At 47.6% G+C, this 144,179-nt stretch overlaps 1 protein-coding gene across 1 annotated transcript; it reads left to right on the top strand.

Moving 5' to 3' along the window:
* Window positions 1-31,868: 31,868 nt before the first annotated feature.
* Window positions 31,869-105,518, top strand: LOC119390571 (protein obstructor-E). Its single transcript, XM_037658165.2, has 5 exons — window positions 31,869-31,997; window positions 62,083-62,298; window positions 73,835-74,020; window positions 80,473-80,674; window positions 105,461-105,518. The coding sequence occupies exons 1-5, from the start codon at window positions 31,952-31,954 to the stop codon at window positions 105,486-105,488; spliced, it is 678 nt and encodes a 225-aa protein (XP_037514093.1). The 5' UTR covers window positions 31,869-31,951; the 3' UTR covers window positions 105,489-105,518.
* Window positions 105,519-144,179: the final 38,661 nt, after the last annotated feature.

Raw genomic sequence — 144,179 nt, 5'->3', positions numbered from 1 at the left:
ACAGGACAACGCTGTGCCCCCCGAAAGACCGACGTTTGGCGTGCCCCTGACAACCGCCCGCTCTGCTACCACTGCGGGGAGGCCGGCCACACGTACCGCCGCTGCCAGTACCGACAGATGGGGCTACGCGGATTCGCCGTCAACGCGCCGCGCCCGCAGCCAGGCGAACGGCCTCGCGACATCGACGACTACCTCACCGGAACACAGTGGCAAGGACGACGACCTTCCCGCTCGCCGTCGCCCGGCCGCTACATGTCACCGCACCGCCGGCAGTACACTGGCCCAAACCGGGGCCAGTGTACTGCCGTCCGGAAAACAGTGTCCGGAAAACTAAGGGCAGCAACCGATGGAGGTGCGGTTGCTGAACGACGAAATGGTGAAGATCCTCCGCCGTCGACGACGACGCCGCGACGAAGTTCCGAGCCCCCGCCGCACGCCGAGCGACGTCCTGAAGACGAAGCTTTGCGACCTGAAGGAGACCTGACGACGCAACGCGGAAACAGCGGTGCAAACCGACGTAGCCGTGACCCGACGCCACGACGTAACCGCAACGCAAGACGGCGGACTAGCGACCTCGACGTTCTGGTCGACGGCCACAACGTCACCGCTCTCGTCGACACTGGAGCCGACTATTCCGTCATCAGTGGGCCGTTCGCAGCAAAGTTGAAGAAAGTTAGGACTGCTTGGGAAGGCCCCGAGATCCGGACCGCTGGAGGCCATCTGATAACGCCGATTGGTGTCTGCACGGCGATAGTCACCATCAAAAACCGGGTTTATCCTGCGAGCTTTGTAATCCTACAGAACTGCTCCAGGGATGTGATACTTGGAATGGACTTCCTAAGTGACCATGACGCCGTCATCGACCTGAGGTCTGAGTCGATAACACTAACCTCAGACAAAGCGCTCCCGCCCCATGCGACGCCAGGGAAGCATGCATTGAATGTGATAGAAGAGCAGGTGACCGTTCCGCCACGCTCCAGCGTCATTATCTCCGTCGGCACCGAAAAACCTGCGAACCTTGAAGGCGTCATCGAGGGCGATCAGCACCTACTCCTGAACCGTCAAATATGCGTCGCACGAGGTATAGCCGAGCTGCGTGACGGTAAAGCAAAGGCAGTGCTGACGAACTTCAGCCACGAATATCGGCACCTCAACATTGGTACGACGGTTGCCTACATCGACGAATGTGTAGCCGCCAGCAGTGCTTTCGCCCTCTTCGATGCTGCCGAACCTGCTTCGACGAATAGAGGCCCCGAACCGGATTTTGACGTCAACCCGAGCATTCCGAAGGTCAAGCAAGACCAGCTCAAAAACCTGCTCCTGCAATACAAGAACTGTTTCTCGTCATCGCGGGTCCGACAAACGTCCCTTGCTAAGCACCGCATTATAACAGAAGAAAATTCTAGACCACTTCGTTAGAGCCCCTACAGAGTTTCGACGCGAGAACGTGAGGCCATAAAGAAACAAGTCGACGAAATGCTACGCGACGACATCATCCAGCCTTCAAAGAGTCCGTGGGCGTCACCCGTGGTGTTAGCGAAGAAGAAGGACGGGACACTGCGCTTCTGCGTTGATTATCGGCGCCTGAATAAAATCACGAAGAAGGACGTTTACCCCCTCCCACGGGATAGACGACACCCTGGATCGACTTCACAACGCGACGTACTTTTCGTCGATGGACCTCAAGACCGGTTATTGGCAGATCGAAGTAGACGAAGGAGACCGAGAAAAGACCGCTTTTATAACATCCGATGGCCTCTTTGAGTTCAAGGTCATGCCTTTCGGTCTTTGCTCGGAACCTGCGACGTTCCAGCGCGTCATGGACACCGTACTGGCCGGATTAAAGTGGCAGACGTGCCTTGTGTACTTGGACGACGTCGTCGTGTTCTCCTCGACCTTCGACGAGCATCTCCGGCGGCTTGAGGCAGTACTTCAAGCAATCAAGACCTCTGGACTGACCCTGAAGCCAGAAAAGTGCCGATTCGCGTACGACGAGCTCCTGTTTCTGGGCCATGTGATCAGCAAGTCTGGAGTGCGCCCAGACCCGCGGAAAACAGCTGCCATCGCCGACTTCGCCTCACCCACCGACAAGAAGGCCGTGCGCCGATTTCTCGGCTTATGCGCATATTACAGACGATTCGTCAAAAACTTTTCACGGATCGCCGAACCACTGACGCTTCTCACGAAGACTAACGTCGAATTCAGGTGGCAAACAGCGCAAGTCGAAGCATTTCATGAACTCAAACGACGCCTGCAGACACCTCCGATACTTGCGCATTTCGACGAATACGCCGATACGGAGATTCACACCGATGCAAGCAGCGTAGGACTCGGCGCCGTCCTTGTGCAGCGGACGGGTGGACTGGAAAGGGTTATCAGTTATGCTAGCCGGTCGCTGTCTAAGGCAGAGGCGAACAATTCCACAACAGAAAAGGAGTGCCTCGCCATCATCTGGGCTACGTCAAAGTTTCGCCCCTACCTCTACGCAGGCCCTTCAAAGTTGTGAGCGACCATCACGCCTTGTGTTGGCTAGCTAACTTGAAGGACCCTTCAGGTCGCCTCGCACGGTGGATCCTAAGACTTCAAGGGTTTGACATTACCGTCGTGTACAAGTCCGGAAGGAAACACTCCGACGCCGACTGTCTGTCTCGTGCCCCTGTCGACCCACCACCGCCCGACGACCCGGATGAGGACAGCTTCTTGGGAGCCATAAGTGCCGACGACCTCGCCGAACGACTGCGAGCCGACCCGGAACTGAAGGGCCTTGTGGATTATCTCGAGGGCAGGACCACCGTCGTTCCGAAGGTATTCACGCGGGGACGGACGTCGTTTTTCTTGCGCAACGGTGTTCTCCTAAAGAAGAACTTCTCACCGCTTCGAGCCGATTGCCTTCTCGTGGTACCCTCGACATTGCGGCCAGAGGTCCTCCAGGCTCTACACGACGACCCGACGTCTGGACACCTGGGTGTTTCTCGCACGCTAGCAAGAATACAGGAGAAGTACTACTGGCCGCGCCTTTCCGCCGACGTCACCCGTTACGTAAAGACCTGCCGGGACTGCCAGCGACGCAAGACACCGCCCACAAGGCCAGCCGGACTTCTACAGCCTATCGAGCCACCTCGACGGCCGTTCCAGCAAATCGAGATGGACGTCGGGAACGGGCCCAGTAAGTCCAATACCGGAAACAAGTGGATCGTCGTGGCGACTGACTACCTCAGCCACTACGCCGAGACAAAGGCCTTGCCCAAAGGCAGTGCCGCCGAGGTAGCCAAGTTCTTCGTGGAGCACATCGTCTTGCGTCATGGCGCCCCAGAGGCCCTCATAACAGACAGAGGTACCGCCTTTACTGCGGACCTAACTCAGGCGATCTTCAAGTACAGCGAGACGAGCCACCGCCGCACCACCGCTTACCACCCGCAGACCAATGGCCTCACCGAGCGTCTAAATAAGACCATCGCCGACATGCTGGCCATGTACGTCGACGACGAACACAGGACATGGGACGCCATCCTTCCGTACGTGACCTTCGCGTACAACACGGCCGTACAAGAAACGACACAGATGACGCCATACAAGTTGGTCTACGGACGGAGCCCGGCAACGACGCTCGACGCCATGTTACCAAACGTGACCGACGAGGAAAACATCGACGTCACCACCTACCTACAGCGCGCCGAAGAAGCACGACAGCTCGCCCGCCTACGGATTAAGAACCAGCAGACGACTGACAGCCGCCGCTACAACCTTCGACGACGCCACATGGAATACCAACCCGGTGACCGTGTATGGGTATGGACGCCAATACGCCGACGGGGACTTAGTGAGAAGCTTCTGCGACGATACTTCGGACCGTACAGGGTACTTCGACGCCTCGGCGCACTCGACTACGAGGTTGTCCCTGACGGCATTACGAACTCTCAGCGGCGCCGTGCGCGACCTGAAGTCGTCCATGTCGTGCGCCTCAAGCCATATTACGCGCGTTAGTGAATCTGAGGACTGTACTTTTGCTTATTGTTTATTGTTCTTTCTTGCTTTATTCTTGTTATTTATTGTTGCATGTATTGGCCACCCCCCCCCCCCCTCCCCGTGTTATGTTTTAAGCATCGGGACGATGCTCTTTCAGAGGGGGGCATTGCCACGTGCGTTTCTTTATCACTTTTGCTATATTCGGTTTTCGGCCACAAAGACTGCCAGCAACGCTCAGCGCGAACCGCGCCTCATTGTTCGAGAACCTTCACGATCATTGTAGATCGTTTTGTTAAGATTGCGCGCAAGACGCGCACACTCGAGCTTATTCTAGAAATTGCACGATAGCCAGCGATAACGCTGGAATATTCGACGGCACATGTTTAAATGCCGACGCGCTTCACCGCTTGTTAGTTGATCGACGGTCGACGCTCTGTTTGCCGCTATCAGCGTATTGCTGTACTATGAATTTCAGTTTCCCGGCCACAAGTTCGGCCAAATAAAGTTTCATCTCGGACGTGCTGACTGCTGTCTTCGTCTACGTGACTACCACGTGACAATATTGGTGGAGAGTACTTTACTTTAAAGAGGAGTTGGGCGAAAATAAATGAAATATAAATTAAAAAAAAACTATGCCCTGCCTGCACCACCTAAGTATCGCAGGCCAAAATTGATAAATTAGATAAAAGAACAAAATGTACTAAACTTTCTATTAAAAGAAAAAATAGAAAATAAAAAAGTAACATTTTGATCCCACCACCTAGCGAAACCACCTCCAAGGGCATAATTCTCTGTGCCCTCAAAACAACTTCGGTGCCCCTTCGATGCCCCTGGAGCTTCGATCCCGTACTTTGCCATCTACCATGCCCCAGGACGCCGCCGAGCAAACGCCTCCTCCCGCACCGACCGCATGCTCCAGTGTCCCTCGTGTCTGCGACCCTCCTGTCTTCACTGGCGCGGACGGCACAGACGTCGAGGATTGGCTCGCGATTCATGAGCGGGGGAGCATCCCCAATAAATGGGACGAGGCAGGAAATCTGAGCAACTTGGTGTTCTACCTTAAGCGGGTGTCGCAAGCCTCTGGTACCACTAAAACCACGCATCAGATTTTCCGACGTGGAACGATTTCAAGACCGCCATTGTCGACGTGTTTGGCCGCCCTGCCGTTCGTAAGCTGCAGGTAGAACAGCGGTTCCGCGAACAGCTCAGTAGAGTGGGGAATCTTTCACGAGTTATATCGAAGACATCATCGACTTGTGCAAGAAAGGCGATGCAACCATGTCAGAGTCTGATAAGATCAGGAATGTTCTGAAAGGCATTGACGAGGACGCCTTCACCATGCTGCTCGTCAAAAACCCTCGCTCTGTGTCAGAGGTAATCACGCTGTGACAAAGCTACAAGGAGCTGCACCGGTAGCGGTTGATGACTCATCGCCCTCCATGCCGCGACGCAGATCTCGCTGACTTGTCGGCCATTTCTGACCACCTCGCCATGCTCGCCGAAATGAAGTCATTCATACGCGAGGAGATTGCCCGCCAGGTCTCTCTGTTGTCCTTTGCTCCACCGCAACATGTTCAACACCCGTCAAATACACTTCTGCCTCCCCTCCGCCAAGCGATTCAGCAGGAAATTGCGGAGGTCATGCCTGAATACCACCAGTCCCCTCCAATGCTTGCGCCACTAAGTTACGCGCAAGTTGTGCCCAGGCCGCCCCAAGCGATCCCTGTGGCTGGCCCGTTTCGTTACGCCGAAGCCGTCGCCAGACGTCAGGCCTTCGACGCGGGTGTGCCGCCTACATACGCCGACGTCATCCATAGGCCCCGACTGCATCCCGCCATGTAGTCCTACAAGCAGCCGCCTCGTCCATCGCGTCCTGCGACATCGATGGGGCACGCGAACCGATGGCGTACTTCCTGCTTTGCGTGCTGTTGCGCCGGTCACGTCGCATGCTATTGCAATCGCGTGCAGCCGCCTCTAGTCACATAAACCGTCACCAGCCAATCAAACCGCTCGTATTATGACACACCGCCGCCTATGTCACCGACATCCCACTCCGCACCATCTGCTCGCCGTTGATCGTCTCCACGGCGCCGCTCACTGTCGCCCATGTGGCCCCGTCCGGTCGCACGCGACCAAGAAAACTAGTCCTCGCAGTTCACGAGGCAAGGGCTGCGACACCATCGAACTGCCAAAGCCCTCAGCGAAGCCCATAAAAAGTAATAGACGTGTTTGTGGAAGGTGTTCGCGCATCTGCCCTTCTTGACACTGGAGCCACAGTATCCGTTATGGACTCAAAACTCACCACTTCCTACGCAAGGTGACGACGTCAATTTCCGGGATCTCCCTCCGTAGAGCAAGCGCCCAAAGTATTCATCCTACAGCAGTATGCATAGCCCGTGTCATCATTCAAGACGCTCTGTACGCCGTCGAATTCATCATACTTTCTGCATGCTCTCACGACGTCATCCTGGGATGAGGCTTGCTCTCCCGCTACGACACCGTAATTTATTGCGGACCAGCCGCAATAGAACTTTCACAAATCTCAGAATGATGCCGGCAGACAGCGCATCGGCTTCGAGCAAGGTACTCGTCAAAGACGATACCAAAATGCCTCCAAACTCGTCAACAGCTGTGTCAATCTACTGCGCAGGTCTCTTTGATACCGTTGCACTCTTCGCCATCTGACCGCGTTTGCACTAGGAAGACCTTGCTGGCGCCTCTTGCGACCGTGCAAGTTACCGAGGGCAGCACCTATATTTTTGTTACCAACTCATCCCCGCACATTGTTACGTTGGTGCGAGGGGAATGTCTCGGTAGAGTGAAACCCCTCGAAGACGCCAAGTTATGCACGCACCGGATAGCAGGCACTGCGCCAGCTCCAGTACACCCAGTGCTGTTTACACAACAGATACATCACCCGCTGATGTATTTGGTTCCTCCATTGCTGACGACCTCACGCCGATCCATCGTTTCCAGCTTCTATGCCTGATGAAAGGATTTCGTTCTTCATTCGATGTCGCACGTCCGGTGTCATGCATCGCATCGACACTGGCGCCCAACCACCACTGCGGCAACGTCCATATCGCATATCTCAGGCAAAGCGTCGTTTAATTAACGAGCCAGTCGACAACATGTTTCGCCGCGATGTTATTCGGCCCTCAAACAGCCTGTGGGTGTCTGCTGTCGTTCTCGTTGCGAAGATGGACGGTTCTGTGTGGTGCTGTGTGGACTACCGACGGCTCAACAAGGTCACCCGTAAGGACGTTTATCTCCTACCTTGAATAGACGGCGCCATTGACAGCCTGCAAGGAGCGGAATTCTTTTCATCACTCGATTTGCGCTCAGGGTGCTGGCAAGTACCCATGGCTGATGACTAGAAGGCGGATTTTTAGGCAATAAATAGGCAGACAAACCAACGTTTTAGGCCTCCAATATCGTAAATATGGACCCATTAAATTTTCACATAAATGCAAATAATTTCAAACGAAGACGTGCGCGACCTCTATCTACGACAGGAAAGCAAAAATGTTATTGCCTAAGGTGGCACGAAGGCGCCATGGGTTGAACATAGCCGTGCATTTGTGATTTGGCCCGCACGGTTCGCAGAACATGGTCTCTCCCGTGTTCTGCATGGTGAGTCAAGTGTCCACTGTCGAATCAACACACTCCTGGGTATCTTTTCGGCATGACTGAGAAGAGCAGAGCAGGAGCAGATAGCCAGATCACTGAAAGACCAGGAGAGAGGGATTCCTCCTATAGGCTGGGTCGAATCGCGTAGAACCATTTGTCTCCTGGTTGCGTTCGTTGCCAGGCGGGGGCGGGGGAGGGGGTCGGGGGGTTCAACCCTTTCTCCCGAAACTTTTGAGCTTTGTATGCGTATATATAGTTACGGGGAGACGACAAAAGAAGACTGTATTTAAAATACTGCCACAATCACAGTGATCAGGGTAACAACCAAGATGGCGAAACATGAACGAACCCGTCCTCCTCCTCCTCGTCCTCTGGGTAAACGACACATAACATTACCCTCCGGCGGTGAAAGCGCCGACTCGGTGCACCCAGGCAATGACGGTCGCGAGAATGGTCACTATAAACACGCGTCGGTGGGTTCCGGTATGTGATAGGGCTTCAGACAGTCAACGCGTGCAATGTCGGTGCGGGACTGAGTCGACGAGGACGAAGACAATGGCTCGATTTCATACGTCATGTCGGTCACTTGGCGGCATACACGGTATGGTCCGGATTACGGGATGAGTAGCTTTTCAGAAACCCCAACATGGCGTGCTGGAGGCCAAAGGAGGACAAGAGATCCAGTTAGAAAGTGGGCGTTTCTGTGACGGCGATCGTAGCGAGATTGTCGGCCCGCTTGCGATTCGGTTAACCGAACGCGCGCAACTTGACGTGCATGGTCGGCGCGGGCAATGGCTTCTTGAGCGTACTCAGTAGGTGGGTACATGGAAGGAGGCATCATCGGGTCCATAGGCAACGCTGGATTTCGGCCGAATAAGCGAAAGAAAGGCGAATAACCAACCGTCTCGTGCCGGGACGTGTTATACGCGAACCTGACAAAAGGCAATGTTGTATCCCAATCTTGGTGGTCGGCCGACACGTACATTGCTAACATGTCGGCAATGGTCCGGTTCATCCGCTCCGTCAAGCCATTCGTCTGTGGATGGTAGGCCGTGGTTAGCTTATGTTTGGTCGAGCAAGACGTCAGGATGTCAGTGATGACCATGGAAAGAAACTGTCTACAACGGTCGGTCAAGAGCTGACGCGGTGCCCCCTGTTGAAGGATGACGTTATGGAGCAAGAAGTCTGCTACGTCGGTCGCGCAGCTGGTTGGAAGTCCGCGAGTAATTGCAAACCATGTAGCACAGTCAGTGGCAACGGCGATCCATCGATTTCCCCAGGCAGACGTAGGAAATAGACCACGCAAGTCGAGGCCGACAGGATGAAACGGCTCATATACGGGATGTCGAGTGATTGAAGACGGCCAGCAGTCGCGAGTGTTGACTTCTTCCGGCGCTGACAAAGGTCCGACCTATACATTCCTGGCCAGTAGAAACAACGGCGTGCACGATCGTAGGTGCGAGAAAATCCGAGGTGCCCCGCTGTCGGCACATCATGAAGTTGGGCCAAAACAGTCGAACGAAGGTGTGCCGGAATCACAACCAAGAGGTCAGGACCGTCAGGTATGAAACTGCGACGAAGCAAGGTGCCATCGCGTAGTACGAATAGACGAAGGGAGGAATCAGGAGTCGGGGAGTTGAGGCGGTCAATAATCTTGCAGATAGTCGGGTCAGGGCGTTGCTCAGCAAAGATGTTGAAGAGGTCACTTATTGTGAGCACAGACGGAATGGTATCTTTCGCGCAAAGTTCTGGTGGGTCTACGGGATACCGGGACAGGCAGTCGGCGTCCTAGACGACAGTGTACGTGTACTCTTGAAGTCGTAAGGCCCAACGACCAAGGCGATCAGTGGGATCCTTCAGAGAAGAAAGCCAGCAGAGGGCGGGGTGATCACTGACAACGGTGACGGGTCTGCCGTACAGATAAGGACGAAATTTGCCGACGGCCCAAACAAGAGCGAGGTACTCTCTCTGTGTTATTGAATAATTCCGTTCAGCTGCGGAAAGAAGGCGGCTGGCGTATGCAATAACGCAATCCTGACCACATTGATTTTGTCCGAGAACAGCGCCGATGCCATGACCACTGGCATCGGTACGTACTTCGGTGGGTGCAGAGTCGTCAAAATGAGCCAACACAGGGGGCGATGTGAGTAAGTCGACGAGATGAGAAAAAGCCGACGCTTGGGCAGGACCCCAAGAGAAGGAGACCTTCTTTTTTAAGAAGGCATGTGAGGGGCTGCGCAATTGCTGCAGAATCTTTAACAAAGCGGCGAAAATACGAGCATAGGCCAAAAAACGAGCGAACGTCCTTGCAAGAACGTGGAGTGGGGAAGTTCGCAACGGCGCGTATTTTTGCAGGGTCAGGCCGTATATTCGCAGCGTCAACAAGATGGCCAAGCACGGTGATCTCGCGGCGGCCAAACCGGCATTTTGAAGAGTTGAGCTGAAGACCTGCGGCGCGAAAGACTTGCAAAATTGTCGACAAGCGTTTTAGGTGGCTTGAGAACATAGGTGAGAAAACGACGACATCGTCGAGGTAGCAGAGGCATGTGGACCATTTGAAACCCCGAACTAGGGAGTCTATCATGCGCTCAAATGTTGCGGGCGCGTTACACAACCCAAAGGGCATGACTTTAAACTGGTAGAGCCCATCCAGTGTAATAAAGGCCGTCTTCTCCCGATCATTTTCATCGACAGCAATTTGGAAATAGCCGGAGCAAAGGTCTATAAAAGAAAAGTACCGTGCGTCATGAAGAGAATCAAGGGCGTCGTCTATTCGCGGCAAAGGGTAGACGTCTTTCTTGGTGATCTTGTTAAGGTGCCGATAGTCGACGCAGAAACGCCAGGTGTTGTCTTTCTTCTTTAGAAGAACCACAGGGGACGCCCAAGGACTCGAAGATGGCTCGATGATATTGTCACGTGCGAAAAGGAGGTCCCCGGGCAAGAAATACCACGCTGGCAGAAAGACTGACGCAGGTCTAATAATATGACCGCGCCAAAACCAACAAAGACTGAGCGAGAGCGCGCGCTGTCCCAAACGACTTCTTCGTTTGCTTTTGCTCGATGCGGGCTCGTGCTCGCCGCAGTTCATCATCCAGGTGGCATTATTCCCCCACTGAAAAAAAACCATCGCCCCGATGCTCGTGCAAGCGGACATGCATAAGCAGAAAAGACCAAACGGGCACAGTGTGGGCACTTCGTAAAAAAAAATGAGAAGGCCGAGGCACAGTCGCACTAACGCGTGAAGTACGGCTTGAGTCGTAGAACGTGAACAATCTCTGGGTAGTGCTTTCGACGTTGGGGTGACATGGTTCCATCTGGGACAACCTCATAATTCACATCACTCATGCGACGCACCACTTTGTACGGTCCAAAGTAGCGACTCAGGAGCTTTTCGGACAACCCTTGGCGGCGAACCGGAGTCCATACCCAAACTTGATCTCCTGGGTGGTATTCGACGTGTCGATGGCGAAGATTATAGCGGCGGACATCTGCAGTTTGCTGTTGCGTGATGTGGAGTCGTGCCAACCGGCGAGCTTCTTCGGCGTATTGAGTAAGCTGCTCAGCTTCAGGTGTAAGCGAAGCGTCGTAGTCGTGTGGCAGCATAGCGTCCAGCATGGTTTGTACCTCACGCCCGTAGACGAGACGGAACGGCGTGAATCGTGTTGTTTCCTGGATGGCAGTGTTGTACGCAAATGTTACGTACGGCAGGACCTGATCCCACGTCTTGTGCTGAACGTCCACATACATGGATAACATGTCGGCGATGGTTTTGTTCAGTCGTTCCGTCAAGCCGTTAGTCTGCGGATGATACGCCGTCGTCTTGCGGTGGTTCGTGTAGCTGAGTTTGAAAACGTCATCAATAACCTGGGCCGTGAAAGCTGTTCCTCTATCAGTGATCACGCACGACGGGGCGCCATGCCGAAGAACGATCTGGTCGATGAAAAACTGGGCAACATCCGAAGCCGTAGCTCGTTGTAGGGCCCTTGTCTCGGCGTATCTCGTTAGGTAATCTGTCGCCACGACGATCCACTTGTTACCGGCAGATGACAGCGGAAATGGCCCCAGTAAATCCATTCCTATTCGATCGAACGGCGCCCTAGGTGGTGTGATGGGTTGCAGCAGGCCTGCAGGCTTCAGTGACGGAGATTTGCGGCGTTGGCACTCACGGCAGCTTTTTACGTAGCGCTTCACGTATGCAGCAAGTTTGGGCCAGTAGTACGCCTGTTTAACTCTGGCGAGGGTTCGTGAAGAACCTAAGTGGCCGGATGTGGGCTCGTCATGGCAGGCAAGAAGAATGTCGTCTCGCATGTCAGAAGGGACGACTAACAGTTAGGCTTTCCCGTTGCCGTTCAGGTTTTTCTTGTACAAGACACCACTGCGCAGACAGAATGACACGAGATTGCGAGAAAGGTGTCGTGGTACGGGAGCGTTGCGTCCTTCTAGATTGTCGATGATTGCGCGAATCTCGGCGTCCTCGTGTTGTCGTGCGATCAAGTCAGTTGCAGTGAGAACTCCGAGGAAGCCGCTGTCGTCCTCAGTGTCGGGATCACAAACTTCAGTAGGTGCACGGGACAACGAATCAGCATATTCGTGCTTGCGGCCTGATTTATAGACGATGGTAGGGTCAAACTCTTGCAAGCGAAGGCTCCATCGTGCCAACCGCCCAGACGGGTCTCGTAAATTGGCTAACCAGCACAATGAATGATGGTCGGTCACCACCTTGAAGTGACGACCGTACAGGTAAGGCCTGAATTTCATGGTTGCCCATACTACTGCGAGGCACTCCTTCTCTGAGGTAGAATAGTTCGTCTCGGCGCGAGAGAGGGTACGGCTGGCGTAAGCTATTACTCGCTCAGTGCCTTCTTGGTGTTGGACAAGAACGGCGCGAAGACCTATATTGCTCGCGTCGGTATGAACTTCTGTGGCAGCATCCTCGTCGAAGTGAGCAAGGACTGGTGGTGCCTGCAAACGTTCCCGTAGATTGATGAAAGCCGTGTCCTGTTCTTCATTCCAGGTGAATGGTACATCTTCACGTGTGAGGCGAGTCAGAGGTTCGGCAATCTTAGAAAAATTTGCGATGAAGCGGCGATAGTAGGCGCAGAGGCCGAGGAAGCGACGTACTGCTTTTTTGTCACGGGGAACAGGAAAAGAGGCAACGGCGGTGGTCTTGTCGGGGTCAGGTCGAACGCCGTCTGCGCTCACAACATGGCCCAGAAATTTGAGTTCTTTGTAACCGAAGTGGCATTTTTCTGGCTTCAGCGTGAGGTTTGCAGAGCGGAGCGCTTCCAGAACAGCCTGCAGACGCATCAGGTGTTGTTCAAAGGTGACCGAAAAGACGACGACATCATCAAGATAAACAAGGCAAGTGTGCCACTTTAGACCGGTGAGAACAGTGTCCATCATTCTTTGGAATGTCGCTGGCGCGGAACACAGGCCGAAGGGGAGCACCGTGAATTCATACAGGCCATCCGGTGTAACAAAAGCAGTTTTTTCGCGGTCACGTTCGTCAACCTCAATCTGCCAGTATCCGCTTTTCAGGTCTATGGAAGAAAAATACTTGGCCCGTCGCAGTCTGTCCAATGAATCATCGATGCGCGGCAAAGGATACACGTCTTTTTTAGTCACGCAATTTAGCTTCCTGTAGTCAACGCAAAAACGCAATGTTCCGTCTTTTTTCTTTACTAGAACGACTGGCGATGACCACGGACTATTGGATGGCTGTATAACATCATCTTGGAACATCTCTTTGACTTGCTCATTTATCGCGTCACGCTCTTTGGCCGAAACTCGGTAGGGCTGTTGTTTAATGGGCGAGGCATCGGTGTGCGTAATAATCCTGTGCTTCGTAATGGGCGTTTGACGCACCTTCGAGGACGAAGCGAAGCACCCTTGAAATTTAAGCAGCAATTCATGCAGTGCCGTTCGTTCTTGCTCCGAGAGGCTCGAATTTATGTCCACCCTTCCGAGCGCCGAAGAGGCATCTGTCGATGTCGATTGGAGCCCACTCTGCATTGATGTAGCCGTAAAACATTCAGCGACGTCTTCTATGGGGTAGGCGAAAGCGATGGCAGTGCGAGGAAAAAGGTGCCGCTGCTCATTACTAAAATTCGTCACAAGCAGTGTCGCACGGCTGTCGCGAAGCGTGACGAGGCTGCGGGCAGCGCAGATACCTATGCTAAACAAAAGTGCCAAGTTGCCTTCGGCGACTGCCTCACCGTTACGTAGTTCGTCACACGCGACATCAACCAGGACGCTTGAACGCGGGGGCAACGTGATGCTGTCGGCAGAAACGCGAAACGTGCTGATATGACGGTCATCGGGTTTCTCGGCTGCTCTTTCTGTCGAGAATGTGACGGTGCGCTCTCGAAGGTCAATAATTGCACCGTATTCCCGTAGAAAGTCGACGCCTAAGATGAGGTCTCGGGAGCATTCAGGAAGTATAAGGCAACTGCAGAGGAAAGTACGCCCATGAATGCCGACTCTGGTCGTGCACATCCCGAGAGGGGTGACTACGTGTCCGCCGGCTGTACGGATTTGTCGTCCGTACCACGGCGTCGCAACTTTCTTCAGATGCGTCGCAAGTTTTCTGCTCATGATGGAATAGTCAGCCCCGGTGTCTACTAAAGCACTAGCGTCGTGGCGGCCGTCGAGCACGACAGGTATGTCTAAGGAGAGTCGGCTTTCGAGTTCAGGTGCTGTCGCCGTCGAAGTGCTGCTGGTCCGTACTTGCGTCGATGGGAGGCCTTGCTCACGTCGATTGTCAGCGGCCTCGCCCCCGAAGGTCGCTGCCTTTAGTTTTCCCGTCTAGGGCTTGGCGAACGCGCTGGCGCCGCCACTGGGTAGTTCCGGAAATCTGGAGAAGATCGTCTTGGAGACGGTGATCGCGACTGCCGCCGCAACGGCAGTGGCATGCGCTGCTGGGACAGGTATTCCTCGATCGCTCTCGGTCTTTCACCAAATCTTGGCCTTGGCGAGTCGACGGCGAAACCCCGAAGTCCAAGGCGGCGATATGGGCATTCGCGGTATACATGTCCGGCTTCACCACAGTGATAGCACAGCGGCCGCCTGTCCGGTGTGCGCCATACGTCCGATTTCCTAGGGAGCGGCTGCCGATTCTCGAAATGCTGGATCGGTTGCACTGACGGAAGTGTATCGTGCGGCGTAGGGTGTACAAAGCGCGGTGGGGTAGGAATGTACCGGCTCACAGCCTCGGCGTACGATGGACGTCGGGTCTCCGTCCGGGTCGAGGTAACCTCGGGCGAGGTAACATCGCTGGAAAGCGGGACTTGCAGAGCCTGATGTACTTCGCTCCTTATGAGGCTGGAGATGGATCCTGCAGCAGGAGGTTGAGGCGGGCAGTGAATCCTTTGTAGCTCGTCGCGTACCACTGATCTGATGAGGTCGCAGAGAGCTTCGATATTGATGTTACTGCCGGCAGCTCCAATCTGGCCCATCGGTGAAGCGACATTGATCTGGCGGTCGTACACAGCTGACCGCTGCTGCAGCATCTTTTCCATGGTCGTGGCTTCGGTTAAAAACTCCGCCACAGTCTTCGGGGGACTTCGGACGAGTCCAGCGAAGAGCTGCTCCTTAACTCCTCGCATTAAGTGACGCAGCTTCTTATCTTCTGCCATAGCCGGGTCAGCACGACGGAAGAGGCTCGTCATGTCCTCGACGTACATCATCACGCTTTCGTTCGGCATTTGAATGCGCGACTGAATGGCCCGCTCCGCTCGTTCACGGCGATCGGGATTAGCGTAACTTGCCAGCAGCTGACGGCAAAACACACTCCACGTCGAGAAGGGTTCACGGTTCTCGTACCAGGTACGAGCGCCATCCTCGAGGCTGAAGTACACGTTCCTCAGCTTGTTGGCGTCGGTCCACCCGTTGAAATCAGCGACGCGTTCAAAGTGAGCCAACCAGTCCTCGACGTCCTCTAAGACGGAGCCATGGAACACCCTCGGTACTCGTGGCTTCTGCAGCGTGTAGTTAGCAGTTGAAGTGCCTTCCATACCGCTTTCGGGTGGTGCAGTTGACGTCATCTCGGGTAGAGGTTCACGTTCGGGGGGCAATCCTCGGATTCTTCGGCTGGCCCGGTGGACAGGTGTTGTCACTGCAGGTACAGGGCTACCAGGAGGCGTTAGGACCATTGGCTGGGATTACCCCGCACCTCCACCAGTTGTCACGTGCGAAAAGGAGGTCCCCGGGCAAGAAATACCACGCTGGCAGAAAGACTGACGCAGGTCTAATAATATGGCCGCGCCAAAACCAACAAAGACTGAGCGAGAGCGCGCGCTGTCCCAAACGACTTCTTCGTTTGCTTTTGCTCGATGCGGGCTCGTGCTCGCCGCAGTTCATCATCCAGGTGGCAATATCCTTAGCGAGCATCTTGTCGACTTCCGTTTGAATGACGGCGCACTCGGCAGCAGAGACACGGTAAGGACGTCGATGAATGGGTCTTGCGTCCTCGGTATCAATACAGTGGATGACCAGAGATCTTTGGCCAAGCTGCGGCAAGCGAAATCGAAAACTTCGCGGTATGACGCCAACAAAAGGCCTAGTTCCTTGCTTTGAGAAGGGGAAAGGTCCGGGGCAATCGTGTCGTCGAGCCGGTCATCAAGTGTTGCTCTAGCAGCAGGGCTTCCTGAAGCCGGTTGTGGAGTATCAATGGCCAGGGCTACACGGTCGTGTGCGTCTGAAGGTACCATAGTGCCCAGCGTGATACCTTCGGGAAGCAACTGCATGCCTGTACTCAACGTCCAAAGTTGAGTACAGGCATGCATGCGCGGTTCGCAGAAAGTCACAAGGGAGTGAAAAAGAGCTACACGTCGCGTCAGAAGAACGTCCAAGGAAGGGGTAATCAGGTAGCCGCCATCACGTATAGGAGGGTCTGGTGTAAATGAGACGTAAGTAGCCGCACCTGCGCGCAAGCGAACTAACTAGACAGCACATAAACGTGGTGGCGACGCGATGGTGAGGTCAGGCATAGCAGGAAGCTCTAACTGTAAAAGGCCAGAAGAACAGTCGATAAGGGCAGAATGCGTGCTCAGAAAGTTGTGGCCGAGAATGAGGTCATGGGGGTACTCGTCCAGAACAGCAAAGAGAACTGAGGTCTTGTGGTCATCAAAGCTCACACGCGCAGTACACAATCCAAGAACGCAAGGTGTACCGCCATTGGCTACACGAACAGGTGATGAAGCGGGCGTAAGGACTAGAGGTGTGCGCCGCCGCCGCCTGTTTTTCGTTCCGCCGCTCGCGCCACCGCCGAAGTCCCAGGAGAGGTCACGCCGCTGCCGCCGCCGCGCGATAATTGCGGCGCGCCGCCGTTAGTCTTTTCTTTTAATTCGAATGGGCAATCTGGGAATACAACACTTCGCCGGAGGAGCTCTTCTCGATTTGTCCATGTAATGAACTGCCCATTTCAGCGGCCGCTGAATAGCGGAAGCTCGGCGAGAAGCGCGCCGCCTGTTTCCGGTTCTTGTTCTGCAGCGCCATCATGACCTCACGGAGCTTTCAAACACTCTCGACACAAATGATAGGGACGGAATGCGCTTCATTGCAACGAACGCAGCCCTCAGAGGTCCGATTTTCGGTGCACATGTCTTTTGATCGTGTTAGCCGTGGATTTAGGTTTAATGCAGCCGCTCGTCTAACGCAGCTGTAAGGTCGGTAAGGATTCCCTGCATCGTTTTCAAACATCTTGGACACATTCATATGCAAATTCAGACTTGAAAAGGTCCTGTTTCTGTGCATTTCGTCCACTCTCTTCTCACGCTAGGAATGTGCTGGCGGGTTCGGTGCGGCGACGTGGTCAAGAGCGCGGTGACATCACGGCTCACCGCTTTTTCGAATCTCTGAATGCGCTCTGCCGAAATGGACTGTGGACATCTCCTTTGGATGAACGCATCGAGAATAGCTCTCCAGAAGTTGTAGTATCTTTTTCTTCTCCAGAAATATCACGAGTATTGCCTGACCTCAAGCTACCGCGTCCTCCAGCATTAAAGGGCGATGACCCAACTCGCTAGATAGCATATTCTTGGACCTATGGTACACTGTGTGCAAATAAATAAAATAGATGAGTAATATATATATATATATATATATATATATATATATCGGTGCGTTAGTACGCTTTTTCCTTTCATTCTTACTCGAGTAAAACGATAAATAAATACAGAAGTAAAGAGAATGGCAAACAGAATATAGCTGAGCGAGTTGGTAGGTATTCATGTTAAGAATACATGACGTGAAAACACGGACATAAGAGAAAAGGCGAGAGTGAGCAGCTATCTCTCACGTAGACAACTCGTCGCACTTGATTGATAGATATGACCTCTTACCTGGGAATGCGCAGATAAATATTTTTGTGTATACCTACGGTTCCGCCGCTGTGTGTGTTTTCAGTTGTTAGCGGTGTTTGTGGTGTCTTGACTACTCTCATATGTCCGTGTTTGAACGCCCAGCTTTTATAAAGAGCCACTAACAGCCTCGCAAAATACAACAAAAATCAAAAACAACGAGCGCGTTATTCTCTTTTGGCGGTTCTTGTCTTTTGGTGCAGTTCGTGGTGCCAGAACAGTGATTCACGTGACATCATCAGGGTACATACTCTCGACTGGTCCATATACGAGAAATAACAGTTGTGAATTGTCTCTTATACTGCTTTGCTATGCAGGTGTCCAACGCTCTTGCTTCTTTCGCACGACTATCGTGCGCGATCAACTGATTTCGCTCCATTTTGTGCGTTTGCGACCGCGCATGCAGAGATAACAGACTGTAGCCGACAAGCGCGAAATCATGATAGGTTCAACGCTTAGTGCTGACTACGTACGCGTGCTTTATGAAGAAATAAGTGGTAAGGAGATGTCCCCTGTGAGAAGGGTATTGAAGGCGAGAACGAAACCAATGGAAAAGGCGCCGGATTATATGATTCTTTCAACGGATGCACTCTTTACAGAAGAGACGATGCAGCTTTCGAGGAAAAAGGCGAGCCCGCTTCGACAGTTTTTTGTAGATTTTTATTGCGCTATCAATTGTATGGACACCCAGGACAAGTTTTCACCTTCGCCGCCATGTTCCGTGTAAACTCTAAATCGATAACATCACTCCGCGCATTGTATGTTGTACCCGCGAGTAAAGGCTCGCGAGCGTTGGAAAGGAACATGGCTAAAGCAGAGATGAAATAAGCTGGCCATCTCCGTCACTCGGAATAACATCAACCCGCGTGCGAGGCCTGCCGTCGACTGCTCCTTAAGCAGAAGGAAACGCCCCGCCCGTCATTTGCAGGACGAAGGAGTAGGAAGGGATGCCTGGAGAGAGGGACTGCGTAACTCAAGCAGCAGCTGTGAACTTTGACTATAAGGGCGCGGTCGAGAGCGCTGGCACGCGCGCTATTTCGGCAGACATTCCCCAGCGAACGGCTTGTATACCTTCTACGCGCTGTGAGCGCTGTGATCTCACTGCTTCGCGCTCGGACAACTGATACGACAAACCGACCGAAACCCACTTCTCTCCCGGGAGCGGCCGTATTGTAATACACCAGCGTTTTGTAGAGTTAAGTGAGATCGGAGCAAAAAGAGTTAGCTCCTAGCCCTCGTTCATGTAACATTACGGCGTGTACTTATCGCATTCACTGCTTTGCCCTCCCCCCTACCCCCCCCTCGCCGCGCCGCAGCCGGTCTGATGAACCCCGCGCGTTCACGCGCCGCCGCCGGAGGTAGAGACAACGGCACGCCGCCGCCGGTGATTTTGGGTCCGGCGCACATGTCTAGTAAGGACCTTGCGGAGACGGCGAGAAAGGTGAGCGCTCATTACTGATAATTGGGCGCCAGTGTCGATGAGCGCCGAAACAGGCACGCCATCTACTTCTACATCCAAAAGGTTTTGTCGGGTAGACAGAGTAAACAGAGGATTTCGGTGTCGGTAGGCCAATGCAGCATCACCTCCGGGAGCTTCACTGGTCACTTTTCCGAGGAGGGACGGAGAGGGTGCGGCGAAGGTGAGCGACGGGGTAAAGCTTACCGAGAACGTCGCTGGTTCTGCAGGGACGGCGAGTGGTCGTAACTTGGGGCCGATGTTTGGGCGTTAAGGTTCGTAGGGTCTTCGCGGGCGTAAAAAGGTGAGGATCGAGTGTTCTCTGCACGGTACGGTGCACGAGGAGACGATGGATGACGATAGCGACAATAGCGAGAAATGTGGTCTACCCCGTTGCATTTGAAGCATATCGGTCTGTCATCTCGTGTCCGCCACTGGCTCGGATCACAGAATCTGGAATAGGTCGGTTGTTGGCGGTAGGATAGAACAGTGTTGACCGCGGGACGACTTAGGGCACATATGGGCTCGATACCGGCGTTCGCCAGCTCTTCGTGCACGATGGCCTGGATTAACGACAATGCCGGGCGGGTCTCCTCGTAAGAACGGGCCTGCGGTGCAGATGGGAATGCTGCCTCGATCTCTCGCCGCACAAGGCGCAGGAAGGTTTCATTACTGGGCGGCGGCTGGAGCTGGACGTCTTTGCACGACGACGTGGCGGCGGTGTTAGGGAGCCCAACGAATTGCTGTGTGACTCGACGACTCTTCGCTTCTTCAAAGCGTCGGCACTCCCTGATGATGTCGTCGATGGTGGAGCAGTCCTTGTAAACTAGTAAGTGAAATGCGTCATCGGCGATGTCTTCAAGAATGTGGCTGACTTTGTCAGTTTCGGGAATTTGGTCGTCAACTTGCCGGCACAAGGCTAAGACATCTTGATTGTACACCATGTACGGCTCAGTTGAGGTTTGTGCATGGCACGAAAGTTCTTTCTGGGCGGCTCGTTGTCGTGCAATAGGCTTTCCGAAAAGGTCATTTTTTGTTTGCATACATCCTAACTGGTCAGCTCCTCCTGGGGCGTGACGGACCGCACTCTGGCCGTTGCCCTGAGGTAATAACTGACGTTTGCCAGCATCAAAGTGGGATCCCACCGGTTGGTCTTGCTGGCGCGCTCGTAGTCGGCCAGCCACTTTTCGACGTGCACGTTGTCAGTTCCGCAGAAGGTATCAGGGTCTCGGAGACGGGTCACAACGACGTGGCTGGGTTCAGTTGGCGTACCGGGGGCTGGATCAACGGGGCTGCCTGTCGACATGATGGATTGCCCAAGGTGATGCCCGCTGCCAAATTACAAGGTACGAGGTACAAAATCAGCGAGGTACAAAATAGGCATTTGCCTAAAATACGGTCTCTACTGATGAAGCTCCATCGAAGACAGCCTTTGTCACGCCAGACGGCTTGTACGAATTCAACGTCTTGCCGTTTGGACTGTGTAATGCGCCCGCGAACTTTGAGCGCATGATGGATACCGTTCTGTGCAACTTGAAATGGCCCGCGTGCTTGTGCTAGCTCGACTACGTCGTCGTTCTCGCTCCGGACTTCTCCACGCATCTTCAAAGCCTGCGGCATGTTTTGACGCGTTTGAGTAACGCCGACCTACAACTGAATAAAAAATGCCGATTTGCAGCACAGAAACTGACAAGTCTCGGCTACGTCGTGTCAAAGGACGGAATCCTCCGCGATCAAGCCAAACTTCGGGCCGTGGCCGAGTTTCCCGAACCGACGCCCGTCAATGAACTGCACAGTCGTAGGACTGTGTTCCTACTTTCTACGCTTCATTCGAAGCTTCACCACCATCATATCGCCGCTGACGAAGCTCCTGGTAGTAACGGGGCCGTCACTTCGTGGTGGTCAGAGGGCGATGACGCGTTTGCAGAGCTCTGGTGTTCGTTGACGTCTCAACCCATACTACGCCACTACGACCCTACGGCACCTACAGAGGTACACACGGACGTCAGCGGTGTTGGTTTCGGCGCTGTTATTGCGCAGCGCAAATCAGGATTCCCTGAATACGTCGTGGCATATGCAAGTCGTACGCTTACTAAAGTGGACAGCAATTACACCGTCACCGAAAAAGAATGCCTGGCGATCACCTGGGCCCTTACGATGTTCCGACCTTACTTGTATGGTCGCCCATTTGATGTCGTTACCGACCATCATGCACTATGCTGGTTGTCTTCATTGAAAGATCCCTCAGGCTGTCTCGCCGGCTGAGCACTTCGCCTGCAAGACTACGATATTCGCGGGCTGTTCCGCAACCGACGCCAGCATGCTGACGCCGACACCCTCTCGCGCTCCCCCTTGCCTGATGACAATGCGCACTGCTCCGTATTTTACCTTCCCGTTTCTTGCATCGACATTCACACTATAGCTACCGAACAGCGCAAGGATAAATGGATCACCTCGCTGATAGACTTGGTCACCGATCCGTCAGCAACATCAACCACTCGCGCGTTGCATCGTCAAACCCACCATTTCGCCATTCGCGACGACCTACTCACCGACCCAATTACAACGCCGATGGCCGGCAGTGGTTACTAGTAATACCCCGCATTCAGCGTTCTGAAATATGGGAGCCGCTCCACTGTGATTCGCACACTCTGGAGTATCCAAAACTTACCACCACATTCGACAACGATACTTCAGTCGAGGGATGTACCGCTACGTGCAGAAGTTCGTCCGCTCCTGCCTGCATTGTCAGCGCCGAGAAACTTCAACGCATCTGTCGCCAGCAGGTCTGCAACCTTTACCTTGCCATAACCGGCCGTCTCGGCGGGTTGGCATCGACCTTTATGGGCCACTTCCTCTGCTGTTGGCTGGTAACCGCTGGGCTATCGTCGCTGTTGACCACTTCAGGCGATATGCCAAAACCGGCACCTTCCTAGCGGCTACAGCGCGCCATGTTGCCTCCTTCTTGCTCGACCGATTCACACAGCGTCAGGGTCCACCCCAGAAGCTGCTCAGCGATAGAGGCCGTGTCTTTTTTTCGGAAGTCGTCGAAGCCATTATCAAAGAGCGCCACGCTGTTCACCGCAAAACTACTGCTTACCGCCCGCAGACGAATGGTCTTAGCGAACGCTGTAAGCGTACGCTCGGCGACATGCTCTAAATGTACGTCGCCGCCGATCACACAAATTGGGATGCCATTCTGCCCTTCGTCACCTACGCCTGCAATACCGCCCCTCAGAGCACTACTGGTTTTTCACCGTTTTTATTGTACGACCGACACCTGTCGCCCACAGTCGACACGATCCTTTCATGCAAGCCGGAGACATCTGAGTGCACACCTATTTATGCCACAGCCAAACTTGCTGAAGAGTGCCGCGAGCTTGCCAAGACCTTCGCTACGCAAGAACAAGAGCGACAGAAGAGCATTCGCGGTGACATAACCCCTTCTGCGCCCATGTTCCTCCCTGGAGCGCTCGTATAGCTCTCGTTCCCTACCACTGCAACTGGCCTCTCTTCAAAACTACTGCCCAAATACGAAGGCCCTTACCACGTCGTTCAACGCGTATCCCCGGTCAACTACCTGATCGAACCCATTGAACCACCATCGGTCATGCGACGCCGAGGGCGCGACATTGTCATTGTGGAGCGCCTCAAGACCTACCATGACCCGCTCATAGCGACAAGCTGTTAGGTCGCCGGGTGGCTCCCTTTTCGTACCCGGGGTAATTGTAGCGACGCTTAGGAACTCCGTAGTCTTCCCTTCCAGCGCTTTCTAGTGGGCCGGTCTATCCGGCTGTCTTCTACGAGTAAGCCGCTCGCGCTGGAAGTCCGTGCTCCGCCTTGACTGTCGCCATTGAGCATCTTCGCCGAGTGTCGTCCAATAAACAGCTTTGCAGCTGCTATAAACGGGTTCTCGTTTTCGAAAACGACTGTCTCCCTGTTCAGCTTGACCTCGGCTACGTCGTCTCGTCAGCCTGCGGCTCACTACGACAAGCCACCTTGCGACTTAGCAAGTTCTCTACAATGAACAGGGAACATGCGCTGGCTACTATCACCGAGAGAGCTGATGGCTCGGTAGCAGCTGCAATGTTTGTGGGCCAGGCTAACGCACGAGCTTAGAAAAGTATGGGTGTAGGCCATTTGGCGATTCATGATTAGGGATAATAGCCGCAAAACACACGGGACACAAAAGAGACAACACGAAGCGGTTGTTGCGTCTTTCTGGGTTCCATGTGTTTTTGTAGTTACTTTTCTTAAACTAATGCAGGAGCCTGACGCAACACTGTTCCCATACGTGCCGTCTCAGTACACCCTGTGATATGAAGAAATAGAACACGCTTCGGTGCTTCACAAAATGTTTTCGTTTATTTTCATAGTGATCATGTCTTTTTTATTTCACGCTCATGCTCTGGAGTAGGGTTTGGGCTGAAGCTAGCTGTTAATGTGGCATATTGTTAATGTGACCACTTGGCAATTAATTTGAGTTGGTAATGTGCGTTGTTAATGGAACCGCTTGGCAGTGGCAATGGAACTGTGAACGTCGTAATAACGGGCCTGCTTTCTGTATAGGCTGACGTACGTTTTTCACCGGTGATACCCGACCCTTGCAGGAAAAGTGGCGTAGACCCTGGCTGCAAAGCAGAGTTGCTGCGTGTTTCATTGTGCGCCTGCGTGCTACCGTGCCCTGTACGGTACAGCTACGTCCACTTCACGAGATTCACCCTACAAAGGAGCGCTCACATCTCGGGCTGCACCACTTGGCAGTGGCAACGGAACGTCGTAATAATAAATCTGCTTTCTGTACAGGTCAGTGACGAAGTATATTAAGCTGCTTGTAGCTTCTTTTTTGCTTTGAATTGTTCTGTCGTCGCTGCCAAGCTGTTGTTTTTGTATTTTCTGTGATGCTTTCTCGCTTCCCGCACAATATTAGTAAACTGAAATATTGATTTCTTATGGCTAAATTGAAATACGGAGTGAGGACTGAATGTCTGAAAATCAAGGGAGCGATGCGTCAGGAACTTAAAATGTTCCGTGAGTCTGTGGAAAGGTATTTCAGGAATGAAATTCGAGATTTGAAAACAGAGCAAAAGAACATGACTAAAGGCATTGACTATGCTCACGACACTATTTAAGACCTGAAGAAAAAAATGGAACAAGCTGTCGCTGAAAATGTTCGCCTGGGAAGTGATAATGCTTCTCTTAGTCTACAAAACACGTTCTTGAAAACATCATGGAGTTGAAGCATCGATTGGCCAGCTGTGAGCAGTACTCTAGGAATTTTAACATAGAGATACAAGGCGTGCTGAGAAGAGAGAATGAATCTGTCAGTGACTTGCTTTTTAAACTTGCCACAGTCATCGGGGAGCCACTTGGCAAGGATGACATAGAGGCGTGTCACTGTGTGCCGAGTAGAGCAGATAACGAGAGGAACATCGTTGTTCATTTCAAGTCTCGCGTCAAACGCGATAGTGTGCTTACAAATGCAGATTTAGGCATTGGCGACTCAGCTTCCTCTTCACCGCCTGTGTATGTCAATGAGCATCTTTTCCCGACCTCGACTGGTGACCCGAAGGTGGCGGGATAAAATCCCGACTGTGGCAGCCGTATTTTCGATGGAGGCGGAAATGCTTGAGGCCCGTGTACTTAGATTTAGGTGTAAGTTTTAATTTGCCCGACAATATAAAAAACTGCTCGCGGCTGCTGCGAAAAAGAAGTACGAAATGAAATGGAAATCGCTGTGGTCTTTCAATGGAAAGATATACGCCAACAGGCTGACCAAACACCTGCTGTACAACGGCACAACTACCAAGCCAGCGTGCTATTTACAGGATTTTCGGAGGGCAGAGTGGTTCTGCGCCTGCGTAATGTCACTTGATGTGTTTCTCTGAAATTTTGAATAGCTTTTTTTTCCTGTTTGCTCACTATGAATTATCTAGACCTTGCTTTTCCTCGAGATATTTGCTCACATAACCGAACTTAGCAACTTAGTTCTACATATTAACACAAAGTTAATTGACCATATAAAAGATGACGTCGCACTCTTTTTAGAACAAGTCCAATTGCCATTTGACGTCATAATGTCTGAAACTTGGGTACAAATGATGAATCAACTTTTACTCTGGATGGCTACCATACATTATACCTTAATCGGACACATAATCGAGGAGGGGGGTTGCTTTGTTCGTTAGGACAAAAAAGAATTGCCACGTCGACCCTGAGTTCAGTAGGCTAACACATGACTTTTAAATACTTACAGCTGAACTTAAAGATGAGCTTATCTCTGCAATTTACCCAACACTTAATGGAAGCATACCAAGTTTCATGCAGTCTTGCGATAATTTTTTGGAATATGCTTGTTGTAAAAACCACAGGGTCGCTTATGCACACACCTAAGACGACTGGAAGGTAAAAGCCATCTTTTTATTCTCAATCGATGTTCCTGCGCCACCACCCATTTGACAATGATAAAAAGTTAAAATATGTGTTATAACACTTTTTTAAGAACGCGCTCTGCTGAAACTTTGAAAGAATCTAAAAAGCTTCGATACATATTAAATGCTGAGCTTCTACGTGCCAAAAAAGCCCATTATCACAGTATTTTTAAGCATACCAATCGGCAACAGACTAACGAAACGTGGAAGCTAATTAATAACATACTAGGTCACGGTAATGAAAATGATTTGCCTAAATCTATAGCCTTTGGGGGTAAAGATTTAAGCGGCGCAGCTCTCGCAATTCATTTTAATGACTACTTCATAAACACAGTTGTGTTGAGTAACGCTAGGAGAGATACTTACAAATATTCCTTGTTCCCTAGAACAGTGTGGGAGTGAAACTCCACGAATGAACCTTCCTAAATCAGCTTGTTACCCATGTCTTATGTTGTGTTTGAAAATGTGTATATTCTTTGTATCACCGTATTCATGTTTTGGCATTATGTTGCCTTTCTTGTACGCATATTAGGGTCCTTTCTGCGTTATGTTTGAGGTTTTATATATTGTTTGAACTAACTCTATTGATATTTTTGTAATGTACTTCCTGTTTGGATGTAAAATGAGTGCCCTTCCTGCAAAGACCGAATTGTGGTCTGCAGTATTTTATAAATAAAAAAATAACTTGGATTTTGTCGCCAGATGCAGTAATGTGAAGCAAAGCATCTCTCTTGACCCAAGAAGTGAAAGGGAAGAATTCGACGTCTTCAAGCATCTAAACAATACCAAATCACTTGATGCTAATGAGTTGCAGATCTCAGCAATAAAACACGTTTTATATTTACTTAGTCGTATACTGACCTATATCTCTAACTTGGCACTCGAACATGGTGTTTTTCCAGAAGTATCAAAGAAGGTATCCGTCATTTTTAAGGGCGGTGAGCGCGACATTAACTGCAGGCCTATATCTGTCTTCCCCGTTTTCTCTAAACGCTTAGGAGAAATGATTTTTTTTTCGCATAGCGAAATTCTTTAATAAACGTAATGTGTTACCAGATTCAAAGCGTGGCTTTAGAAGCGGTAGTCCACTGAAACTGCATTGCTGACATTCAAAGAAGCTATACTTCATAACTTCTAAGAAAATAAATTCACACTCGGCATCTTTTTAGACTTCAGTAAAGCATTTGACTCGCATCATCATAATATTTTTTAGAGAAATTGGAATCAAATAGCATTGGCGGTGTTGGGAAATGCTTAATTCAATCATATCTCGTGCCAAAATGTTTACATCTATGAGAGTAGTTCGTCATTTTTGCCCGTCACTCGAGCTGTACCGCAAGGGAGTATACTGAGTCCACTGGTGCTGAATGTTTATATCAATGTTATTTTTAAACTAGACACGACAGTTAAATACGTCATATCTGCGGATGACTGAACAATAGTCCTTCATCGTGTTAACTTACATTGTCTTATAAGTAAAGCAAATGATATACTGTCGAGGATTTCATCGCCGTCCAGTATGAACTGACTTAAGATCAATGCAAAGAAAACCAAAACCATTATTTTTCACGCAAAAAATAAAGTAGTCACTACCCATGAGCCTTTACGTTTTCGATCAGTGCCGATAGACATCGTTGATACCCATAAAATACTTGAAGTTTATTTTTCGTCCAACATACACTGAGATACACATGAAATTTTGTTTGTAAGAAGCTATCTTCGGTAACAGGAGTGTTGTCTCGTTGTCGTAACCTTTTGCCTCTCAAGGTCAAACTTCTGATATAATGCGCGCTCTTTGATTCATATTTAATGTATTGCACCCTGGGCCACGACAAATAAAGTTCTTACTCCGCAAAAAAAGTTAGTCCGCCAAATTGTAAATATTGACCGTTTCGGAACAACGCGCGAAGGTTCCCATGAATTCAATATAATAAGAGCGGACAGCTTTTATACATTTCACTTATTGCGCACACTTTTTCAAATAAGGAGCTCTCAAAGTTCTTTCAGTCATTGCCATGCCCAGAGCGTCGTGTCATTACAGTTGCCACAAAAAATACAGACATTTGGTTTGTACCGCGTTTTCGCACTACATACAAATACCAAGCCTTGGCGTACAACGTTCCCACGACACTAAACACGCACGAAAGTACGATCACCTGCAATAAGAAACAATTACACTCGCAGTAGTGCCAAGCCTCAAGGAAGCGCGGAGCTGGGCGAACATGCTTGTTTGTCTTCATTTTTCTCTTTCTTTCTCTTTGCCTCTGTTTCTTGTATCTTTTTTTTGTATCTGTTTCCTTCTATTTCCTCTCTCTCTCTCTCTGTTTACCCCCTGCTTTCATCCCTCCTCTGCACATCGCCGAGCAGAGTTTAACGCTCGCACCTGCTGTACTCGGTAGCTGAGCTTGCTCAATTCCTACGGCGCATACCGCCCGACGTTTTTGGCTCGCGTTGGAGACATTACGCCCGATTTAGACAGCTCCGCTGTTGAAAGAACACACAGGCACTCTGTGTGTCCTTTTTCGTTGTCTGTGCCTGAGTGCGCTTACCGTTTTCAGTATTGCAGTTCGGGCAGGCTGTCACAGGCGTCAGAGGTGTGTTCGTGGTTGTCAGGTCAGATGGGCTCTACACATCAGCGAGGGTGTGTAGAGCCCAAACACCTACGTGGATTGGGAATGTACTGTCTGGCTTTCGTGTTTGTGTACCCTGTTCGCAGGGGGTTTGATATTTTGTTGGGATTTACTTGTCTTCCCATTTACTATTTATTGGTTGTACCTGGAGAGATTACGGTCTTTACATACTTCTAAGCTCTTCTTCAATCAAGTTTAGGAGGTCGTCGTCGGATATCACTGCTCGGCTTGTGTTCATTGAGCCGTGCGGAGTCACCGTGATTGCAACACCACCGAATGCCATTAGGTTTGGGAGATTTCCATATTGTACATGGTGGCGTACTTCAAGCAAGATGTCATCGCTCACCATTTTGGTGACTTTGCAGCTGAGTGCTTTAGTGTCAGGAAGAGATTTTGTTAGTGTGAACGAAGAAATAGTTCTGAATGTCTTCTCGGGATCTGCGCAGCGCACTGCATGTAAACTTTGGAAATTTTCTTCCGGTTTCGCGAAGAAGCTGTAGGATTCTTTGGTGCGTCATTGTCGTGGGAGGTTGACCAGGAAGTTTGCGGAAAGAAACGGAGGCCACACATCGATAATTAAATTCGGCAGCCGTGCCAGCCACCCACTGCCGTGCCCATCAACTGGCGCTGCGAGACGTGATGGAAACACACTCACCAGTTTTATTACCCGATTGTATTACCCGCTATTACCCGATTATCTACAACCCAGGTTTGTTATCTCACACAAGGTTAAACTTTGCTGCTAGGAAAATTGGAAGTAAATGGAAGAGAGAAGGTGACAGGGAAGATTAAAAGTGAAGGATAAAATAAAAGATGTGGGTAGAGGAAGAGGCGATTTCCCCTGGGTGGGTCATCCCAGGGGAGCTGTCCGCGTGAACCCGGGGTGCGGTGCTTTTGCAAATGGACCTCAAGGGCACCCGGCATCGGCTAAACACCCAGGGTCTCCTTTCCCCAGACATGGCTAAGCCGAGTACCGTTAGCTGGAGCCCATGGTTTACCAACCACCTGCAGGAGCATACTCCCCTGTACGAGTCGCAGATAGGTGAGTAAAGAAGACGAAATATTTAATATGCCAAAAAGAGGATTCGGCACCGTTAACAGTATTGATTTGTAGCGGTTTTCTAAAACGTCTACTTTTCAGAATGCCTTCAAAATCAAAATGAACAAACGGAGGACAGTGCCCATCTTGTTCACATGTCAGGTGCTGTGGCGAAAGATCTAGAGTCATGTATATACTATATAATGCGTAGCATTCGATCTTCAAATAAGCCACTGCATAAAACATGGCGCTTGTGCACTGTGTTGGTCTGTTCTGTGCTTGTTTAGTCAAGCGCTTGACATCGTCACTATGTCACAGCAACAAGGCAGCAGCGATAATGAAAAGGAATGCGACTCCCTAGAGACACCACCAGCCCTGGAAGCATTAACTCGCCAAAGAGTACTTGAAACCTACCTGATTATGCTAGCTAATATTTAGAAACTTCACACCTACCTTTCTTTTCTAAAACAAAAGCAAAAATAAATAAATAAAAAGATTGCGATCGAGAATGTGAAGAGGACACAATGCTTTTCACTGCGTACTAAGAAGTGTTCGAACGACTAAATTAAGAACAAATGGCAATTAAGGTTAACGAATAATGTCTGAGCAACATAATGTTGGCAAATGAGATTGTGCTCCGCGGAAAAATGGAGACTAATTGCAACAAACGATTCAAGACTTGAGTCAGGAAAATGTTAAAACAAAGCTGAAGATGCAAACGGCAAATGTATGTTCATTAGAGTGGTGATGCAAAAACACGGAGGACTGTTAAGCTCGCCTGGAACTCGACCGCATAATCGGGCCCCGTTCACATCGCCTTCTAATTTACTTGCCATGCTTCGCTTCTCGGTGGGCAGCTCAACTGTGCCACTATCACGTTACACTCTCCACTCGCATTCCCTGCACTCGCCGATGAGGAAGACTGTAGCTCGCCCGGCACTGGTAGACGGCACCGATTCCATCACAAGCGTGTCAAGAGCGCCGTGGCGTGAGGGAAGGAATGCCTGTGCGCGTGACACTTTTACGAAGTAGTAAACCCGCTACAGGTCTGTTTTTCAGGAGCATTTTCAAGCACTGGACTGGCTATGTCGTGGAATACTTCCCTGCCACGTGCAATTCCTGAGTTCAATTCCGGTACGAACCCTGAGAAATTAGGAATACACAGCGTGCGATAGAACGAAAACTCATAGGCCTCATATTACGAAGCGGGGCGACGGCAGCGTGGATCAGGGAATTTGCCGATATACTAGTTATAAAACTTAACATTAAGAAAAAAGAAAGAAAATGGACATTGGAAGGCCACGTACCGCGTAGTAACAGGGGGACGTTTAGTGGAATGCCACGGATACCGAGGGTGGGAAACGCAGCCGGAGACGGCGGAGCACGGCGTAGAATGAAGTGATAGAATTAAGAAATCTTAGGCACAAAACGATATCAGGGTAACTTAGAGATCACTGGGCGAGGCCTTTGTCCGGCAATAGACATAAAATGGGCTATTGATGATGACGGAACTGACCCTAGTAGCACCAAATCTTGACACAACGTTGCCGCCACATTGAGAAAGTTGATTCAACGTTGTGGCAACAATGCATGCTACTAGGGGAGCTGGGACACTCCGTATAAGAGCGTCTGTGATCGTACAGCCGTGAGAATATATGGGCGTTATGTGTTTGTTTCGCCACCGTAACGTTCCAGAAAAAATGCCAATTAAAGCAACTAGCGGTCGGCCCTTTCACCGCATATGTTATTTATAGCTCCACAGTTTAACGCAGAATCACCTAAGCCAGCGCACAGGTAAGAAACTCAAACACCAGCTGCCATTGGATAAAAGCCGTTGGAAAAAAAATAACGCAGTGCGCTTGTGAGCCAAGCGGTCATTTCGTGCATGCATTTCGTGCATGCTTAGAATATCAAACACCACATCGTGTAGTAGCTTAGCGCAACGACCACATTTGCATTCTCTTGGCTCGTCATATACACTTAATATTAGTAAATTCGCACGTCTTCCTGCACTACCGTCTTGCCACTTTTTTGCGAATCCAATTGTCTGTTCAAGATTGATTATGCATATGTGGTGCGTTGATTATGGCATTGTAAGCAGTACGAAAAAAACAACAACAGAAAACCACGAGCGTAATTTCGGCAGCGTTCTTGTTTCTGTGTCATTTTCAAGTATTTCCTACTTTCCCGACGCTGATTTGCTTGAGTTGTTCTGATGTAATGATTACATAGAATCAGCCTTCATTATCAGCAATGCAATGCAATGTACACACATAGAGCGATAGAGCGAACGCAAGGGCCCTCGTATACACAGGAGTATGGAATCTGGGTTAGCGCAACCAGCTGAACCGGTCCATACGCACCACTTTCCCTTGAGAGAGAGAGGACAAACGGAGCAACGGGATTGTCGCCAAGCTGAGAGCGCCGACAGCTTCGAGCGAATGATGGTCCCTATCGTGGTCTTCGTGGCCCTCGCGTCGCTTGCCGGTGAGTGTCCGCCTGGCACGCCGAGCGACGTTCTCTTGCCTCGCTCGACGTCCGAACGGCGGCCCAATTTTCCACCACTGAGGATGCCGTTAGAATTCGGCCAGTATCCGGGCAGTACGATATGATATAAGACCGCCGTGTAGTTAATCGGCTCTTACGTTCCTTTCCTTAATAACGTGACAAGCAGAACTATGATAAAGTGTGAAAGTATCGTATCGTGCACATTTATCAACCGCTAATTGAGGCGTCACTGCGTTCTGTATAACCGAATCGCCTGTTTTCTTGCATCCCGCGAATCACCTGTTTCAATACCAAGTCCAATTTGTTTTTTTTACGCCCATCTCCGAGATACTCTTTGAGTATTCTTCCTTTGCAGTGAAGATAAATAATATATCAGCAATACATGTTTGTTTTCGGCTGACTCTTAATACAGCCGAGCAAACACCTCATTTGTAATAAAGACCGCATTAACCTCTGAAAGCTACGCACCTATGATTTGCTGCTCTGTAGGGTGGCGTGGTGTGTTCCATTCTTATGCGTGACGGCTCCATCTTCATGGGAACAAACATGTCCAGGATACGACTAATGAATGCTCACAAGTCATCCGGTATCTCAGACCACTATGACCGAGCCACATGGCTGCTATGTTGTATCGGCACGTCGAACTCTGTGAAACGACGAATGAATTTTCTCGCTCAGACCTTTCCACCGATGCCTTATTTTCACGCAGCTGTACTGTAATCCTTCCCTAAGGTTTACGTTCTTATGTGTCTCCGAAATTAGTAAGGTTTTCGTGGGGAATTTCGAACTGTTTTTTGCGCACTACTCGTAAGTGACACAAAAGGTAGGAGCAACATACAGAACCACCAGTGCTGCCCAAGTGCCGCTGCCAAAAGCTACCACCAGCTGGCAGCCGCAGAGGTGCTTGAGCTCTCCACAAGTGATTGGGTCAGTATGGACCTTCCATTTTTGGTTGTGTAGCGCCAGGTTTTTAATGTACCAAGGGCTTTGAATGTTTCTTCAGTCCTTACACGCTTCAGGAGGGTGCGAAACTCAACGAAGCAAACCACGCCCACACTACATGAAAGGTTTATGGTGTTTCCATTCTCTGTAACTTCCCAAGTACCGCAACAGTCGTACGACATCGAGGTAAGCGCTGCAACGTACGCTCTCTCGCGCTTGGATTCTGCTTACTTACGCAGCGATGATCAGTTAGCGTGAACGCTAACGATCTCAGTTATACGAAGCTAACGACTTAATGAAAGAGCCGTTCACCTTTCTCATTTATTTACATTTTCACACGAGCACTCGCTTCTTGCGCGTCAACTGCTGGCACGAAACTTGATGACATTCATAATCGATATTTAGTGAACGACTTGTTGATGCACATGTTGACAGCTGACGAATAAAATTTAAATGTTTCAAAAGTTACGCACGATGGTCCATAGATCAGGGTGGTTGGCACAAAAACTTACAGGAGAGACGGTAACTCAGTAGTTGCATATTGGAGATTTTGATGGTCAGAGGGCGTGGTGCGGTCGCATATACAGCCGGGCTTTATCGGCATGCACTTATCCCGATTTATAGGTGTAACATTTGTACGAGAAAGTACTGCATCCTGCCACAAATTATTAAGCCTTATTCGAACAGTTGCTCTGCGGTTGAATTATTGTCGGTGGCCGTTGCATTTTACTGACCCTCAATATGATTTCGCTCCCAACTGACCATACAGAAGTATGGTTGTCTCGATGTCACTACAGTATAGCGTGCATCTCGCTCAAAATATAAAGTATCGAACGAACTGGCGGTAGCATTGTACGGCGCGCTAGACAGTACTTAACCCTGTCCTGTCTACTAATAGCGATCTTAGGTGACCGACGCGACTGCTGTCTTAGATTACGAGGCCGCGTACCATGCATGGATGCATGAACACGCGTAAATATTCAAGCAAAAACTTTATTTTACAGTATGCTTGTGCGAGTGTCTTTGTTTCTGCGCTTATAACCTTTCGTTCATCCTTCGAAACTATCGCGAGTATACGGCTCGAAAACTATCACAGAACCCTCTTGTACAATACTAGTACTATTCTCACTGGATGAATACCACATATACAAAACAAAAAGGACAATATCCACTAGACATCCGTTCCATCCTGTAGAGGCAAGGAGGTCAGAGTAGTTTCCAAGAACATACAATTATCACGCGAGACGTAAACAGCGTGCCCATCGCTGTCTCGGTGCTACATGAATGTGCGTCGCAACCGATGACGAATGTCGTATTTTCGAGCTGTCGCGACAACATGGCGGCGACATTAAGAATATTAGCGGAGCATTCTGCCCTGGGGCCCCCAAGGAGGCCAGGACGCCGTCCCCAGGCTGTGGAGTATATTAGCAGATGTCACAGAAAATATGTAACCGATTAGAATTACTTCCTTTCATATGTAATTGATTACAGTGTTCAATTAGAGCCCCAGAAACGTAACTGAGCAAATACACAAATGTAATCGATTACTTTTGTGTTACTTTCCTTCAAAATTTCATTGTCGTAACACAATAACCCAAGTTTACTCAAAGTACAACGAACTGCTGTGGCTTGCATGGTAGAGAAAAGGCTGGAGGCTTGCGTGAAGGCTGCGAGGCTAACTGTGGCTTCTGTGATATAGAGTTCCACGTTAACTTTCAGCAAGAGTTGTTTTTCAAAGTTGTCGTCGCTGATTCTTCCACGCTTCCTCGTTAAGAGGTCAACTGTTACCCTGAACACTCTCTCAATGCGTGCGCTGAAGGGAGGGGCGCTATTATAACGTAGGAACACCTTGCGCACCAGCTCGTAGTTGCGCAGTGCTTCGATGCTAGCGACCATGTCCTCTATGAAGCGTCGCGCTTCGCTGTTGCTGGTTCTCGGTTAAGGCATTGCAGGCAAGGCCAAGGAAAAGGTGAAAAAGTAGGCTCTGTAGGGTCTGACAGGAGGGAGTTTTCTGCACAGCGGTCGCATATTTTTTGGCACGAGAAATGCCGTAGAAGACTGGTTACAAGTTGATTTTGGGAAAAAAAGGTAACTCATTACCGGTAATCAATTACAAGAAAATGTAATAAATGACCAGTAACGTTATTACAGCTTCGAAAAAGCAATCCATTATATTACAAAATTACAATGAAATGCAATTGATTACAAGTAATCGATTACTTATAGCGCGTTACGTACAACTCTGATTAGAAGTTACTCGCCAACTTTACAATTTTAGTGCTGGTAGTGTATTATATTCATTATTTTAGGGTAGAAAGTCACCTTGTGACAATATGTTAACAGCAAGTTTTAAGGGATTACTGAGATAATTTTTAGGCATCGCTAGAGGGATAGTTTTCGTTTCCCTGGCATGTAGTGTTGACGCTCTTCCCACACGAGATCCAAGAAACACAGATAAAATGTTTTAGTTGGATTTAATGTTTTCGTCACCCAGCGTCCGCAAGACAGTTGCACCGCAATATAATCATCATCACGAGTCAACATAACTCGCAGGTTTTGCGAATTCCGCGTTAATTATGCGGCCAAAATCGCTGGCGGATTAGCTGTACGTCAATTGACTCATCTTTGTTTACCTGCGCCACGTGCAAATGACAGCAGACAATAGAGCTGTGCCAGTGCGTCATGAGTTGCTGTGGCCACGTGATATAGACTGCTTTTACTTGTCACTATGAAAGCGCCCGCTCGATATTGAAACGGAAAGTGGTTTTGCAAGGTAGCGAGACCAAAAGTACTTTCAGTGCATTCCGAGGCACCACTATACTCATTTTAGGGTTCTTGACACCAGTGCCTTTATTTAGAGCAACAATGCGAAAAATCTCCTAAATTCGTGTCGGTACTAAATTAAGTGCTGATAAATAGTTGAACAGGGAATCGGAGCAAACGTTCGGACAACAGACCTGTGTGCCGACATTCTTTGTTCAATGGCTCCTTGTCACGTCTGTCTTGTGCTGCGTATTTTAAGACAATGTGAGGTTTTACCGCAAAAGGAATGTTGTCATTGGCGAGAGCGCAATACCGGAGGATGCAAGACTGTGCTATCTTGTTGTATTTAATAGCGTAAGATAGACAACTCACTAGCTATGGAAGAGCATAAACAGGAAAGTAATACTTTGCCGGTGTACCTTGCATTAGACATGCAGGTAAGTAGCTGTACCACGGAAACTGTCCAGAGGTGAATTTCATGCTGCCTGTAATGGTCCTTGCACCCATTTAATTAACAGTCATTATTTGAAGGTTCATTTTCTTGGAAATGCCGACATAGGTTCAGAAGAGCGCTGATAAGCAACCGACATAACCCGTTAGCGCAACACACTGCGAAATCAAACAAACCAGGTATCGGCAATATGCACTGGCGTGTGCATTAATTAGAAGAAGAGAATTGTGCTCATTGGGTGCGTGTGGGATTATCTGACGTATCCCTATTAGCAAAGTTGAGTCATGTTAATGGAATTCAGTTCATCCACCAGCCAAGAATGATGTGCTAGGTTGAAGCACCCGTTACGTAAGCCGTTGTCGCGCGCTCGATACACGAATGCCTTGCATGAAAAACGCCGTGCAAGGTAATCTCCATCTGGAAACCGCGAAAAATCCAAGACAAACACAAACCAGCATCTTAACAGCGCTCATCAATAAACGTCATCTCGGTGTTATACACAAAAACTGACACACACACACACACACACACACACACACACACACACACACACACACACACACACACACACACACACACACACACACACACACACACACACACACACACACACACACACACACACACACACACACACACACACACACACACACACACACACACACACACACACACAGTCATTTCCCTTCTTCCTTATGTGATATGCCTGGCAAGTTTCCCTTGCTCTGCTATCGCGGAGCGCGACTCGGTGTATTTACATCCTTCAGCATTGGCTCACACTTGCATTCGGAACAGTGTGGTGGGAAGGCGCCCGCTTGTATTGTTTATTACTGACAACTCATGCTCACGCGTGCGCACGTTCACACATCTTCCGTCCCACAGCCTTTACCACAAGACAAAGGTATCTTACACTTCATGCCAACACTGGAATCTACACATGAATTGGTGTGCTTTTTTCCCGCACCCTTGAACCCTGTTTCGCCCTCTACCTATGCGCGCGAAAAACCCTGCAAGCTTCTAGGAGCCGAAAACACGATCTCAACTCCGTGTCGCTCCCCCCCCCCCCCCCCAACCTTCTTTAGGTAGTGTAATGTTTTCTGCAAATAAGGCAGAATTACACATCTCTTATCGACATGCATCCTTGGAGCTGGAACAGTCGAGCTTTCGGCCTTGATCTTTTTCAGCGTTGCCTCCGCTACTGCAGTTATTACAGATTGCGGGACACCAGCTTCTTGCAGCCTAGCCACCTGGGCACCAAAGCTTTCCTAAACGGTGTGTGTGCACCACTTCTTCAAGGCCGTCATGAGACACTGGGAGGCTACGGCCCGCTCCACTGTTTTCGAATGACTAGGGACATAGGGTCATAGGGCAACAAACTCTTTTGAGACCTCGGGTTATATTTCCAGCACACAAGGTTGCCAGAGAAGGTTACAGCAATGTCTAAAAACTGAAGTTGGTTACGGTTCGTTAGTTAATGGTTGAATTATAACCCTTTGCCATGGCGCAAAAAAGGTGATGTACTATCGTGCTAATTAGAAAAAACAGCGCAAAACCACAGGACACAGGAACGGAACACGCACAGAGCTGAACTCTCAACAACGTTGCTTGTTGGGCGAGTTGGAACGAGGAACGTTATGACTGAACTCTCAACAAATTTATTGTGAAAAACCAAATGCATCGCCTATAAATGAGCCTATAAATACTTCAGCGCTGTGTGCGTTCCCTTGCTGTGTGTCCTGTGGTTTTGCGCTGTTTTTTCTAATCATGTACAACCAACAAACCCAGCTCTCCGCACTATCGTGCTAAGTATGAGCTAAACCAGGTGAGCACGTGTCCGAGCGCACTGCAAGGTTGTACAGTGGCGCCGATCCTGGCATGTTTTCGAGTTATCAGGAGATAGTTTGGCTGTTACTGCGAGGACGCATCGCTTCCACGTGCTTGCTTTCGCCCTCGCCCCACTTGACATGAAGGAACTTTCTGCCATTTATTTTGCCCTATTGAAGAAAAATTCGAGGTTTGGTAGTCAAGCCACGGCGGCAGTTATCATTTTCGAAGCTGATATCACGACAGGGCAAAACTAGGGCGAGTGTGAAAGCAAGTGGAGGCGACGCGCACTCGCAGGAACAGCGCAACCCTTCCCTGATAACTGGAAAACATGCCACGATCGGCGCCACTGTACAACCTTGCAGTGCGCTTGGCCACGCGCTCCCACGGTGTCGCTCACTGAGCGCGATAGTACATCCGCAATGGCAATCGTCATACGTGGATGTGTTACGATTTTTTAAAAGCACAAGAAAATCCTCAACATAACGACACACAGACAAAACCTTGTCACGGTCGAGTCCCTCATTGACCGCTCTGTAAAGGCGTGATAAGAAATATTGCATAATGGAGGGGCAACGTAGGACCCTTGCCGATACCCTGGTTCTGCATCTAGTAACCTTCTTTAAAATGGATAAAAGTCGACTTCAGGTAAAACTCTAAGAACGATCAACACCTGTCTACGGTCAAACCGGCAGAATTCTGAAGCGACACCTCACTATTAGCTTCGATGCAACTACGAACAGCCTGATGGATGAGGAACGGTATAAAAGAAACCTTCAATGTCACTTGGAAAAAAACATTTGCCAATGGTATTATTTCACTGCAGAAACCTAATAATATCTAAAGAATTTTTCGCCTCAAACAAGGTGCAAAATATTTCTGCAAAAATATGCTTACTTCATTCTGCCAAGCTCCTCTCTCACTCACGATCGACTGAAAAGGAATGTTCTTCTGGTGCGTCTTGGCCGAAAAGAAAATGTTCAAACAGTCACCTTTGCTTCTGTTGACAAGGGTAGCCTGTTGGTGCAGTTCAAGCTGGCTGCACATGGACACAGCCTTCGCCTTTATCTTTGCGACTTTTACTGACGAGGTTTTGAAGTTCTTTTGAACAGCTACAGTCGGCCTTGTCGTGCTAAAACTCAGAGAGCATAACAACAAACCCCTCTTCTTTATCCTGCTGCAACAACCTGAGGTCGTTGCGTCTGAAATACCATACAATACCGGAAGTAGGATCCTGTCAGACAAATTGTCCGTCTTCTTGACTGTCTTGAAAAGACAGTCCACGCCATTCAACAAACACCTTTCTTGGTACTCTGTCTCCACTTTCTTGGCGAGGTTCCTGTTGGGGGACAATCATTCATGGGTGTTCAGTGAAGTTTCAACACCCTACTTGAGTCCTTTCCTGAGGATGGTAAAAACTGTCTCGGAAGCACAGCTCCTTCGACCAATGCGACATCCCCGCAGCGCGAGGTTTGCCCTTTATCCTTCCTAAGGCATCACGCAGGTATTTTGCGTTCGGCGCTTCCAGCAGCTTGGCTTCACGCAGTTTCATGTTAGCCAGCCACGCAGAGTAATAATCAAGGAAGACGTGCTGAAGCACCTCCGCAAGCTTTCGAATCTGGTTCCGACCGGCCACGCGTATTGCTTCAAAAGCTGCTTATAGTCTTCGTAAGTGTTCCGCGAACGTAGCAGAAAAGACAATCAAGTCATCGAGGTACACCAGGCAGGTCCGCCACTTAAGTCCTGACAATGCAGTGTCCATTAGACGCTGAAACGTTTGCCAACGCCGAACGCAACCCGAAAGGAAGCACCTGAAACTGGTAAACTCCGTCGGGCGTGACAAAGGCGGTCTTCTCATGGTCTCTCTCATCCACTTCAATTTGCCAGTAGCCGCTTTTCAAGTCCACTGACGAAAAGTAGCGTGCGTTTCGTAGCCTATCCAGGGAATCACCAATACGCGGCACCGGATAAGCATCCTTCTTTGTGATCTGGTTGACCTCCCGGTAGTCGACGCAGAAGCGAAAGCTGCCGTCCTTTTTGACGACTACTACAGGCGATGCCCAAGGACTGTTAGATGGCCGAATAACGCCATCTCCCAGCATCGTTTTCACTTGTTTTTTAATTGCCTCGCGCTCCTTTGGGGCAACACGATGAGGATTTTGCCTGATGGGTCTGACGTCGGAATCTGTGATGATGCAGGGTTTAGTGAGCGGCGTTTGACCAACTCTTGAAGTGGATGAGAAGCAGCCGCGGAACTTGTTGATCAGCGCAAGAAGGCGGTCTCGCTCGACGGTTGATAACGTCGCACTAACGTCAGCAGGTGTCGGTGTAGTGATAAGAGATGCTGCCACTTCCTCCACTAGATGACAATCTTCAATTTGCGCGAGTTCGTCCAAATAAACAATGACAGTGCCTTTAACAATGTGTCGGCGTTCCTTGCTGAAATTCGTCAATAAGCGTTCAGCGCATCCATGGATCACATTGATGACAGCCCTGGCAATAGAAATGCCGCAAGTGAATGCTAGCTCATTGATGTGTTCAGCGATGCCAGTTCCGCTCTGCAAGCTGTCGCAGTGCACGGGTACGAGAGAGAAACTCCGAGAAATTCAGCTGCGGAGAGAGAAACTCCGCAGCTGAATGCCGCGGCATGGCAAGCGCGCCCGCGCGCACCAGGCTGTAGATTGTGGAACTAGCTGCCGTGGCTGCCCCACAGAACACCTAAACAAATTCTAGAAAAGGAAAACGTTACTTTTGACAGAGCAGAGAAAATGAAGGTAGCGGTGGCGTTGTGAACTAATGTATACGACCGAGAGGGGGCGCTGTTTTATCTATCACCATCATTACGTACAGGAAACAAAGGCGCTGCATTGCCCGTGGGTGCGGGTGCTCGCGGTGCTCGCCCGCTGGTTCTGTGCGTTTCTTTACTTCTGTGTCTGGGTGGTATTTGCGTGCACGGCAGCCTAACATTGCTACACACATTTACGTTATGTCACCAGGTGACCTGGATGCCTCAAATGAAAAATAAAAATAAATAAAAGACACCAAGCAAGTGAGCTTAGAATGTTTATTCGCGATCGTGAATATAGCCTTAAACATATAAAGAAGCAACGCCGTTTATCACAGAGTAAAACATACAAGAAAAAGAAACAGCCATCTCTTTATTAAAACTGCTAGCTGAAATTGAGGAAATTTATATCTCTCGGCTCATTCATCATATCTCGTGTAGTGCGAAGAACGAACCGTCAGACAGCGATATTTATGATGGGCGACCCTCGCACTCGGCTTGCGTACAGCGCTACCCGTCGTCTCTTTCTCTACACGTCTGCGTTCGATGATCTGAGCATTAATAAACAAGCAGCATCAGAACTGCTGGGTCACTAAGATTAGCCTGAGCTGCAATGCACTATTTTACAAGACTGACGATAGGCACATGACGTTGAAACAAACGTGAAACCACAATATAATGCCAGATTTTCCTGTATACAATGTGTTGTCGATATTGTACTCTATTTTCGTTCTCTTGTGTTCATGTCTGCACGCCGAATTTTTTTGTACGTCCTGGTAAATATAAACATACTCTTTAAAACTCCACGTCAAGCTTCAGGTCTGTTGTCTAGAAAAAAATATAATTACTTGCCATTTGTGTGCAGTTCACTCGAGGTACGAAGCAAATTGCTTACGAAACTGCAACGGCGATTCCCTCTTTGTGGACAGCGCCTGTTCACATATCACCCCTTTAAGATTTTGGCAAAGTTTATTTCATGGAGCTGAAAACAAAATTTTCAAATGCTTTACAAATTGAATAGTCTGTTTCACAGAATACTTTCAAAGGTGTCCTTATGCACACGCTTTCATACCCCGATCGTCAAACATTCTTTATTCGAGTAGTGACACTGCTTATATCGTCCAGGTGACCATTACACGACATGTCTCGTTTAATGAAGGGACGAGTGTTTGCACATGATTCCCCGTTTCAGAGCCTTCACAATGTCGCTCACTGCAAGCAAACACTATGCACAACTTTTTCTTTCAGCACTACTGCAGCTTTCACTGTCGCTGCTGTGCAGGCTTCAGATTTACAACAGCCTACACACAGTGCGAAAAAGAAATGTTGCGGTAAAGACGCACTGCTACTGGCTCATTTTTTATCATGATGGTAAAGCGCTACTAAGAACGGAGACTAGAAGACCAAATGATAGGGCGCTACTATCAACCGAAAGTTTATTTGGAAACAACGCCCCTATACATAGAACATACATAGATGGAGCCAAGTTCGTGCGAATGTCAGGGAGCGTCGTCTTCTTTCGTACTCTCTTCCTCTCTGGTAGCGCTTCGTTGCAATGTTGCTGGTTATTGTATGGGGTTTAGGATATGATAAACGCCATAGCGGAGGCCTCGGACGGTTTGGGCCACCTGGTGTTCTTTAACGTGAGCTGACATGACACAGCACACGGACCTGTAGCATTTCGCCTCCTTAAAAACTCGACCGCTGCAGCTGTGATCAGCCGAGAACCGCAACCACTGACAAAAGCGGTGCATGCAAACATGTAGACAGGCTCGCTCCTCTATTCCCAGAGAAGAAATACGACACTTGACGCCAGTAGAGAAAAAAAGCACTTTCATCGTATACTTTAACAGATTATGCGCAGAAAACTTGAAGACATCCCATTCATAATGAACAAATATTGTGACATGAAACAGTTATGAAAATTTACCTCATCCCGCAAACTCTATCACGGGCCGTTCTTGATAGAAATATCTCGTGTGAAACGCATATTTCATAAAAACGTCCTTACTGGATTGCAACCACTGATAACTCGTATTTGAGGGTACAAGTGAAAATACGTATCGTAGAGAACCGATTATGTGAGATATTGGCGTTAAAGACTATTTACACCATGATCGGAACTGTTAATTTCACGCCGGCGGACTGATGAGTCGACTCAGTCAGGCTCACTCAGACTCAGGTAAAGCCCTGAATCTGAGTCCCAGTGAGTGCGGTTGAGAAAAAGTTTAGTGAGTCTGAGTCCGAGTGAGTGCGGTTGAGGAAAATTTTGATGAGTCTGAGTCCGAGTGAGCTCTCAGAGCAAAATATCTTTCTTGAGTGAGTCTGGATGAGTTCCAATATTTTTGCAGACCTATGATTATTACCCAAAACCGTAACCACTAAGGTGTATAGACGGCACGAAGATCACTTCGCTCGCTGCAGCGGCCGCGTTTGCGAAAGGAGTGAGCTGCTAACTAGAAGAGCCATAGTAGGGGCTAGTTGAAGTAGCAACTACGAAAGTTCGCGCTCGTCCTGCGTGCGTTCTTTTCATGCGTCCTGTTTTGTGTTTGAGCAGCGCGCTGCAAGTGTCGAGCTGTGACAGTTGTTAGTTCGCGCTCGCCATGTGTGTGTTGTTTTCGTGCGTCCTTTGTGCTTGAGCAGCGCGCAGCAAGCTTTGAGCTGCTTGCGGTTCTTCGTGTTACATTCTAATGAGTTGCTATCGCATTGATTGCTTCGCCCTTGCGGCGAAACTGTGACTTTTTGCTTTTACCAAAGCTGAGCTGTTAAGCTTTTCTTCAGGCCGCGCGGAGTTACCGGAAGACTATCATAATCATGATCGGCCTTCTTCTTCTTCTGCTCGCTCCCTTAACACGTGCGCCCGGCTGCTATTTTCCTGTATGTCCTCTTCTTCTTCTGCTTAGCTCCCAGAACACGTGCGCCGATTTCCGGCTTGGGATGCAATAACCCTGACGTGCGAGAGAACAAGTGCAGAGAGGTAGAAAGAAAGAAAAAAAAAAGAGAGAGAGGAAGAGATAGAAATAAGAAGCAGAGAAATTCATGGCGAAAAAAATTCTTGGCGAGGCGAGATTTGAACCCGGCTACCCACCATCCGAAGGCGAGCATCGTAATCACTCGTCTATCCAGGCACGCTTGCAGAGCATAGCATAGTGTCACGTGGTCACATGTAAAGGAGGAGAGGAGAGAGTAAAGCATAGCATAGAAAGAAAAAGACAGAAATAGAGAGAAAGAAAGGCAAGAAAGACAGAGAAAAGAAGAGAGAGAATAAAAAAAAGAAAGAAGCATATACAGAAAAAAGAGAGAGAAATACAGGGAAGAAAGTGAGAAAGTGAAAAAAAAACAGAGAAAGAAAGAGAGAGAATCAAAGAAAGAGGAAGCGAAGAATAGAGACGGAGGGAGAAAGAAAGGGGAGGAAAAGAAAGATAGAAAGAGCGAGAAAGAAATACAAAGACATAGAACGGCAGAAACAGAAATAAACAGAGACCAAAAAGGCATATGAAAAACAGAGAGAGAGAAAAAGAAAGAGAGGACGAAATAAAGAGAAACAAAGAAGGCCGCCCAGCGCCGCACTTCCTTCGAGCTTTGGCACCACCATTGCGAAGCTGCCTTAACTTTTTTAATTCTTCGGAGAAATTTCCGGAGTTGAGTCACCGCTGAAGTGTATGTATATATTTAAGACTAATGATAAATATATAAAGTATAATGAATAAATATATGAAGTATAATGACTAAATATATAAGACTAATATCCCCCCCCCCCAGCTTTCGCAATGACAAAACTTTCTGACCCTAAAATTTTCAAGCTTATCCTGATATGTGTATTTTATTTGTGAGAACTATCAGTCAGTGAAATAGCACTTACGAATCGGAAGCTTTCTCTATTGGGCCGTAATATTATTCGATAAAAGGTGCTTAAAACAGTACTGAAAAGTGAAAACAAACGAGACCAGGTGGCGATTTCGCTCCAAAATGAAGAGACCCTTCATGAAAACGAGCGACGAGCCAGGAAAAAGTCACCGCCCAAGCACTCCGTACCTACATATGGTTAGCCAGCGAAGCTGAAGCGTGCGGCCTCGCTGTTAAGCAGTGGGTTAATCCCGACGTTGTATTGAAGCCGCTCTCAATTATTGTTATTGTTTGAGCGGCGAAATGCGCCGGTCTTTGAGGATGGTGAGATGACGTCGAAAAGCTTGTTGACGTCTATCGCACGCGCCTCAGGATCACCGTTTCAAAGTTCGACGCGTTCGAGGAACGCCATCTCCTGCACGAACCAGCGTTGCGTGTTGTCGCCGTGTACCCTGATGCGTTCGAGCAGCTCAACTAGGCGGTCCCAATGAACTTAGGGGACAGACAAAGTTGGAAATGCCGTTGGCATGCCGAGTTGCGTTGTCATTGCGAACACCCCCTTTTTGCGTTCCTGCAAGCAATGGACTGTGTTTGGGCAGACGCGGGCCAGTAGTCGTTCCTCGACGACGTTGAGCCTGGGCAAATGCGTAGGCCTCGGCAAATGCGTGGATAAACATAGCCGTTAATGGGGCTTAAATTTGGCATACTGCCTTTCATTAGCGATTCCTTGCATGTATCACAGACCCGAAACTGTCCGACGTCGGGAGCAGCTGGGAAACCACCGCGTCAGTACCTCCATGGCATTGTTCCGGTGTTGTTGAGACCGGATCCCGTCGATCGGGATCGGGTTGTTGTCAAACCACAAGCGGTCACAGACGTCGAAGCCGCAGCCGAAGTGCCGGTCGAGAAACTCCCGCCGAAAGCGGGCGTAGGTCGCGGCCAACGCGTTGCGCCATTGCCATGTTGACGCTACTCTGCCGGTATTGCCGTTTCCTCGCTGCTTCCGCCAAGCATCCGCCCGCCATGGCGCGCATGCTTGTGTCCATGGAGGAAGGAAAAACTAAGGAGAGGCCCTATCGTATCCCAATGCATTGCGAAAAGTGTGGCGGAAGTGACGTCAGATTTATGGGGCAAACAAGCCGATATGGGGCAAACAAAACAGCAGACGCCCCGCGGCGTGCTCTCCGCGGTGGTTCGCTTCTGTTCGGATTTGTAGTCCCGGCGTAAACTTAGCGCGTATTGTGCGGTTCGCACGCAGTAAAATGTTGCAAGCAGACGTTTACCAGGCTGTTCGTGCGCGGCAGGCCCGAGCGTTGCGTGCTGAAGTTCTTCGAGGAGCGTTTTTGTGCAACAGTACAGAAATTACCGGTACGTGCCGTAATCAAAAACATTCAGCCCCTACATCACCGTATGCGAACTCACCTAGCAGTCACTTACGCGTTCTGCTGGGCGTTAGATCTTTCTTTTCCTTTCTCGTAGCCAGATTTCCCGATCTATTGCCCGATTAGCGGTTCTTCGCTCGTGTATATGGAATGAGCGCAGTGGCTATTCGGCACAACGCCAGCCTATAGTTGACGTAACTTCACGTCGAAAAGAAGACACCGCCGTATTGTATACGCGATCGTGCACATAAAGTTTGTAATTGCAGTGCGCACACAACACAAGCACGCAGCGAGCGCACACCGCACGATACATACATCACGTAGTCCGATAACAACAAAAGTTTATTGCGCTTTCGTTTGAACGACACAGCCTCTAAAACGTACGATGTCTTCAGCGCATGGTATGTACGGCGCGTCAGACGCCAAAAACAAAATTTCACGTGTGTTCCGAGTTGACACAACGAGTAAGAAGCAACAGAGCGCACATCCGAGTGCTCCGCATGCAAATACCATGCCTTAGTGATCAGTAATGAAACGAACGTATACGTACACGTGAAAAGTGACACTGCTCGCAGTGTACACGCGATTTGCACAGGGTATACGCAACAGCTGGGCATTGCGTAGCTTTCCTAAAGAACACACACAAAGAGCAGCATGCGTGAATCGACTACACCGCTAGCACGGCGAAAAACAAACAAACAAAAAAAGGCTGCAAAGTTTCGCGATGCGCGCATGCGCTTGCGAACGTCGCAACGGAAGTCGCGAAAAGTTTCGCTGCGCCTTCGCTAGGAGGCGATGCGGGTGTTTGCGATGTGGCGGCTTCACGAGTGTGACGTCAGGGCCTCTCCTTAGTATTCCTTCCTCCATGCTTGTGTCCGACGGAGAGACGACGTCACTGACGGCGCAGCCATTGGCGCGCGCGCTTGGGTGCGACGTAGAGAACGACGTAACTAACGGGGCGGCCAATAGAGACCGTTGTCGAAATATGAGGCGAACGGATTTTCGTTTCGCCGAGCCATATACAGCATTCGCTGTAAGAAATAAGAAAAGGAAAAATGCGCAGCTTGCACTAGCGGCGCGAGGTTGGAACCATCAGCGGAGCTAGTGTTCGACCTAGCTAAGTTTTGCTAGTATTACCAAGCTTTTGCTGAGACGCTAAGTGTTTGCTAGAAGTACTAAGTATGCCTAGACTTAGCTAAACTTGGCTAGACATGTCACGTGATTACCTTTCGCGTGACGTTGTGATTTTAGTCGCGTGACAAATGTTACGTGGTTTTTAATCACGGCACTGGATGTTACGTGATCACAGTCACGTGACTAGATGTTACGTGATTTTTGTCACGTGACGAGGCATTACGCGATGCTTCGCACTAGTGGTGCGAAGCCTGAAGGGAGTGCGGAGCTGGGTGGCCTTCTTTGTTTCTCTTGATACTTCTTTCTTCATCGCTTTCTTTTTTTCTTCCATCTCTGTTTATTCATGCCTTTTTTGCCTCTGTTTATTGTTATATTTTCCCTATAATAATTTCTTTGTCTTTCTCGCTCCTTCTATCTTCTCCTTCTGGTCCTTCTTTCTTTCTCTCTCTCTATCACTTTCTTTTTTATCTCTTTCTGTGTCTTTATATCAGTATCTTTCACACTTTCTCTTTCTGTCTCTTTTCCTTTTCTTTCTCTCCTGTTTCTCTCTTTCTGTTTATCTCTATGCTACGCTTTACTCTCTCCCCTCCTCCTTCCTCTCCTCCTCACCCTCACTTCCTTTTCCCGCCACCTTGCTATACTCTACTATACAAGTCTATGCTACGCTCCGCTAGCATGCCTGGATAGCCGAGTGGTTAGGACGCTCGCCTTCTGATCGTGGGTACGCGGGCTCGAATCCTGCCACCTCATCAGAATTTTTTTGCCATGATTTTCTCTTTATATCTTTCTGTGTCTCTGTTTCGATCTCCCTTTCCCTCTATGTACTCGTTCTCTCCTCTTGCCCATGAGGGTTACTACAGGCCACACCTGAGAAATCGGCGCACATGTCTGGGAGTGAAGCGGAAGATGAAGAATAGGACAAATCGGCGCATGTGTCGTGGGAGCGAAGCAGAAATTTAAAAGGGCGAAACGAGCGCGTACCGGTTCATGATGATGATAATTACGGATTGCACTATCCGGCGCAACGACAAGCTTAAAGAGCTCCCCTCTTAAAATAGAGCGCAGTGTGCAAGACAATTTAATGCAGCTGTTCTGAGCAGGACCTTTATTGAAAAAACTTTTTTACGCTGAAGTAGTACTGAAGACAAAATTTAAGCCATTCGCATTATGGACAGATCATTAGTAAAGACGGGCTGCAAATGGTGGAGAGCAGTTATGAACGAACGCCTATGTGAATTCCACCGTAATCATCATCATGATCATCAGCCTGTTCACGCCCACTGCAGGGCAAAGGCCTCTCCCATGTTCCGCCAATCAACCCGATCCTGCGCTTTCTGCTGCCACATTATACCTACAAACTTCTTAATCTCATCTACCCACCCAATTTTCTGTCTCCCCCTCACGCGTTTGCCATCTCTTTGAATCCAGTCAGTTACCCTTAATAACCACCGGTTATCCTGCCGACGTGCTACGTGCCCGGCCCATATCCATTTCTTCTTCTTGATTTCAACTATGATGTCCTTAACCCCCGTTTGTTCCCTGACCCACTCTGCTCTCTTCCGGTCTCTTAAGGTTACACCTGTCATTTTCCTTTCCATCGCTCGCTGCGTCGTCCTCAATTTAAGTTGAACCCTCTGTGTAAGTCTCAAGGTTTCTGCTCTGTAGGTAAGTACCGGTAAGATACCGTAATAGATACGCTTTATTCTGCTTTTTTAAGTATTTCATATAGTTCACTCAAACCAGCCATGATGGTCTAGTGGTTATGATACATGACTGCAGACCTGAAGGTCGCGAGGTCGGATCCCGGATTTCGTAATCTCGTTTTGCTATATCGCAGGTCACTTTGAGCCTGAAGGAAAGAGACAATGGCAAATAAGGAAATGACAGGCAACAGGATAAGCGGTAAACATGCAACTTGTCTTTATTCCCTATAACACATTATATGGCTCGCTTACAACACACGTGACGCCGCACATATACCCACAGAAATACAATTAAACGTGTGACGCAGCACACGTGACCAAAAATGTAGTTTAAACCAATATCAAATAAAAAGTACACATGAGCACATCAGTGAGCACATGTTGTCCACCCAAGAAAATCCAGTTATTTTCCAGATAAAGCTATAGATGGCGTACTCACGCACAGCTTGATGCATTTTGCGATAGAATTCGCTTCAATAATTTCACGTATCAACTGATTACGACTGCGGCCCAAAATGACACAGCGGTCAAACACTGGAGTGCATCCACACGTCTTAGAATGGATAACCATAGGCATGCGCAGGGTTGTCCTTCAGGGTGGGCCAAAGTTCATCGCTCCCCCCCCCTATTAAGTCAAATTATGGGGCAGACATTGCGCCCCCCCCCCCTCTTAGGTCTTTAGAGAGGGGAAGTCGCCCTCTCTGTCCCCTGTCCCCCCCTTCCACCCACCCTCCGGGTGCAGGCCTATGAGCATCGCCAGAAAACTGCCAGAAGAAACCTTGTTTTAGATGCGAAGCAGCTTTTGCTTGGGGCTGTGTCCGTCCCTTGGCGACCGTCCTCTTTATACCACCTAGCATAGCCATCTGTAACATATTGAGCGCGCGCTCGCGCCAAGGAGTTTTCTTCCTCTTGTTCTTCGACCGCCTTGATAGGTGCAGATCAGTTTAGGGGCCCGGGCTGCCGTATGCTGTCCTAGCTTGGCGTAACGCAGGCAAAACCATGTGTGCTGGCACGCGCTAGCGCGTTCGGGCCTGTATAGGGCTGTCGCGCTGGAGTTTTGAGTACTGTGGCGGAGCCTGGTGGCGTGCGCCGAAGTTGCTTGGGTAGTCAAAAATGGGCGCCGACCGGCGAGTTACGCAGTTTTCAGTTGCTTTGAGCGTTTTACTTAATTTTTCACCTAGTTTTCAGGCTCAAAAAGAGCTTAAAACGTACGCAGGAACTTGTCCGCTATGCCTGCAGAGTCTGACATGTTTGACGAGCGATCCCTGCTTCAACAAACCGTGCCGAAAGCAGGTGGTCCGGGCGACGGTTCTGAGCGGCGCGCGGTCCCGAAGCGCGGTCGCCACCGTTATTGCGTGGTCAGTTGCCTCGAAAGTGGGGGTAAGGATCCTGATGTGCGGTTTTACTGGTTCCCCTAAAAGCCGTACGAAGTGGAGCGACGGAACCGCTGGATACGTGCCGTCCGACGCGTGAAGTGAGTACGCGAGCAAAACGTGGTTTGCAACGCAACGTGCTGATCACTTTTCGTACGCGCGTGCACGCGTTTATATATGTATATATTCCCTGTGTGCAGTCCAGACGGCACGCCGTGGCTGCCGACGGCGATCACGAGGATATGCAGCCGGCATTTCGTGGGAAACGAGAAAAACGACGCCATAAGTCACCCTGCGTATGTGCCTACGATTTTTCCGGCAGCTTACAGCCGGCTGCTTCCAGCGGGCGGCTGTAAACATTGCGCGCCGTCGCTTCTCGACCGCCACCGCACGCTGACAGAATTTGACGAATTCCCTAGAAGCAAATGTTGAAAATTACGACCGTGCTTGAGGAAAAAGCGTGTTTGCGACTGAATGCGGCAGAAAACGGCACACGGCGCGAATGCGCTCATTCGGGCCGCCGACGGCTAGCCTTCGTCACTGGACCTTTCTTGATTCCGTTTCGTCGTGTAATGCAAATCATTTCGGCTTTCTTAACAGCAATCTTTACGTTTATGCACTGTCGTTAATCGCGCGAGCATGCCTCGTAAAACTTAACTCGAGTTCAACGTCGTATGAGATTCGCTGCACTTGCGAGTTGCAGCGCGCCGAAATGGTTCCTTCAATCTCCTGCACGTCGTAAACATACTTGACGTCGACGAGCTTCTTGCGTTTACGCAGATTGCTTGGCCTGAAGAACTCAGCCACGCCAGAAATTGGCCGAGATCCAAAGCGCCGCACAACCGACAGCGGCGGCTCCATTGCGCATCTGAGCTTAGTGCTGCATGCAGCCGCCAGTCTGACTACTCGAAACCAAAGAACTTATCGTAGGGGGCGCTTTTTAGCACCGTTTTCGCAGCGCCGCCTGGGCAGCCAGTCAGGCCTATAAGGGGCTGGGTAATACGCTGTGGTATCTGTCCCCCATACACTCTCTCAGCAATCATGTGATGGCGTCGGGGAAGGAGATTTTGCAGACGCGCGATGAACCAACGCGTTGTATCCTAGGCAGAACGCGCTAGCGCGTGCGGACCTGTGTAAGACGCTGTGGCCTCTCCCCCCTACACTCTCTCAGCAATCACGTGATGGCGTCGGGGAACGAGATTCTGCAGACGCGCGATGAACCTGCGTGGCGTGCTCCAACAAGAGTTCGGGACGAGTAACGGCAACAGCAACTACAGTGAATTCATGGTGTACTCTACTTGCAAGGACGCGTTAACATAGGGCAACGTGCCCGTGATGAACGGAACTTTAAGTCGACCCATGCGCTGCTTCGCATCCCACCATGGTTCCCTTTAGTAGGAGATGGTGTAATTTTTGTTACATTGTTACAATGCTCGCAGAGGCAATCATTGCCGCACCTACCAGTCGGTCCTATAGATGTATACCGCGTCGCACGACAGAGGAAACATATATACGACAGCGCGGGAACATTCAGCATACCTGATTAGTGATCACATGCATCTTCCCACATATGGGTTGCATATCCTTCTGAGGACTAGTATGTTTGCACAGCTGACCTAAATCCTCTGGAGCAGGGCACACTACGTGGACATTTTCTCTCTGTGCAACCGTTGTGTTCTCTGCTCCAGAGAAATTACGTCGGCTGTGCCAGCTTAGTAATCCTGAAAAGGATATGCAACCCGTATGTGGGAAGATGCATGTGATCAGGCATGCTGAATGTTCCCGCGCTGTCGTATATATGTGTCCTCTGTCGTGCGACCTGATATTAAACATAGGACAGGCTGGTAGGTATGCCATTGATCGCCTGCGATCATTGTAACAATGTAAAAAACAAGTTTCTTCTGGCAGTTTCCTAGATATGCATTTTAAGACCTTGTGGTTGCACTCCAGTGTTTGACCGTTGTGTCATTTTGGGCCGAAGCCATAATCAAGTGACACGCGAGATGATTGAATTTTATTGAAAAATGTGTGAAGTTGTATGCCATATCTATAGCTTTACCTGCAAAATAACTCGATTTTCTTGGGCGGACAACATGTGTTCAGTGAAGTACTGCGTACGTGTAAACTGTAAGATTTGATATTGGTTTTAAGCGCGTTTTTTGGTCACGTGTTCAGTGCCACACTCTTATTTGCGTTTTTGTTGCTCATGTACGCGGCGTCACGTGTGTTCTAAGCGAGCTATATAATGTGCTACAGAGAATAAAGACAAGCTGGAAGTTATGCGCTCATCCTGTTGCCTCTCCTTTCCTTCTTTGCTATGGTCTCTTTCCTTCAGGCTCAAACTGAGCTGAGCTGCAGCAAAACGACATTATGATGCACCAACTTGCCCAATCTGCAGATTTCGGGTGTCGCATTTATATGGAGGCGAAATGCTCAAGGCCCGTGTACCTAGATTTAGGTGCAAGTTAATAAACAACAGATGGGCAAAAGTAACGGAGCCCTCCACTACGGTGTCTCTCATAATCATTTCGAAGTTTTGGGACGTAAAATCCCAACAATTATATAATTAGTTCACTCAAACATCGCTAAATTTATTTTCACTGCCGATATTTCTTCAGATCCTTCTAACTGGCAGAAATTTTTGCAACATATGATGAGCGAGAGAAAAGTAAATAGTGCAAGTAATTCGGAACGCGACATGCATTCGGTATTTCGAACAAAAACTCGGCTTCACTATCTTTTCGATTTTGTGAGAGCGTGCTTCAATCTATCAAACTGATTCTTTTCTCTGCTGCAAGTCGCTGAGTTGCGTTTTTTTGCTTTTGTAGTATTCTTTTTTTTTGTATCGTTTTGACTGGCGGTCACTTGTGAATGCTTAGCTTTTCTTTATCAACTCCCTTGTGTTCACGCTACAGTAATTTCCTAAGCCATCTCATTTCATTCTATGTCTACATTCAAATTAATCGGTTTACTGCTTGTATAATATCTGCACCTCTTTATATACTGTTGTATTACAATGTGCCCAACCTTCATGATCCAATATGACTGAAGTATGTTGAAATAAATAAATAAATAGTGAAATAAATAAACGGATTGCTTAGCTGCGTGCCAAAAACCGCAAGGGCTACATGAGGTGATACTTTTGGTGAAGAAGAATGTATTATTTTGCTTCTGTTACTTCTTTTATCACAGAGTTTGCTTATCATCGTCATCAGCCTGAATACGCCCACTGCAGGGCAAAGGCCTTTCCCTTGTGTCGCCAATCAACCCGGTCCTGTGCTTGCTGCTGCAACGTTATATCCGCAAACTTCTTAATCTCATCTGTCCACCTAACTCTCTCTCTCCCCCTCGCAGGTTTGCCTTCTCTTGAAATAAAATCAGTTACTCTTAATGACCAGCGGCTATCTTGCCTACGCGTTACATGCCCTGCCCATGTCCATTTTATCTTCTTCACTTCGACCAAGATGTCCTTAACACCCGTTTGTTCCCTGACCCACTCTGCTCTCTTCTTGTCCCTTAATGTTACACCAATCATTTTTCTTTCCATCACTCGCTGCGTCTTCCTCGGTTTAAGGTGAACCCTCTTTGTAAGCCCCCAGGTTTCTGCTCCATAGGTGAGTACCCGGTAGGATACATCTGTTATATACCTTCCTCTTGAGTGATAGTGGTAAACTACCATTCATGATTTGATAACGCTTGCCGAATGTGCTCCATCCCATCCTTATTCTCCTAGTTACTTCAGTCTCATGGTTCGGCTCCGCGGCTACTACATGTCCTAAGTAGACGTATTCCTTTATAAATTGCAATGCCTCGCTACCTATCGCAAAGCGCTGTTTTTAATCCGAGTCTGTTGCACATTACTTAAGTTTTCTGCATATTAGTTTTCATACTTACCATTCTGCTTTTCTTGTAATCATGAGTTGCAATTCGTCTCCTTAGTCACTCATCAGTGCAATGTCATTAGCGAATCGCAGGTTACTAAGGTACTCTCCATTAACTCGTACCCCTAACTCTTCCCAATCTGGGGCCCTCAAAACCTCCTGCATGAACGCGCTGAACAGCATTGGGAAGAACGTGTCTCCCTGCCTAACACCCTTTTTTATTGGGATTTCGTCGCTTTCTTTACGAAGGACAATGGTGGCTGTGGAGCCGCTGCAGATTTCTAGTATTTTTATATATAGGTCGTCGACGTCCCGATTCTGCAGTGCCTGCATTACTGAGCACTGATATCTCGACCGAATCAAATGCATTCTCGTAATCTATGAATGCTATTATAGGGGTTGGTTATATTCCGCGCATTTCTCTATCATCGCATTGATAGCGTGAATGTTGTCTATTGTCGAGTAGCCTCTACAAAATCCAGCTTGGTACTTTGGCTGATTGAATTCTATGGGGTGATATCAATTCTGTTCGCTATTACCTTTCTAAATAGCTTGTAGACAACGGACAGTAAGCTGACCGGCCAGTAATTTTTCAAGTCTCTGGAAACATAGGAGCCACGAAAGCACGCAGCCATGTGGTGACATTTCTTATTCTCTCGCGTGGCGAAAGCATAATCGGCCGTGCTACAAGAAGTTGGGTGGGTGCGACAGAAAGGCTGCTTGGCCTCGAAACCGGCCTTATCGGTGGCCCCAATGTCGCCACTCACGGAGTGAGCGAGGCCCCGCTGCCCCGCCCTATGTATCTGCATGCAAGGCCGAAAGCTAGTATTGACGCTTTCGACAACCCCATGAATTAAGGACGGCCACCACAGTTCATTTTCCTTTCATTCAATAAGTTGCGGCGATACCATTCATTTATAAAGAAAGCGCGGCAGGCATTTACACAGCCAGTAAGCAGTTCTTCATTTCCTCTATATTCCGCGAAAAAAACTTGTCGGCATTTTTTACGCTACTGTGTCTTCTTGTAAGAAAAGAAAAATATATACGAGTATAGAAAAATGCTTAAGATACAAAACTGGCATTTATATAAAAGTCGCGGCCCTATAACGGAGCAGCAAAAAGCGACATAGATCTCATAACCTATTGATATAACGCGCAGACTGAATATAAGACATTGGAGTAGTGGGTGTGGTAAAACGTAATGGGTCTCCGCTGCCTCATGGCGCTCTGCGGTCGTTGATTGTGGAGGCCACGGAGAGGGCAGCGCAGTAAAGCCCCTTGATCTAGAAAGTAGCGACACTCTCCTCCGCGCGCGCGTTTTCCTCCTCAATTCTCCTCGGATTTCTCCCCTCCCCTGGCCGGCGCGCTGCGCACGGCACGCTGAACCCTCCACTGGCTCGCCGCAGCCGCATGAAAATCACTGCGCGCGCTTGTTTAATCGGCCCCTTGAAGCGTCAAATGAGAACCTGTTTCTTAAGCAATAGTCATGACGAAAGTGGGCTTCCGATAGAACAAAGTGACAAATATATTTTTAAAGACGCTTCGGTATATGCAAATAAGCGCTTCGAAAAAAAATGAGTATATCAACTGGCGGCTGAGCGGTTTACCTTCCCGTCGCCGCCTGGGCTGTCCTTAACACGGTGTATTAACGCATATAATGTAACCAGCATAAAGTATAAGCGAGAATTTTTTTCATAATTGTGGTTTTGATGAGCTAAAAGAAGGCACCCAAGAAGGAATGTGGTGGTTTACTTAAATTGGGCCAAATGAGTGAGCCCGAAGCCTTTTTGTGTCAATGCCGCTGTCAGACACGCACGCACGCACACGATGCATGCACGCAGGCACACACACACGCCTATACACACGTGATAAAGACTTAAATGTAAACATTTCGACAGAAAAATAACACGCACATACGTACACACACGGACATGCATACACACGCGATACAGACACGCACACACACGATCATACGCACGGGATACAAGCAGGCACGCTCATACACATGCAATATAGATACGTACATACATACACACGCGCGTACACACGTGCGTGGACATGCGAACAGACACGCACGAACTTACATACACATGCGCATACACACGTGATATAGACACGCACGCACATACATATACACGCGCATATAGACGCGATACAGACACGCACATACATACATACACACGCGATACAGACACGCACGCTCATACATACATACACACGCGATACAGACACGCACGCTCATACATATATACACACGCGATATAGACGCGCACGCACATACATACACACGTGATACAGACACGCACGCACATACATACACACGCGATACAGACACGCACGCTCATACATACATACGCACGCGACACAGACACGCACGCACATACATACACACGCGATACAGGCACGCACGCTCATACCTACATACACACGCGATACAGGCACGCACGCTCTTACCTACATACACACGCGATACAGACACGCACGCTCATACATACATACACACGCGATACAGACACGCACGCACATACATACATACACACGCGATACAGACACGCACCAGATATACACACGCGATACAGACACGCACGCTCATACATACATACACACGCGATACAGACACGCACGCTCATACATACATACACACGCGATACAGACACGCACGTTCATACATACATACACACGCGATACAGACACGCACGCACATACATACATACACACGCGATACAGACACGCACTCACATACATACACACGCAATGCAGACACGCACGCACACACATACACACGCGATGCAGACACGCACGCGCATAAATACACGCGCGATACTGAGGCGCAGGCACATACATACACACGCGATACAGACACACACGCACATACACAGCGATACAGAAATGCACGCGCATGCACAAGTGATACAGAGTATACAGACACGCACGCGCAGGCGCACGCATGCACATACGTGCGTACACGCACAAACACCGCGAATACACAAACGCACGCACATGCACTCACACGTTAACACGTGCGCACACGCACATACAAACGCAGGCGCACATATGCGCACATACAAACACGCATACGCCTGCACACACCCGTACACACACGCCTGGAGGGTTGACGCCTGGAGGGTTCATGGCGGGCGTGAGCAGCTGAAAGCGCGCGAAGTTTGCTTGCGCTCGCTTTTCGTGACGTCAGGGTCACCTGACTGGGAGCTATCGCGCGTCGCAGCCATTCAGCGTTGCGGATGCGCCGGCTCCGCGAAAGAGAGGGTGGAAAAAGAGGAGGTTGAGGGCGCGGCGAGGATGAGCCGGCGTGGATAAAGGAGCGTCGCTACTTTCCAACATCAAGGGGCTTTACAGCGCAGCTCAACTAAGCTCCCTCTATTTGTCAAAGGTAGCGCGAACTCCTCCTCTCAGCGCCGATTCCTCCTCGCCCGTCACTCTCGGCCGCCATTATCGGGCGAGAATCACAAGGCGTGCCCGGCCCGCATGCGGCGCGTCGAAGCGCTTGCTTGTGCTTCCTTGGAAACGCGACTATTCTGCGCGCAGATTCACACAGCTGTTCGTACGTAAGATATGTAGTAAAAATAGTTCGTGGTTGCTCGGTATCTTAGCTATCATCTCGCGTTTTATAAGCAAAACTGCTACCGGCATATGCAAGAAATCGCAATGCGGCACCTTACACGTGAACAGCTTTCTGGACCTGGGACCAGTTTGACAACGTGAAAAACCTAGCATTTGCGCACTGTATTTGAGTTCATAAGTGTGGGATGCGTCGCTAGCACCAGGAAAACAAGAGGCAAAACACGTTAAACGCAATCCTATAGGAAGTCTTTACAGCCGCCGTTTTTCTTTTCGGATACTGTGGTGTTTGTGTACAAGACGCATTTCGGAAAATTAGACGCTACATCAAATTATGAACACAGAACACGGCGGAGGCACCTATTTGCTAAATACCCCCAGCGTGACTTCGATCTGCGTTCACGCGCTTCTGTTGTCTCCTCACGTAAATATCTTTCTGGTTCCATCGCGCGCGCCTCGTGCACCTAGCTCTTTAATTGGAGACTCTTCCAGTGTGCTTAGTTTACGAGAAGTCATGCTGGTATTCCTATTGCTAAAATACGCTCTTTTGTTTACAGGAGAGCGTGGACATTTTTCTCCTTTAGTTGACTAAGGGTAAGCTCGCGAACGCACCTTCCCGCGTTCGTCACTAAGTGTGTGAGAACAGCGGGCAGGTCCCTCCCTCCGTAATGAAGCCTCCAAATGCAAATAACTGTTTTTAATATCCGTTGATCCCACATTTATAACTATTTCAAACAAAGAAAACACAATTATTGTAGCGAATCAAAAGCGCTCTTTGTCTTTCAGAAATTTCCATATAAGATAAAACAGTGAAACGAAACAATCGTTGCACATTACATCATCACGCTTTTGTAAGCGTTTATATAAAAGGAAGGGCACTCCTTCATAATCACAACTACATACGTAATAAGAAAAAAAAAACATCGAAACAGAAGAATCATCGCACGTTGCATCACATTTACGTAAGAGAGGTAGAAACACTTTTTCTGAATTACTGACGCATATAAAATACACATTAAAACAAAGCAGTCATAGCACATTACATCCTTGCACATATCGTTAACTATATACGTAAGGCAGGTTAAAACGAAACAAAATTATTGCACGTCTGTAATGGCATCCCTCATTGCAATGCTCCTGCTACCAGACTTTCTTGAAGCCAGTCTTGCTACCAGCCAGTCGTTTGCTTTCTGCTTCAGCATTAGATTTTTTTTTACTAGGGTGTGCATCCTCGTTCGCAGAAAGAACTCGACAATCCTGCACAAAGAAAAATGCGAGCGGCGACGAAAACAGGATAGTGTCCTTGCACTGGTAGGTTTCTATTTATTTACAACACAAATGTGTACTTAAAAAGTTTGGTCGAAACTACAACAAAATAATAAAGCATATCAAAAAGAAACACACAGCAACTGTCTTATAATAATTAATAATGAAGACAGAAAATCTGTAACAAAGACACTGAGAAATGTGGATAAATTTTAAAACTATAAAGACCGACAACACAAAAACAAGAACTCTTACACCCGCTCCAAATAAACACGTAGTTCAATGGAAAAAAATAATTAGAAGGTTAGAGGACAAACATGCGTTTAAAATTATAGTTTGCATACGGGCAGCTTTGCAGTACATTGCTATGTAATTACGCTCATCAATCGATGCTACTTACTTGCCATGTCTCTGTCTTCATCGTACACATCTCATCACCACCCTCTATTCATGCACTTTGGCAAAATGAACGCTAAAGAAAACAGCTCTGACTTTCTCAGGGTAAATTTGTAGCGACTTGTGGCAAATGAATTTCGTAAAATCTACGGGCCGCGCGAGAACACAGAGCGCTTGGAAATATATTGTTCTGAAACGTTGCACAAAATCTTCGGAAAACGATTATTAAGTTGCGAACACTAAGGATTTCGCCGTAATTACTGTGTGCGAGAAAGCGTGGCCGATAATGTCACGCCGCATTTTTTTGGTCTAACTTAGGCATCAGTATCGAGCCTTAGCTTCATCTGAGAGATTTCGAATGGTAAATATACGCGAAAGGGTTTAGTAGTGGTCGATTTACCTCCCCAAGCCTTCCTTCATGGCAATCGAAGTTCTTTCTCCCGATACGATGGAGCCATATCGCTCGCCATTTGAGGTTTTCCTTTCAACGAGGAACCGAAAAAAGCTTGTCGCCCTTGCCAATGCTGTTCGAGCAACCAACAGCGCAACAAGTTGGCAGCTGACTGCAGCCGATGGCATCTTGCAAACTGTAAAAAGCTGTGCAAAGCCTGCTCTCACGTACCGCGTGCACGTGCGACGGTTTCTCTACCCCCGATAATGGCGTCGTTTTCCGGCGAGAGCGAAAGCGGCGGAGGGGTCATCGGGGGTAACTGTTCACGTGTCGGGCCTGGTCCAGTAGGGAAGCACAAAGTGGTGAAGAAGGGAGGAGAGACGTAGAGGGCGGGGAGGAAATTCTCCTTTTCCTTTTTGTACAATGGTCTGCGCAACCCGTCGAGTGCGCCACCGTCACCAACGACAGCTACGCGTTCGACGAGTTAAGGAGGAAAGGCAGTGCTGAGAAGGAGGGCAACATATAATTGCCCGTAGCAGCTTTGTATATGACTGTAAGAATTGTGATTGCGCGGCAGTGTTTAAAGATTGTGAAATACTAGGCACCCATGGAAACCAACGCCAACGCGAAATCGTTGAGGCCCCCTGCATCCAGAAAAGTGGAGAATGCTGTGTCAGCGTAGCTTCGCTATCGTTTCGCAAAAATGAACTGATGTATCCATCAGAACTATGACCCGACATATCCCGCTCCCCTCCTGCATATAGCGACGTGCAAACGCAACAAAATATGGTTGCCAGTCAGCGTTGTCAATGCGTCCCCTCGTCCCCGTCCCGCTCCAGCGCCCATTTCTTGTTCAAAAACATTGAAAGTCTTCAGGGAAATCTGCACACCAAAATAATTATGTTGGTCAAAACTGCGCGTAAAAGTTCACACAATGCTGCTCAGGAAAACAACTTAGGTTAAGGAAATCTAAAATAACAATGCAATACAGTGCAGTACAGTTATGCCACGCGCGTTTTTTTTTGTTATTTTTATGTAACTAGTCCGTTGCACGCGTAGCCACTGCCTTGCGCAAGCCGCGCCCTAATGTGTGGGAGCCTTCCAGATTATTTTAGAAACTTCTGGTAGGCTTGAGCGCGCAAACGCCGACAGTTGAGTTTATTCTGGAACTAACGCGGGCACCAGCGATGAGGCTCGAATGTTCGGTGCCGCATGTTTAAATACCGATGCGCCTTACCGCAGATCGCTCTGTTCGCCGCTACCAGTGTACAGCGTGTATTGGTGTAGTTTGACTTTTCGTTTCCCGGGCACGGGTTCGCCCAAATAAAAACTTTCGTCTTGAACCTGCCAACTGCTGCCTTCTTCAACGTCACGACCAAAAAACCGTTAAGGAAATGCAGAAATAACAATACCACGGAACTATAACAAAGAAACGACCGCATCTAATTCCGCGTTTATGATGCTGAACGATATAGTGACTACTGCTCACATTCAAATAAATATGTAAAATAAGATTATCGTGGCGAAAATATTTAATAAATAAATACTAAGGGGCGATTAGTCTTGAAATCTGATTTTTTGCTATTTGGGTATGCACGTCAGCCCACCTATGATTTCATTTATCCCTTTAGAGATAGTGCCGAACTTGTATATTCAAAATGATTCACCAGCTTCTCTGTCGTTGTGTGTGGAGAATCCCTATTTTAGAATGGTGACCTTGAACTTCTCAATAAGGTGGCCAAGAGCGTTTACAGATGCTTGGAGAGGGGCAACTCCATGGCATGGATTTCACATGTGATTTTTGATTGTTGAAACGTAGCCTGAAAGGGGTTTCTGTTTCTCCGATATATTGTGCATACAGCAAATAGTGCATTCAAGAAGGTAAACAGCGTTCGAAGTGTCGCACTTGTAATTCCCCTGTGTTTTGAATGAGAATGAAAACCCGGTGCTGTCGGCCTTTTTAGTAGTATTCATCATTGGACATAGCTTGCATCGGGGCTTCCCGCAGGGTGCGTGCTATTCAAAATTCGTGGAGTGAACCATGTAGACCACGCTCGGAGGTTCACTAATAACCAGCCGCATTTTGTCACTCTGGAGGAGTAGATTACGATGTTACCGTACTAATCTACACACCATGTCCGCGAAGCTGTGCTTAGGTGGCCTAAGAAAGAAACGGGCCCCTCAAGGCCTTCCCTCGCTTTCTTTCTTTCAGTATATAAATTTAGCCGAGGGGGAACGCTGCCACGATTCCTTGTTTCCTTGTCGCGCATCAAGACCTTTGCCTCATTCCTGCTGGGTTAGTCTTTTGAGTCTTGACCTACTTGCACCCGCATCATCGATTCATGCAGGTGCCGTCCCATTCGTGGTGGAACCGCGGCACTGCCCGGACCCGGGCCTGCTGGCTTGGCCTCACCCGACAGCTTGCGACCGTTACACCCGCTGTGAGAACGGCACAGTCACCGAGGAGGTATGCCCCAACGGACTTCTTTTCGACCCCAACGGAGGAATCTATGACTTCTGCAACTACAACTGGCGTGTGGACTGCGGGGACCGCATCGAAAAGCGTATGTAACATCTGCAGATGAATTATTCTACGCCATTGTTTCCGACTAAATCCGCATGAAGCAGAAATTCCGAATCCATTCCCGAGATATGTATACGAGACGAATTTTTTTTCCTTCGTTAAGACTGCGCATCGCGAGAACGGTAGTGCTAATATGAAAAAAATTCAAAGCCCTTCCAGTTTGTAAAAGTGGAGCAGCAGCGATGCTGCTTGTTTTGTTTAATTATACGTAAGATTATCTCTCTCGACATAGCCCTAGCAACGTCATCAGTTGCCGCTTGATACCGTACTGGGCAATGCCGTGGGTCAAGCGACGTATGAACATGAACGGAAGTTTGCCAAGGAGTCCCGCACACCGGCACTTGGTCGGGCAGTTCGATGGCACATTGTCGGATCGTCGCCGCCGCACAGTCACGCAGCAGGTGGTCACGCACATCGGAGATGGTGGAAAGGTGTCCGTCGAACCGCGCACGATCACGGACGCGGCACGGTTTCCGAAACGATTTCCGACCAACTCCCGTTGAAATCTTGTTCAGGCTCCCGAGAAACGCTGTCATGTATTGCAACTAGGGCTCCGTGTTTTCGGAGATCATATTGAAAGTCGGAGGGTGTTTGTAGGAGTTTATTTCTTTGGCGGAAATTCGGCGGTTATCGGAGTTTTTTTCCCCCTAAATCTCCAAATCTCCGAAGTCTGGAATTTAATTTTGCATTGTTCTCAATACTCCAAACTAGATGAAATGATATCTGAACACGAGAACGTCAGAACACACGAAGCGCATTTTAGTTGCCTGGAAGGTTTGAACGCACAAACTCATATACACGCAAGCGCAAATACTTGAATACAAATTTGTGCATATTACAACCTTAAAGCCTGCTGTCGTAGACGCAAGCATACTTTACGAGGTTGCTGTCACTGATGGAAGCGCGCTCCTTTCGATTGATGATTCTAAGCTTTGAAAATGCCCTTTAAACGTTTGCGCTAGAAATAGAAAGAGCCAGAAGACAGCGCACAGCGAGAAATCACTGGCCACTGGACAGTGTGAAGCCTCCAAAACGACAGGGGTTCAACAATATTAATGATTTCATCGCTCTGATAGTCCGCAAAATCACTCATGAGCTGGCTCATGTCGATAGTTTCAAGAAACACTAAATAAAAAGTCGGCTCCAATTATTCCAGATTGTTCTGTTAAGTTTACGCGCAGGACGCGAGTAGTCTTTACTCGAAAGATTACGCGAGAACCAGCGATAACGCTGGAAGCTTCCACCTCTGATGTATAGGGAATCCGAGCTCAACTTTGGGAGTGGCGTTCGCGTGGCTGAGCTATGCGCATAGGCGTGCGCACAGGGGGGGGGGGCAGGGGGGGCGCAAAATCTGACCCGTACATTGACCCTTCTGGTCACCTAAGAGGGGTGAGGGGCGCAAAATCTTCCCCATACATTGACTTAGTAGGGTGGGGGGCGCTGCGATGAACCTTTGCCCCCCCTAATGGGGAACCCTGCGCACGCCTATGGCTATGCGTTATTGGGGGCAGACGCTACCCGCGAAGGCGGTTTGTCGCCGAATTTGCCAGCGGCGGCGGCAAGGACACATGCGCGCATGCGCTCCTCATTCGGCCCGGAGCACTGCTAGTCAGCAATAGTTACATTGGGACGCACCACAGATGCAATCCGAGAGCTCTGCGCGTGCGCGGAAGCGGAGGCGGCAGTGTTGTGGCCGTGGATGCCCCCAATTGCGATAAGAGCAGTGGCGCCGCTCGACGTTGTTTTGGAAGCCTACAAAAGACGACGCGTTCCGCCGAAGATCAGATTAATGACGGCCGACGACTGCAATTGCCGCTAACAGTGTACAGCATGCTTCCAAGCTTCACGCAGCTTCTTTCCCTGCGAACATGAGTGAAGGCTGACACCTGCAGGCTCCGTTGCGTACGCGTCCTGCACTGCGGCATCGAGAACTGGTCTTTCGTATAAGACGCCGTCAGGGACAACGATTGCACCTTGCAGTTCTTTCAAGTATTGTCTAGCGCGCAGCCAAAGCGGGAAAACCTCCCCATTTCATGAGAATTACAGCGCAGGTGGCATTCTAAAATATCGCTTTCTGCGCGCGTCGATGCTACCGAAGCAGACGACCCGGCCGCTGATCCTGCCTAGAACGTCACGCCGACAGTGGCGCCAGCTTTTCCAATGGTGGGCCTATCGACCAATACATCTCGAAAGGGCGCCCTTCCTTCCCTCTCATCCCCAGCCTCTTCAATATATTTCGTCCTATCGTACTGTGGTCGGCTCCCGCGGTCTGCAAGCAAGAACGCGTTATTTTGCGGCTGCTGTTTTTCGTAATCTGGAAAACAACACAAGCTTATGAGGTGGTGATGAGGGTCACGGTTTTAAGAATATATATATATATATATATATATATATATATATATATATATATATATATATATATATATATATATATATATATATATATATATATATACACACAGGCTTGAAGTCCCTAATATTCATCAATGCATTATATTGTGCTATTGCGTGAAAGCGCCCGACAAAGTTATATCTAGGGCTCCGTGTTTTCGGATCGAAAAAATCCGATAAATACTCGCCGGTAAAATTTATTTTTTTGAATTCAGATTTATCCGATAAACTCCAACTTTAACGGCCAATGTAGGGTCATATTGGCCGTCATTCCGTTCTTTATCGAAAGGGCATGTTCTAAGCGGTCATTGATACATCAGCCGGTTTAGCCGATAAAAACATTAACTCACGTCAAAAGTAACTCGTCGACCGCACCCATCGCACATATTCAAAGGGTTTGTCGCGCACGGGGCGAGAGACGTCAACGTATGCAGGGCCCCCGGGAGCGCGAGACCGCATATTGATATACAGCCCCCTGGCGGCATTGTTGCGCGCCAGACGACATCGAATATACTTACCGCGTAATCTGTGATTGAGTCTGTTGCAGCAAGCTTTGAATATGTATTACGCATAGGCGTGCGCAGGGTTCCCTTCAGTAGGGGGGGGGGGTTTACATCGCAGACCCCCCCCCCCCCCTCTTTGGTAGAGCCCAAAGCAATGAAAACAAGAAATTAACGTCAAGCGATGAGGTGCTTCTCACAATGGCCACCCGGAAGTCGAGGTGGAAGGCAAACAGTTCTTGGAATGCAACAGCCCCCTTATGTGATTAAAGGGGGCAGCCTCTGTCCCCTCGTGCGCCCGCCTGCAATAATACGCACAAACGTAGGTGTTTTGTATGCAAGTATTTGTCTTTGTGTGTATATGTGTTCGAACGTTCCAGGGAACTAAAATGCGCTTCGATCGTGTGTTCTGATGTTTTCGTATTCAGGTGTCATTTCATCTAGGATATTAGAGTATTGATAATAATGCAAAGTTAAACTGCGAATTTTGGAGGATTGGTGACTTACGAGAAACAAATTCCGATAAACGCCAAATTTCAGCCAAGTAAAAATAATAAACTCCGAGAAACACCCTCCAAATTTCGCGAAAAATAAGCTCTGAAAACACGGAGCTCTATTTGTAGGAGTTCTTAATTAAATATGAACACAACGAGGCTGCGCATGCACACCTGTCCCTCGTTTGGATCGCTCCGCGCGCTATCGGAGTGGCAGTTACTCTCGCTAGTACTACGCAGCAGCCCTAACAGTGAGCGCTGTGACCCTCTATCCCGCGGTCACGTTGAGTCGCGACCGTGGCGGACTTCAGGCCAGGGGCGAGAGAGACAAGTCTTTCAACTGAAGGTGTTTATTCACCTCAGGTACATATCTGCCAATTGAAACAAATACAGTAGCACATCTAATGAACATCAGAACACCCTAGGGGCGGAGCGTTGCACACTACTACGGGAAAACAACAATTAACAAATTGCAAGCACACGTCGACGGAGCGATAACTGCTCAGCTCACCTCACGTGGCTTTTTTGCACTCCGGTCCGGGGAGGTATACAGTTCGCACTCCATGGCCGGGGCGCTGCAGGGGTGGCTGGCGGCGGCGGTTTAGATGTTGCCAGTCACACCTCCCCCGGGTTGAGAGGAGGAATCTCCCCACAAAAGGAGGGCTGCAGAATGAGAGCAGCGCACGAAAAGCAGCAGGGGTGGCAGAATGCCCCCGTCCAACCCCTCTCGCCGCTGCGCGCGTAAGCGTATAAGACACTGGGTTGTGCATGCCATCTCGTACTTTGCCATTTTGTACTATAAAGTATTCCGTCTCTACCATTTGAGTGCCGCCTTCTTCTTCGTCGTGACAATATCACCGCGTGACAATATCAAGATGCCGTCTCGCGCTCCCGGAGGCGTGATACGTCGACGTATCTCGCTCCGTGCGCGACAAGCCCTTTGTATAATGTGCGATGGGTGCGGTGTGCAAAATACTGTTGACGTGAGGTAAAGTATATATTCAATACAAGAACTGTCGTTAATACTTGTAATGTCAATGTTAATGTCGCCTAAAATGATCACATTATAATTTTCCGAAATAAACGAACTCAGTATATTATCAAGTTCAACACAAAAGTCACCGCAAGATACTAAACCAATTACAGTTCCTTTGTTAGACGGAAGGAATTCACGGTCAAATTCGAGAGAGACCGATTCGCATTTCGAGGCGGAAAAAGGATATCAGTACGTCGTCTATATGATAACGCGGTAGAAATAAATATGGCTGATCCACAGTGACAGTCACTCAGGCGATGAAAAAATTCAGCACGATAGCCCGGAATGGAAAACATGCTATCATCAGCTGCAGATAGCCATGTTTCTGACAGACATGTCAGCGAAAAGTGATGATTAGTTAACGTAAGAAAATTAACCGTATCATCAAAGTTTTTCGGTAAGCTTCGGGTGTTAATGTGTATGATGGAAATATGAGAAGCAGACGCAACAACTCAGACGTTTCTTCAGCTCGAGGACAGTTTTTGACGCGATGATTATTCCCAGTCATCTAGATGCATTAAAGGGACACTAAAGAGAAACAATGAATCGGTTTAGATTGATAAATTGTACTTTTAGAACTATAATATCGTTAATGTCACCATCATAGGTGTATTAATAAAGGAGCAAATGAAGTTCAAGGTGTCATTTTTAAATTTCGCGCCAGAATCCTCACGCGTGACGTCACGGATTTCAAAGTGTACTTACCGTATTTTGGCGCCATTGGCTCAACAAACTTTCCTCAAACTTGATATGTTAACTCTATGCCCCCTCAGAGGACAGTGTACTTCATTTTTACCGTTAAGGAATTACGTAGGACCTAGTAGGAGTCGTCATGTGACGTCACTGCGAATGGTGCGGAAACTGCAAGGTGGCGTCGCCACCCACATTTTCTTTTTGTGCGGTTTCTCGCTTACTAAGCGCCTTCTCGCAGCAAACGGGGTGTTTTTGGTATCGTGAAAGAGTAGTTTACTAATACGAGAAAAATCGTTGTGCTCTTTAGTGTCCCTTTAATGCTTCTAAGTGAAAACGGCCAGATCACCAACACCAGAGATGCGGTACACTCGGCTGTCCGTAGACTTTCTTGCTTTGATGCGGCAGTTGTGTACCCAAAGTAACTGTCACTGCTTTTCTTTCTTGAGAGCCAATGCCTGAGCAAACAGCCGCTTGTACTTTGGTATCAGGTGGTCGTTGACGAATATGGGCTTATCCGGATTCATTATGCCGATAGACCGGGTTGACAGACGCGCTTTTCTGGCCTTTGAAGCAAATTCAGCCTTCTTTTGTCGAGAACAAAAACGTGCAGTGATGTTCGGACCACCTTTAACGGGGGCCCTGTGCACAACATCAATCTCGGCAGGGCTCACGGACAACCGTGGCACTGCGATGACACAGCCAGTCCAATGATATCTTCGTGCTAGGAGCACAGTGCTGCCGCGTGTTCGCGGTGATCTTGCGCCGGATCCGTAGATACCTGCGCACATAAGCGGATGCAGTCAATAGATTGTTGTGTTGCCGCTAATGCAGCTGCCAAGTGAAGAGTTCCGCGATGATCCCAGTTTATATAGCTTCCGGAAGATGGTAATGATGTAGATGGACAGGTGGCGTTCGTCGTAGGTGGCACGTGGCGCTACGATGACACAGTCAGCAAGGTCAAATTATATCGGTCGCGAAACTTAAGAAGAAAAGTGGTCGAAAACCTATTGCCATATAGACTTTGTCACGTAAGGCATATGGGCACCGCCATCATGGGCTGTTAAACGAATGTTTTCTTATTTTTGTATCCCGTGACGCGAACTGATAAAGCCAGGAAACGCCGAATGCACGAACCCAACAGTTTTCATGTGTATGCGCCCACCGTAACACTGTTCGCCTAGTTGTTCAAGATAAAACACGGCAAGGTTAACAGCCCAGCATGGCGGCACCGAAACCCGTCCGTAAGATAGTCTATACCTCAACGCCCGCCGTACAATTGAAGCGCGACAAGGGGATGAGAGGACAAATAACGAAAACCAAAAACTCAATGAAATTGTTTTTTGAATACTCTTAATTTTAAACATATGCCAAAGTAAACTAGAAATTCACCTTGCGGTTTATGTGACACTCGGCTAAATAGTTCATTGCCTCGTTTTTTTGGTCGAGCGCCTAAATGCAGGCAGTCTGCTATCTGGGCTAATGTTTACTTTGGCCAGTTGGCCATATTGTAGGATCATGGAGGCATCACTTACTTTTTTGCGGCGGTTTCGTGCGTATCTTTCGTGAGTTATTTATTTGCCTATGTATTGTTTATTGGCGTGACACTTCATAGAAGCTGAGCTAGCTCACAGAATGTGTAGATAACCGCCTCTATGACTGCAGACTGCTTTCGAAGGCGCACGCCCAGCATGCCTTCGCTTTTCGTGACGGGGAATGCGGCACGCTTAGCGAGGAAACGCTGAACTGTAAGTGATACTTTCAAGGCTGTCCTCAATTGGGCAACGTGAGTTTTCTAACTATTATGGTCGTGAGCCGTTGTATCATATTTTCTTCATCTGAAAAGCATTTTGGTGTACTATATTGCAAATATTTGGCTAATAAAACAAGCTTTCTTCACCAGTCTTTTTTGTTGATCTTCCTTTCTCTTGCACACAATTGGCGAGCCATAAAGACGCAGTAAAATTGCGTAGTTATGAAAAGCATGTAAAAGCTCAGCAATTAAAAAAGTCAATTTCGTGCCATGTAGAAATGCGCGACGTCGCTACCGCTTCCGGTTGTCACGTCATTGTTTATTTTTTATTTTTGTTCGCTGTTAGTTGTCCCCGCGATACGCAGATGGCGACGGTGGCAACGAGAAGCCAGCTGCTTGACACATGGACTTCTATGGAAGTTTCATTACCAGTTTACGTATACCTTGCAGTCAGTCCAATGATATCTTCGTGCTAGGAGCAGACGCTTGTAGTGACCGCCGGTACAGTGCTGCCGCGGTTTGCGGTGATTTTGCGCCGGATCCGCAGATACCTGCGCACGTAAGAGGATGCAGTCAATGGAATGCTGCGTTGCCACCAGCCCAGCTGTCAAGTGTACATCAAGCTAGCGAACCGACCGCGACCTGGCATGCAAATTATGTCATACACATGCATGTTATTATTTTCATGTTGCTACCTGTCATTTATGTTCGTCATTTAGTCATACAGTAACGTCGCGCAATACCAGTTTTGTTGTATATCAAGCTAGGGAAATGGCCGCGAGCGCAACAGAATGGTGGCAAATAAATGATGCCGTACATGACATAAATCTAATTATTTTCATGTTACCACTTCTCATCTATGTTCGTCATACAGTGATGTCGCGCAATACCAATTTTGGTGTATATCAAGCTAGCGAAACGGCAGCGAAGGCACCATTAGCGAGCATGTAAATCATGCCGTACATGACATGCATGTCATTTTTTTTTCAGGTGACCACCTGTCATTTATCTTCGTCATACAGTGACGTCGCGCAATACTAATTTTAGTGTATATCAACTAGCAAAACGGTCACGAGCGCACCATAAGCGTGGCTTGTAAGTTATGCCACACATGACACGCATGTCGCTATTTTATTGTCACCCCCTGTCATTCACAGTCGTCATACAGTCAGCGCGCAATACCAATTTTGGTGTATATCAAGCAGGCGAACTGGGCGTGAATGCAGCAGGAGCGTGGCATGTAAATCATGCCTCAAATGACATGCATGTCCTGATTTTGATGTTACCACATGTCATTTATGTTTGTCACATGAAAATGTCTCGCCACACCGATTTTGCTATATATCCATTTGATTAAACGACCGCGACCACCTCAAGACCATGTCGTGTAAATGATGCCGTACATAACATGCGTGTCATGATTTACATTTTAGGATCTGTGAGTTCTGTTCGTCATACACTTTCGTCCCGTCATACCTATTTTGGTATATATCAAGTTAAAGGGGTCATGAACCACTTTTCCAAGTAATGATCTAATGGCCTCAGTATCGGAGTGTACTGCCTCCCGAATCGATTGCCGCAAAAATTTCTCGAATCCGTCAAGAATCAGCGGAGTTACGGGGGTTTGGCGCACGCTCCCAGCGCTTTCTCTCTTTTCTCGTGCCGACGAGCGCACTCGAAGCTAGACAGGGAGGGATGGCATGGGGGAAAGAAGTTACGCCAGCGCGCGTCATGAAACGCGATCGCTCTCCCGCTGTGATTCGCTTGCACGAGTGCGGCGCCGGCAAGTGGCGGCATTCCGCGGCAAGAAGCGCATCTGATCCGAACGCCGCTCTCGATTTACGTCGGCTATCGGCCAATAAGCATGCTATGTCTTTGCGACGTACAGCGGACAGACGCCCCGCCCACCGACGAGAGTGAGAACCGGCCTCTGTTTGAAAAGAGGGTGCCTGGGGAAACGGCAACTTCGCGCTCCGCTTGTGGCCATTACGCGGCGCGCACGACTGTAATATTTGGCAGAGCAGTTCATAGCCGTGTCAGCTTTCCGCAGGATGTGTTTTTTCAATCAGCCCAAGGGGTGCTTCATGACCCCTTTAACGAAAAGGCCGGAAGAGTACCAAGACCATAGCATGTAAGTCATGCTCTTCAGGACATGCATGTCATGATTTTCGTGTTATGACCTGCCATTTATGTTCGTCATGCAGTCACGTTGCGTAATACCAGTTTCGGTATGAATCCCATTACAAACTCGTAGGCGGCTAGATAGATAGATAGATAGATAGATAGATAGATAGATAGATAGATAGATAGATAGATAGATAGATAGATAGATACGCTCAAGGTCGCTGAAGTTCCCTCAGAAATGCTTCGCTCAAACAATTGCACTGAAACAACTGCACCGACGGCGCCAGCAAGGCGCGAAACGAACAACGTATCGCAATCAGCGCATAGCGACCAACGCATCGCTACCGAAAGGGCGTCGAACGCCACGCGGTTACAGTGTGCTCTAGGACGGTTTATCACCGTTCCGACGGGTATTGCCATCTGGTCTGGTGGTTCGCGGCGGCAGGCATCACAGCCCGTGCCACCGCCTCACCTTGGAGACGCTCGGTGGTCGGCACACTACTATATCTTAGGCACGATAACAGAAGTAAGCGAACGCGTCGAGTTCTTTATCGCTTTTTTGTGAGAACGTGACATGCAGTACTGAACGCGCGGACATCCGGGTATGCCAGCGGAGACACGAAGCGACCGAGTCTTTCCAATCGCTGCTGATTACTTGTGAGATCGACCGATATGCGAGAACTTCTCCGCTGCCTCAAGTCGCGCTGAATAGAGAACACGCACACTTCGCGTGCATTCCACTCCCTCCCCTACCGGCCTCGCTTGCCATCCCCCTCCTTCGTCTAGGCGCGCTCCAGCACGTGGAGTCCTTTCTCCTGATTCCACCGCATACCTCCCGCAGGCAATACGATCACGGCCTTGTAAAGACCACCATGGCGACGTCGCAAAAATCGCAATAATTTTTATTGCCATAGCGATTAGACGGACACTCACGGTGGGTTTTTAAAATAATAATATGGGGAGTTTAACGTCCAAAAACCACGATATGATTATGAGGGACGTCGCAGTGGAGGGCTCCGGAAATTTCGACCCCCTGGGGTTCTTTAATGTACACCTAAATCTAGGTACACGGGCCTCAAACATTTTCGCCTCCATCGAAAATGCAGCCGCCGCGGCCGGGATTCGATCTCGGCCGCGGCGGCTGCATGCACAAAATGAATAGCGACTCTTTTTCCTTTTTCCTCAAGTTTTTTACTTCTTTTTCAATATTTGTTTTTGAAATTTTCTCTTCCTTTTTTCTACTTTTTTTACTTTGTCCCTCTCTCTCTCGGCTCGGAGGACGATGATATAAAAACGCATCGAAGCCTGGTAAATTTGGTCTTGATGAAGATCTGTCTCCGATCGAAACGTCACAAATAAAGAGTTTTTTGAAGCGTATACTTTTTTCTTATATATATATATATATATATATATATATATATATATATATATATATATATATATATATATATATATATATATATATTCTTCACAAAAAAACTGTCCTAAAGAGACGTACTAACAAAATGGCAAGTTTGGCTAGTTGGTGCTTGTTCATATTTGAAGAAAAACAGCGCCCGAAAAGACGTACACAAAAAAGAGAGGGAACGCACACAGCGCTGCTTTTTTGTCTACGTCTTTTTGAGCGCTGCTTTTCTTAAAATATGTCCTAAAGAGGAGTTTTCTCAAGCGCGCGACCGCGGAATCAAACCAGCGATCCTTCGCCCTGCGAGGCGACGCGTTAGACCGCTCGCCCAGAAGCGCATACATCATCCAGGATATAAACGACTAGCGATTTATAGATACAATTTACAGTTGGCGATGCGCGCGTCTCCGGGCTGCTTCAGCGTCGCAGAGGCTAGTTTACTAGCCCGCGAGATGGCGCAAATGGCGCGGTGGATGGGCCTCGCCATTCAGTTCGCCTTCAGCGCTATCTCGACAGAGTTAAGCAGACGTCTCTTTCTACGTGCTCTGCTCTCACTGCTTACTTCGCGTTGAAGCACGAAAGGAGAGCACGAAAGCCGTATTACGGTACGTCAGCGTTTTCTATAGTTACGCCAGATCGGATCCTAAAAAGCTGCTAGCCATACTTCGTTTAACATTCCAATTCGTTGCTATCGCATTCACTGCTTCGCCTTTGCGGCGAAACTGTGGCCTTTTTTTAAAAGAAGCAAATCATTCCTTTAACCAGTACTAAAGACGAGATGAAATACTCATGTACAAACAGGGTGCAGACACATGTTTGTACATGTGTCTATCGTCTCGTCTTTCGCGCTGGTTAACTTCGCAAATCTCGCACCAACTTGCCCAGAGAAAAACATTCCTAAGCCACATTCCTTTCACTTGTGAAAATACGTGTGCGGATGAAAAAAAAAAAGAACAATTCTCACCTAAACGCTACAATGATACTTTCTCCGTTCGTCAACCTTGCTTGCAATCTTCGGCAGAACGCATTTGAAGTTTTCTCCTGCTTGTCACTTTGTCTTCCAGCTTAAGCCTTCTTATAGGTGTTATAGAAAGTCAAACCCCCTGTTTGTTTGTTTTTTCAGCGGGTCCCATTCCTTCACCTGACTGCCCGTGGCAATTTGGAATCTTTCCCAGCGGCAGTTGCTTGCAGTACTTCAAGTGCGAGTTTGGGCTCGCCAACTTGACCAATTGTGAACCAGGACTTGCGTATGACGATGTCACACACTCCTGCAACTGGCCGGACCTAGTCGACGGATGTGACTCTGAAGGTTCGATTATTTTTCGCTTTCTTTTCATTCATACTCACTACGCATACTCAACATACTTGGGCGCACAGGTGCAGTGTTCCATCCTCTAAACAAGCCTTAGAGGTGACTGCAGAGCTTTTTGATGACGTCATTAAAACATTCCCACCCTATAGATAACGCTGCGTACGAAGCAAATATTATTTGCTCACGCGCCACAAAGCAAGGTACCCCTCGCCTACGTTCAATGCCGCATCTTTTGCTGTTTTCTCCGCCTATGATGCATTAAATTTCATCACAACCGCTTATTGGTGCAATAGCTTAATAAACGACGCACCAATAGGTGGAGACTGGTCCATCGTTTGTCGAGCTGTCGTACGAATGAGCATGCAGCAACAACTTGTCCACGCCAGCAAAGCCACAATCCCACAAAGCAGGAGCGGCGGGTTTACCTGCATGTTTACACGCAGCGCCTCGAGAGATGGCAAATACCATTGAGATGAATCAGCTCCAGCAGCCACACTGTTGCGTAGTGCCATTGCAACAACCATGTGTAAAATCCTTAGGAAATAATTACAGCTTACCGATGCCATTGTACAAAAAGCAACATTGCGATGATAACATGATAAAATCTGCATCTGGCAGCATACAGCAGTGTCGAATGTAGCTGGAAAGAAACGCATAAATGCGCATGATGCTACTGACATCAAAGCAGAAAGTAGATGAAATATACAGGCAGTCGGATAGCTGCTACAGGGAAATCATCTCAAGAAGATTAGGCTTATGTTGAACAGATGTTGAAATCCATCAACACACTAACGAAAAGTCACAAGTTTCACGAGACCGCCCGGTTGTTTCGACGTCAGGGTGGTCATAAATTCGCACGCCGCGCTGCCATAGAATTACATGTGATAGAGGCCTGGGAAATTTTGACCACATTTCGTATGTGCGCTGTTGTTCCTCAACATTTGTGCGAAGTGGACACGTTGTCTCGTTCACTAGCAGCCCCTGGCCGTACGCCATTATCATTTTAAAATTTTGAACATCTCGGATTGCAGTCTATTTTTAGACAGCCGCATGTAGACCGTTCTCAAATATTTCTCGGTTATGACTGCCTGGTTGTGCGCGGTGAACGCTGATATGTGTGCGCGCCTATCACTTGTTCTGTCCTTGCGTTCTCTATTCTCTTTCTCCCCCTTGCCCCCCTTAGGGTAGCAAACCGGCTACAACCTGGTTAACCTCCCTGCCTTTCCTTTGCCTCTCTCTTAAGAGGATATAACACTTGAAGTATATTTTGGACTTCTAGTACTTCGTCACACGTTGGGATGTAGACAGAGTGTGCAACAAAACCGTGGTGTTACCAAGACGGTGCTAAGCATCTTATGCTACCTTTGCACAAAACGCGATTGTATTTCATGCTGTTATGTCGTAATGAAAACAATGATAACATACCTGCACTGCAGACGGGTTTCAGCCTTTTAGGTAGTTTTGGGCTGGGGTCGCAGCATGTATTCTAAAGCCACTACGCAAAACTCGCTTCACAAGAAGGTCTTATTTATGCCCTTTGTTAATGGAGTGACAAGCTGAACGTAGTGAACAAGGTGAACGAAGGTGACGAGGTGAACTACATTACCTCGTCAACCTCGGCAATAAGGCTACGCTCTTTCATATCAACATGTTAAAGAAATATGAAGACCGTAAACCGCCAAGCCAACAAACGGTTACAGGAGCTACCATCACAGTCAACACAGACAGCGACTAACCAGGACTTTTGCGACTACGGACCACGCGTCCCACTAGGACAGACCCAAAACTGGACGGACGTCAGTATATCCACGGAGCTCACTTACAAGCGACATCGAGTCATGGACGTCCCTAACAAGTGCAGAGACATCTTCTCAGATGTACCGGGGAAGACAAGAGTGGTCCAATGTGAATTGAAGCTCACTTCGGACGCTCCGATACAAGTGCGACAATATACATTGCAGTTTGCTGTCAAAGATGCTGTGGAAGGCGAAGTAAAATACATGTTGCGGCTGAGTATCACTGAAAGATCCACACCTGTCTGCCATTCACTTATAGTGGTCGTTGAAAAGAAAGATGGCACTATGAGACTGTGCATCGACTTTCGACTACTAAATAAGCTTATACTTCCAGATTGTGAGCCAATTCCTCGCACGGATATGATGTTTGCAAAGCTCATGGGATGTAACTACTTTTCACGTTTTGATTTCTCCAAAGGATACTGGCAAGCACCTATGGCCAGCCAACCTGTCCAGAGAGCTTACGGCCTTTTCATGTGAATCTGGCTTGTATCACTTCAAGTATATGCCATTTGGCATCAAGGCTGCACCAGCGGTATTTAATCGCTTAATGCGTATCATCACAGAAGGAATCTCAAATATATTGTACTACTTTGGCGATGCGCTCATCACCACCGAGACTTGGGAAGATTATCTGGAAACACTGACGCGATTTTTCTAACGTGTTAGAGCGGCTCATCTGACTATAAAGCCGGCAAAATGCGAAGTCGGCTGTCCAACAACCACCTTTTTGGGTCACGTTGTCGGGCTAGGCTTGCTACAGATGATGAAGGGCATTACTGACAAGATTCAAGCAGATGCACAATCACTAACCAAGAAGGAACTAAAAGCCTTTGTGGTTGTTGCGGGTTACTATCGCGACTTCGTACCCAACTATGCTGAGATGATGTTTGGATTGACGGAGCTAACAAAGAAAGGCTTCCCGAATAAACTAATATGGAGTGAATAATACGAACAAGCGTTTGAAGACGTCAAGAAACTCTTGCCCACGCAACCTGTGTTGAGATCTCCTGACTTGCGCAAAGCGTTTGTGCTGTGGACTGATGCACCTTCACGAAGCTTAGTAGCAGTATTGCTCCAGGAGCATGAAGGGCATCTGCATCCAGTATCGTATTCGAGCAGGATTACTACCACGTGAATCAGCCTACTGTACCATCGAAAGGGAAGGCCTTGCTGTGGTTTGGGCAATCTAGAAAAATGTTTTCCTATTCGGCCGGCCGTTCATATTGCAGTGCGATCATCAACCACTGTCCTATATTCAGTCAGCGAAGCTTCTGAATAGCAGAGTCCTACGGTGGAGTTTGCTCCTTGTGGAGTGCGACTTTCAAGTTGAACACATTCGCGGTGCGGACAATGTTGGCGCTGACTACACGAGTCGCGCAGCTTTAAGTGAACCATAATGATGTATTACCGTTTTACACAGCTTTTTTGTCAGTAGCTTGTGGTCGCGGTGCAATTATTCTATTTTGTTCATGTTTAGGGAGTCTACATTCAAACTTTTCTTTACAGACTACTGACTAGTGTGTTCAACGAACTGAAAGTTGGGCGAGAAGAATGTAGTAAGAGACTGTTTTTCACAACCGAAAGCGAAAAACGAAACCGAAGAAGATGAAGGTGTGGGCGGGGAGAGACGAACGTGAGCTCGTGCCGCACGCTTCGTGGCCGATCCCCCGTAGTGGGTTGAGCTATTCCCCTATAGGAACCAACCAACCAACCAAGCGTAAGCTTCGGAACGCCGACGGGCTGAGCGAACGCGGTCAGTGAGCGAGAAATACGTTCGACCCGAGGAACAAGACGGACCGAGCTGGTAGCACCAGGCCGATCCCCTCCATTGGGTGTGTGCCATGGGGAGAGGACAACAACAACAACAACAACAACAACCAGCCAGGACGAGCTTGACGTTTCCCTGCGGCGAACGAGTGTTCCGGACCGGGCCTTGCGGGCTGTCCCTGTGGTGGACGTGCGTGCGGGCCAGGCCGAGCAGCTGATCCTTTACCAAGTGGGGTGTCCCTTACGAATCAGCTACCGAAGTCGTGGCCATGGTGCTTAGTCTGCTCGGGTCCGGCACAACCGATGCTGAGAGCGTGGCTTCGGTGCTACGTCGGGTGCAGCGTGTTCCGATGCGTTCGTGAGCGAACAGTTCAGGACCTGCTCATGCCCTCTTGAACGACACATCGTGTCCTCTCCTGCTGCAAGCGCGCGTCGCCTACACCCTGACGGTACCGTCAGTGACAGCCGACGGACCTCATAGAATCCAAGTTAGGGAAGACGTACTGATCACTTGAGTGTGCGTAGGTGTAGTACTGTAAGGACTGAGGGTTATAAGAAGAGCTATTGTATTGTTTGGCCAGTGAAAGTGTATGTATTTGTTACCTCGTGTTGTCATAAATGTTTTCTTGTCCTTGACTGGCTGTCTGTGTCCGAGGGCCCAAGAACCACTACAGTATGCCTATTCAACTGACATCTCACTGCGCTATTTTCAACACGTGAGACTGCAGCGCGCATCAGGAAGCAGCGCCCTCAAACAGGATCACTGTGAGGTAGAAAGTCAGGACTACGCTCCCACCTTTTGCGGGTGGGAGCGTGGGAGCGTAGTCACGTGTTATTTTTCATATTTTGCGTGCTTTCTTTATCAGCCGGAAAAAGTTAGCACGTAACTAGTACGTTGCTGAAAATATCGCAGTTAGGTGTCATTTGAGCATGCCTAGGTATGTGTCATGGACATTTTGATAATTAGGTGAGTACTTGTCGAGTTAGAAAATAGCTAGGATTAATTAACTAAAGCTGATCAGCGAAAAAAGTAATAGTGGTTACTACAGTATACTGGGAAGAATATAGAGGTGAACATTTGACAGCGTTCTGTCTGGTTGGGAAGAAAATATCATTGAAAAATACACCAACCAACGAATTATGCATTAGGTGTGCTTCGCGTAACGACATTCCTCATTTTTTAAATCGTGCTGCGTGATATTTGGGACACCCTGTATAATTCACAAAAAGTAAAGCAACATGCAAGTAGTGTGTAAAATCTCATTGTAATGCACATTAACCTGTGCACTACACATTGCCACTATGTAAGTAAAATACAAAGAAATGGGATGCACAAGGAGCTTGGTGTCAGCCTACACATGAAGGCAACTAAATTAGTACAAGAAGGCTAGCATCACTTTTGAGAAATATGCAACCATGCAGATAAGCACGTTGTACAGTTTTCTATTGCATTAGTTTGCCTATGGCATCGAAACATGCCCCACATAATCGTGCAGTTCAGTTTGCCTGCAGAAAAGTCTAAAATAGACCTGTGGTGCTGACTAGATCCACTTACCAAGATTCGTAAAAGCATTCAGCAATGCCCACAAAATGACAACATTGCCTTCATATATTGCTGCGTAAATTTCAGGAATTATCCTCGTGAACTTGTAGGCATTATTTCCTAAGTGTAATTTTGTACACTTTAATAAAAATCAATTCAATTCAATTATCACACGACTGCAATGTGCCAGTACTTCTATCATGCATAATTAGTACAACTATGTTTACAATATTTCCATGCCAGCTAGTGCCATCTGCAACTCAAAAAAGTTTTTCATCTTTAATTCCTCACTTTATGGCTTATGCATAATTACCTCATTGAAAACTATTCCAAGTACTATGACTGCAAAGTAAACTTGGAATTAGACAATCACGTGTTTATAATGTAAAAAATTAAATAGTGGCAGGTGGCTTGGCACATTGGATCCTAGGACTTGGTATGCTATGAGGTTGAATAAAAATTGGCTGCTTTAATGGCCGGCTTGTATGACCGCTTTAAGTGAACAGTATCAAGACGCATGGTAAGTGAGAAAACACGCAAGAAGATCATACAGGTGGTTACGCCACATTGACGTTCCCGCACCAGCTCGCCCTGCCGTCATTAACGTTCTTTGACGGCGTCTGGTAATAGTTTATCATTGGAAGTTACCTACGTTGTGTTCTGAGGGACCCACATTCTTAACAAGTCTCAGAAAATTTCATTGAAGCTGTGGCCAAAATACGACAGACGATTTTGAAATTCGTGACGTAACACTGACGTTCACATGCTGTTTCGGCACGAAATTCCGAAAGGAAATTTTGACGTTCATGTTCTCTTCTAATGATTGTCGTGTGCAGTCGGCGTCAAAAGACCACTACGCCTGCGAAATTTCTCAGGAATTCGTGACTGTATTCAGTGCAACTGCGCGTTGTTAGCGCGTTTTGGAACAATCCAAATTCAAGGCTGCTTGCCGAAGCAACGGCAACATTCAGCTCTTCGTTGGTCCTTCAGCATTATACGCTCGATGTAGTACATATGGTGTTTGTTTTTGATGAAGTATCATGAAGTGTTTTCATGTATGATGTCTACCTGTATTGCTTTATTTGCAGTGATAATGATGCACATGCATTTTTGATATCTCTGGTTGCTCTATTGTTTGTACTCGCTTCGAAAACGTGTACATGCATGCCGAATGCGCATAGGAGTAAGAGCCTCTGTCAGGCAATATGGCCTTTAGCTCTTACTCCTCTTTCTGTATTAGAAAGAAATAAACTTCAAACTTCAAACTTCAAATTTCAAACAAATAAGCTCATTGTGTGTTGAGAAGCAACCGCCTAATGCGCGAGGGTGAAACTATGCAGCGATCGTGGGATTCCGGTGCCCGGACAAGGTGACCGGTCCTGGTGCAAAGTTCTACCCGTACCCACGCTATCCGCATCCGGCCGATTGCACGCGCCTTATTACCTGCGTCAACGACAAGCCACGTCTCATCAGCTGCGGATACGGCAAGGCCTTCAGTCACTACAGTTACACTTGCGAAGACGCCGCAAATGTGCCCGACTGGTACGTGTTCTGTTGCATGATTGTTTGAACCTGCGCTAAGTAGTTAAGTATGCTTTTGCGTATAATATGAATGCATATTGTCTTATGCTATCTCACAGAGCAATGACAAAGCTTCTCGACATGCGAGGGGCAGTCGAAGCTAAATGGAAAAGTTGAGATCGCTGCTCCCTAGCCCTGGTGCTCAAGTACTAAATAGCTTTAGTCCACCTAGGAAGAAAATACAGCACGCCGAAAACGCGAAAACTTAAGGTTGATCTCTCTTTCATAGAAATCGGCTTAACCTGAAAGTGAAACGCACCTCCACAAAAGCAGTTCCATATGCATTGTCCGTCCAGAAACAAGAATTTTAGCAGCACGAATTCGCACTACCTCTATTGGCATTTCGCTAGCATGACACCGTTAGACATGTATGCGCCGGCGCTGACTCCTAGTGGCAAGTATCCAGTGCACGTTGACGGCCATCATGGACCACTGGTGGCTGCTAGAGTAATTCGCATAACACCTGGCCGTCGGTCCACTACAGCGAAAGGCGCACGATTTGCAGGTGGGTGGTGGTCTTATAGGCTTGCTTCGAGTCTTACTAGCGAGTCGCTTCGGCGGAGGTTCCAGTTGCGTAGTGTCTTTGCCAGCCACTTGAGCGGTGACGCCCTCAGTTTCACGAATGCCGAAGGCAAAGTTGTCAGTGTGCGCCAGTCTTGTTCTCACTGGAGTGCCGGCACTATAGCTCGACCACAGCGTTCCCTTTCACGAGATTCGCCCGTCGACGTCATTGCCGTTCTTTGGCGTTCGGTACAGCAGTAGTATTACTTGGTTGCAGCAGCGGGGACGAGTAAAAAAAAGTCACAGTTTCGCCGCAAGGACGAAGCAATGAATGCGATAGCAACAAACTGGAATGTCAAATTGGAAGAACGGCAAGCAGCTCGAAAGTTGCAGCGTAAGCACAAAAGACACACGAAATGGACACACACAGGGCAAGCGCGAACTAACAACTGTCACAACTCGACAAGTAAAGTGTGCTGCTCAAACACAAAGAAGGACGCACCAAGCGAACGCATAGGCATACACAGGACGAGCATGAACTAATTCACAGTCGTTACTTCCTTGTGTTTGAGCAGCGTGCTCCTTTCGCAAACGTGGCCTCTGCAGCGAGCAAAGTGACGTTCGTGCACTCTGTAACTTCAACGCAAGCTTTCCAGTGAAAGTAGAAGACGAAAAAACCGCCCCCGTCATGAGACAAGCGCGCGCGCGCCAGCGACTGCGCCCTGTGTTAGCGGAGCGCGCGCATCGCAACGAGCGCGGCGACGACCTTCAAAGCGCGCTCTTCGCGCCATCTCGTTGGCAATGCAGAGAACACGCTGAAATGCCCCCGAGAGCTGCGTACCGCCAGCGGTAAGTCGTGTATACCGCTGGCCAGGGGCGTAGCCAGAAAGTTCTTTCGGGGGGGGGGGGGGGGTGTTCAACCATACTTTATGTATGTTCGTGCGTGCGTTTGTATGTGTGCGTGTATATATACGCAAGCAAAATTGAAAATTTTCGGGGGGCTTTGGCTACGCCCCTTTGGCTCCTTTGGCTACGCCCCTGCCGCTGGCGTTAGTATGCTGAGGAACGTAGGCTCCATGGCCTAGTCGTTTAACGCCGCGCGCTGCGGAGCGAGGGTCCGCCCGTTCGAATCCGCAGGTCGGAGAGTATTTTTCTTGAATTTTTTTTCTTTTGTGGCTTTTATATATACATACATACATATACGGGACATGACGGCAGAAACCAGCCGAGAGTGTCCATATATTTGCTATCGCAGTAAAGCTATTAATGCATGTTGAGGATCCACTCTCTCGGCAACGAAGCGTCATCATGCAGTCGTGGGCTAATCTGAGGCGAAAGACAAAACATGTACCGAAACATGGATGTCAACGAAAAATTCCTACAGATCTCATTCCTACATGATCTCAATCGATTTCATGCGAAGCAGCCAGCGAGTAGCAGCCTACGCCGCATTTATGTTCTTCTTTCCTTTGCCTGCAGACAAACGTTACGGGGTTGCACGTCGACTACCCTGGAGTAGCTTGCAACGTAATGTCGGCACTCACGTTTGTGCACGGGCGTCAACTTCACGAAACGCCACGGTGCAATCATGTGCATATCTAAGCTAGCGGTCATTGGCGTATTTTTCTGGGGTTCAGTGACTCTCGAATATATAGTCATACTGAGTCATAGGAGCACATATGCGATGTCTATAACACTTTTATAAGACAGGAAAGCCAACCCTGCAACCGCCATTGACGTTGCCCCGTCCTGTTTCTGAAGCAGTTTAAAGCCCTAGCGTGGCTCTGCGGTAGAATACTTGACTGCCGTGCAGAATGCCTGGGTTCGATTCCAGCTCAAACTATAAGTTTTATTATTGGCATTTATCGGAATTTTCCGCTAACCGACAACGCCGACGACACCGGCACCGGATTTGCTGTGATACGGGCCCCTTCACGCTGTAGGTTTAGCATCTATACTGGGTATAATCTCACCGTTCCTGCGTTGATATAAGCTGTGAATCACGCGTGGCATTCCACGGGCCGTGGAATGCGGCACACTTGACTGGGGGAAAGCGTTTCGTGACGTGCGCGGCAGGTATGTCACGTCATTCGTGCGGCGACCTGTGAATCTTGTTCGTCATACACTCATGTCCTCTTGGGCCAATTTTGGTATATACAAAGTTGAAGAGGCAACCACGAGTGCGCCGAGACGTACTACGTGGCCAAATAGGGTATAGAAGAACGGTCAAAGTGTCTTTGGTTCACTGAAGGCGCATTTACACTAGAATGACACGACGCCTACGCAGACACGAGGCAGACGCAGACGGCCGGCCGACGATGTCGCCGGACAAAAGACGCTCCCGGCAACAGTCGGTAGACAGAATCGGCATCGTGTCGCTCTAGTTTAAACGCGCGTTAATAAAAAAATGCTCACAAGGGAACCCAAGCTCAAGTTTGGGCGCTATGCTCGCGCATGTGAGTAATGCGTTACTGGGGGCAGACGCTGCTCGCGAAAGCGGTTTGTCGCCGGATGTGTCAGCTTTGGAAGCCTATCCGCCTCGTGCACTGCTGCTTTGAGTTGTACTGGTGGCGCCACCAACGGCGAACGGTGGCGAAAGGTGGATACGCGCGGCTCAAAGAAGCCATGGGCAAAGCGCCCGTTACTCGCCGTTTTTCTATTCATTTTTCATTCTGGTTTGATATTTGTACTGCCGACGCTACCCCACTAGACAACCATGCCGTTTGTTACGTCGATTGTTCTATATTATTTGTTTTAAAATGACAGGCCCGTTTTTTATGCGTGCGCGCGATGCACTGCGTACGTTTCTTACGTGCATGTGTCCAAGTTGTTTGCATGATCTGTTAACACAGATGAAAGAAAAAGTGTTGCAGTACAAAACAGCATTCTTGGTTTATTGAATACCCCGAACAGTACAACAACAATGAATATTACGGCTGTATACCTGCTTAAGAAACGCACAAAATACACGCGTTTTTATCTTCGCTCAACACTCGTAGCACTCAACTAGGCCAAGAAAACCGAAATCTAACTTGCTGAACGTTTTAACAGCCGTCACACAGCTGCATAATAATGCGTGAAAGTACTTTAGCTAGCAAATGACCAACAAACATTCACACAGCGTTTTTTTTTGTTCACAGACCGTGTTAACATATGAGAAAGTTCTAACTGCATTGCAGTCGCATATTTCGGAATATCTAATCACTTTCACCATTGAAGCCACAATCCTCTAACACATGCGCTTTAAATTGAGCATGGCATTACTCAGACTTATATACGAAATGCGCACGAGTGGCATTACTCAAATTTATATAGGAAATGCGCACACGTGTAATGTATCTCGTATGCTAGATTCTCCTTTGGTACGTGCCACTCAACATAAAATGCGATTCTAGAAGTAATGTTCGTGGAGTAGCGAGCATATAGAAGGGCAACTACTTACAGCTTCACTTACTTTTGCAAAAACGGTATTCCAATTGCAATTCAGTATTAACCGATGCAACAACGATAACAACACACTTGTTGCACACAGGCGTATCACGTTGACGCGCGAGGCCAAGCGTGGTATTTTAAGTGTAGCACAATCGTGCGCGTACAGTACGCTAGACTATTCTGGCACAATGTCGTCAAGCTTGCAGTCACTTCAGCGGTTCCCACGATGCAGCACCAGTTGACCTCCTCGAGTCATCAAACTGCTGCGACGCCGAGAACTACACGCACAGCTGACTTGGAAAAACGCGGTCTTGCAGGAGGCCATCTTGTCCAGCAATCAACGGACAAAAGTAAACAACTGAGGCGTCTGAAACATTGCCGTTGATGAGATGGCAGCTGAACGAAATCAGGGCTCATCGTCCGACGTGTGGCCACCGCCTTAACACAATATTAACGTTGCAACGTTCAAGGAAGACGCGACGAAAGCGACGAGCCCAGCCGCTCTTGTCGGGTGCGCTACTGGATGGATGGATGCTATGAGCATCCCCTTTATAACGGGGCGGTGACTGTCTGCCACCAGGCTCGAAGAAAAAAAGAAAAAGAAACTTCATTGTTTCAAGTTGGCTTAAAACCTTATCTACACTGATTAAATCTATGTTATTATACCAAAGAAAATATAAATTCACGGTCCATCTCTCTGCCTCTTAAGGCAGAATGACCTTATTTTTCCTCCATTATTTATTTTTGTACTTTATCTCTACTTTTCTACCACCAATACTCTAGCCGTCTCTTACATATTTCTATCGCGGACGTGTCCAGCTTTCCATTGTTGTCCCTAAAACCCAAGGCTTCATGTAGACTCGTGCCCACACGTATACCTGGGTGAATATCGCCACATCCAGTCAGTACATGTTCCATCGTTTCCTTAGTTCCCCCGCAGCATGTACATTGTTCTACTGCACAGTGCAGAGCGCGCGCTCTCACGGCCACCGAAAGAAATAAAAGAAAGCGGAGAGAGGGGTCACCTTGGAGCATGGCATTTCGGTGGAAGCAAGAAGAGAGGTTGCGTCGTCGGTGTGGCGTATTGTTGAGAGATGGCGCTAGTTTGTTTTTGTGCAACGGAATCGCAAACTTCATTCAAAATGCATGGGATCCTATGGGGGTTTGGGAGAGGGTGTAACCGCCTGAGCCGAGCGGTGGCGCCACCATACCGGTGCACGAGGCGGATAGGCTTCCAAAGCAACGTCCAGCGGCGCCACTGCTCTTATCGCAACTGGGCGCATCCACGGCCACAACACTGCCGCACCCGCTTCCGCGCACGCGCAGAGCTCTCGGATTGCATCTGTCATGCGTCACAATGTAACTATAGCTGACCAGCAGTGCTCTGGGCCGAATGTGGAGCGCATGCGCGCACGTGTGCTTGCCGCCACCGCTGGCAAATCCGGTGACAAACCGCCTTCGCGCGCAGCATCTGCCCCCAGTGACGCATAGCTCAGCCGCGCGAGTGTGGCGCCCAAACTTGACCTTGGGTTCTGACTTTCCTGACGTGCACGCGCGAGGCGCTCAAACGCAGCGAGACCACCGCAGCTGGCCATGCGCAAGCGCAGTAAAACGAAAACGCGTCGCGCCGCCTGTCGGGAACCCCAGAAACAGGTTCCTGTGCATGCGAAACCGGCGTGTCCCCGCGCGCCTGGTGCAAAATCGACGAAATGTCGCTCAAGGTGATGCTCAAGGTGAGCCGGGTGATGCCTGAGCGCGCCAGCAGCCGTCTGTGGCGTCGGCGGTCGGGAGCCGCTGGACTCTATAAAAGGGCGGCGTTTTGCCAACGTGACGCCGCCGTGCCGCGCGCACATACGCTACGTCGAAGTATATCAGCGCTTTTACTGTCGGCACTCGTTGATGTCAGAGGTGTCATAATGCAGTAGTTCACTTTACCACTCGTAGAGCGCAGCACCCCCATGAGACACTGACGTTCCACTGTCGCCTGCTCTACACGTCTCGCGAGAGGTGGGCTTGACGGGTATTTGATTGCAAGAGGATCGATAGGTGGGCTAGTTGGCACATATTCCTTCAGCGAACTGGGAGCGCGGGAACAGACAAAGGACGGCGAAGAACTACACAACACGAGCGCTCACTGGTTTATTCACGCGTCAGAAGGACACATTTATACAAAAAAGTGCGCATGTCAAAAATATTATGAGGACAAGAGCAGCATGTGAAGCGTGTACTCGAGGCACATGTCTATGGATTATCTATATAGGTAAATTCACAGTCATGTAGTGACAAGGATGGGTGGCTTATACAGTGATCTGCCCTCCGGGAAATGTGACAAGCTTCAGAAATTTCGCGCGTAGTTTGAAGCGGATTAGAACGGTAAGGAACTGCGCGATTGACGGAACACAATAAGAAGTAGTACACAGGACAAGCGCAGAAATGCTGGAACAAAATAACTGTTCTTTCAAACAGCGGTTGACATTGGCAAGAATCGCAGTGTGACGCTAAATGTGAATAAGGGGTACTCTTCAAGAGCTTTTAGGTTCCTTGAGGCGTACGTTCACACATCGGCCAGTTTGGCCGATGTACATACGTTCACAAGACAGGGGTATCTTATATACCACTACCACTGGTGCAATTCACAAACTGTCTTACATGTTTTTGGAGGCATCTATTGCCTCTTGACATTACCTGTGCCCTCCTGTGCACCATTGCACATATACTGCCCAATTTATTGGGTGCAGAGAAAATAACGCGCACACCAAACCGGTTTCCCGCATTTTGTAGTCCGTGCATGACATAAGGGATTACTGCCGCACGTTTGTTTTCTTCGGCGCGTGCTGAAGACGCAGAAGAACGTTTTCCATTGTTTTTTACCATCTGCAATAGCTTCTCACATACCCAAGCAATTAAATAGGAAAAGTACCCAGCAGCTTTTAAGCTTGCCAACTGCGCTACGAAACCAGTGCGAATCATATGAAAGCAGCTTTTCTCAAGGGCAAAACATAGCATGATAGTACGATTCCGCGTTTTACTATCTTGAAATGACCGGACGAGAAATCTAAAACAGGCTTCACAGATCGGGGATTATATTGCCAGCAAAGACGCTTCAAAAACAGGCAAAATTCTAAAAACCGCAATCTTTTTTATCTTTTGGAACCTCGGAAATAAACCGGAAGCCCATGCCTGCAATAATGTTGTCATAGTTCAGTGCGGAAAAATTTTCAACAAAGATCAAGTAACCGTCAATATATCTGAATACTTTTGTGCCTGGCTGAAGTTCAGAGCTCAAAGCTGTATCTTCTCTAGAAAAATGCTGCTTAATACAGGTGCCACACGTGCACCCATGCAAACACCTGATTTATGCATGTACAGGTTTCCTAGCCACGAAGAAGGTGTACTTCATGTCGAATGTCATAATTTCTCAAAAAGGCTCAGTAGGAATTCCTGTGCTATTCCTCAACGATAACTCGTCGTTGTCTCCCACAATGCACTGCTCGACGCATTTTAGCAATTGATAATGCGGCAAGGAGTAATATAAGTCGACCACATCAACGCTAAACGCTGTGACATTAGAGCATTCACATTTGAGGTATTCAACCACAACGCCCGAGTTTTTGGCGTGGAAAGGGTCATATTTACGCGCGAAGTAGAAAGATGTTTCTGTAAAAAGTTGGATACTGCCACGTATCCCTTTCTGAAACAATGGCGCGTAACGGAATTTCCGGTTTGTGCGTTTTAATGGAGAAGAATATTTCTACTCTGCACATTTCACCTTTTTTACACAAGAGCCGAGCATTCCTAGGTTAACCTTTCTAGCAACGACATCGCTCTGGTCTTTACATCCTTGCGTTTTACAGAAACTGGTTTGAAATTACTATCTAACGCTTCTTCGGCCTTCCTGAAGAAATCTTCCTCGTTAATCTTCCTCTAAGAAGTAAAGGAGGAAAAGGGGTATCGAGGTTGCTCCTCTAGGGGAGCAACTTATCTGCCACAGCCATTCCTCCTTTTTGGGTGTAACTGCTAAGGGACGAACTGTTACTCCCCCGTGCGGTTACTCCTTGCCATTTGCTCCTTCCCGATACTCCTCATGGGAGCAACGGATGCTCCCTCCCAATACTCTTCAAGGAGCAACAGTTACTTTTCTGCGCAAAAAAAATCAGTTTTTTGTTCATTTATCGAGATAGTTCAGGTTTATACATGCGTGTGATTAGATTGTAGTGAAGAGTACGAGACGACGACGAAGCAGCCAAGAAAGCAAGCCACATCGTGAGTGGTAGCCACGCGACCCGAGCTTGCGCTTGCTTGGATTTTGGACCCTCGACGTTCCTCGACGTTCCTCATCGTTCCTTCACGTTTGTACGTGAATAAACCACGTGACATTTGGTGGAGGTACGTGGGTTTCCCCTACGACCCTGGATCTTCGCTCCCGTAAGCTTCCCCCCCTTCGTGATACCAACATGGCCACCGAGACTCCTTCCCAGCCTGGCCCTTCGGCTGTCCACGTCACTTGTGGCGCCGTGTATCCTCAGCGGGACCCCCCCATCTTCTCGGGCTCCGGTGAATCGGACGTGGACGAGTGGCTGTCGAGGTATGACAAAGTCGGCGCCAGCAACAGATGGGACGATTCAATGAAGCTTGGGTATGTGCAATTCTACCTTGCCGACATAGCCCAACTGTGGTATCACAACCACGAGGCCGAGCTTCCATCTTGGTCAGCTTTCAAGACTGCTATCAAGGACGTCTTTGGACGGCCTGCGGCTCGCAAGCTTCTCGCCGAGCAGCGCTTGCGTCAGCGTGCACAACAACCGGGTGAGACCTACACGGGTTACATCGAGGATGTCCTCCATCTGTGCACCCGCGTCGACCCCGCTATGCCTGAGGAGGTCAAAATCAACCACATCTTGAAGGGCATCGAGGACGGCGCCTTCCAGCTGCTGCTCGCGCGGAATCCCACCACAGTCGCTGCGCTAGTTTCCCTCTGTCAGAGTTTCGACGAATTGCGCAGGCAGCGCGCGATCGCCCGTCAGGCCCTCCCGACCCCCGACACGCTCTCCAGCTTGCAGCTAGCTGTCCCTCCGGCCGCTCAGCCGACTCTCCAGCCCACGATCAAAGACTTCATCCGTGAAGAAGTCGCACGCCAGCTGTCTTTACTGCCGCTCACTCACGAGTCGGCGCATCCTCTGGCTCCGGGCATTCAACAAGCCATTCGGACGCAAGTTGCTGAGGCTCTCCCACCCATGTTCCAACAACCGCCCGTCACTGCGCCGCTTACCTACGCCACCGTTGCTGCGCGGCCCCCTCAACAGCCTATGCCCTCTGCTCCACCTCGACCACTGATGCCGTCCCATGCCTTGGCGACCACCGCGTATCACCAATCTATGCCTTACGCTCCACCTCGGCCACTTACGCCGCCCCGTGTCTTGCCAACATCCGTGTATGCTTCGTCGCCGCCCATCCCAAACCCCTCGGCTCCGTCTTTCCGCCGCTCCGACGCGTGGCGAACCCCGGACAATCGGCCCATCTGTTTCTCCTGTGGCCTCGCCGGCCACGTCGCTCGCCATTGCCGCCTGGTTCCTCCAACATTCGACGCCGTGGGCATGCCAGTTGCGTCGTCGTCCAGGTCGCCCCCAAACTACGCCCCTCCTCACTTCGACGCCGACGGCAGGCCGGTCGCGTCGTCGTCCCGGTCGCCACAGGAGTATGCCCGTGATCAACGACCCAACGACACCCACCGGTCACCGTCCCCTCGGCGACGCTCCCTGTCACCTATGCGTCGCCGACCTGCTGCGCAAGAGGGAAACTGATCGCTGCAGTTCCGGAGGCAAGAACTGCATGCGAAGCTAACTGCCCAAGGCCTCCGTCTTTTTCGCCGCAAAACGTTATCGACGTTAATGTTGAAGGGACCACGGCCCAAGCGCTAATTGATACCGGGGCCGCCGTTTCCGTAATCTGCGAGAGCCTCTGCCGCCAGTTAAAAAAAGTGACCACGTCGCTCTCAGGTCTCATGCTCCGCACTGCGAACTCACAGTTCATAGCGCCTTCAGCCGTGTGCACCGCGCGCGTTAATATTCAAGGCGAACTTTACGTCATTGAGTTTTTCGTGCTGCCGTCCTGCTCTCACGACGTTATCCTCGGCTGGGACTTCCTTTCACGTCATCGCGCCATCATAGATTGCGCCCGAGCAGAAGTCGCCCTTACGCCGCTGCAATCTTCTGTTTCGGGGCCTACCATATCTGACGCATGTAAACTTGTCATTGCTGCCGACGCTGACGTAGCCCCAAACACGTCCACCCTTGTCGCCTTGACTTGTCCGGCCGCTCCTGACGGCGCTGTCCTGTTCGCCCCGTCAGAGCTGTTTCTCCGCCGCCACGCCCTACGACTGCCGTTTGCCGTACTCACCGTCGAATCCGGCGCTACCATCATGCCGATTGCCAACTTGCGCACCTCGCCCGTTCGTCTACTTCGCGGGGAATACTATACTGACAACGCCTTAGGTCGCCAGGATGGCTCCGCTATTCACCAGGGGCCAATGTAGTGAAGAGTACGAGACGACGACGAAGCAGCCAAGAAAGCAAGCCACATCGTGAGTGGTAGCCACGCGACCCGAGCTTGCGCTTGCTTGGATTTTGGACCCTCGACGTTCCTCGACGTTCCTCATCGTTCCTTCACGTTTGTACGTGAATAAACCACGTGACAAGATGTACGATCGGTATACGGACATCACATTCAGACATAAGTTTAAGAAAATTTGCAGCAAACACACAGGATTCGAACTCGCGACCGCTGAATCACCATGCGTGTACACTAACTACACCACGGCACGCTATAGCACTGCGTCAACAGAAACGGGGTTATGCACAAATGGATCGTTGCGCGTTCTGAAAGGTGTAACGAGCATAGGCGTGCGTACAGGGGAGACAGGAGGGGAGGGCGCCCCCTTTCCCTCTTTCCCTAGTTATCTAAGGAGGCGCGAATTATGCCCACAGCTTTTCCCAATTAGGCCTGGCACATCATTGTTTAATGCTCAGGGTTATGGCCACGCAAGTTTTTTGACGATAAGGGCGGCCGAGGAACCTTGATGTTGCATTCCATGGCAGTGGCGTAGCCAGGGGTTGGCACACCGGGCCCGTGCCCCCACCCCCGAATTTTTTTTCTCCCATGAGGTACAGAGCACAAAATGACAGTCGAGCACACTTACCTGCCAGGACCCCGCGCGGGGTCATGGGCGCGCACCACCCCTAAACACCCCCCCCCCCCCGAAACAAATTTCTGCCTATGCCACTGTTCCAAGGGCTGTTTACTTCGAACCTTTACGCCCGGAAAGTCGGAGACCGATGGCACGCCGCAGTGAAAAACACGTCATCACTTGATTTATTTTTTAACACAAAAGTGTTTCATGCCTCCACTGACGTATTTCCGTCACGGATATGACGTTGTAAAATATAAAGACTAAGAATGGGCAAAGAAAAAAACCAGAAGAAAAAGTTCCGTCACAGGGAATCGAACTTACGACCCCTCGCTCCACAGCGCGCAGCGCGAAACGATTCGGCCACGGACGACACGTTCTTCGCAATGCTAACGGCGAGCTATTTATATACACCATTTGCCGGTGGCTGTACTCAGACATCTGTGTTACAGCGTGTTTTCGTTATCACTAGCGAGATGGCGCGAAGGGCTCGAAGAGCGCGCTTGAAAGGTCGTCGCCGTTGCGACGAGCGCCCGCGTCTACAGGGCGTGGTCGCTTGTGCGTGCGCTTATCTTGTGATCGTGGTGGTTTGTACGTCTCGCATTGAGAGCACGAAGGTCACTTGGCTCACTGCAGCGGCCGCTTTCGCGAAAGGAGCGTGGTGCTCAAGCAGAATTAAGTTACAAATGTGACAGTTCGCTCTCATCCTGTGTATGTTCGTTCCGCGCGTCCTTTCTGCTTGAGCAGCGCGTTGCAAGTTTCGAGCTGCTTGCCGTTCTTCGCGTGACATTACAATTTGTTGCTGTAGCATTCATTCCTTCGCCCTTGGGGCGAAAGAATGCGCAACAAACGCTCAATTACGTCTGTGAAGACACGTTTCACTTTCGTGTTATACCGATTCCTATGACAGAGGGATCAGCCATGTTTTTTGCATCCATTCGAGACCTTGTTTTCTTTCGGGCTCGACCAACATAGGGGGGAGGGGGTAGTGCGCTGCGGTAAAACTTGCCCCCCCCCCCTCCGCAGAACACTACGCATGCCTATGGTGACAAGATACTACACGCCAGCCTTTACCGATTCGTAATTAAGTGTTTTTCATGAGGTTCATGAAAATCTGGTGAAGTTCAAACTCATGCGGCAGGCTTCCAGAAGTGGTATGCCGTCGTTGTGTCCGATATTTGGTCTTACTCCATAACTACAGTGATTATGCTTACATGAGATCTGTGTGTAATAGGCCCGCATAAACATGCAGAGAGAGGGCTACGGTGTCCTCATATCCGCAGATTCAACCACAGCGTACATGTTAAGACGAAGACGTGTAGTAAACGTTTATACAATCATATGTCGGCGATGTGCTCGGTTCACATGCGAAAATAATTAGTGAATAGAAATATTACAAAATGCCCGCGTGGTTGTCTCTATCGCACCTCTCCGGAAAATGGTTGCTGCTTCTTGCTGCCTAACCCCCCCCCCCCCCCCATACTGCACTTGGACCCGCCAAACCCTTCGCTTTACCCGTTCCTCTTTACGACGTGGGACAAAGGATTCACCAACGAAAATTTGCACACGGCGCGTACATTTCTCCAGTTTATCCGAAAAAGGGCGCTTTCCAACACACAAAAGAGGAAAGCGCCCTTGTTGCCGTGCCGTGCGCAAAACTTTGCACACAGTTCGTCCCTTGTGGGAGGAAAGCGCCCTTTTCGGATTAACAGTGCATTACTCCCGAAAACTTTTTAGAGTGTACACCTATAACGTTCTTACTCCTTGGCCAGCTTGGAGACAGCCCGTGCCGTAGCAATTTTTTCTTCTGGTCGAAGGGTAGGTTCCCGGAGAACATCAGGCATTTTTGTAGAACCTGCTGAATTTCTTTTGGCAGGGGTACATCGCTCAGGTTGAACAGGCGTCCCTCACATGAAGCTTGTTTTTTCTTGATAGGTAGATGTGGTCTCATGCGATTCCACAGGGTTTCCATGACTGTTCTCGAAGTCTTACACCAGTCGAAATACGTACCGCGGTTGCTCATCGACGAACGTTCAGGTCAAAAATGACCCGCAGCCAGTCCTTATACCACAGGACTTGCGCGTACCATTCAGAACGAAGGATTCGGCATACCCTTTTCGAATTTCCAAATGACGGGTTCATCCATCCAGAAAGCATTTGTACATCTGCCGGACATGTTCCTTGACGAAGGCGCCATGATGGTACTCTGGCCCGACACGTACGACACGTGACTGAATTTAACGTTATAGATAATCCATAGACAAGCGCATCGAGTACACGCTTCACACGCTGCTCTTGTTGTCTTCATAATATTTTTGACATGCACACTTTTATGCATAAATGTGTCCTTCTGACGTGCGAATGAACAAGTCGTTAGTGAGCGCTCGTGCTGCGTAGTTCTTCGTCGTCCTTTGTCGGTTCCTGTGCTCCCAGTTCACTGAACGATTATTTGATTTTCTGATGGCGACATGCATGGACTCCAATTGGGTACGTCCAGTCTACAAACTCTGAGAAGAGTGTGGGTTTGTCCAGGCGCCGCTTGCGGCCGAAAAGAAACGCGAGCGCGCTAAGTAAATTTGTCAACGCATCAAAAAGGCGGAGGAGGACAAGTCAACCCATCTTCTTTACCGGCAGCACAAGGGCAACATCGCTATGGTACCTCTGTACGAAAAAATAACCTTGGAAGTGTGCTAATGTTTGAGGCGATAGCAGGGGTCCCTCCGTACTCTCGTGCGTAAGAGAACGTACGACAGCGAATTATTGAGTTGTTTGTCGCGTGTGTGGTAGTGCCGATGAGACCATCGAACACCTTGTGACCGAGTGCACTGAGCTGAGCCCTCCAAATGTGGCGAACACACTGTTTCCTGTCGCATAGGGCTATGTGGACGCAGATGGTGGGGTGCACTACCAGGCAGTGAGGTGAAGGAAGATGCGCCTGGAACATTGGAGGAGAGTAGCTCCGCAGGACCGTTAGGAGCGTTCTTAATCCACCTGTGTTCTGTCCTCTCTCATCTTTCAGGTCACCGTGTTGTTTCACTAGTGTACCCATGTTTGCCAAATTTTCTTACTTCACTTTATGTTGCTTTTTAAATTTTTTTCTTATTTTATATTTATTTTCTTTAGCTTATATTTGCAGTTAGTACATGACCGGCTAGGGTGCACAATATGCCCGCCCGCTACGAAGAGTATCGCCTCATCATCAACAGAAGTTGCCCACGGCGTTTCGCAGGCATCTTATCTGCATAAACGGCAATCTGTACGACATGAGGCGCTCGGCGATGCAATCGAGAAGCGCGGACATGTGTAGGATATTGCGAGTGTGTACTGTCGGCCGTAGAAGTTTGCAGGATGGTTTTCCGTAAAGCCCATGGGGGGGATCTTGAAAGCAGGAAACACTCTCCAGCGGCGTAGCCAGGGGGTGGCACACCGGGCCCATACCCCCCCCCCCCCCCAATTTTTTCCCTCGTGGGATACAAACCCCAAAATGAGACTGGACCACACTTATCTGCCCAGACCCCATGTCGGATGAAGGAGGTGACACCCCCCCCCCCCCCGCCGAAAAATATTTCTGCCTACGCCATTGGCACTTTCCTCCGCGCGCGCGTTTTCTTCCTCAATTCTCCTCGGACTTATCTCCTCCTCTGGCCGGCGCGGTGCGCAAAGGGACACTAAAGGCAAATAACAATGTATGTCAGAGTGAAAGCTCAATGTATGACAACTTCTAAAACGTCAATATTATCAACAGCAGCGCCCTTCTTACCGAGAAATTAAGCTAAATGTATCACATGATGAGCGCCACGAGTGGGACATTTTCGAAGTGATCCCAATGACGTATGAGAGTCTGCCTACAATAAATCACTAGTAATCAAACTACTAGCAATATAAAAAGAACCTTCCGTGCATCAAAAGACGTAATAAAATGCTGTTTGTTCGTTTCCGTTTGATTCATGGAAAAAAAGAACCTCTGTGGCGTTGCCGTGGGGAACGGCGCGCATGGTTCAAAGGTTCCGTTTTCGCCGAACTGCGCTTCGCCCGGCGCCCTGCTTCGCTCACGCGGTCGCGTCTCAGTGGGGCTCTTCGATTTTCGGACTTCTGGCAGCTTTCTGGCAGCCAGAGATAGCCAGAGGGTCAGCCAGCTAGTTCCGGTCGGGACAGGAAACAGCGTCTTGGTCACGTGTGTGGGAAACCCGAGACAACCCGAAGCTGCCCCAAGATTACAAAATCGAACGCTGGGACAGCCAGCCTAAACGTAAACAAACGCTTTCGCCGTGGCAGCAAACGAAACTTTGCGCCGCGTGCGCGTTGGTTTTTCTGCATTGCCCGCTTCAAAATATGTGGCTAGGTTTGCTGAAGAGCTGAAGTGATATTCTCGAGCATACGGATTTGGGATACGATCAGGTACGTTCGCAAAATCGTGCGCAACTCGCCCCGTCCGCGAACAAAACAGCCAGCTGGCGCACGGCGCCACGAAAGCGATCCAAGGTGAGCTGCCGCGCCGCTAACGGCTTAACCAGCTCACGTCTGCTTAGTACGTGTAACAGTCGCTGCACAACACGACGCGAAAATCTCGCGAAAGTGATCGTGTCCCCAAAAGAGCTCGAGGATCTATCGCGTACTACGTCGCACACACGCGTTGACCAGCTTGCGTTTTGTCATAACTTGAGACGTGCGGCGGAGTGCGTGTTATATCTAAAATAAACTTCCGTGTGACGCGTCTTGGACTCGTTTTGGCCGATGTTGCCTGAGCCTCTTTTCCAGTCCTAAGTGGCACTCCAAAAATCTCATGTACTAGCTCAGCTTTTATTTGAGCTACTAGGTGATAACCGCGTACATACTGCATGGAATTATTACTAAGAGGTGGAAAAAGACAGAGCCGACGATGAAATAAGCAACAAAAGGATGTATACATTTCTGAATTCATCTTCGTTTTTTTCACATCGATGCGTCGTAGCATAACATTATACCATACCTCATGTACTGGCCCATAGATCGAAGTACGCTCGCACGCCGTTCGCGACCAATGAGCATCACACAAAAAACAACGTCGCGATCGCTTTTATTCGATCAGTGCATTTTATCAACATCGATGACCTAGTTGAAATAGTTAAGTTCTGACGGGGTTCACGCACGCAAACATACGACGGAGCGAAATATATCGATCACAATCGTCTCAGCTAAATGCACATAAAGCACACAAAACACCACAATCGAATACTACTACGAAAAAATGAACTCGAAATTGGTCTCCATGCGTTCGTACGAACGTGTACATAACTTTTGGGACATGTGCACGACGCAGTTAGAATGGTTAGAACGCGACAGTTCGCCGCGTTGTTCACGGAAGGAAACTTCACGGGACACATAAGAAAAGCAATAAACATTAGCTCCAAATGCTCGCCGCCACTCGTAATCGCGCCATCTCGCACGGCGGAACGGCGCCGAGCGGCCCGAGCGTAAGGACAAGCAAAGGTGTAGTCCGCAAGCGCCCGCATTGCGATCCGTCGAGTCCTCACAAAGATGGCGGCGAGCGCGTATCGTCTCTTTTCGGCGTCTGCTAGCCCGAAACCTTCAAGAGAGCTTCCACGACTAAATTGTCCTGGAAGGTTCTGGCGACCCTCGGGCTCCCCGCGGGTCGCCAGAACCGTCCAACCCGAGAAAAACGAACGCCAACCGGAAGTGCGCCGCGGGGGGGGGGGGGGGGGTCGGAGCAACCCGAGAAAAACGAGCGCGCTCTGGCTGGCTCTGGTAGCCCGCGGGTAGCCAGAAGTGGAAAATCGAAGAGCCCCAGTGGTAGTTTCGGGATCGCGTACTGCCGCGTGTGTTTTGCGCGCTCGTGAAAGTCGCTCTGACGGAAAGTTCGACAAAATGCCGCATGCAACGACGCCGGCACTACGAGCCCTCAGCAGCATACCGCGTTCATCGGGGCTCAAGTCGCTGAATTGGAGCCCAGCTTCGCGAGCCAATGTCTCGTTTTCAAGTTCTCCGTCCACATCCATTGCGGCGATTGCGGCAAGCTTCGATGGCTTCGATGGCCGCTGTTGCTGCTGTGGGTCCCGCTACTTTCGCTCTGCTGCTACTAGTGTGGGCGGCCGCGCAGTAAAGGCGGGCAACGTTGGGCACGGCAGCAGTGACGTATGAAAGCAGTGCTGGGCAGTATCGAAGATACATGTATCTTCGATACTATCTTAGATACTCTTTGGGTATCTTGTATCTGTATCGCGATACGTCTTGCAAAATGAGTATCTGTATCTGTATTTCCGATACATTCAATAATGTATCGTGTATCTTAAGATACAAGATACTGCTTTAGAAACACCACCGTGCGAAACAATAAACGTCGACCGGAATTCCGGTTCTCAAGCTGATATTGCTGCCACTAAACCACCTGAATAAAACTAACGACAATAACATTCTTGTATATTTCCGCCAGAGCGTTCCAGCGAGCACAGGCGATGACGTTTAAGCGTCCCTATTGGTGGAGCAGAGTCACGTGATGGCGCTCGCGCCATCGCGACAAAAACAAGCGTGCGAACGCCTACGCGCCGCCTACCTTTTTTGCTAGATGTTTTCTTTCTTTTTAGTTGCGTTGATGTCATGACACTTGTTCATAGACCCTGCACTCTGCGTACTTCAGTGCATGCGGCGTATTTCGCACAAATTCTGATGCCGCTATACTGTCGCTATCGAAGTTTGTTTTGCGTGATGCTTCGTTGCAATGTCTCAAGAATGCAAGAATGGGGCTGCTTTGCGTCTCGCGCCTTTCACACATCAGCGATTTGAAAGATCCTGTGGATGCAAGCTTGACTTACATAGTACGATGAGATTGACTTACATGCAAAGGAGATTCTAACAAGCGTCCCACTATCGGTGCTGACGTTAGATGCAACAGAACAAGCATTTACCTAACAGGAAATATTTTGACGTACTGTGTCTTTGTTCTTCGTGCTAAATTATTCGAAAAGTTCTTTTAATGATAACTTGATTGTTAGCACAACTGCTTTCTTTGCTGTCTTCCGTTTGCATCCCATAGATTACCTAATCCTCTGCTGTTTATTGTAATATGTCTTTTGTAACCTGCTGCTAAAATACGTTCTCGGCTTTATTCTTATTTTTTAACTGTCTGCGAACGTGGTTTTATTTCATATTTCGCGGGCTTTCTCTAAAAGCCCGAAAACATTCACCATGCAGCATGTACGCTGCCAAAAAAAGATTGGGTCGGTCGTTTTGGAATTCGCTCTACGATGTGTCGAAGCGCAGTTGGCCCTAAAGTGAATATTAAAAATGTCGCAATGTCGCATAATTGACCTTATTTAATTAATCAATTAAGTTTAGTACAAAACATACCATAATGAGTGCCACATGACGGCAAACCAAATACCTTTGGTTTCATTCAGCGACGGTTAACCACTTAAGCAAGGTGTGGGAGCGGGCTAGTTGGTATTCCATAATGCTAAAACTTTAGCGCAAAACGAGCACAGCGGACAAAGAAACGACGCTTGTCTTCGTCGTTTCTTTGTCCGCTGTGCTCGTTTTGCGCTAAAGTTTTAGCATTAAGGGTTACCACTTGGTTTTTTTTTAATATTGGGTTCTACTTAGGTGAAACACCCTGTATACATATTCACTTTGATTGTTTAATACGGAACCACCTTGCTATTTGACTTAAATATATTTGTTTTCCTTTTTTAGGTCACCTTAAAGTATTCTTATTGTTACAAATCCGCAGGTAAGCAGAGCTAGAAGTGGCAATAGAGTGAATAGCAGTGATAAGCCGCGGCGTTTTGTGCCGCTATAATACGTCGGAGACGTTTCCTGGCGGCTCAGGTTCTCTCAGACAACAAATGGTAAAAGATTGCACGTTAGTGAATATGTTGCTAACGAACGCTTTACGCCAGCAGATAAGTAAAATATGAAAAATCACTGCAGCTTTATGTCCTCAATTAATTGTGAGCGCCGAGTATGTAGTTCATCGTCTTTACACGATGCGTCACAAACAATATCGCTACCAACGTCGTTGCTGCTGTACACCTGTCGGTGGATGCGGTATTACGAAAACAATACGTCTGCGGACAAGGTTGTTTGCGAAGGCACTTGCAAATAGATGGTAACCAGCTAGCTAGTCGCCAAGGAGAGCAGCGACACCAATAAACTACAGAAGCGTCAAGCAAAAACAACTAACAGCGCAGCAGTTAAAGAGCTGTCATGTTAAGCAGCCAAACAAATCCCAATAAGTCGTTCAGAAATGAAAGTAATACGCCTTGAGCAAGAAAGTTTGTACCTGGTGATACAAACAGGTATTTTGTTAAAATTAAACAAAGCTGGTCGCAGTTAAGAAATTTTCCAGTAAACACATTTCTGCATAGGCCTTTGCTGCTTCATTATATAGATATATAACAGCAAATTTGCAAATGTATCGAAGTATCTTAAGATACAATTGGGAAGTATCGTAGCGGATACAATTATTCCGCGAGTATCTTGTATCTGTATCTCAAATACTTCTTGCAAGAGTATCTTGTATCGTATCGCGATACAATTTCAAAGTATCTTTGCCCAGCCCTGTATGAAAGTTTGATTTCAGGCGGGTGATTTCAAGTGCGCTAACGCGATGCGGACCACTAAAACATGATTTTATTTCAAAATAAGCACTTCCTTGGCATAAAAGTAGCACTACGAGGTTTCTGGACCGCTATTTCAACAATCAACGTCGACTTAATATTTGCCTTTAGTGTCCCATTAATACTCCACTGGCTCGCTGCAGCCGCATTAGAATCACTGCGCGCGCTGGTTTAATCGACCCCTTGAGGCATTATATGAGAATCTGTGCGTTAAGAAACATTCGTGACGAAAGTAGGCTTCGGATAGAACATAGTGGCAAATATATATTTTTTAAGACACTTCAATAAATAGAAGCGGAAGCACTTCTAAAAAATGAGAACCAACCAGCGGCTGAGCGTTGTATTCCTCCGTCGCCGCTTCGGCTGTCCGTGACGCGGGGTGTACTAAGCGCATATAATGTAAGCAGCATAAAGTATAGGCGAAAATTTTTTTCATAATTGTGGTCTTGATGAGCTCGAAGAAGGTAACCAAGAAGGAACGTTGTGTTTTACTTAGATTGAATTGGTGAAATGAGTAGGCCCGAAGCCTTTTTGTACCAGTGCCACGGTGTAAAATTCATGTTGTGTTGGCGAAAACCAGCATATATATTAACGCACGTGCGTGTATTCCGTCACGATGGAAGGGCGAGAAATTGTATTCCATTACCTCTGGGCTTTACCTCGGTCTAAAAAAAAAGCAAAAGCTGACTGCTCACACGGAAGCTTCTAAGACTATGGTGCCTTATAATGAACATACAGAACTGATGTAAGATTTATCAGAAGAGAGCGCGATTACGAAAAGCGCGTGGCTCTTCCTTGATGAGCATGCATGTATAATACATATACCAAATACGTAAATATATACGAGATACCATATAACAGATATATAGCATATGCCAGATGCGTAATGCACACACACACTAAAAACCAGCGTGCATACACACATACACACTCGCACACATACATACACGCACGCACGTACATACACACGCGCGAATACAGACATACATGAACACACGCAGGTGCACACATACACACACATACGTGCGTACATTCACACACAAAGACGCGAATACAGACATACACAAACGCACGCAGACGCACACATGCGCACGTATACATACGTGCGCACACGCAGACACATACGCGCGTATGCATACATACACAAACGCACGCAGACGCACACATGCACGCGTATACATACGTGGGCGCGCGCACACACACAGACGCCAATTCATACATACGCAAACACATGAAGGCGAAAGCATACACATACGTGCGCACACGCACACCCATAGACGCGAATACAGACATACACAAACACACGCAGGCGCACACCTGCACACATACACATACGTGCGCACACGCACAGAGACGCCAATACACACAACACAAACGCACGTAGGCACACAGATACAGACACGAATACAGACATACACAAACGCACGCAGGCGCACATACACCAATACAAAAACGAGCGCACACGCAGGCGCACACCTGCACATACACGTACGTGTGCGCACACGCACATATACTCACGCACGCACGTACACCTACACATGCAAGCTACACATGCAAACACCACACACGCATGCACAGGTAGAAAATAGAAGTTACACACGTTAACTTACAAATTACACACATTGGAAAACTAACTCGCGCGCGGAAACACAACAGAGCTTTTTCGCGCTATCGTGCTTTAACTGCCCAACGAGCTTTTCTTGGGCGAGTGGATAGATACTGAAGGACATGGTATTGTTGTGCAAGACACGAATATAAAGAGTAAGTGGCCGACTTTCCTACTTCTTTCTGCCTTTGAGTGTTTTTTTTTCGAGTTTTGCGCTACAGTATCATGTCTTTCTTTCTTTCTTTCTTTCTTTCTTTCTTTCTTTCTTTCTTTCTTTCTTTCTTTCTTTCTTTCTTTCTTTCTTTCTTTCTTTCTGTGCAAGTACAGAAAATGGAGCGAAGGCAAAAGGCTAAAAAGCCTGACAAAGGGCCTTTGCTGCAAATGCAGTGAGGCACGCAGGCCGTCATAAGCACTTTGCAGGATATAAATAATAGGAATGAAATAAAAAATAAAAAAGGTACATGTGCAAAATAATGCAACACATACAGCAATAATAATGCATTATTTCTAGTATGCAAATATATACACAACAATCGTAATGTTCAACATACCAATTAGACATTACTTGCGAGTGATCATCGCATGTTACATAAAACGACAAATAATAAAAAAATACACAGGGATGCTTGGGGAAAAAGAACACAAATATACATTTAGGAATAGTCATACGATGTAGTATTTGTACCAGAAAAAAAAACATGAGATACAACTTAGGCAAACAGGAAGCATACAACAATATTCAAGAAAATTCGATGTTTTCAATCAGTACTATCCTGATCATTTGCTTGGAAACTGTGCAATTTATATCTAGAAGGCTGTCGATTTTGTTTAGAAAGGTGGGTACCTGAAAAGATGTGTGTTGCCGTCCGTAGATCGTTCGAGTCTTCGGAGTCCTTCTAGCATAACTACGAAAATCATACAGAGAACCACGAGGATCCTGCGAACGATAGGGTCTATTGCGTTTTGTGTACTGAAATAACTTAAAATAGTAAATCTGGCTGGCTTTGAGCATAAGATATTTCGAAAATAGCGGTTCTGTCCGCAAGTCACGTATAGGGCCACGAAAATCCTCAAAGATTCTCAGGTCCCTTTTTTGCAAAATAACCAATTTAGAATAGTTCGTTAGTGTTGTAGTCCCCCACACAAGCGCGCAATAAGAAAGTCATGAGTAGAAGAGAATGTAATAAAGTCTATTTTTTAGCCACAGTGGTATGAAAGAATTTAACCTGTATAAGCATCCAATACTTTTACTTAGTTCTGACAATAACTTCGCTATATGCTCATTCCAAGATAAGTCTTCTTGAAACCAGACACCTAGGAACTTCTGACTGTTAACTTGTTCTAATATATGGCCCTGGTAGCTAATAGTCATATTAAAATTTCTTGGCTTCGCTTTCTTGGCTTTCGCTCTAAGGTCGTATATTTCAAACAGCAGTAAACTGAAAGGAAGATATTGTGCACTCATCTGTTCCTTGAAGGAGAAGAAGTGATCCGAAACGGCGCGGCATAAAACGAGGCAAAAAGGAGAGCTGAAGCATTTTTAACACGAATGTGTTTTATGCCGGGGTCCATCAAGACTTTAGTGGCGTATTTCCGTCACGGATATGACGTTGATAAAATGGACGCTAACCGATGAGAAGGAAAAGACTGTAAGAAAAAGTTACCCCGCCGGGAATCGAACTTACGACCTCTTGGGCCGCGACAATGAGCAACCGGCGCTCTGCCGCCGAACTTAACAAGGCACTTGCGCGACACTCCAAAGACGCGTCTTATATCTCTCATACATTCTCTCTCGCGCAATGCTCTTTGTAGGCGGGCTTAGACGGGGCGGGGCGGTGCCGCCGTCTGTGACCGGTGCAGTGAAGTAATGCGGCATGACGCTTACTAGCGCCGACAGAGAACGATTCGCCGACGACGCAGTTAAAGCACGGCCTCCGAGATTGGGTGCCGGCGCGCATTTTTAGAGGCCATTGTTAAAGCGCCCCGATACCAGCGAAAAGCACTGCCTGCGCTAGCATCGGGGAGTCGTCCTATACGCAGTTACGTTATTTGCCTTTGGCTTCGTGTTAGTGTGTGACGGCTCGTTGTCAGAGTAGTGCAGCTTCCGCATGTACCAAAGGTGTGTCGCAGCCGCCGAGACAGAGGCCAGAGGGGCATGGAACGCCTGCGCGCGTTCGCGGCTCGAGCTGCGAACCTTGTGTGTGTCTTCTTCCCTTCGTCCTTGTCTTTTCGCGCCCACATCCAAGTACTCTGCCTCCCATGTTGCTGAAGCGCAGTGTGGTAGTGTATGCATGAGCACAGGCGTCGGTTACCCATTACTAGAAAGCGCACACCGTGCCGTTTCCCTTCTTAATTGACAACACTTTGAAGAAGTGCATATCGATTACCAGTGTTTATTATGTGCTTGTTGATAAGATCTTTGCGCGGGATTCATTATAAGTTGTGCCCAGGTATATGTTAAAAACTGCAGCTACCAGAACGGTTAAATCGTGATCATGTGCGTTATCGTCGCGATGGAGACGTGCCACTAGGCGTCAACGTGGGTGCACCCACGTCAAACGGTGCGATAGCTGGCAAACACCAATAGACACTGTGCAAGCTTTCATATCACTACACAATAAGCACTACTTCTGTGAAGATACGTTTCACTTTCGTGTTATACCGATTCCTATGACAGAGGGATCAGCCGTGTTTTTGAAGGCCTTCAATAGATGCCAAGAACGAGAAAACGCTGCCGAGAGTCCATAAGGGTGCGTCTTTTGCCTGGAAGGAGCACTGACCTTGCAAGTCTAGTCATCGCCATTACCCCCATGCAGCAAAGCACCGACAGAAGCACAAGGATGGCGTTAATGTTGTCGCAAAATATTGCTACATCGTTCACTCGCTGCGATTTAGACTTCTTTTACGAGCTAGTTCAAGCCCAGACGAAGTATTTGAATGTATGAGAGCCAAGTCCAAATGTTACTCCTGAATACCGAGAATAGTGGGCTATATGGATTCTAGCCGCAATATAGATTTGAAGTATTTTGGTGACATGAGCACACTGGCAAAAAGTTGTTGGAGCAGGCCCAATCATATTGCCAGTAGAAAAAACTGTGTTTTTCTCAGTTTCATTAAAGTGGACCTTGGCTCTTTTAGAAAAGGAAAAACGCCACATATGCATTGCACATTTCCTATGCCAATATCTGTATTCCGGAATACTTTCTTGAGTGTCTCTGCCAGGCCCTGGTAAAATACATGACAAGTAGTAAACCGATCTTTGTAAGTGCTACAACCTTTTCTTAAGAGTGCATCATTTAACGAATATGCATTTTAATAATCTACACGTATAAACCTAAATCTCACATAAAAGTGATTTCTAAGCAGACTCTGGGCACTAAAAATGGTGCTTTTGCATTTTTTTTCTTTTACAGCCCTCTTGCCCACTTCCAGAAGAAGTGAAGAGCCTCCTGCAAAAGAGCAGTTCCACCTTGTTTGAAAAATGAGCACTGCGTACATTGTTTGTTTCATTCTGTGTAAAATGAGCCAGCGTTTCTAATTAGAGCGGAAACAATTTTAGGAAGCACAGTAAATAGGCACCGATTTTTACAATACGACGCAGAAGCGTTGACTTGTTCTCCTATATAAACGTTTAATGAACATGAATTTCATCTGATAAAGTGATTAAAACAATTAGCAAAGAAAAATGCTTATTTCCTTTATCATGCTTTATTTCTAATGAATAAAATGCCTATTGGGCACACTGTAGAATCGGCCCCACATGCGCTCTAAGAAAATCTCGAAGCGTGTTGTAATTCTTGCTTACTAAAGCGCCACGTTGCTTGTTTCCGTGTATTTTGTTTATGCTACTAGTCACACACCCCTTATATTGTGGCAATACTTCAGTTCTGCATTGATCCGTGTAATACACATTATGCCCTTATCCTGTGTTTTTGAGCTGGCTTGTTCTGAATAGCAGCAAGAAGCACCAGAGAACAGGTTTGCGTGGCACTCGCTATTCTATTGGCATGCGCGGCGCGACGTATGTAAGACGAACGGGCAGATACCTCAAGAACTGATTAAATGGGCGCAAATATAAAGCAGTGACGGTATCTGTACATCTACGCATCCACTGCGGATACTGTGGTTGTCACCGCTCTCGAAACTTGGATGCGCCCTATTAAAATTAACACATCGGCAGGGTGGATGATTTCTAGAAGTTCTTGTGATCTAGAGGCTGCATAAATGTTACACTGTACTACCTATAAACGATGTCTGCCTTCTTTTCCAGATTTGCAGCATGCTCAGTTTTTTCCTCTTTTCTTACATTCTTAAAAAAAGGGGGGCGACATATTCACGAACTAAATACTAATCGTTATCTAGTCACAAAAAGCACTAACCTCTTAGTAAGTGAAGGTGTTAAAATGCAGGTTAGTGAACTCCACTACCTCGATAGCTAGTGAACAGTTCTAACTCGAACTGTTGGTTTGTTAGTAAGTTGTTAGTAACCACTCGCCATGGTAGTCCAGTGGTTACGGTGCTCGACTGCTGACCTGAAAGCCGCCGGATCGAATCCCGGCTGCTGCGGCCGCATTTTCGATGGACGCGAAAATACTTGCGGCCCGTGTACTTGGATTTAGGTGTGCACGTTAAAGAACCCCATGTAGTCGAAATTTCCGGAGCCCTTCACTACGGCGTCCCTCATAATCATATCGCGGTTTCGGGAGGTTAAACCAAAATAATTATATTATTACGTTGTTAGCAACCGAACCAGCAAAGTAGTAACCGTACTAACACTTGTGGCCGGTGATTCCCAACAAGAGGTTTGTGCCTATTTGGTTTATATGTGCCGCATACATTGGCATATAAAGTTGATTCTGTTACAAAGCATATACATGGGGAAATAAAAAAAAGTCGAAATGGCATTGTCGTGCTGCACGAACTAGTAACCGCTAATTACTGCGTCATTACCATGGTAAGTACAGATCACACAACGTACAAAGAGGCATGAATGGGCCATAAGCGACAACACGCACACACAAAATATCAAGGCTTTCGCGCACAAATAGCAGTCTGTCTGCTCTAACCGCAGCTTGACTGCTATTTATGCGCATACTTTAGGATAGCACACTATTTACCGGTTATCAACCGCAAAATTTAGATGAATAATCGACGTTCTCTACCCAGTACCTTTTACCCTACTGTTTGGATATATGTGCGCCATGATATGTAGCACGAAACTTTTATTCCAACATAATCACGAAAATTAAAGATTGCCCAAATTTCGCATACGACTGCCACAAAACGGCATAATATACTACTGGCATCTACCAAGCAACTGGCAACATAGGTGATTTAGTACAGTTACTAGTTAAAAACAGTAAGAAAGGCTCTCAGGTTAGTCACGGCGAAATTGACAAGCTTTACTATAGCTGCTATTCTGGAGTCGACGGGAAGCTACGCTCATGTCTCATAGAAACCAACGGAAAGCTGTCCCGGAGATCTCTCCAACATCTTTACACGCTTCATAGTTGATTACTCAGGTGAGAAAACAACTTGTCGGCCGGAAGCTGTTGAAACTAATGGGAAGCAAGAAGCTGAGGAAGAAAACAGCGGGTAGCGAGAGCACGCGCAGTAAGAAACAAATGAAGAAAAGGAAGAATCTTGCTTTCGTTTAGGATTGCCAATGCCCTGCAGGAGTTTCTTAAAGGTTCGCAGAGATTTAGGCTATAGGATCAATCTTTACTCTTGTTTTTCTACTTTTCCAAATTTCTTTATTATTTCTTATTCAAATCCTCCGCTTCATTGCTTATATTATGTTCTATTATCCTATTGTTACATTTTTTTTTCATTTTTACTTCTTTCCTCCTAAATAGAAAAAAATTACGCTTTACTTTAAGAGTTATATTTTAAAAACTATCCGGTTCTTGGCCAATCCCCCAGCGTGGGTGTGTGTCAGAGTCTAGAGGATCTACTCTACCCTACTCTACATCGATCGCAGTTGTCTCGCCTCGTTTATGCGTCACGGCGCCTTGTTCAGGATAACGGCTACTCCTCTTCCGACTTGCCACGGAATATCCAGACGACGGACTGGCCACAGAAGACGGAGGAAGAGGAGGCCCCAGTGCGAACCGACGGCAGCGAGACTGGAAATCGACACCAAAGATCGCCACAGACACGGTGGACGACACATCCACGGATGACGACTCGCCGCTGGAATCCATGAGCGATCATCAGTTTCACCATTTATATAAAATCTGGTTTCCAAAAAGAGTAAGACACCGAGGGCGCAGTTAACCAACCTAGTGAGCGATGCAGAAAAGCTTCAGGAAAATAAAGATCCTACAGTCTTATCTTCAATATCCATCGAGATCAGCAGCATTGCAGATATGCTAAAGAAAGTGGACGAGGAGATGGCGCAGTTCGTAACGCTGGAAACTGCCGAATCAGAGTTTGTGAAACAAACTGAGTACGAGCTAAATATGATAAGTGTTCTCCACAACCTCAACGGGTATCTTTGCCGACAAGAACAACGGGAAACAGTGAGGGAACGACCCAAGCAAAGCTACCAAAGGTAGAGTTGATGCAAAACGACGCCGACAAGATGAAATGGCTGAGATTTTGGCGGCAATCTGAATCAGCTGTTGACGTGAGAAATGAACTAAACGAAAACAAGAAATTTACGTGCTTTCTGTGATCACTAACCGGAAAAGTGGCAGCTACTGTGGAGGTACTGCAATTTTCGGACAGCAATTACGGGAAAGCCATTTATCTTTATAAGCAGCGATTCGGAAAAGATGAAGTGCTTGTTGAAATGCATATGCGAGAGCTGATTAACCTAAACGCGGTAGAGATGCAACGACTGTGAAGGTTTAAGAAGACTATCAGAGAAGGTGCAAGTGCACATACGTAGACTGGAATCCCTAGGCTTGAAGAGCGAGTCCTATGCGGCAATGTTGCTGCCGATACTAAAAAAATTGTTACGAGTGGATATGTACATTGCATCCCAGTTGAAACAAATAGAAGTTGCCAGTACATCGTCAAGGCAAGGTCAGCATACTGCTCTACTTCAGGAGGGTAATTTTAGATGCTTGATTTAATACTTGGGAGATCAAGTCGAATGCAGAGAAGGGTTGCAGACAGAAAGAAAGCTACGGCAACGGAACTGAGAGTAATCAACAGAAAAGAATGGTTAATTTTCAATGTACAGCGGCAAACCTTTGCATATTTTGTGACATTATCACTCATTATTTTGATGATTGTAGGAGAGCTATGCCTTATGGAGAAAAATATAAAGCTCAAAGAGAAAAATAGATGTTTCCGCTGTACGAGACCTCGCCATACCGCCAAAACATGTAAAGCGAACATTTGATGGAAGGTACGTCGCAAATGACATGCAACGTCTATGTGCCGGAGCAAAGAATGCACAGCGCAGTGTACAGCATCCGTTCAGAGTCCAAGTGAAAATGAGAAAGATCAATCTTCTGCCTGCAAAATTATGAGCATTTCGTCAAGTGTTTTTCTACAGACTGCAATGGCACTAGCAGAAGGTAGAAGACAGTCGTGTTATTGTCGTATTCTGCTGGATACGGGCAGCCAAAGAACATTGATTCTAAAAATTGGAGAAACATGGCTGCCGAGTTAAACAAAAAGAAAGACTCACAATGAGCTCGTTCGGAGGAAATAAAACTGAACGAGTCATGAAGTCAGTTGAAGTTGAACTGAAAAGTGCCTGCAGTAGTGAAGAAGTGTTATTGGAAGCACTAGAGGTCGACATCATTTCAAAAGAAAGAGTACCGTTCCTGCCCATCTCGCTGCAAAAGAAGTATGAATGGGATAGATTCAAGCTGGCTAATGGCTTATGTAGAAACACAAGCTGCAGGGAAATCGGAATCCTTGTTCGATCAGACCAATATTGGCGAATAATGAGAGGAGACACCCGAAAGCTAGAACAGAAGTTGACAGCCGCAGAAACCATATTTCGCTGGACAGTAAAGGGTAAAGCGAGATTGTGTGTGACAACAATGAGAAGGTCAACAATGCGGAAGTCAAAAGTAAGAGTGCTTCACGTTAAAGCAGAGAATTCTGACATAAAGACTGAACAACGACACGTACGAGAAGATGTCGCACAGCGCAATATCATTCATGTGAAGACAACGAGGTTGCTTTGTCATGATACAAACGTTTTTGAAGACGGACGCGGTTTGATATGACAAAAACGCACCGTGATTCAATGTGGACCAACATACAGCGAAAGACAGCGTGGTCTGTAACAAAATGCGACGAGGAAAGTGAATGGAAGCAGAGTCTCATCAGAAGAAGAAATGCAGACGATCACAGCTGAAGTTGAGGCTGCACTAGTTAGCGGGCCGTCGATATATGCTCACAGCAAACCGAATAAACATCTGCGTATTGTACTGGCTGACATAATAGGCGAAAAGCACAGGCTTAAAGGCAATACCAAATGCAACGAGGAAGTCAGCATAGAAAAGATATGGAAATACAAAAAAAGAAGATTGAAAGATGGACGTAAACGAGGGAACAAGGAATACTGGAAAGAACTCAGTGAACATCCTAACTTCACTCAGGAAGATGCCACAGTGCACCGAGGAGATGTCTTGGTCGGTGGACGCCTTCCTGGATCCTTCTGGAACCTAGTTAAGGTAATGGAAGCATATTCTGGAGTCGACGGGAAGCCAAGTTCACGCCTCTTAGAAACCAACGAAAGCTGTCCCAGAGACCTCTTCCACATCTTTACAGATTTCATAGTTGTTTATTCTGGCGAGAAAACAACTTGCACGGGCCGGAAGCTGTCGAAACTCGTTGGAGACAAGAAGAGGAAGAAGGCTGCGGGCACCCAAGGCGCTCTAAGTAATGAACAAATAAAGAAACAGAAAAATTTTGCTTTTGTTCGCATCGAACGCAGTTGTCTCGTCTCGTTTCTACGACAGCTACTAGATAGCAAAGAGACACCGCGAAGATAGTGAAATACGCTCGAAACTAGTATATATATGCATTTACTAGCTGCTTACAAAATTTTTTGACAAGAGCGTACGGTTGTTATTTCGGCTTGTGATTTTTCCACCCCCACTTTTGCCTATAGTGTCCTCTTGCGTCAATGGCCGCACATGTTTACTGATTGCTGACCATAGCCTTGAACCGCTGCGCCTAGTCATGCAGGCCCATCAGTTCGACAGCTTGAATTTTGCTTCACTTCTGATGCGCCCACGTGAATTGGACGATGGCGACTTCTGAGGGCGCTGAAATGAATGAATGAGCGCCTCGAAGAATGGACTCAGCCCACATGAAAAGAAAGCACACGAATCATATGCGGTGGAAACACCGGCCTTATAACTCAAATGTTCTGCAAACGTAAATTTTGTAGAACGAACAAGGATAGGATAGAAGCAAAGTATAAGAACTCGCAGGGTAACTTTTGCATTCGCCTTAGTTCCCAACTTCTTTTAACAGCGAAGCTATTTTAGCTAGCCGTAATATGTGCGGTCTACGCGAAAACTATCATCATCGTAAACGGGTATGGGCCACAGAAATAGGTTAAATCCGGTGTTGGCGGTAACACGTTACAAGTAACGGCGTTACCGGTAACGGGTTATATTTTTCAGTAACTTAGTAACGTACTCGTTACTATTTCGGAACTGTAACGGGTAACGTACTTTTGTTACCATTTTTCGGTAACGTGAGGTCTGACGTTACTCGTTACTTTTCATTCCAATTATCCTCGCAGTCTTACACAATATAATTCGTCTTGTAAGAGCGCCTTTCTCAGAGCTCGCCCCGACGTTATTTTGTCCCTCTCTCTTCATCCGTACCCGCACTTTGCTTCAGTTATTTTGTCGCTGCGGCAGACTGCTGTCGTCCCGCCAAGCGTTCACAAAGCGGACCGCCCCCCACCCCCCCGTCCGTGCGGGAGTTCCGTGCAATAAAGGACCCCCCCGTCCGTGAAAAAAGGACCCCCCCGCACGGGGTCCTTTTTTGCGCGGGGTAAATTGCAATTGTGAGCAAATTTCCGAAATTTATTAAACGGATCAGCTACAGTTCGGCTACCTTGCTATCGAGTTTCAGTTGTCGTTGATTGGCTATCGAGTTTCCAGTTGTCGTGGATTATCTATGAAGTGAAGCGAAATGCAGTCCTCATAACCGTCAAAAGTGAGCTCTCGAGATTTCCTTGGCTTATGGACATCAAGGCTTTAGGTGTGAGCTCCTACACAACAGAGGATGACTTCTCCGGAAATGCCTTCTCGACAACATCGCCATCTGAAGATGAGAGACTGTCTCAGTACCTTTGGTGCCGCTTGACATTGCGTTGAGCGGGGTGAAGGAGAACTTTCCGCGCGTTCACCAGCTCTTCCTGACAGTGATTACACGAGTACCATAGAGCACATCTGTCGAGCTCCTATTTAGCATAGGCGCGGACGCATTCGCTAAGAAGCAAGTCAAGCTGTAAGGTGACAGCATGGAAATGCAGCTGTTGCTTACATTCAGCACTTAGTAGTTACATTAAGGGACCCTGAAACGGTTTTTTGAAGTTTTGTCAGCGTTTAGGCAGGAGCATCCCCAAATCATTCGCACCAGAAATTAAGCGATGCACCGTGTACCAAGGTCGCTACGGAATTTATATCTATACCCTCCTCCTCACCACTGCCTTGCACCCTCAACTCACAGACACCCTGGCATCGCCGGCGATCGCAGCGCTCTCATGAGCACACTCGACGGTTTGAGCTTCGCTCAGTCATGGCCTCAGATATTGCGCGCAATCTCGGAGGCCCAACAAAGAAGCTCGCGGAGTGGTTGATATCTGCTCCGACAGGTGCCGCCACACTACCAGCAGATCTTATTTTATTCTCCTGTACGGCGACAATCTGCAAAAGCATGCGGACAAACAAAAATAATTTGAGAACGATCACCGATAAGCGTAAACTCGGGCAATGTGGTTGTGTCTTCAGGGGTGAAGTTACAGCCACAAAAGCGTGGATCGTGGCGTTGAACGGATAGCAAGAGCGCAACGCTGATTGCAGCGACGAGCTGAAGGGATTCCGCTCGCCAGGTGCCTCACAAACATTGCACGATGTCGCAGCTTTACAAGTCAACAATTGCTAGAAATTGCTAGATATGTGGTACACAACACGGCTAGGGCAATTCATTGTGCCCAGATAAAGAACCCTCGAGATAAACACTCGCTCAGCTCACGTCAACACGGAGCACGTTGTAACACAGGCAGACGACGCTCGCTACCCACAGGAGGTTCAGTGACGTGGACTGGACATATCCAATCAGATCAGCCGCCTGCGTGACGTCGCGCTTCCACGACGACGCGCACTGGAAATGGACGGTTTGAAAACGCGTTTGGCTGAGCCGCTGTGATCGGTGGCGATTCGCAGCTTTGAAACCTTGTAATAAATTACACAGTTTACGCACAGAGCTTAAATCGGTCTGTAAATGATCCTTAGGATTTGCTCTACCGGCTCAATGTGTTCGTACAACATCGTCAAAACCGTTTCAGGGTCCCTTTAGGAAAGGTTCCCAGCAATACTCTAGCACTGTTCATAAATTCAGTATTCAAAATTAGTTTTGCTTCTTGCTATCTGCAAATGCGACTACATTCCTGGTTATTGAATTCCTGCGAGCGAGGCTAACGCTGGACACCTTGACATACACAGACGCCATATTTGCAGTAATTATACAAGTTAAGTTAAAAAAATATATATCCATGTGCGCAAATACTTTTCCCTAGATTTATGCCATTTAAGCATTTATTTACAGCTAAAACGTCTGCGCATTTATTTTGTAAAAAGTCTTTAATTGCACGGGATTCGGATAGCCTCCAAGCAACGGACTCAGCTCTAAGATATACACGAGCGATACATGCCAGCTACGCAAGTCGGCTAGAGCCACCCTTCAACACATGTTGTGGAGATGTCCAATATATCAAGACCACATGGCAGTCTCCCCGGAGGATCTACGGGCGCGGTGATCGGCCGCGCTGCTCAGTTCAGAACTGACGGACCAACTTTGGGCCATCCAGCGAGCCGTGGAGGCAGCGCGCGAGCAACAGCTCCAGGCGGCCATCTAGGGGGCCCCAGGCCCGGGCCTTCCATTCGCCGGATCCTAATTAAAATTATTTCGCTCACATTTATTTTGTAAGTAAAAGCACGCCGTCGTAATTACTGCAAATTTGTTCAGTGACGTTTTCTTTGCGGAGAACGATGACGATGAAATCGATCACTTTATTTTATTGTCCCACTGCAAAAAAATGGCTTTCCCATGTGCCACAGAGTCAGAAGCCGTCACATGTAACTATACAGGCAACTTTAGGCAGTACTGCCAAGGTGTAGCGCATTTGTGCAAATTATTCTCGTTAAAATTAAATCAGTACTTCGCGTAAAAATGTTGTTTTGGCTAGAACCTTTATGTGAAATATAGATATGTGCTTTATAAATTTGCTGTTGTATGTTCCAACTGCGAAGGTGCACTGATTAAGATTTGTGATCATGGAGTAACGGCAGAAGTAACGTCCGTTACTTTTTTTTCGGTAACGGTAGCGGTAAGGCGTTAACTATTTTTACAGGTAACGTAGGGTGGTAGCGCGTTCTTTTTTCTTTAGCGTAACGAGTAACATATTTAGTTACGTTTTTTCGGTAACGCATACAACACTGGTTAAATTCCACTACTCACCACAGGTCCGCTAAAAAGCGCGAAGTTTGCACTCAGCCACGCACAGCTAAAGACACAGCTAAGGTGATGGATCGTCTACGTCACAACTACCGGAATAACCAGATAGGTGTAGCTCCAGCAGAACCCAGCTAATATCAAGTTCAGCTTAGCCGCACCAAGCTTAACCTAGATATAGCCAAGTTCTACCAAGGTCAACCTAGCTACAACCAAGTTCTGCCTAGCTACAACTAGAATAAGGAAGGAAGGAAACAGAAAAAGGAGAAGGCAGGGAGGTTAACCAGAAACACTTCCGGTTGGCTACTCTACACTCTCTTCTCTCTCTTTCTTTTCTCTTCCTTCCTCTCTATTTCTCGTCTTTCTATTCCCCTTCTCCGATACAACTAGAATAAGAAGCCCGTAGATCTATGAGAGGTGCGAACGCTTGGTTTCAGCGCGAGGTTCTGTCTGTGGAGTATGGACATCAGTGTCGTGTCTCTGACTGTGTGGTTTAAGTCGAAACTCTATGCGCTGAGAACCAACGTGGAAGCAACCTAGCATCAACTATCTAAAGCCTAGCACGACCTATGTATGAGCTTTGCAACACGTATTTAAAAACGCATTTTCTGCTGACAGCTACTATCATTTACCAATTCAAGCCGATCCTGGATATCCCCGTATGGAACCAATCATCATTGACCAATTGGGGCTTTTTCACCTCATACTTAAAATGAAAGCGTCAGCACCTGGCCTAGATGGAATCGCTCCCCAATTTCTCAAGCCAACTGCCATTTATTGTTCAGTCATTTTTTCACAGCCCTTTTCACAGTCATTGCAAAATGCCTCATTGCCCAGTGACTGGAAGGCGGGGAAGGTGGTTCCTGTGCCTAAACCAGGTGACTCATCTAATTCTTCTAATTACAGGCCCATTACTTTGACTAATATCCATGTAAGCTTCTCGAACACATCATCTATTCTAACTTAATTATATTTCTCGAAGAAAATAACTTCTTTCACAACAGCCAGCATGGTTTTAGGAAACACTACTCATGCGGAACCCACCTACTCCTCTTCACGAACAACTTATTTTCAGCATCTGACACTGGCTCCATTATTGATCGTACTTTCCTTGATTTTCAAAAAGCTTTTGACATCGTTTCTCCCCGTTTACTTCTGCCTAAAGCTAAGCATGTTAAATATTGACTCAAACATATTAAGATGGACTGAATGCTTCTTGTCTAACAGAACCCAACATGTAACAGCTAACGATCATAACTCACGCAATTGTTCCGTAACATCTGGTGTGCCACAAGGTTCTGTCCTTGGACCCTTACTTTTTTCTAATTTGTATTAATGACCTTCACTGCTGCCAGCAGTTCTTGCAGTTTTAGCGCGGTGCACATTGCATTGTTCTTAGTATTTATTAGTGTTCCTGGTCATATTTGAAGTACTCTGAAAATTGCATCATGCCAACCACGGCGGAGCTTTCGAAGCAAATCTAGCTACTTCGTGCTGATCTTGCAGAAATGAAAGAGAGCTTGCAAATGCACAGCCATCTCTATGAGTCCGTTAAGAGCAGAAATGAAGAATTGGCAAAGGAAAACAAAGAGCTGAGGGACGAGAATAAACAACTAGGTAATCGTCTGGCTGCCTTGGAGCAATATTCACGCCTAAACAATGTCGAGATAATAGGCATTCCTAACACAGAAGGGGAAAACTGTCTCGCTGTAGTGCAGGCAATCGGCGAAAAAGTTGGGTGCCCCGTTGAGCTGAAGGACATCGATGTTGCCCACCGTGTCCCGGCAAAAAATGGATGAAACATTATTGCGAGATTTTGCTCCAGGGCAAAGAAAGCAGACTTTGCTTCCAAAGCACGGAAAGCACGAATTACGACAGGTGTCATTGGCTTTCGCAAGGACACGGACAGACCCGTGTTTGTTAATGATCACCTAACCCCGGAAAACAAGAGGTTGTTTGCTCAGGCTTTGACACTAAAAAAGGCTAAGAATTGGAGGCATCTGTGGACGGATTCCTGCGTAATCAAGGCCAGAAAGAGTGATGACAGCCGCGTGTTTCGTATACGCGAACCAGGCCATCTGTCTATTTTTCAATAGAAAGTTGCGACTAACATAGGTTGAACAACCATGGATTCCTCTGTTTTTTCTTATCAGCAGACTAAGACATTCCTTAAGGATGACCCCCCAGCTCTATCACTGATTCACTTCAACGTGCGTAGCCTAAAGAAGCATCATGATGACCTCATACACTTCCTATCAGCAGTCGATCACAGGTTTTCCGTCATATGCCTTTCTGAAACATGGTTAACAAATAACGACGGTAATCTGTATGGCTTATCTAACTATACTTCTGAGTATTGCAACCGTGACTCTACCCGTGGTGGCGGATCTGCTATCTTTATTGATTCATCGGTGTCATATAGGCGCCGTCATGATCTTTGCTTTAATAACTTGAACTGTGAATCGGTCTGGCTAGAATTTGACCAAAACGTTTTTTCACTCAACAGCAGAAACACAATCATTGCATCAATCTACCGCTCTCCGTCATCATCTGTTACTCATTTTTGCTCGCAACTTGAATCCCTCTTAAACATTCTTGTCTTTGAAAATAAAAACATCATCATATGCGACGACATTAACATTAACATACTTGACCTTAACAGTCATTCATGCTCTGATTATGTTCGCGTATTTCAAAGCTTTGGCTTCTCTTCATTAATCGCAGCTCCTATAAGGTGCGATCCATCGGGTACTAGTACAATAATTGACCACATTTTTTCCAGTCTGACAACAAGCGCCTCTGCGGCTATAATAGACTATCAATTTAGTGACCATTATCCTGTTTTTCTCAGAATAGGATCTGCTCATTTGTCCCGTCCCACAAGCCATAAACAACTAACGAAATCAGTGTTTAACCCAGAAACATTTGTTTCCTTAATTAACCAATTAGTTTGGACTGCATAATCCCAACTGCATGTCCCAACTGCATAATCGTATGTCCCAATTTCTCGGTGTTTTATAGAACGAAGAAACCCATGGATCACTAAAGGATTATTGCGTTCCATTTCCAAAAAAGATAGAATGCACAAGAAGCTAAAACGTCAACCATTTAACACAACGCTACAAATTAACTACAAGAAATATTCTAATACGCTTGGTGCAGCTTTGAAACGTGCAAAACGCGACTATTTTGAAAAGCGCATATTGATTAACGGAACTGATACTAAACGTAACTGGCAGCTAATTAAAGAGTTCCTGAACAAAAACGATTCCCATGCGCGAATAACTAAAATAAATACTGAATCCAGCACATGTACTGAGCCAATTGATATTGCTAACGCTTTTAACGTCCATTTCGCCAACACCGAAAATAATCTACACACACCATCACTTCCCCACTTATCGCGCTGTCCGCATTCTTTTTACTTATATCCTACTTCTAGCGCTGAAGTTCACTCTGTCATATCATCATTAAAAACAACCGGGGCGGGTTTAGATTCCATTCACCCTTCAAGAGTTAAGCTCGTAAACGATATAATTTCACCTGTTCTTGCTAACATATTCAACAAAATGTTTAAAAACGGCACATTTCCAACTTCACTAAAAAACGGTAAGATAACTCCCGTTTTCAGGAAAGGTAATCGTGAATGTATTAACAATTACCGCCCGATATGCAATCTACCGTTTTTTAGTAAAGTAATCGAAAAGATTTTGTACAAACGCCTAATGTCATACTTAAAAAAGTTTGACCTACTCTCTGCTCATCAATTTGGTTTCCGTCCAGGCTTTTCAACTGAACTGGCGCTCATTAGTTTTACTGATAAAATCAAACTAGCTATTGATGACGGTTCACTATTTGGTGCGGTCTTTGTTGATCTTACTAAAGCTTTTGACACTCTTCATCACGCCATTCTATTTCATAAACTCACATCTTACGGTATTACAGGCCCAGCCTTAAGTCGTATAAAAACTTACCTAACTAACAGATCGCAAGTTGTCCAAGTCGACGGTAGCATTTCCAGTCCCAAAATTACTAATCAAGGAGTGCCTCAAGGATCTATTCTGGGCCCTTTGATTTTTCTGCTATTTATTAACGATTTGCCCCTAACACTTCGCCATACCGACTGCTTGTTATATGCGGACGATACAACCATATATTCATCTCATAAAAGCATCCCCATACTTCTAGAAAAGCTAAACGTAGACTTAAAAAATGTCAGTGACTGGTGCAGTAGTAATTGCCTGCACATTAACCCAACTAAAACTACATTCGTAATATTTCATTCTCCATTACTAAAAGTGGCACCCGCGGTGCTTGCGATAGGGGACAAAGAAATACCGGTTACTAACAGCGCCAGGTTTCTGGGTGTGACACTAGATAAACACCTAAAATATCATCTTCACGTTCATTCGCTAATGCAGAAAGTTTCTTTTGGCATACACGTCATCATTAAATCACGTAATTATTTCCAGAGACATATTATTCGTGCGCTATATCACTCCTACATTCATAGTCATCTGTCTTACTGCGTATCATCTTGGGCTAACACTTATTACTGTCACCTGGATTCCCTTCAACGCCTTCAAAACCAAGCTGTACGACTAATGACCTTCAATAATGTTTTTACACCCTCAAAACCACTATACCAAAATCTAAATATCCTGCCACTAAAAGAACTACTTAAACATCAGCTATCTCAATTTATCTTTAAGCTTACGCAATGTGGCACCTCCATCCCGGCTTACTCAAATGAACTGCTTATAAATACTAACATTACCAGGTTCTCTTCAAACGGTAATTTACTTCTTCCGTGCGTTCGCACAAATTACGGGAAACTAACTGCCCTCTTTTCAGGCATATCATTTTGGAACTCCGTACCATATGAAATTAAATCATCCCCATCGATACATATTTTTAAAAACCTTCACAAGAAATACTGTCTCGACCAATTATGTGAGGAATTACAATAGCTTACTAATCTGTCATTCTTTCTTTTTTATTTTAATATGATTTGCTCCTTTCTTTTTTATTATTGTGCATGCTTGATTCGCTATCATTACCTCTGAATACTTGTTGTTGTTTCAAGATGAATTCACCTTGCTTTTGTTTCGTTGCGCCAATTTGTACATCGCCTTGTATTCATTGTTTTGTGTATTACTTTTGTTTTCGATTTTGTTGTAGCTACTTCGTTTCGATGATTTCTTGATACCTGCATCATGAAGGTTTTCTCTAGCACTTTTTTTTCTTCAGCTTATACTAACTATTGTTTAATCATAGATTTATACGCCATAGCAGTGTTTTTTCTTTCCTTTGATTTTTTTCATTCACTTTTTGCTTTCATTTGTCAGTCTTGTGTTCTCCCTAGCTTTTCAGTAATTTTTTTTATCAATGCATTCTTTTTTCTCATGCTGCATTTGACACTTAACATACATGTGTTTCAGTATTAGGAGGTCCCCCCGTCAGTTCCTGGAACTATGGGACCTCCGAATGTAATACATATAACTAATTATGTTACATTGTAAAGAAACTGAATAAATTGAATAAATTGAAATCCAGCATTAAATCAACAATCAGGCTATTTGCCGACGATTGTGTAATCTACCGCATAATAACTAACCCGCATGATTCATCACAACTTCAATGTGCTCTTGACAACATTACCTCTTGGTGCTCACTCTGGTCAATGAAACTGAATATTAACAAGTGTAAAATAATGAGGATCTCTCGAGGAAGTACTGACTGCATTAGCCCTGTTTATTCAATTACTAATTTTCAGTTGTCATCTGTCAATGCTTACAAATATCTAGGTGTTCACAATGACAACAATTTAACATGAAATAGTCATATCAATTATGTGATTAACAATGCTAACCGCACTCTCGGCTTCTAGCGCAGTAACCTTTCTTTAGCGCCTGTTTCATGAAAAGTTCCTATTTACAAAACACTAGTCACATCTAAACTTGAGTACGCCTCATCAATCTGGGATCCTCATTCTTGTTTACTTGTTAATGCACTAGAAGTCATCCAAAATCGCTCAGCTCGTTTCATTGTCGCTAATTACTCCCGTACTGCTAGTATCTCATCAATAAAAACTTCTCTAGACCTTTCTACTCTTTCTAAAAGGAGGAAGCAGGCCCGCCTATGCCTCTTCCACAAAATTTTTACGTGAATCCTGAAATAAAACGCACATTGTTCTCGCCACCTTCTTACGTTCATCTCGCATCGACCATAACTTCAAAGTTCATGTGCCATTCTGCCTTACCAACATGTACTTCCACTCCTACTTGCCGAAGACTTCATCCGAATGGAACCACATTCCTGCCTCCATCGCCAGCAACCCTGATCATGCATCATTCAAGACTGCCATCTCTAACTTGTACCATCACTCCTCTATGTAACGCCGCAAGTGGTATTGAGAAGATTTAAATAAATAAATAAATAAATAAATAAATAAATAAATAAATAAATAAATAAATAAATAAATAAATAAATATCAGCAACCTAGAAACAATCTGCATCACATAGCTAAGGCATAGAAAGAACCTAGAAGCAACCAGATTAGTCTTCAGATTTCATCCAGTTTCGTTGTTTCAAGCTTTGCGCGGCTTCGTGCAAGCTTCGCCAATTTTTTTTCGTCTCACTGGATGTATTGATCTTCCTCCGAAAGCGTTCTGCACCTAACATGGTAGTTTTTGACTGCCTCCAGGATTGGAGACATTGCAGGCTTTCTGCACCTTACCTGGTTTTGCACTGCTTTCGTGATCCGCCCACATTTGACACAGTGACGATGTCATGTGATGACGCCAACATGTCACGTCACATTATGTGACGTCATGATTAAGTCCACATTTTGTGATATATGACGTCACGGTCAGTGGCGTAGCCAGAAATATTTTTCGGGGGGGGGGTGAAGGCGGGGCTGGCATGTCAACACACACACGTATATATATATATATATATATATATATATATATATATATATATATATATATATATATATATATATATATATATAAGGGTTATGGGAAATATCACGCAGGCCCTGGTACTGTAGGAAGGTATTTGAGACGCGACGCACGGAGCACAGTTTATTTCGACGTTTCGGCCGTGGGACCGGCCTTCGTCTAGGAAGTCGATTATATATATATATGTATATATATATATATGCGAGGATGAAGTTCAGTGGATCCGGTGGGAAATGCAGTTCAGAAAGGAAGACAAAACGTGCGAAACAAGTTTTACTAACGTTTCGGCAGGAGGGCCTGCCTTCATCAGAGTGACTCTTCACTCTGATGAATCCAGGCCCTCCTGCCGAAACGTTAGTAAAACTTGTTTCGCACGTTTTGTCTTCCTTTCTGAACTGCATATATATATATATATATATATATATATATATATATATATATATATATATATATATATATATATATATATATATATATATAGCATGTGTGTGTGTGTGAGAGCGCTCGATTCGCAACAATAACACAAGTTCGAAAGTAAACAAAAGTTAGCGTGTGACGAGCCAGGAAGTCGAGCAGCCTGCAAGTGTGCTGGCGAGTCTTCTTGCGTCGGATGGGGTTGCAGAGCAGTTTTTCTCGGGAGTCTAGTTTCGCCACCTATGCAGGTGGCATTCTCAGTATATCCCCTTCAGTCACGAATTATGATACACTGTCTGCAAATGCGTCAAACTCGCGTGGTTTAATTCGAAAGCACTCAGTGTTACATTCCAAGAAAGAAAATGAAGTAATGTGTTGTTGTTTGAGAGTTTCAGTAATTAATGTTAATTAGCTTATAACTCATTATCTAATTATTCTGCAATCAGTCAGCTTTAATACTTTCTTAAAAAGAATCAACTATTAGGACCGAAATGCATGCACAGTTTGTTTTTGGTTGTATTCATTTCGAGCGGAGAAAAAAAATACTCTTGACGTCGGTCCTGGAGCGCGGCACGTCGAAGAATCGTCTGACATGGTAGTGTCTTTAGCAAAGTGATCCTCTACAGCATTATGCACCACAATAAAATTAAATAACCGCTAGTTGCCCACTCAGGAAGCCTGCAAGAATGTTCACACTGAGTTTCGGGCAGTTTGAAGAAACACGCGGCGTGTGACGCGCCTGCGAAGTTCGCGTACACAGTTGTGTACACAGTGACTGAAGGGGATATATACACTGGCAACAAGTGAGCAGAGATCGACCAGTGTCGCATACGTCCTTGTAAATGTCCAGTAGGGGGCCGCGGCTGTTGTTGCAAGCATCCACGATGCCAGTAGTTCTCCTTTGCCCCACTTTCATTCACGAGCCAACGTCGTCGCATCGTTTCAATCGAAGCTATGTCCTGTGCAGCGGTGTGCATGGGTGCATATGTGGCGAAACGTCTATGTCATTTTGTTAATAATTGTTTTGTTATATTGGAGTAAACATTTTACTATCATGAATTCACCCGTATTTTAGAATATTTTTGCTTCAAAAGAGATGTTTACATCCTGCACCTGCGATTTTCTCATGGACACGGAGCTCTTTCTTCGTTCCCAGCCCGCGCGGCACAGGAGGATTTCATCGTATTATAGCCCTGACACAAGGGCACTCTAAGGTTCTTTACGTGAAGGGACATCGTACAGAAATGCGTTAATGTGCAGTGACACTGTTACAACTGGGCACCCTAGCGTTGCCAGCGCGAAGTCGGCGACGGGAATGACAGCAGGTTAGGTTGTTCAGTCCGCAAGCAAACACAGCGAAGAGATTAGAGACGTGTTTGGAAAACAACACAACAACTTTAATCTAGTGGTATCTAAGCTCAAGGAATTTCAGCAGTACAACACTTAAAGCAAACTAACATACGTATTTTTGAGCCATGAAAACCAACATAACGATCATACGTATAAAATCGATCAATCAGCTTACAAGAGGCAAGTATCAAACAATTAACAAACAGTAGCCGATATTAACGCAGGCTGTACATCCAGGTTAACAGCGGACGTTAATCGAGTTAACAGTAGCTAAAGATGTGAAAGTTCGAAAGTATAAACAGATGAAAGCATACGTGCGATGACCGGTAGCGCTGATTCCCCGACGATCGGATGCGAGAAGTCACAGAGAGGTCTGGCACGACTGCGAAGTCGGCGAAGTTTCAACGTTGATCTTTCAGGTGACTAGTGCATGAAGACGATCTCAGGCAGGTTGAGCCAACTTGAGATTGAAGTTCCGATGTCTACGTTGCAGATATTAATTACGCGTATCAACTAGACGAACGGATAAGTTTAGGTGGCCAGCCGATACAGAGCCACACTAAAACTTCCAGAAGGGATATTTGCTGATTTGCTTCTACACCATGTTAGACAAGCAACTAGACTGACTAGCAGGGCGATATCCCTTCGTGTCCCCCGCTTCTCTTAAGGGGTATTCAGACGGGGGACAAATCCTCGGGGGATAAAGGCGGAGCCTAGTGACGTCAGCTCGCGAGGAGAAGTCTCTACAAATGTCGCCCCACTCACACAGACGAGGCGAACGGAGGAGGAGACCAGTGTTACTAGACTACTCTGGTGGCTTGTACGACCCGTTTGACGAACTGCTGACAACGAGCTGCAGACGACCATGCAGCTGCAGACTGGACACCCACTGCCGCTCTCTGCAGGAGCAAGTGCAACAATGTGGCCAAACAAGTGCCCGAAATTTCGCCATATCCCTCACCGCCAGAGGATTGTTTGTCCTGTTGGGGAAAAGATCTCCGTCTCCTCCGAGGAGGCGCGGGGGGGGGGGGGTCGCGCCCACTCACTAATCCGTGAAGTCGCGGTCCCGTGATCCGCAATGCCATCGTCTCCCCCGAGGATTCCTCCCTCGTGTGAATACCTCTTTACTGGGGGAAAAAGAACCTCCACATGGCTCCAGTCATGCGCGTTTCATTGTTACCAACTCGGCCCTAAAAATATATTGACCACGCTTCTTTTTAATTATGGGAGAGTACTCAACTGAGCGAAAGTGACAATCTGTTAAGGTAAGGCATACGGCTTGCCCAGGTAAGACATACTCGGCCTCCAGAAGAAGGCAGTCAGATTGATCGCTGGTGTTTCTTACACTGCCCGTACTGCGAATTTATTTAAGCAGTATAAGACTGTACGTGTACATGCTATGTTTGAGAATCGCCTGCTCTATTGCCTTATATTCTCACCGCAGTGCTCATCCGATTTCCACAAGACTCTTCCTGAACTGAAACCTCAAGAAAAATGCTTCTACACTAGATGCACGGTGCAAGAAATACTTTAGGTGGGCGAACGCCAGGACTGCCCGCTGAGCGACTAGGTTCTGCTTCGCAAACAGCCCGAGAGATGGCGCTACCAACTTCGTCCCGGTGACTTTACGACCCGGTAGGCTGCGCTGACAGCCGCGCGCATCGAGACACTCTACGACCCGTTCAAGCGGACGCAACGTCACCGTGTGCACAGAGGCCGGAGCCTGCGCCTACTGTCGCAGCTCTTCCAGTTGACCAGTGTGCATATAGCGAACATGACGAATGCAACGGTGCCTGAAGTATTTAGTACAAGAACTAGCACCCTCTTATCACGTTGAGTCAACTGATACGGTCGCTGAGGTGAAGCACATTCATTTGTCAAACGTTCCCTACCGCGGCGATTACATGTCGAAACGGGCGGAATGCAGGAATATCTTGTTTTAAATGCGGATGCATTTCTTAGTCGGGCTATGTGAGGCATCCGGCGTTGTCCACGGCGCCTCTCCCATAGCAACAGCTGCGGGCGCGCGCGCTTATCCTCGCCCCTAGCAAACGGAGCATGTGCTGCGAGAGTGTGTAGGAGAGGGTAGGTGCAGTGCTTCGCCGGTCCTTCTCTCGCCGTTCGCTCTCTCTCCTCCCTGCGCCCCACTCTCCCGTCCGCTTGCTGGGCGCCTCTCAAGAACATCCGGAAATGTGTGCTCGAGACGCCGCTGTGAAATGCCAACGCAGAGCCGAGAACGCTGGCGCCCCACTCTCCCGTCCGCTCGCGCCTCACTCTCGACCGTTCGCTGGCTGGGCGCCTCTCAAGACGATGGCAGAAGTCGGTGAAGGCGAATGTCTGACGCCAGCGGTACCCTCTCTCGGCGCAAGAAATGCATTCGCATATCCTCACGATTCCCTTCGGGGAGGTGGGGGCATTTTTTCCTTCATTTCTCGCGCATCAAAGAATCCCAAGTAATCAAAATAATTCAGAAACTGAAAATGCCGCACCGGATCTTCAACTTTGATGTCCTGTGACATTAAACTTCGCAACTAGAATTAAACAAACGCATGCCAATGTTGGTTTCACGTTATTAAAGGAGCGTCCTGATCCTATGGGTCCTTGTTTTTGGAGAACCTAAGTAAGTCTCAGGTAAAACTTTTCTATTACAGTGAAGAACCTACGCGACCTAGCGTACAAGCTCAGACAGACGATCTTCGCACACACAATCTGTCCCTTGCAGCGCGCGGTCTTTTCGTGGTATCGCACGCCTCCATGCCTGAAGCCTTTCTTCGTTGGCTGGCGGCGTGAAAAGTGCGTACTTCTCTTAGCAAGATTTGTAGCCACTGTTGCAAAAGGGCACAACCCACTAGCCCATTCTTCCGCAGCGGCAAAAACACTTGGCCACTATGACATTTTCAAAAACGAGCTCAAAAAGCAACGGCAGCAACAAGATAATGTGCGTGCACTGCACGACTAGCGCAGCACGTGTACTGTGAAGGCCAAACCAGAGAACACCTATACAACCACCTAGAGAAGGGAAACTGCACCTTTGGCAGTGCAACGGAAATAAGGGTAGCGGTGGCGTTATGAACTAAAGTAGCCGACCAAGAGATGTCTCTGTACAACAGGAAACAGAAATGAGTATTATGCAATATGGCTGCCGCTTCTCGTTTTTGGCTGCTGTGCAGTGCACTCCGGTTGCCCGGGCTCGTACAAAAGAAATAAATGTATATGCCACGTTTTGTTCACTTAGCGAGCCCTGCGAGTGTCGTAATGAATGTTCTGCACTGTCTTTCGTGTGTATTCCGTGCCCCAACTGTGCGAAATGCTACGAAGGTGCCAGGAGACACCAAAGCCTCAAGTGGCATTACCGCACGCAACACAAGTAATGAGTAAGCTTGATAATGTTTTATTACATATTAAATAATCATTACAAGACAAAATGCACCATTGAGCATTCACACAAACAAACAACGCGGTTACATCGTGAAGTAGTGGCTTAAAAAGCGCGAACGCACAAATAAGAAGACCTGAGCTACGAAACGTATGTATACGCTCGTGTACACTATAATAATTTCCCTATATCCTCGTGCCAATTTTATGCAGCCTCTTTGGGACATCACCTGGGCGGTAGCTTTGCGGAGAGAATACGATAGCTTGCAGCGCACAACTCATTGGCTGCCACCCTTTGTTCAACACACCGTTACTGTACACACATCTGCCACGAGTGTTTAGTTCAAATTTCGCAACGAAAACAAATTTTCACGTAAAAGGCAGCGGGAACCTCGTCTCGCAATAGGCACTGGCTATACACGAATGAAAGCACTTCTTTTCTGAGAAATCGCTTCAAAATTTGGTTTCAGAATAAACACGGTTTTGCGCCGGCATATACCGACACCCAAGCACATCCTCCGGCAGTCAGGGGCACGCCGTGAGCGGTTACTGACCGCATGTTTTACAAACGTAAGCCATCCTTAAATACTCAGATAAACACATGCGAGTACGAGGGCCCGAACGACACCCAGCGCGTGCGGACGCCGTCTACCTCGAGATCAGACATATCATATGCTAGAATTAGCTCACATCACTCACTTCATTCTGTTATATCGTAATCGCATATGTTGGCAAACCATGAAAACAGCAAACAGAAACGAAGGAAAAAAGTGCACGGCGGCGGCCGCAACAACGGGCGCCGTCGAAAGTCTCTAGCTTTTTCGCCTTACCGGCGAGGCGTGTCCAACTTGAATGACTACCGCGTACTTTCTGGAAGCCACCGTACTATATCTGCACATCAAACTACCGTCTTTAAGCCAACAAAACCATTATATATAGCGCGTCTGAGCGTTCTGTACACAGGCTTTTTTTTCTCACGTTCCTACGCGCGGAAGCACGCTGCACACTCAAGATCGATGGAAATGTTATTATGAAGTAGACTAAAGTGCATCTCAAAACGACATCTTGCACCTTCAGTAGTGCAGACACAACGTGCGATCAGCAAGAAATGACCCTTGATAATTGTTTGCATCGCTCACTTTATGGGAGCTTGTACAGCAACGCGCATAACGGTGGCAACTCGTTTCGTTAACTGACAGATTTAGTTGGGCATCCGCAACCGCGCCGCGGACACAGGCTGCTGTTGGAAATGGCTGGCAGGCTGGCAGATAACTGCCGCAGAGCTGCTGCAGACGCCCAGCTAAAGCTGAGTACTACGAATGAGTACCTACGAAATGAGTACCTACGAATGAGTACATACGAAAGCAGTACACTCACCGTTAACTGGCGCCCGTTGTCCGTGTCCGCAGCTCCATGCATATTCCGCCCTCGAAGCGTCACTTCGTGCACGGAGCCGGCGTCAACACCACCGAAGACGCGCATGAACATGAAACTGATAAAACTTCAAGACGCGCATTTCAATAGGCGAGGAGACTGACACGACTGAGAGAGGAGGAAGAAGCGGCGCGCCACCTCGGCGCCGACCCCGTCTCCGTCGGCGAGCAAGGCGCCACAACGGCGCCAAAGGGCAAGCGCGCGATATGTATGGCGTATACGGTGGCTCTTTCATCACGGAAGCCAATCGAAACGCGATTCAGGAGCGTCCAGTGACTCCTTCCGAAATGCTAACTCTTTTTCTCTGCATGTACCTTCCAAAACGGGTCAAATGGACACCCGAAGAGAGTCACGGTTCCATGACCCTCCTTGGAGTTTTTTTTTCTTAGAGTGTAGTGCAACGGGCTCTACTACTTCTGTCTTCACTCATCCGTGTACGACTGTAATCCTCATCGCTGTGGCTACGTACAGAGCACGCACTTTCTCTTTCTGCATACGGAACAGGCAGCTGCCACCTGACGTAAGCCTCATTTTCAGAGGTCTCGTCCCTTCGTTCGTGCATGGAACCCGTGCATGCAAGATTCTCAAGTCCGAGTGGTATAGGCAAGCCAGGCTGTATCGTAAATACCTTTCTACGCAGGTATTAAAATTGTATGAAGTGTCAATTCCCAAACGTCAGTTGTTTCAGTTCATGAGGATTGCAGACCAGCCGACTGAATTTCTGTGGGCCCAACATTTGCGTGTATTGCGAGCCAGCATCCCTAAGTAGAAGCCTGCTGTGATGTGTCCTGTACTCAAGGCTGATGATCTTGTGTTACCTTCCGACGTGGAGCGCGTTTTGGCCCTGGGTCCCAAATTCGCGGTGGAACCAAGTCCTACGGCACCCAAGCTGCTTGCCTTTGTCCGACAAGCGTCACGTCAAGCCCCTGAAGAGGAGCAGGAACGTTTTGTGTCTGAAGGTGTTGACGTTCTGGTCCACTACAGACAAGCCAACTCTAGGATTCCCCTGAAGCGCGTCGAGGCTTATCTTGAGGCGAAGTCGCTGACGGTCCTGCCGGCCGACAAGGAAGGAGGGTTTGCTGTTCTTTCCTCTGTTTTATTTGACGCCAATGCGGACGATGCAATCTCTTCAGTTTTTGATGGTCTTGACAGGGTTTCTATGTCTAAGGTGAAAGCAGAAGCTAAAAAGCTTTGTAAAAGATTGAACATTAACCAGATATTAGGTGACCTATCAAAGTCACAGAAAGACTTCCTTGACGTATTTTCATTGTCAAAACGCACAAAACTGATATGCCGTTTAGAGTCATCATTTCGGAACGTGATGCTTGGCAAAAATGCATAGCGCTATTTTTACAAGAGCGACTTAATCTGTTAAAAATCGATGACCTGTTTTTCGTCATCAACTCAGATGAAGTGTTAATGTTCTTAGATGCTAACTGCGACAACCAACTTTGTGCCTTTTCGATTGGCGTGAAGAACCTGTTTTACTCCTTACCTCACGACGAACTGCTGGCTACCGTAGAAGAGTGCATAGACTGTAATGGACGTGTAGGTTTTCAAAATTCTTCCGGCATTTCTGTCTGTAGTTTTTTAGAATTTTTAGCCTTTTATCTGAGATCAACGTACATAGAGTGGAAAGGCAAGCCATACCTTCAGAAGAAGGGTGTCTGTATTGGATCTTGCATCGCACCAATTTTAAGCGACCTATTCTGGCCAGATTATACAGAGTAGTGTTGGACCGTCTGCAGGGAACGACAGTGTTAAAAATTTGTCTGTACGTTGATGATTACATTGTGTTCTTTGAGAAGGGTTCGAGTAAGGTGCAGGAATATGCGTCTGAAGTTCTCAAGACTTTCAAAGGTTGTTTTAAATCACTTGAATTGACATATGAGCTGCCTACTAACAGTACTCTCAAGTTCCTTGACACTACGATTATATTTAAACCTGACAAAACCTGCTGGTGTTATGAACCGCGAAATAAGAAGCCTATTTTGCCGTATGCGTCAGCGCATTCCAAACTGGTCAAGAGGGACATCGTCACTCTATGTTTTTTGAATGCAGTAAAGAAGTCTTGCCCTCACGAGATGCACGCAAGCCTTCGCTTCCAGTCCGAGCGGTTGTTACAGGCTGGCTACCCTTTGCATGTAGAGTGCTCAGTTGCGGAAGCCTTGCTAAAAAATACGCATGCAGAACAATCGTTCACAGGGTGCATCAACCGATGCACACCAAAAAGTGGCCGTTATGCCATATATTCATAAGCTGTCCCACAATATCAAGAAAATTACTGGTTGCTCAAAAGTGATAATTGTGTTTTCAGCACTACAGAAGCTCATTAAACTCTGCAATCAGAGGAGCTCTCGTGTTCAACGAGGCTGCAAAAAGCAGCACAAAGGTTCATTTGTTGCCTGCGCTACCAATGTAGTTTACATTATTCCGCTGTCTTGTGGTAAACAATACATAGGACAGACAGGGCGATGTCTAAATGAACGTTTGAAAATGCATGCGGAAAATGTAAAGAAAACGGCACGTGACGGCTGGTTGGCAATGCATTGCGGGTCTTGTGGCTGTGAACCTCTTTTCGCACAGTGCACTGGCGTCAGAAAAAGTAGTGATAGGCTCACTCGCGAGATTATAGATGCAGAAAAACTATCTTCATTGGGTTCAGCATGTGTCAGCAACCCCTCTGTGCACCTTTCAGATAAAGAGTTGTACTTTCTGAGAAAGGAGTGTGCGCATGTACGACGGTGTTAGAGCACGGTATATATACGCATGTGATGTTCAACAAACCTTTGTTGGTAGTCAGCGCTCGTATGTTGTCTGGCGTCGTTTTCTTGGTGTCCGTTTTTCCTGTTTCAGATCAATTTCGCATGCGTTCGTGTTCTCGCGGTTTGAGCGTCGAGCAGACGCCAGTCCTGAGAACGAAAATAATTTTCTGTCGCGTTCAAGCACTCATTAGGCTGATTTATGCTCCCGCGTCTACCTAAATGTTCATGCGGCACTGGCTCTTGATACCGCTAGTCTCGTGCCCGTACAAATGTCGCATCTATCTATCTATCTATCTATCTATCTATCTATCTATCTATCTATCTATCTATCTATCTATCTATCTATCTATCTATCTATCTATCTATCTATCTATCTATCTATCTATCTATCTATCTATCTATCTATCTATCTATCTATCTATCTATCTATCTATCTATCTATCTATCTATCTATCTATCTATCTATCTATCTATCTATCTATCTATCTATCTATCTATCTATCTAAGAATGTAAAATTTCATAAAGAACTTGTATTACTCTTCATATTTTGCGAGAAGCCACGCAACAATCTTTAAAATAAGAGAATGGGAAGACAGTTCTTACCTAATTTATTTCTTTCAGAACACTCTGCATTGGATGCCGCTCATCCTCATAAGCTCCGCGACTCCCCGAGGGACGTCACCAGGCGACTTGAGGCCGAAGTGTCGAAGTATAGAAAGACTATATCAAGGCAGCGGAAAATGGAACACAAGGCGCCTGCGACCCTTTCAGAAGCTCTAGAGTGCATTCGGAATCATGTAACAGACGAGGTATTTCAGCTTATTTGCTGTCATGCCAGGATGCACTCTAAGGGCAAAGGGAAGAGGTTTCCGTTGTGGCTAAAGAAGTTTGCCTTGCATTTGCACTTTCGCGGCCCGCGAGCCTACCGCTTTTTATCTTGCTACTTGACCTTCCCTCGCAGCGTTCTTTGAGACGGTGTCTGAGCAACGCCCAAAATGAGCCCTGGAAATATTCCTAGAATACTTCCCACACTAGGTTCAAAAACAGAGTCATAGAGCGATAGTGATCGCATATGCTCATTAATCTTTGATGATATAATGCTCAAGAAAAATCTTACCTACGATGCCACAAATGATGTTATCCATGGATTTACAGATAACGGAAGGGCAAGAACATCATCAATAGCGGACAGGGCACTGGTTTTCCTTCTTCCTGGTATTTCTGGAAAATGGGTTCGACCTATTGCCTACACATTTTGGCATGCGTCTACTACTTTTCCTGCTACTCGCCGCCCGCTTCTTACTCTTATTGAACAGCTTAAAGAAATTGCCATCACAGTGAACGCTGTTATTTGTGACGAGGGCGCTCTAACATTAGCCTCGTCAACGCACTGGGCGTGTCTATTGCTACTCCATTCTTTTTTTGTAAATAATGAGCGCGTTAATTTTATACTTGATGTTCCACACTTGGTCACAACTACCAGCAACAATTTACAAGCACACAGGCTTCACATTGCAAACGAAATTTCGGATTGGTCACACGTCATCAAGCTCTGTCAATCAACACATGAGCTGAGACTGCGGCTGGCCCCTAAACGGACAGATAGGCACATTTTTCAGAAGCGATTCTGTGCAATAAAATAAACAGGGCAGCGCAAGTCCTCAGCTCCTCTGTTTCCATCGCTTTACTTGCTAAGGTGTATGCCACAGAGATCCCCAAAGAGGCATTGGCAACTGCTATTTTTTTTGTGAGCAAGTAGACAAGCTGTTGGACTGCTTAAATAGCTCACGCGTAAAAAAAAACACGGAGCAGAATATGCGGCACGCAATCCGTAAAGGCGCCCCGCCACGGTGGCCTAGTCGTTATGGCGCTCGACTGCTGACCCGAGGGTCGCGGGATCGAATCCCGGCCGCGGCGGCTGCATTTTCGATGGAGGCGAAAATGTTTGAGGCCCGTGTACTTAGATTTAGGTGCACGTTAAAGAACCCCAGGTGGTCGAACTTTCCGGAGCCCTCCACTACGGCGTCTCTCATAATCATATCGTGGTTTTGGCACGCTAAATCCCAGATATTATTATTATTATTAATCCGTAAAGGCCACGTTGGGTTGACTAAGTTTCTGGAAAGTCAGATATTATGGATATCTCAGTGGCATTTTGAAGGAAGGCGTCAACCACAGACAATTATTGGATGGCAGGTCACAATTATAGCCATTCTTCTCCTATGGGAAGACATCGCAAGCAATTATGACTCCTGCTCACACGCCGTCTCCAGCAGAATTCCTTAGAAAACATATTTGGCCACATAAGGCAGAAGCACGGATGCAATACCAATCCTAACGTGTCTCAGCTCACGTTTCTTCCCTTTCTTTCTATCGCCTTCTTTCTCTCTCTCCCCGCAGGGGCGTCTGCGCAAGCAGGCGTTTGGTGTGTAGCGACACCACGGACCCGAGCTAATGGGGGGTTTTCGACCTCCTCCCACGCCCCGCCGTGCGTGGCTTTGCTGTGTCCGGGGAAAAGGGGATCGTGGGGGTTGAGCCGACGCCGGGTGCTTGGACCTTTAAGGCCCCCCGGCAGAGGCAACACACCCCTTTGGCCCCTGCTTCACGTAGACGGCACTCCTGGGCTGACCCACCCAGGGGAAATCGGCGGTCGCCTTTTCCTATCCCCCTCTCTGATCTTTCGCTTTCCTATCTTCTTTCCTCGCTGTCCTGTCTTCTAATCTCTTCTGTTACTTCCCCATTTTCGTAGGCGGCCCGGGTTAACCGTGTATATGTGTCCTCTCTTGGACATAATATATTAGGTTATAGCGGCATTGTACGGCTGGCGTCTGCAGCCTTAGTTCATAAGTGCTGCAGCGTCCCCAAGTGGGACTCCATGGTGGGTGGCCGCCACTGCTGCCGAAACACACACAACTATAATGGAAAGAGCTCCATTCCCCCGTCTCCTTGATCGTTACCCTCAGAAGAGAGTACGCACCGATGAAATGCTTATCTCTGACCCGACCAACAGAAACGTTTCCAAAATTCCATGTCCTTCACAGCCAGAACCCTGACAAACTCGCAAGAACTATCTCTCCATTCACAGTTGCAAAATCCTTGACCGAAGGCTTAGGGCCGGGCTACAAGGTAACCAAAATGGCGAGCGGTGACCTTCTTCTCGAAGTCACAGCGAAACAACAGCATGAAAAGCTCAGCACTCTCGTATCACTTGGAAGCATAGCCATTACAGTGTCACCCCATAGGTCCATGAACACCTCACGCGGTGTCGTTTCTGAAGTAGACCTCCTTGACTTGTCTGAAGCTGAACTGCTAGAGGGATGGAAAAGCCAGAACGTAACTGATGTGAAACGAATCGTTATTAGAAGAGAAGGAAAAGAAATCCCAACGAAACACCTGATTCTCACATTTGCAACCAGTGTTGTTCCCCAAACCATTGAAACAGGCTACATAAAATTAAATGTCAGACAATACATTCCTAACCCCAGACGTTGCTTCCAATGCCAGAGATTCGGCCACGGATCACTCAGCTGCCGTGGTCATCAAACTTGTCCTAAATGCGGTGTACAAGGCCACCCCTCCGACAACTGTGCTGAGCCACCACACTGCGTCAACTGTAACGGCAACCATCCTGCATACTCACGTTCATGTCCAAGCTGGAAAAAAGAAAAGGACATCATCACATGGAAGTACAAAGAGAACATTTCTTTCCGCGAAGCCCGTAAAAGGTGCTCACCCTTTCACAGCACACCCTACGCTGATGCGGCGCGCCGGGGGGCCGTGTCGCATCGGCCCCCGCCACTCCCTCGGTCTGCGCAGAGCGAACCGTCGGCTGTGGCGCCTGCCCCCACGGCGGCAGTAGTCCGCCAACTAGCTAACAGGGACCGGCGACTCCAGGGCCGTTGGGTCTCAAGGCCTCGTCACGCCAGACGAGGCCCGAAACTCGAGCCACTAGCCCGACCGTGCGGGCATCCAGTGCCTCCGAGGAGGCAATGGACACGGCATCGGCACCCCTGGTGCCGAAACACCGGCGCAGTTCTCTGGACCGCGCCAAGAAAACAAAAAAGCCAATAACGGGGCCGGACGACCGTCCTGCCTCCTGAAACAAAGTATTTCACTTAAACACTCCACACTTCCTTACTGTACACAAAGCACCTTTTTATCATTAATATACACACAAATATTACAGTGGAACACCCGAGGCCTTCTGCGAAACCTCGATGACATTCAAGAACTCCTTCACGAACTCAATCCAAAAGTGCTGTGTGTACAAGAGACACATTTAAAACCACAACACAAAAACTTTCTACGCAACTACCTCATTTTTCGAAAGGACCGAGATGATGCCATGGTATCATCCGGTGGTGTAGCCATTATAGTCAACCAATCAGTAGCATGTACACATTTACCACTACAAACGTCCCTGGATGCAGTGGCTGTTCGAGTGGTTCTTTTGAACAAACTCGCCACCATTTGCTCTCTTTACATACCTCCACACTACCACCTGCAAAAACATGAATTCCAGTCCTTAATAGATGAGCTACCAGAACCTTATCTGATTCTTGGGGACCTCAACGCACATAGCAGTCTATGGGGTGACTATCGCTGCGATGCGCGAGGTCGGCTAATTGAACAATTCCTTTTCTCTTCGGGTGCTTGTCTTTTGAATCAGAAAGAGGCAACATACTATAACCTCGCTAACGGTACCTACTCGTCTATAGACCTCAGCATTATATCTCCATCGCTTCTACCCTTACTTCAATGGAAGGTCACTAATAACCCTTACGGAAGTGATCACTTTCCTATAGTTCTGAGCACACAAATAGTAAATGAATGTCCCCCACAGGTTCCCAAATGGCACATTGACAAAGCCGATTGGGAACAGTTTCGTAAGACGGCTCTCTTAAGTTGGACAGACATGTGTGATTTAAGCATAAGGGCAGCTTTAGACTACTTTACAGCTTTTCTGATTAATGCTGCCACCAAATGTATCCCACAAACAAGTGGACTGTCTGGCAAACGACGGGTCCCATGGTGGAACAAAGAATGCCGGAAGGCGCGCAAAAAACAAAACAAAGCATGGAGGTTGCTTCGGGACTCTCCGACAGCCGAGAACCTACACTCTAAGAACTAAGAGAGTGCTGGGCACTCTCTTTGGGAGAGTATATTCTTGTCCCATATTTAACTCTCTTTTCCAGAGTAAATCACCTCTTCTTGAGGCAGGGTATAGTAATGCCCCCCGAAAGGATTATAGTACTCCACCTCAACAGAGTAACGTAACTCTTGCCGAAGCAGAGTAGCGGGACCCCTCCGAAAGGAGTAGTAGTACACTTCAAGAAAGAAATAGCAGAACTCGGGCCAAATAGGGCCTTAAAATTGCATTTGAGAATTTATTCAAGCGCAGATCGTAATGATGACATAATAACGAGCACTGCGACAAAAAAAAAAAAGAAGACGTGAGAAAAAAAAAACACGCGCAAGTGAGGTTCGAACCAGCGACCCTCAGATTGTGAGTCCGACGCGCTACCACAACGCCACACTCGGAGACGACGAACTCGTCCTTTTTCTTTCATGTTGTCACTGATTGCACTGACCATATCGGTGATCTGGCTTCGTTTTCTTGTTTAGAAACGCCGGTTTGAGTATCTCCGTACGTGCGACAACCAAACACAAGTTAGTTCATTTGTTTGTTTTGTGCTTCCCGGTATCAGAACGTCAAACCGGCCCGTTTCTCAGCAAACAAGATTAGCGTAACCGAGGATATGTGCGGCATTCGCATTGACCAGCTAAGCGGTTAGTCATTTCTGTGTAGATAACGCTGTACTTCTGAACTGCACATTGAACACTTCAGTTTTCGTCACGCCCTTGGAGATATTTTCGGTCATTATTATTCACGTTCCGCGACTACAGCCGTAATAGCGCACTCTAGCCGTACGGACCATTTAGCTTAGGGCAGTGTACTCCGCGCGCGACGTTCGAGCGAAAAACGTCGATACTGAAATACGAAGAACTTAAAAACCTTTCTAATGTAGTTTCGATCGTCGACCGACTCGATGAGGTTATATTCGCTTATTTAACTGCACAAATCCAAGGCTAAAAACGCGGATATTAGGCTTTATTCCAGTGCCTTCCTGTACACTGAAAAGCACTGGGAGGCGCTGGATTCCAGTGCATTCCAGTACACTGAAAAGCACTGGGAGGCGCTGGAAACGCTGCTTTTTTTATTAATTGTCTCCATCCCCGCGACGAATGCAGTGTGCTCTGTACTGTATATGCGTGTGCTTAATAATGAGTGGTCATCGCTCGCGGTATGCCGGCACATCGACATATATATATGAGGAGCAGGAGTATAACTGCGTTCTACTCTGTCATGCCAGAAGAGTATACGGGCCTTCCACTCTCTCAGATGGAGGTAGAGTATAAGCACATTTCACTCTCTCCTTTCGTACAGAGTGAACGTGCATTTCACTCTATGCGATGCTTTGCGAGAGTAAGAGAACGCTCTGAAGAGTAACTCGGCTTTCTTACTCTTGCGATACGCTTACCAGTTTTTAGAGTGTAGACAGTTTTAAAAAATAAAATCTCAAGGCAGGAGAACGCGCCGACAGGCAAGAAGAGAAAGTTGGGAGAAGTTTTTAACGGGGATCAATTCGTATACACAGGAGGCTAAGGTCTGGAATATGGTCAGTAGGGTAGCAGGGCCGGCAAGTACATTCACTTCCTCTAGTAAACACACAAGGCGACACCTTGGAAGACCAGGCAAACTTCCTCGGCGCACACTTCGAACAAGTGTCTAGTTCCGCGCATTACTCTGAAGTCTTCCAACGGTACAAAACAAGAATAGAAAAACAAAAACTAGAGCGGAAATGTACAAAACACGAGGCATACAACCAGCCCTTCAGCTTAGCTGAGCTCCAGGTATCGCTTAACAGCTGCAGTAATTCCGCCCCAGGTTCTGACCGTGTGGTATATGACATGTTGAAAAACCTACCTGCCGAAACGCAAAAAGCCTTACTTTTCCTGTACAATGCTGTCTGGTCTTCCGGCGAAATCCCCTCGTCTTGGAAAGAGGCCATTGTCACTCCTATTCTAAAACAGGGCAAGGATCCATCCTCCGTTACGAGCTACAGGCCCATCGCACTAACAAGCTGCCTGTGTAAACTTTTCGAAAAGATGATAAACCGCCGACTTATACATTTCCTGGAAACGAACAATCCACTTGACCCGTACCAGTGCGGATTTCGCGAGGGTAGATCCACCACTGACCACCTTTTACGTATCGAGGCACAAATCCGTGACGCATTCGTCCACAAGCAGTTCTTTCTTTCTGTGTTCCTCGATATGGAAAAGGCTTACGACACGACATGGCGCTTTGGAATATTAAGAGACCTTTCCCATCTTGGTGTACGTGGTAGAATGCTAGATATAATAGAGAGCTACCTGTCGGATCGTACGTTCCGTGTCCGAGTAGGAAATGTTCTGTCCAGACCATTCCTTCAAGAAACAGGAGTGCCACAGGGTGGTGTACTCAGCTGTACACTCTTTATTATCAAAATGAATTCCTTGCGTCTTTGCATACCACGAAATATGTTTTATTGCACATATGTCGACGATGTACAGGTCGGTTTTAAATCTTGCAACCTTTCCATGTGTGAGCGGCAGGTCCAGCTAGGTCTGAACAAGATCTCTAAATGGGCAAACGAGAATGGTTTCAGTCTTAATCCCCAAAAAAGCACCTGTGTCCTGTTCTCTCGAAAGAGAGGCCTTCATCCTGACCCAGACATTGAGCTGCATGGCCAACATCTCTCCGTGAAGACGGATCACAAATTCTTAGGCCTTATCCTGGATAATAAGCTGACGTTCGTATCACACATTAAACAGTTAAAAAACAAATGCATCAAAGCAATGAATGTTCTAAAAGTGTTGTCACGCACTGCGTGGGGTAGTGACAAGAAGTGTCTGATAAATTTGTATAAAAGCCTCATACGCACTCGCCTAGACTACGGGGCAATAATCTACCAGTCTGCGACACCAAGTGCCCTAAAAATGCTTGACCCTGTCCACCATCTAGGCATTCGGCTATCTACGGGTGCCTTTCGCATCAGCCCCGTGGAAAGCCTCTACGTCGAATCGAACGAGTGGTCGCTACACCTCCAGAGATCTTACCTATCTTTTGTATATTTCCTCAAGGTAAACGCAAACAACGAACACCCCTCACACACTACAATCAACGAGCTGTCTGCTTCTGAACTTTTTCACAACCGTCCTTCTATGAGACAGCCGTACTCACTTCGTGTGAGGGGCCTAGCTGAAGAAATGGGTGTGCCACTTCTCGAACACTGTCTAATGGCTCCCGCTGCCCATCTCCCGCCGTGGCAGTGGCAGCTTATAGATTGCGATGTTTCTTTCGTCGAAGTTACCAAGCACGCGCCACTTGCGCATATCCGTACACACTTCCTCGAATTACAATACAAGTACCCACACCCTGAATTCTTTACAGATGCCTCAAAGTCTAACACTTCTGTGTCGTACGCAGCCGTTGGTCCATCCTTTTCCGATTCCGGTATTCTGCACCCTGATTCGAGTATCTTCACGGCAGAAGCTTACGCGATACTTGCGGCAGTTAAACACATAAAACAAATGAAACTACAAAAGGCAGTGATATACACGGATTCTTTAAGTGTAGTGAAAGCTTTAAAAACTTTGACAAAGCACACAAATCCTGTCCTTGTCTCGCTATACTCTATTTTATGCACGATCTACTCCCTCGAACAACATGTCGTAGTGTGCTGGGTGCCTGGGCACCGCGATATACAAGGCAACGTGTTGGCGGATCAGCTAGCAGCATCCGCCCACGAAAACAGTCCCAATACAGCCGTAGCTATCCCTCCGCTAGACTTAAAACCATTCCTCAAAAGAAAGCTCAGGGCCTTTTGGTAGGGCACATGGGATAGGCATACACAAAATAAACTGCATGCTATCAAGCCGCAACTAGGTAATTGGACACCAGTATCAAAGTCACGCCACACAGAAGTTACACTCTGCAGACTTAGGATTGACCACACATACAGTACACATTCATACCTTTTGTCCGGAGGCGATCCACCTTTGTGCGACTACTGTGGCGATCCTTTAACCGTACTTCACACCCTACTACAATGCACGGAACTAGACGCTCTCAGGAGAAAGCATTTTTCATCTGCATACCTGCAGTTCCCACTTCATCCTGCTATGTTCCTTGGCAGAGAACCCCTTTTTAAATATCAGTCCCTCTGAATTTTTAAAAAGTGTACATAATTTCAACGTAATTTTTCCAGGCGCTCCGTAGCGCGGCCTCGTGATTGAGGTTGCTGCTGCGGTTTCTATCAAAGGAAGCACCTGCCTCCCGGTCAAAGGCCTTGAGGAGGCGTTCGTGCTGTTTTCCCGCTACTCACTTGTAAATACCATACTAACTCGTCATTCAACCCACACCCATAGATCACATCACTTGTCACTGCCATAATTTTATACTCTATACACCCCTTTTACGCTTATTTATAGCGCGTGATTTTAGGCCTCTATACAGCCATAATACACCCTGTCGTCGAAATCATTGGTCATCGCCAACACCACACAAAAGACATGGCGCTCTTTGGCCACCCATGGCCCTTGCGCCACAAAACACCACTAATCATCATCATCATCATCATCATCATCATCATCCTCATTCTTTCTCTCTCTTTCTTTTTCACGTGTTTCTTTTCGTTTGGCACTCGCGCATGCTGACCACACCAGTAGGGCTTGCCCAATTCCTGTGGCGCATAACCACCTGAGGAGTTTAGCACGACGAGGCACAAGTTACCGATAGCTTAAACTGCTTCACCGTAAAGAGAATGAAGAGAGCGCACGCTGCTTCACGAGAATGACAGTTTTTTGCGAGGGAGCACATGTTACCGACAGATCAAACAACTTCGCCGTTAAAATCGAACACAATGAAGTACGTAGGCACTTTGATGTATACACATATAAGGCACACGATTTTTGTTTAGTGCAATACTGACCAAAGTGCAGAGGGGCTGCTAATGTGACAAAGTGATGAAAATTAAAGAAAATAATATTTCAGTGCATGGCGAAAACAATAAAGACCCGCAAAATACCTAAATATCAAGCAATAATGCGAAGATCTACTTATTAACCGCTCTACTAATACGAAACAGAAAACAATTATTTATATATCAGCTCAGATATTGCACAAATATACATGAAATGCATGACATCTTCACTACTGCAAAACAAAATGAGAAAGCAGACTTAGCAGAGTAATTACATTGCACGAAAAACAGAGACATTATTTTCAATAAAACTTGTAACTGGGCGAGTTGGTTCATACTTGAAGGTAAAACTGGTAAGCACAAATAAACAAGAGAGAGACACAAGAAGAATGAACATGGACAGGCGTTAAGGTAATACTGGTAAGCGCAAATAAACGAGACAGCTAGGGACACAAGAAGAATGAAGCGCCTGTTCATGTTCATTCTTCTTGTGTCCCTGTCTTGTTTATTTGCGCTTACCAGTTTTACCTTCAATTATTTTCAACTTGACCACAACTTCAGAGCTAGCTGGTGGCAAGGGGATGCAGTCGATAGTCACTTTTTTCAGCAGCACATTCGCAGAAAACCGTGTTACTGACAGCCAGGTGAGGTAAGCCAACAGCACAAATTTTCTTTCACCGCGAATGCAATGCCTAGCTGTAAGATCGAAGCATTGAAGGCAGGGTGTCATGTCGAGCACACTGAGCATTTCGTTGTGATAAACACAAACAGTAAAATTCTTCATATGTGGCACTTGCAATGCTCAAGGCTTTCCTGCAAACGCCTACAAATGAAAGTTCTTTGAGCGGTTTTCCCATAGGAGGAAACAGAGTACTTTTTCAGCAGTCCATAGAATGTTCACGCACCAAAAAAAAAAAAAGAGCACTGGGGGCACAATGGAAAGCTGGTCCATTTGAAGTTGCAGATCGAGACTTCGCAGACAGAAGGTTGTATAGTGGCTATCCGCTCCCTGGGCAAACGTATCAGTTCTGGCCTTCTCGAAAACTCCGAAAATGTTTCCGTCGTGAAGAAAAGCAATTGAAGACTATGAATTCGAACGAGACGAGTTACGCAGTCCCCTCACGCAAGCGTACTTTCCTCGTCTCGGCACAGTGGATGTTGTGATACATAGAGTGTCATTTAAACGATGGTCAGTGATAAACAGGCGAAAAATGCAAAACACTTAAGGTACGTGCACACTGGCGGAAAGCATGCCGCGGCGGCGTCTCGCCCGTCGGCACCTCTGCGCGGCAAGCAGCGGCTCGCTGTCTACATTGCCGGCGTGAGTCACGAGAGAAGAGTGGACATGTCTAAAGTCCATTTATTTTTCAAAAGTAGCAAAAGGTCCTGATCCAGCCTCCGCGCCCAGCGATAGGTCGGTTGGCGACACGTGACCTATTCGCCTTCGCACCCCGCCCAAAGGGTCCAGCGGTGGCAGCGCTGTGCTGGCGATCGGTACGGATCACTGTGTTTTCAAGCGTGGAGTGGGGCGATTTTAGCAAGTAGAGAGTACTTCACGCGCCTCTGTCGCATTGTTGTTGCAAACTAGAAGCGTTTATGTACCTGAAATTTAATGGACGCAGGGATTCCGCGTTTGAATTTAATGTTTGGAGCGTGACGTGCTAGCATGTCGGGTCTCTATGCCTTCGGTTGCCTCCCCGCGCGGAGGACAGAAAAAAGCTTTTCCTTTTTTTTGTTTCGTTCCTCGCGGTGACAAATATATGCTGAAGGAAGGCTCAACAAAGTGAGTCGCAAGAAATTTGTGCCCACAGAAAACATCCGGCTATGCGAACTAAGGGATTTTGTAATGGCTATAACTTCAAGCAGCCTTTCGCCTGGCCGGCGTGCTTTTGTTCGTGCATATATGCATGAGCGTTATCTTAGCAATGATATTATTGCTTCGACGTTCTTTATGCCGTATGTTTGTGCGTAGCAGTCAATGCAGAGTCACACCCCGTATCTCTAACATTAAATTGCCCGGAACCCAATCAAGCTGCCCTTGTTTTTCTCACCGGGGTGGCTTCAACACTGCAAGCTGACAGGGAAATGAGCATTTGGGATTAGTTTTTTGCCACACCTTGCCGTGTTTTGCCGCAATGCTGTGTGCGAGATCGATTAAGGCTTCTTCGTTGAAGCATTCCGCGTAATGTTTTCCCTAGAGGATCACAATGCTTTTGAGAAGTTCGATTAAATTGTAGTTGCAAGACACTGGGAGGAATAAACTGGAACCATATATGCAGCACCAAGCATCCTTGCTAATTTGCCAAGGCGGAAGGAACGGAAGCCACCCTGCAAGCGAATGAGGGGGGATCATTGCTCACAAAAAAACTTCTAAAGAAATAGTTTGTTATGAATTCATGCAATAAAACCCAGTTTTTCAATAAGTGCTCTTTTGTTCTCTTGCATCTCTACAAAAAGCCACCTAACTCAGCTTTTCTGGTTGTAGTCTGGTTTTAGGGCCTGTACGTGTATACATACCCCAAATTTATTTGAAATTGCATTGGGTAACATTGCAACGTACCTTTGTATCTGCGGGACACGGAGGCAGCGGGGGTAGTAAAAGCGGGACGGCTTTGGATAAATGCACGTTGTTAAAAACAATTAAACATTAAAATGGGCGAGACACTAGTGGGCATGCTATATTTCCTAGATCTTGAAAGGTACTGAAGTTGCTGATATTCCTCATATGCAGTGCATCTGCATTTGTGGAATATCCCCCCTTCTCCTAAGTAAATTTATTAGATTATAAACAAAATAAGCTTAGTTAAAAATACCGTGTAACCGTGGGAAGACTTCCCAACGCTGACAAACACATTCAAACCAATAATAGCGCGTATTTTGCGCTACGCAATGCAAGAGCGCTAGGTGCCCGATGATGTTTCCGAAAGAAGCAGTACGCTCACTAACTGCCTATTTTATTCGAACTAGAAAACGAGCACTTATAACTCACCCAAACACCACCTGTCCTTCAAGTTACGCTGAATGTCAAAATATGCAAAGAAAAAAAAATAAATGCCCTGCATGATAGTTGCTGTGGGGAACCTGCTTCGGAAACGCACGCGTTTTATTTCAATATTTAAGATGCTCCGTACTCG

The sequence above is a fragment of the Rhipicephalus sanguineus genome, chromosome 1 (assembly GCF_013339695.2).
Source record: "Rhipicephalus sanguineus isolate Rsan-2018 chromosome 1, BIME_Rsan_1.4, whole genome shotgun sequence".
Taxonomy (NCBI): domain Eukaryota; kingdom Metazoa; phylum Arthropoda; class Arachnida; order Ixodida; family Ixodidae; genus Rhipicephalus; species Rhipicephalus sanguineus.
This window is presented reverse-complemented; position numbering and strand designations above follow the sequence as displayed.

Bases quoted from the DNA above. Each gene is read 5' to 3' on its own strand.
- LOC119390571 (XM_037658165.2), top strand. From the start codon at position 31,952: ATGATGGTCCCTATCGTGGTCTTCGTGGCCCTCGCGTCGCTTGCCG. The intron at 62,299-73,834 runs GTATGTAACATC...TTGTTTTTTCAG, and splicing joins CGGGGACCGCATCGAAAAGC to CGGGTCCCATTCCTTCACCT. The intron at 80,675-105,460 runs GTACGTGTTCTG...TTTCTTTTACAG, and splicing joins GCCGCAAATGTGCCCGACTG to CCCTCTTGCCCACTTCCAGA.